General features: G+C 41.0%; 1 protein-coding gene across 2 annotated transcripts; it reads right to left on the bottom strand.

The window, feature by feature from the left end:
• Window positions 1-46,072: 46,072 nt before the first annotated feature.
• EGF (epidermal growth factor) lies at window positions 46,073-135,291 on the bottom strand. Of its 2 annotated transcripts, XM_038401050.2 has the most exons (25): window positions 134,640-135,285; window positions 119,315-119,446; window positions 115,218-115,417; window positions 113,975-114,156; window positions 110,257-110,487; window positions 107,010-107,212; window positions 101,198-101,323; window positions 100,070-100,192; window positions 89,344-89,466; window positions 87,027-87,152; window positions 84,550-84,686; window positions 81,823-81,971; window positions 80,116-80,220; window positions 77,394-77,617; window positions 73,310-73,477; window positions 72,211-72,360; window positions 70,539-70,697; window positions 69,518-69,634; window positions 66,138-66,263; window positions 65,180-65,302; window positions 63,602-63,755; window positions 60,905-61,069; window positions 57,330-57,432; window positions 52,942-53,044; window positions 46,077-48,962 (listed from the first exon to the last, which is right to left on the bottom strand). In XM_038401050.2, the coding sequence occupies exons 1-25, from the start codon at window positions 134,764-134,766 to the stop codon at window positions 48,736-48,738; spliced, it is 3,783 nt and encodes a 1,260-aa protein (XP_038256978.1). In that variant the 5' UTR covers window positions 134,767-135,285; the 3' UTR covers window positions 46,077-48,735. The 2 variants fall into 2 exon arrangements, with proteins under 2 accessions (XP_043369010.1, XP_038256978.1); XM_043513075.1 differs by lacking the exon at window positions 72,211-72,360 and having other exon boundaries at window positions 46,073-48,962; window positions 134,640-135,291.
• Window positions 135,292-143,848: the final 8,557 nt, after the last annotated feature.

The following is a 143,848-nucleotide window of genomic DNA, read 5'->3' as shown; positions in this document are numbered from 1 at the left end:
ACAAATGGGAACCCTTCATCTTTGATTGTGGCTATTAGTAATGGGTGGAGATAATACAAAAAAATTTGCAGGGGGGTTTCTTGCCAAATTGTCATTATCCCTTACAACTAGAGCTGTGTGAAATATTCAGTAAGGGCCTTGAAAATTGTAGGGTTTTGATCACTGTTCCCTCTAAGCTGTGCGCATGTGCATGCACACACAGATCCTAAACCCCATGCACACTGCAAAACACCAGGTACACAAAAATTTGCACAGAAGAAATTTTTTGCACATGCAGCCTGTCAAAAATTAGAGGGAACATTGGTTGTGATGGGGGTGTATTTGCCACACTGGCCCTTGAAAATAAGTTAGGCCAAGTGAGCCTAATTGGCAAATTAACAATGGGGGGGAGAGAGGCTACAAGCATGCCTCTAATTAGAGGCAGGTGCAGCAGGGCAGGAACAGGAGAAGCCTGTAGAAAGCCTAGAAGCTGCAAGGAGGGCTTCAGGAAAAGTAGACTGAAGTTGTTTCCTGAGAGGAGGGAGTTGAGAGATGGGCGTACCTAGACAGAGTGGGAGCCAGTGATGTAGGAAGAAGCCCAGGGAGACAGCAGCAATGGTTAAGACAGTACAGGTCTTTGCTGCATGTCATAGGATTCCTGGGCTGGAACCCAGTGTAGGTGATGGGCCTGGGTTCCTTTATCAGTCCCTGGTAGTGGCACAGGGCATTGGAGAGATCAGATGGTATAGAGGGACTGTGATTTACCCAGAAGGGGAAGAACTTTGTGTCCTGGCCGGAGGGCCAAGCTACAAACCAGAAGCTGCCTCTCTGAGAGGGGGAGAGACTGCAGACAGGGAAGGAGGAGGAAGCAGCTGACAGAGCTTATCCCCAGGATGGCCAGGAGGAGGCGACACAAGCAGTGAGGGAACCTTGTCACAAGGGTGTTGCTTGTTTTGCAGAAAAACCTGCAAAATTTCACTAAGAAAAAAATTTCAAGTAACTGAATCTGAATTTTGAGATTAAAATTTTAATCTGAAATATTTATTTTAACATGAAACATGACAATTTTACTTTTGTTTTGTAAAAACATTGTAAAATGTTTCAGGGGAGAGTAGGTGCCTTTCTATATAAGGAAGAGGCTATGCTAGGTATGTGATTTTTCTACTACTGATATTTGTATGCATTATCAGCCATTTCATGAACATTTCCTGTAAAGCAAAAAACTGATACTGTAAAATTGCACAGAATGAAGGAGAGTATTTTTTTCCTTGTGGAAAAAGATATATATGCACACATTTTCTAATAGCCCTATTTGAAAACTTTCACAGATGCAGCTGCCTATACCTATTGTACCAGCAAAGCCAGGACTGACTAAGTTAGCCTTCCTACTGCATTTAACTACAGTTACTCATAGCTTCTTGGGTTATTTCTGCTTAGGAAGCAGGAGAGTTTTATGGATCAACTCCCTCTGCGTCCTGGCTCTCATAAATTAAATACCAATAGTCATTAAGAATATAGGGCAAAATTTTCAAGATTGCCTTAGGGCAAGATGGTATTAAGATGTCTAAAGATGTAGATAGGCACCTAATGGGATTTTTCAAAAATGCCTAAGCAGGTTAATCACCTAAATCCCATTGATTTCTTGAGCTGGAAGGTGATAGCATATGCTGAGCTTTCTGAGGACTCTAATTATCTTTCAGGATCAAGCCCTCACTGGAGTTTCCCAGTGAGCTGTTGCATTATTAATAATAATAATAATAATAATAATAAAGGTCTCTAATGCTGCCAGGGTCAAAGATGCAAAATTCAATGAGGTGGAATGAATTGTCTCAAAGTAGTGCACAAATGGAAGGGTAGTAAGATACCATGGCAGAGATGCCGGCAAGGCCAGTGCTCTGCAAAGCCTTGAAGGCCAGTATGAGCAACCTGAACCTGAGGTGGAATGAGATTAAGCCAGTGGAGGAATTTGAGGGTGATCAAGACAAATGGAAGGAATATGATTTTGGCTGATGAATTCTGAATGTATGGGAGAAGTGACAGGGGTAGACAGAAAAGTCAGAGCCATGGAGACTGCAGTAACCTGGTGAATGAGAACACAGATTAATGTTGTTAGTATGGGGACTAGAGAAAAATGTGTGGAAGGAGCGGCTACAGATCTGGGGAGGATTCTGGATGTGAGGAGAAAAGGAAAGGCAGGATACTAGATAATCACAAGACTGAAGGGTCTTGTGGGTAGTGGCATTTTCACTTATGATAAGCGTAAATGGGTTTTGGAGGAAAGATGAGAAGTTTAGGCTTCACACCATACCTGAAAGATTCACCAATACTCTACTGTTTTGTAAATACTACTAATGTACAATTTTTACTGTCCCAGTAGCTGATGTGCAGAGGACTTCAGAGAAATACGAGCGCCATAACTCTTCCAATGTTCTAATCTTGCCAATGCTTAAAAAGATATAGCACAATTAGACCAACTGTTAGGATCTCGTGAGTCTCCCAAAAGCTGTTCTAGCCTTCAGCGCGATACTAATTAAGCAATCCACCTGCTCTTTCCTTTACCATGGTCCTGATCCATCCAAAGACACTCACTGATGTCTGTGATCATCAGATCAGGTCCCATATGACTGTCTGGAGCATGATGATGATTTGTGGTAATGATCTTGATTTTGAAATAATCATAGGAAGGATGCAGTTTGCAATGCTTATCTTTTCTATCAAACCACCTAGACCATACAGAATGCTATACAGTTACCACTAAATTTCACATAACGTATGAATGAATCTAAAAGTTTCCTGTGTTGACAGCACATATGACTTGTGACACATTTTTGGAAGGTGAAATAAGACCACTTTGGAAGAGATGAATTACGTTTACATATGAACTGAGACTTTCTAAAATTCCAGCATGGTTTTTTTCTGGAGGAAGAGGTCGGGGTGGGGGGGGGGAGGAGAATTATGGTTAAATTTTGGAACGTGACCAAGACAAAAAAGTTAAAGCAGATGTTGCATTGAACAGTGGTGTTAGCATGGTAAGATTTCAGTATCATAGACTTGATTGTATATAAGTTTTATAAATGGATGCATGTAAGAGATCAATAGCTCATTATTGAAGAATACCAGCAACTTTCTGGGAAACAAGTATTTCTAAACTGTTCACTTGGGCCAGTTTTTTTATATGGATTTTCAATAGCAAGTCATAATGCGTTCTGGCCTGCATATAGGACTGGGTATTTTTGTTAATATATAATGATACTGTGTGTTTTATGGCTGAATATGAGCAGGAGACATTGGTTTAATTCACTAATTTGGAAAATCTAGATTGTTACAGCTGAATTTTTTTTCCCAACTGAGACTATAGTACACTGTTGGGGGGGGCGGGGGAGGGGAACCACATTACTGAAACCCACTGAATAAAACATTTTGTTTAAAATAAAATCAATGCATGCTGAGCTTTACTTCACCTAAAGATGGAAGTGTGGGGAACTTGTCTATTAGACACAGCTGATTATTGGCTGAATATTCTCAAGTTCAGAAAAGATGCAGAATCCCTACAAGAGTACAGAGGCCATTTCAGACTGTGGTATAAATGAACTATTTTTTGCTATGACTGCTCATTAGGCATTGTTTCCGATTGATCGCCTAGCTCAAATGAGGATTGATTCTGCTCCATGTGTGGATAACTGAAACTTTTACAAAGGGAAGGGGAGCAGAGGGAACTCAGATTTCAAAAGGGCTGAATGAACAGACTCCATCCTGGTTCTCACATTACACCACCAACATGGTGTCTGAGCACCTCACAAAGTTATAACCTCTATGCACAAACACATACTACTTTCTCTTCCCTGCGGTATGCTGGGATCAGGCTTGAGTTTTCATAAGACCTATGCTTTCTGTCAATGTTTTGGCAAATCAACAAACATTCACATGAAGCAGGGAAAATGAATAACCAGGTTGCGAATACCATCAAAGTGAGGTTCAGATTTTTATCTGAACAGGAGTGCCCTAGCAGGGGTCTACATTTGGAATTCAGATTTATTTCGATAAACACCCAACATTTCAGATGTGCAGGCCAGATATGTTCTAAGCTCTCCAAACCTCATCAGCCTGCAACTATGATGTAGAACTCCCACAGAACAGGCTTTCAGATAAAAGTAATGTCAAGCTGTCTTGTTCTGGCCTCTTTATTTCTGTGAAGCACTTAAGAGACCATGATATAGGAATTCTACAGAAACTAGAGATTGGATTAGATTGATGGGATGGAAATACAGTTGGAATAATCCTCATGGTATTTCAGTATTTCTCACAGTAGTTTCAACTAGCCTCAGAACCAGAAATGCACAAAAATGAGACGGACAAAAAACTCCACAGGACGTTTCAAAACCTCAAAGAACTTTGGCTTGAATTCCGTTTGCATTTTTGGCTGAATTTCCAAGTGGGTGTGTAGGAGAAGAGAATTGAATATTCTATCTGAACCCATTTGCCAGTTTCTAACATTTATATAATGTCAGGTTTTATGCAGTTATAATTTTGACTGCCACTATCCATTCTTAAAATCAAACAGGTCATCTCATAGATGGAATAAAGAAGTTTATTTGATATCCCTAGGGCTGAATCTTGAGCTGATGTAATTCAGCACAGCTACCCTGACTTCCCTGGAGCTTCTCCAATTTACACAATCTGTGGAGCTGGCTTGTTGTGAACTTTTAGCTCAGAGAAAATAAACACTGAATGTTATAGTTCAAGTTGAGCGCATTTTACAAATCTCATTGAAACCTTCTATGACTGGGAGAGCAAAATGCCAAGGAGCGAAGAGTTAGTCTTATCTGCTACAATTCTGTATTAGTCCTCTAGAAGCATCACTAGCCCAGACCAGGATAACCAATGCCAAATAATTCCTGCCTCATCCATTTTACATGTTGTATGAACAGTAACAGATCACTGTACTTTTGTACTAAATGCTATAAGTGAATTCTAGTCAGACTGACTATCTTCACATGCGAGAGCTCTGGGCTTGTATCTAGTGGTCATGAATTTTCTTCACAATGAGAGAGAACCCTGAATCCCTTTTCTGCTCTGTGTACAAGCCCCCTCTGTTAGGCCAGCCTGAAGCATAAGTAATGCATGTAACTACTTGGGGCCTTTGGTGGGCTTGCAACTCGTAGAGTAACTCAGTCTCTTCCCCAAACAGAGGGATCAGTACGAGAGGCAAGCCTCTATCCGATCCCTCTCCCATCAGATTGGGACTGACACCACACAAAATGTAAAGGCAGCCTCGATCTTTTGGGCCTGATTTTCTAAAAGCAACCTGCACTGATGCGCCATGTCCCTTGGCACTCTCACAGATCTGTGTAGGTCTGTAGATTATTGCCCACACCCACAGGCGATACTCTACCACTGCACAGGCAGATGCTAGAACGTTCATAAGCAAAACCAAGATGGACTGAGGAGGGAGGGAGGCAGAGTAGAAGCAGAAATATGAAAAGGGAAGTGTGCCCAAGGAGTACAGGATTTGGGAGAAGCCCCTGAGTGATGGAAGGTTGGTGAGGAAGATAAAAGCCTCCAAGGAGGGGCAAGATTAACAGAAGATACTCGGGGCCTGGGGGAGGAATTGGAGAGAGGCAAGGCCCCCCCATGCCCCCCCCAGCTTGGGAGGCTTGAGGGAAGAGCACCTGAGAAAGTGGGGGAGGGAAGACCTCCTGTAGTGTGTGAGGATCAAGGGGGAAGAGTGAAAGAGAGACAAAATGGGAAAGGAGGGCACCAAGGTGTCAGGGGGCATAAAGACTAACCTCTGAGGAGGGGAGAGGTAGAATAGGCAAGGAGAGTGAAACAAGGGATTAGAGACTCCATGAAGGGGTGGGAGAAATGAGTCATATCCGGAAGGGAAGGGAAGAAGGCTCTGTGGGAATGGAGTGGACAGGAGAGCTGTTCAGACCATTCATTATGAAACATTTATTCAACAAGTTGGGGACACAGAAGCAGCCCAGAGAATTTCAGGACATTTAAAGTCTTTGCCTGATCAGAGTTTACATTTTGAGGGATTTTTTAGTTTGTTCTTTAAACATTTCTCTGTTTTCCTGATATGGAATAATCCAGAGATGTAATGGGAATCCTGTAATTTTGGCTGGCAAATTACCAGTATACAGTTTAGTTTTGGCTGTGAAATATCTAAAAATCTAAAATGCTGACAATTTCATCTTGAATTTCACAATGTCTGGAGGACCACCTTGGGTGGGTAGTAGTTGGAGTGGGTGTGTGTATTTTACCTCCTGACAGCTTTTCACAGCCCCCTCCCCCACTTTTATTTATAGGCCTGGAAAGAAAGAAAGCTTTCCAGTTTCTTAAGTGTTTTAAAACCCTGTAAATTTCCTAATCTGTATCCTGTCCTGTATTCTTCTACTGCAGTTAGACACTATATGTCAAAGAAGCAAGTGTATACTTAGCCTTCCCTTTATAATTCCCATAGGATTCAATCCTGCACCTCTGAAGTCAATGGGAGTGTTGCCAGTGACTTCAGTGGATATAGGATCAGACTGCTAATGAACACAAAACACAAGGCTCAATCACCCTAAGAACACAACAAATACACAAGAGAAGGAAGAACTTCACAGCAAAACCATAATAAGTGTCTAGCTACAGTATAAACAGTCTTACATCAGAGCAACTTGGGAGTGGTCAGCCATAACATTTCATTTCAATAAATCCCCATAGAGAAGTAGTGATGGGTGAACTTGAAAAGATTTGGAGGTACAATCTGGATGAGCCACTAAAGTTCAGGTGCTTATCAAAACTTATTTGAATATGTGAATTATTTGAGGCAACAACATTGATGGAAATTTGGAAAACCCAACAACTGTCTCCAACAGCACTGAGGTAGTATGGACATAATACAATGGACAACCAATGCATTCCAAAGTACATTTACCATGGAATGCTGCTACGTGGCTGGTGATCACATGGGGCCAAAAGCTTCTGTGGTGCAGTAAGATTGCTAGTGACAGATCTAAACTGATGATACAGCCAGAGTATCTTAAGCATTTTACCAGAGATTAATCCAGGTGGTGCTTGATCTGCAAGGAGACCAAATCTTTTTGGCATTTGCCATGATGATTACCTAGGGCTTGGTTCAGGCACCTTATTCATGTTGAGTCGTACCTTAGTATGTGAATAGCCTCAGTGTAATGAATGGGACTAGCTGAGGGGGACAGTACTATTCAGTATGGGAAAGAAAAGGAGTACTTGTGGCACCTTAGAGACTAACAAATTTATTTGAGCATAAGCTTTCGTGAGCTACAGCTCACTTCATCGGATGAATCCGATGAAGTGAGCTGTAGCTCACGAAAGCTTATGCTCAAATAAATTTTAGTCTCTAAGGTGCCACAAGTATTCCTTTTCTTTTTTGCAAATACAGAGTAACACGGCTGCTACTCTGAAACCTGTTAGTATGGGAAAGGGTGGAAGAAACAGGCCCATAAAACTTTGGGGGAAATTGTGAACTCCTTTTTTATAGACAAGACTGTGAAACCCTTACACAAACTGAGCAGCTACTTTCAGTATTAGTCCCATTGAAGCAATTGTTCATGATGGCTCTGTATGTACTAATTATTCTGGTGTCAGTCTGGCTCCACCTGAAGTCAAAAATAAAATTCCCATTGCTTTAAGTAGGTACAGGATCAGTCTCTTGATCATTTGTTCCCTGTGGATAAATTTTGTTTAATTGGCATAAAGCCTGGGTAATGAGGCTCTATGCAGAACTACAGTGGGGCTAAGGAGGTGAATTTTACACCATCCTATAGGAGCCAAAGCAGTTTCCCACCTGTAAAATGGAGATCACAATACTCAACTTTTTGCAGAGTTCCGAGATCTATAGATGTAAAGTTTTTTATTAGTGGACACAGCCCCATAAAAGCTCTGTTACAGCCTTTAGGCTGAAGAGAGTTACTGCACCTCCACATTATTTGTGTGGATGGTGTGTTGGTTACACTATATCCAAGTAAAAGCAGATCTGTTAGCCTATCTCCTTGCTGGTCTATTCAGCACTTGCACAGAGAAGCTTTCTGCTGTGCACAGGGAAGTTCGGTGGCCCCACTGCAGATTCACTCATGGTCCCCTACATACCTCCAAAAAGGAGCTTAAGTAGAGCAGAGATAGAAAGGAAGAATGGTCTACTGAGTCGGGTGGGACTTGCTAGACCTAAGTTCAATTCTCTGCCCAGCTACAGACTTCTTGTGTGACCTTTGGCAAGTCACTTAATCTTTTGGTGACTCATTTTCCCCATCTGTAGAATGGGAATAACACTTCCCTACCTCACAGGAGTGCTGTGAGGATAAATACAATAAAGACTGGAAGGCATTCGGATACCATGGCAGTTGTAAGTACCTAAAATAGATGGTCCTTAGCTGGTCTTCAGCAGCACAAATGAATTACACCCTACATGGATTTAGGAAGATGAAATGTACTTTTTTCTGGTGTTCCGGTCAATTTCTCTCCTTGTCTGCCTGCTCTGAGTCCTTCTGAAAAAACAAGCAGACCATTAAAACCTGCTTCAAAGTGTGCTTTTAAAGCTGACCCAACCTTGACCGGAAAAAAAATCACAATAAAAAATATTCAATGCCATGTCTTTTCCTGAGCTCTTTGTTAGAATTCCTTTCAATCAGAGATGAGCAAAATAGTTCAGGTAAAAGGGTAGCTGACCCAACCTTTCACCCAAACTTGACCTGAACCCCAAAACCATTTCTTGAAGTTTGAAGCTGTGCAGTTAACTTTATTCTTATCATTTTTCCTTTCTATGTGCTCTGAAAATTCTACAGTTGTATTCCCTCTGGGCACTTGTTCTGAACAAGTTTATGTAAAAGGGATCCCATTCTAAATTATCTCAATTCAGCTGTGTGGAAGTAGCTCCCTTTCAGTCCCCAGCTTTTAACCATGAATTCTGAAAGTCAGTTATAACTCTGTACAATTTGCAACCAATTTAAGTCATATTTCATCCATATCTAAAGCTGAACAAATAATTCTCAATAAATAGCATGTCCAAAAAAAATTAGCTTTTTTCTGCTTCCAGATAAGTTTCCTCAAATGTATTCATTATTCTACCATTTTAAAAAAGAATTATTCTATGGAGTGATAGTAACAGGTTTTGCTGTCAGGCCCTCATCCTGCTAACATTACATAAGTACTTAGATTTACTCACAGGCATAGTCCCAGTGACTTCAAAGAGCATGTGCATAAGTGTTTGTAGACTCAGGTCCTGAATAAAAATTTGATATTCTAAATTTAAACTTGTTTTAGCTATGATTAGATATGGTCACACATGGGATTTTTTCTATTCCTTGACTGGTGATCAACTACCAGCATGAAGAAGTGTGTGTTACAAATGTATAGTTTGGTTTTGTTGAATACTTATGAATGTGATTTTGAAGTTCAATTTTTCAACCATTTGTGTCGGTAAATGCTGTTCTCTCGAATGCTTGTGGAAAGTGAACACAAAAGGAGGGTGAGCCTAACTGCCAAAACTTCATTTAAATACTCCATTAATTCATGGAAAATATTTTTGCAAATCCAGAACATAGGGCCTAAATCAATGCCCATTGACTCGGGAAGGATCATACCCTATGAACAAATGACAGTGGATTTATGAGCCTTCTCCAGCAAGGATGGAAAGGTTTGTTCACTGGCTCTTGACACCTTGGTGAGCAGGTCACTGTAATGGGCTATCTACATGTACGTACATTACATGTACACAAGTAAATGGATTTTGATTTCCCCACACACACACACAAAATCAGTGGGAGTCACCATTCTCCCTGTTCATGAAATGGACCCTGGACAGCTACTGGAATTTAATATCAAATATGTGATGCATGGCCAGAAAGGGTTAAGTGTCCTGCACAATGGATGACTCAAATTCAACCCTTAAAGATAGGGGAGATGGGGAGATAATGTTTGTGGTTTTGTGTATTTACATATATATGGGGAGTGGTCAACAATGTAATCTACAGTCCCTGTCTATGCTGTATTCTGTTAATTCAGAGATCAAAAGAACTTCTTCATATTTAAATGAACTATAAACATAGGCTATCGCTGTATTCATCTCTGAAATGTATAGCAAATCATCTGTGAATGGTGAAAAAGCAGGCAATTGACTTATGTTAATAATTAATGACAATGCTTAGGAAATGAGGGCCTATTGTTCCCCAAGGGACTCCAACTTGTCAAAGATGTATAAAAGCTCCTTGGGTCCTGATCCTTTTTATTTCAGATCCATTTAAGCTTCATCTTGGGAAGTTTGAGTTGCCAGATTGAGATCCCAGTTATGCCGGTACTCCCAAATATGATATTGGCCATTAGACTATAACCTTTGGACTAAATTCTAAAAACTCTTTGCAACTACAAAGCTGCTTATCTCTGCTATGAATCTGAACCTACAGAATTGAACTCATGTCTGTATGTATACTGATTCTTTTAACCATACTTTTTTGCTTTTTAATAAATTTTAGTTTAGTTAATAAGAATTGGCTGTGTGCGTGTATTTGGGGGAGATCTGGAATATTCAATAATTCAAAGGTAATGTGTCCGATCCTTTGGGATTGAAATAATAATTTCAGAAATCTTCATATTTGATTTGGGTACCTGAATGGAGGCCTGAGGCTGGGTTACTTCAAGGGAACTGTGTTATCAGCTTTTGGGCAACCAGGGAGGTAATAAAGAAGCTGTTTTATGCTGTCTTGGAAAATCTAAGTGTTGAAAATATCCACCAGCTTTGGGGATTATCTGACCCATTCTTTGCAGTTCACCCTAATTGAGTGACCTCAGCAGGCCCCCCACTGGGATCCCAATCACAATATATATTGTTTCATTGAAGACAAATGTGCATGTTAATCAGCTTACAACATTTACCATAATCAAGAACACGGAAAACTATCACAATTGGTATCCTACAAAATTGACCATAACATTTATCCAAAATGACAACCCCCTGGATATATTTGGATTGATCATATTCAGTTCATTTTTTATTTATTGATCTTTAACAGCAGAACAGAAGAGACAAAAAACCCTAACATAATATAAAATCCCTTCTTCTGGCTCATTTAATTAATGAAATGCAATGCAATATTGGCTCTGAAGATGAATTCTGCAAAACAAACTTTGAATGCCACTCCGTTATCAACAAACTATACACCTTTGCCACATCAAAGTTACAATTCAAATTCTTTGATCTATGTGCAAGATATTCTTCCTCTTAGAGGCACTGAATGCTTGGAGCAGTTGCTACTATGTGGCTTTTTTGTTTTGTTTTTAAGATAACTTCATTAGAGCTGGTTGAAAAATTTCAAGTTTTGGATTAAAAGAAAATCATTTTTCCCAAAAAATCCCATATTTTGACCAGCTCAACCTTCATTCTAGAAGTTTACTCTTCTTTCTCCTTCATCCTCACACCATCCACCTAAACATTTCTAAGAAAAAGGAGTACTTGTGGCATCTTAGAGACTAACAAATTTATTTGAGCACAAGCTTTCGTGAGCTACAGCTCACTTCATCGGATGTATTCAGTTCCTGAAGTGGAACTGAATGCATCCAATGAAATGAGCTGTAGCTCACGAAAGCTTGTGCTCAAATAAATTTGTTAGTCTCTAAGATGTCACAAGTACTCCTTTTCTTTTTGCAGATACAGGCTAACACGGCTGCTACTCTGAAACCTAAACATTTTTGGATCCGTTTTCTTTCCCCTTTGGGTACATACAATTTAATTCCCACACTAGCCTTTCAACTTGCTTTAGGAGACCATTCTCTGCTTTATGAATGTACTGTTTCACCAGATATGTAGCTGTAATATGAGAAAATAATATGCTATCCTCACTCAGGTGCCTTTGTCACCTCTCAGATGGACTATAGCAATGCGATATACCCAGGCATGACCTGCAGTGCTTAGGAAACACCAGCTGGTACATAACACTGAAGCACATCTACTTGGTAACACAGGTTAGCACCAGTCCAGTCTTCTGTTCTCTACAGTAGTCTCATAGAATACTGAGTCAAGTCCAAGGTCTCTATACTGATCTTCAAGGTGCTCAATGGCCTGATCCCAGGATATCTAAAAGATTGACAAAAGCTTTGCCATGGTCAACATCTTTGCTCCTCTAGCACTATAGAACTTTCTAAGTAAGGGTAAAGCTCATCTGTGCAGGAGACAGAGCTTTCTTCAGGGCCATTCCAAGACCTTGGAATGAATTTCCCTAAGAACTTAAACCCCTCACAAACCTTAGCACTTTCTGTGTCAACTGCAAGGTTTGTTTCTTTGATCTTGTCTTTTCTAACATATAGCAACATGTGTATATATCTATTAAAAAAAACCCCAAACCAAAACACTCTATTGCACACTTCCCCCTTCCCCCCTCCTCCGCTCCATGAGAGAGGAAGAGAGAACAAATGTGTGACAAACATTACTTACATTGCTACTGGAAGGTGCTCAGACACCACAGAGAGCATGATACAAGAGCTTTTTTGAATAGAACAAAGTGCAATATCTCCAATTATGTAGGAATCGGAGTTAGCATTTGCTCCCAAAGTCAGCATTCTCCTTACTGGACAGTATGATTGCATTAATAGTCTGCCACTTATATGGTCCCATACTATTTTTCTCCAGGTTCTATATCTCATTCAGTTCATAAACTTGTTACAGAGCCTGTTAGTCAGATTAAATAAAACAATTGAATTAGCTCACCTTTTGAAAATTGGGGAAGGGGAATATGAGCTATTAAAAATTCTCATTTGTGAGAGCCACTGAGACTTACCAGACGCACACTACACTTTTTCCTTTAATTTCACCCTACCCTTTTAGATCTGACAAATAGATAATTCATGGCTTGTTTAATACATAGCCATAGTACAGTAGGTAACAATGGCTCTTACATTCCTGCCTTCTGATAGGATTAATACTTGTACATGGGTCTGACCCCACAAAGGAGGATAGATACCATGGGCCAAATTTACTAAGGGGATCTCAAACTGGCCTCCAATTGGGTACCTGCAATTTTTTTCATCCTATCATTTACGCATCCAAATGATAGAATTTACATATCCAAACCCATGTCTATGGACTCAATTTTGCACCATTTCAGTCAATAGGAGTTTTTAACCAACTGCAGTGAAAACACGACCAACAGTTTTTAAAACTTAATTGACATTAAACCCCAAAGAATGTTTTAGAAATCCTTTTAAAAAAATATTCACACATAGAAGAGGAGAAAATGATTTTCTTACCAGTTTTATTTCAAAAGTGGGAGGCCTAAATGTATTTGCCCCAAATACAATATTTGGTTTCCTGACAGTTTATCTTTCTTTATTTACCTTTTCCCTCTTGATACAGCTTAAACATGGTCACCACATTTAACTGAAATGTTCTATTTGATTTGCCCTTTTTGGTAGTTCATAGGGGTTTAGATGAAGTGATGGGTGAAATATGAGGAGGCTCAGTTCAGACTAGTGCCTAAAAAACTTCTCTATCTGATTTGAATAAACCTATAAAGCAGTGCTAGAAATCCTGGCTCCAACCAATCCATCGTCCACTGAAGTCAATCAGAGTTGGATTAGGGCCCTTTTTAAAAAGCTCCATTCCCAAGACTGGAGCGTTGGGTGAAAGCAGCCCAGACAATCATTCAGCTAATGAACAAAATTCTACCACAAACACCCTTAGCATCTCAGAGCTGTTCACATACGTGTTTGTTTGTAAGTTATCAAGTTCTTTTAAAACATGAGAAAGGGTTCAGTTTCAGCTTTGGGAGAATTTTTTGTTTTTATTTTACCTGAGCCAATTCACAACTCTCTAAATGGCAGGACCTGGCGACAGCTACAATGGCTGCCATTTAAACATTCAGCATTTACCAAGAGTGCTTCTGAGATCGGAAATAACTCTGCTATCTTAAGTAGGGGGAAACTGGGATGCATCAGGTAGCACCATGTGGCAACTCTTGGCAAATGCAGGGGTTTTTCATAGTATATTATTTTACAGCTTCACAAGAAAAATAACAGAGTTTTGGAACCTAAATCCTTCAGCTCTGAGAAATGAGTTGTCGCTCCCATGAACGTTTATTGCCTAGTCACATTGAAAGAGTACAAGGGAAAATTGATTTCTAGTATCAAAGCTCCACTCTGGCTAATTGAAATCTCACCTGATCTTCCACTATCTTAAATGGAGCAGGTTGCTGCTTCAAAGCAATCCCTCCCAGGTTGAAGAGGTTCCCCAAGTGTAAATAATGAAGCAGTAATCCCAGAACCGGGGATTTAAAGAAAAGAGGAAGCCTTGAGAAGAGCCAGTGGTGTGAAAATTATTTTTCTTTGGCTTGATCTCAGGAGAATTCTTTACATTCTCTACAAATTTCCTTTGAGACTTGCAATAGCACCAGTTCTCAGGAAATTCCTGAGCCCCTTTGTGAACACTGCTCACTGATATGGCCACTTGCCTCTCCCTGTGCATCTGCTAACAAAGGATTGAGTTTCCTCAAAACTGCTTGCAGAGGAAGGAATAAAGAAAGAAAGACACATTGGCTTGCAGAATAAACTCCGCTTCAGCAGGCTCCTATTTAGGGACTCGCATAGCACAATTTCCCTTTCTTTTGACATGCTGTTTCTGCTAGTTCTATCCCAGCCAGCAATAACCTATGCATAGGGCCCCATTAAATTCACAGCCATGAAAAATGTGTCATGGACCATGAAATCTGGTCTCCCCCCATGAAATCTATCCTTTTTTATGCTTTTATCCTATACTATACCGATTTCATGGGGAAGACTAGAGTTTCTCAAAATGGGAGTCCTGACCCAAAAGGGAGTTGTGGGGGGGGGTTGTAAGGTTATTTTAGGGGGAATTGCAGTATTGCTATCCTTCCTTCTGTGCTGCCTTCAGAGCTGGATAGCAGGAGAGTGGCGACTGTTGGCTGGGCACCCAGCTTTGAAGGTGGTGCCCAGCCAGGAGCAGCACAGAAGTAAGGGTGGCAATACCATACCATGCCCAGCTGTGAAGGTAGCACCGCCACCTGCCTCAGTGCAGTAAGGGTAGCAGTGCCACAACTCCCTCTACACTAACCTTGCAACCTCCCCCCCCCACACACACATAATTCCTTTATGGGTCAGGATCCCTACAATTATAACACTGTGACATTTCAGATTTAAATAGCAGAAATCATGAAATTTACTATTTTAAAAATCCTGTGACTGTGAAATTGACCAAAATGGACTGTGAATTTCGTAGGGCCCTACCTATACACTTTTCTTTGTACCCAAAATGTGCTAGAACTTCACAGAAGACACAGAAAGACAGACTCCCTGCTCTGAAAGAACTTGCTATCTAAGTCTGAGGTGCAATGCAAGTGAAGGACAAGAAGCAGTGTGGAGAGGATAAGGAAGGATGGACAAAGGTTAATGACATTGAGATCCCCTGATTGCTCAGGTTGGGTGTATGCACATCTTGGGGATTCTGTTGGGTTTTGATGTTTAAAGGAAGACAAGGATGATGATGATGTGGAATATTACTGACTCACTATGTGTCTTGTGGAAGAAAAGAGTCTCAGCTGGATTCAGTGGGAGCAGTGACTTCCCAAATTCTCTGCCTGTCTCAAGAGCAGGTTAGAGCAGCCAGATTCTAACTTATGTTCACTGGCTATGATCCCTAAGGGGCCATCTGCCAGCTGGGGATTACTAAAATGCATAGTGCTCTGGCCCCATCCTTTCCCAAACCCCAACATGCTCCCTAAAACCAGGGCTGCAGAGAGGGAGGTATAAGAGCCGGCTGTATGCCTGCTGGGGATTCATCCATGCTGGGAAGTTTGTGGTCAATCTATGACCCCTGGTTTCTCTTTCTGGCTCTGCAGCTGACTGTTACCATAGGAAAATGACAATCTGTCTGTGCCTCAGGTTACCCATTTGTAAAACAAAGAAAACACTTACATCAGGTGAGGTCTGTGGGGTTAGTCATTAATGCCTGCAAAGCACTTAGCACCTTCCATCTGAGGATGTTATCTCTATACTTATAAATTGCAGGCCAATTATAGCCCTTTGAGAATTTACTGTTCCTTTAACAAATTTACGTACTGAGCTGGAGAATTCTGGGAAGAGTTTAGATGTTTCCAGAAATGTCTAGAGTGGCTAGTTAGTGGAGGATATGAGCTGGCACCTGTGCTTTAGTAAAAGCAATTTCTCATATTAACCAGTCAAGTTACCTGATGGAATTTTCCAAGGCAACATTGGACAAGCAGGCCCAGGTTTTGATTTTGATAATTAATAATGAATAAATTAATAGCTCTGACCATCTGAGGATCTTTACAAATGTGCTAAAGGAAACAGCACTGGTAGGTGAGAACTATTAGCATTTTTACAATACTTTATATGTTCAAAGCACAGACATTAACCAATTAATCCTCACAACATCACTGTGAGATAGATAAGTAGTATTACTCCCAGTTTATGGAGATCCTGATCCTACAAGGAACTCCATGTGGGTGGACCCCAGAGCCCATATAAAGCCACTGTAGCACCTTGGACAGAACGGTGAACTAACATGCTCAGAGCAGCACAGTGGATGACATTTTAGCCCCACTCACATCAATGACTTCAACCAGGCCAGGATTTCACCAAGCGAATCAATGGCAGAGCAAGGATTAAGAATTCGGACTCTCCAGATTCCCAACCCTGTACTTGTTCCTTCAGACCCTACAGTCATTGTAAAGCTATACTAGTTTTCCTGACTCCTAAACAAAAAGTTCTGTTTCCTTATGCAAAATAAAACTCCAATAGTTTTTTAAAAAACTAAATAAAACTTTAGTGTGCCCTCTGGTGGTAGAAAGTGGTCAAAAGACTCCCATCTTCGCTCATACGTTCCCCTTTCAATGAAAACACTGATTAGCAATACAGCATATCATCCTTCCCAACTCACCCTATCCAGCATAACTGCCAATCAGCCCCCCACGTTGAGAATGGCACATGCATATTGCTGTAGTTAAGACTATGTTCCTTTACTTAAACTTCTGTTGTACCAACTTTGTGCTCTAGCTTCCAGCTCATTATAAATGCACTATGGATTAAACCTTGCTATAAAATGTCACAATGTGAAAGTGATGTTTTCTATGTCAAATTTATGTTTATCCCCTTTTTAAAAACTCTATTAGCCAATTTCAATGCCATAAATTCTACAAAAAATTGTTTGACAAAATGTAGAAAATCCTTCCCCTTGGAAATAAAAAAAAAATTCCTTTCAACACAAAATAAATACATAAAAATAAAAATGTCTTTTCAAATAAATTACCTCTGACCGCTTTGCTTTGTTTTGTGCTTTAAACAATACACTTTGCCACTTTACATAAAGAAAGGAACTTTTCAAAGATATTTCATGTTGGATTTTTTTTTCCATGCAACACATTTAATTTTTGCCCAATAAGTCTAACGGGAACCAGCTGGATCAATAATACACATTTATAAATGTCAATCACAAATTCATGTTGGACAGACAATTGTAATGAATTCTAAGAGAAGTTTAAAATAAACATTTCAAAAAATAACTAACTACTTAAATACTGGTGCCAGGATTTCACCCAATTAAAATGAATGGTAATGACTCCCAATGACTTCAATGGGGTCAGGATTTCAACCAATGTGTGTTTAACTGATAGATTAAAATAATGTGTGTTATGATAGAAATTAGCCAAAAATAGAATCATTTGGCTAAAGCTCTAAACTTAGACGGTTCATAAAATATGAGGCCACTCCGGGATTTCTGCTATTTTACCTATATCTGCTTTAGAGCTTGAGATGGTGGAAGATGGTGGAGGGAATTTTTTTAAAATTAAATTGAATAAAGTTTGACTGTACTGAGACCAAACAGGAGTAATTAGCAAAGTGCATTCAGATGCCCTCTTTCAGAAGCAATTCAAGATAAGCCAAATCCAAAACCTCATATTCAAACCCCTTCAAGGTTTCAGGAGTGGGGTTTCAGAAATGAAAGTCCCCCAGTGGTTTTTGTTCCTGACCAGATCCAAAACAGAAAGGATAAGATTTCTTGTGTTATTTGAGATCAAGCTGAAAAATCAAAAGAGCATCTGATTGGGGAGATTCACACTATTGAAGGCAATATCTCGCATGCACAGCTCACAAGATTTCACTGCCATTGAATCAGGAATTGAACTCAAGCCCTAGCCCTGGTTTGGCTGCAAATCCAGTTGCCTAACCATAGCCTAAATCTGATCTAGAAGGAAACTCCTATCCATCTTTGGTCCATTTTTGGAAGCAATGACATTTCCATATTTGCAACAGATGTATCAGATGCTCTAAGATGGAAAGAAGCTCCCATAGGAAGTGGAACTTTGGCCTTTCTTACCTCTTTTCTCATCTAAAGTTAATTGTTTATACCAACTGGTTCAGCCATCCCCTGCAGTCACTTTTTGGCAAACTGGAATCCGTCAGGTTTGAGTTCGGTGTGAAATGGAGAGAGGAGCTCTCATTTTATGTTTTTGGTGGGTAGGTATTACTGTGGTATTATATCACAAGGCTGCATATCTATAATATGCATTTGGTGGATTTTACTCCTTGTTCTGTATATATGTAAAAGCGGGATTAGAGTGAAGGCTAATTGCTTAAAAGTCACAATAAATAAACTTGTCTTTCCTTTCTCTCTTCTCACTATTCTTTCTTCTCCTAAAAACATCTCAGAGATACTGATTCTGCTTGGATCTAGTCAGATGCTTAACTTTATGCACTGTGAATACTTGCTTTGAAGTCAGTGGGACTATTCATAGTGTATAAAGTTAAGCATGTGCATAAATCTTTGCAAGACCAGGACCTAAGTAATTTTTTCTGTTGTTCTACCAGTTGGTTTGTCTATTGCACTACTCTTCATGTACTGTCAGGGCTTGAGGGCGCTACAACTCAGCATGGCCAGTACTTCAGAGCATTGGAGATTTGCAGTAAGGTGCTCAGATTCTGCAGTGATGAGGGCAGTATAAAGAACCTATATAAAATAGATTAGAATAGACTTGTGATATTTTCTACCATGTGCGCTTTGTTGTTTAACTAATGCAACATAAGCAGTATAAAGAAAAGCTACCAAAGATATTTTATCAAAACATGCACAGTTCTTAACAGGGTCCCACATGTAAATAGATGAAAGTGCCCAACAACCTGTCTCCTCAGGCCAAGCACTGTCTGCCTTGTCTCGCAGGTTTATTGAGAACATTGTTTATGCATCACCATTGCTTGTCTACACAGGCACTTTACAGCACTGCAACTTTCTTCCTCAGGGGGTGTGAAAAAACACACCCCAAGCGCTGCAAGTTTCAGTGCTGTAACGTGCCAGCTGCCAGTATAGACAGTGAGCTGGTTGCTATGCCCATCAGTTCAGGAGATTCATTACCAGATAACATTAGACAAGAGAAACAAACTACAAGGACATCAGGAAAGTTGCATTTTATGCTGCTCCTAAGCTGGACTGTGCAACCAGGCCTGAGATCAGCCTTGCTTAGTGTAATATACAAACCCTGTTAATTACAAATATATATGCAGTGCAAGACCTTACTAACCTGAGTTTCCCATTTGCACCACTCTTTTGCAGATGCCATTAATCTTTGTAATGCAGAGAGGAGGGGTGAAATTCAGATCTTGTGTAAGCAGGTCTAACTCCATGGAAGTCAACAGTTTCACCCACTTACACCAACCCTGAATTTGGCCTGGAGTTTGGAGCAATGTGAGAGAGCTTTTCCTGTTCCTGTCTGCACTCTGCATGAGCTCTGGATAAACCTTAGCCATCGGTGATTAACCTCTTGATCACCTTTCAAGGGCACCATGTTCATTATTCAGGAAAACATAAAATATTTTGATCCATTAAATCCTCATTATCCATAATTATTCTCCAGGGCGCAGGAGACGTTGAGTCAGCTAGCACAGATTTAATTATCAATTTTTACTGTAAGAAGGCTGTTTATTGATATCATTATGAGGCAGACACTAAAATGAAGCAGATGCTAATCTGAGGTTAAGCTCCAGGAGGCGCCTAGCAGTCTGACCAAAGAGACTAATGATGTTCATCGGATAGTAAAAGAGGAAAATCCCCACCCCCACCCCAATGTCTGTATAGAAAGCAGGAAATGGCCTCCTTTTGGATATCCCTTCTAGTACAATTTAAAATCTACTAGACAAAGGGGATCCCATTGCATTTTGAAAATTTTGCCTTAACAAGTAATCGGTTTTATTAGACAGCTTAACATTCAATTTTCTTAATTTTTTTAACAATTTTTTTCAACAAGTACTGGAGGAGAAAGACTTTATAATTTAAGGGCTTTAAGGGTTTGGTCCTATGCCACTGATATCAAATTGAGAGTTCACATTGACTCCAATGAGCTCATAGTCAGACCTTCAGTGAATCCATGACATTGCAAATCTCTGCTCTCATTTCAAATACAACAATATAAATAAAGGGACATTTAGGAACAAAACTGAAATTTCATCTGCCTTCTGGTTTCTGTAGTGAGCTGTCACTTTCTAGTGGTGTTAGCAACTAAATTACTCTATATGATCCCTCTGCAAGAGTATGCTGTCAAACTGTATCCACTGATATATAGTAGCATGACTGTTATCCAAGACACAGTGAACAAGGCCTCAGACTTACCTAATAAGTCAATGCAAATGATCATTTGACTTTATAATTTTCCACATCATATTTTAAATTTTATTCTGTATTTTTCTCTTAAGAAGTTGTGAACTTAATTGGCTAGAGGATGAGTAGGAAATCTGCATGTTATGGTACTATATAATTATCAAGATTATATTTTACAGTAGCATAGATCACAGATGGGGCCTCCTTATGCTAGGTGCAGGACAAACACCTGCGAAGATACAGTCCAGGCCCTGACAAGTTTACAATAGATATATTCTATTTTCCCATTCAACCCCTGCCAAAATACATAGTGATATTTATTACTGTATTATGTGATCTGAGACTTGAGAATGAGGTTTGAGATTCTCATCTTTCTGGAAGGTAATCCCTAGCCTTTAGATTATAATTTTAATTATAAAATATGACTACATATTTTATAAAAATATTACTAATATGTAATGCTGCTCTAAGAGTCTAATCCAAAGCCCACTGATGTGAATGGAAGGACTTCAGTGGGCTTTGGATCAGGCTCTTCTCTAATAAAGATTGGGATCATTTGGTTGATAATGTGTAGATAAACAAAAGAACAAACGTAATTCGCTGATTAATATTCACTCATCTTTTTCTTTTCTTAAATCTGGCCCAGTCCAATGTATTCTAAAGTCATTGTCATCTAATTGGACAGTAACCCAGATAATGTACAGAATTTTATTAATATTGTTTGTTGTTCCCATAATATAAACTAGCAGTCCCATTTGTGCTGGGCAGTGTACAAACACATTGTAAGAGAGTCACGGACTCGAAGAGCCTCTAAGCTAAATAAGCATTACAAACAAACTGTGGGAGGAGAAACAATGGTGAAGTAGTGATTTGTCCAAGTTCACAGAAAAGATCAATGACAGAGATGGGAATGGAACCCAAATCTTCAGGGTCACCAGCTAACATGCAACCCAGTGATCCATATTTCCTCTGTTGGCCTGAGAGTTGAAAACTACTTGACACAACACTAATTATTCATTCTTTCAGGCCCTATCCCTATAACTACCAGTGCAAACTTGACAGAAACAGAACCCTCATAAAGTGGCATCAGTACATGTTTGATTTAAAAGAATCCATTTTAATAAAAAAGAAAGCTTCAATACCATTCAGACTTGAAAGAGTTAATGAGTTTTCAGGGGAAATAATCTGCTCCTCCCACCCGGAATTTCAAATTGCAAGAGAACATTGTGCCAGTCACATTTAATCCCTGAGCCTAACTGAACTGAATTTGTGGTTTCATTTCAGGTGCTATTGATCTGTTTTTCATGTCAAAATTGCATATTTGCTACAATTTGTGTCTATTCCAAGATTTGCTGAAACAAAGGAAACATTTGAATGAAATTTGAGACTGAACTACTGTCTCAGTCTTCAGGAAGGTAATCCTCAGTCTTTAGATAAATACAGGCATTTGGCTTCCATAATTCTCTCAATCTGACTTCACAATCATCACATGGATCTAATTTAACATGGACAATTTTTCCCCAGATCAAAAGGTTACAGTGATGAATCTTACCTTGTAAGATATGGTCTTTGGTCCATATCATGTCCTTACTTGCATTTCCACATATTGATACTTGGCCTAGAAGTCAGGAGGCATGGTTTTAGTTCCAACTCATTCAAGTGTTTGTGCCTCAGTTATCTTACCTGTACAATGGGGATAATAATTGATTTTGTCCAATCTGGCAATTATTTTCAATTCAACAGATGAGAATCTATGTAAATACGAACTATGATTATTAACACTATAAAGCTCAAGTGAGAAAGCTATATTGATGCCTGGGTGTTTTTTCTTTTAAGTTATAGGAAATCTCTCTATTCTGCCAGCCAAAAAATCATGTAAATCTTGTCTTCAGGAAACTTCCATTTAAGTTCCATTTAAGATCAGGCCAAATGTCACCTTTCAGTAGGGTTGGGAGGCACAATGAAGAGAGGGGGACTTAGGCAAGGTCTACACTAGGAGTGCTTTGCCAATATAGGTATACTGGATATATTATACTGGCAAAGTGCTCCCGGTGTGGACGCATTTTATACCAGGAAAATGGCACTTCTGCCAACATAGCTTATTCTAGCCCCCCTGAGTGGAATGAACTATATCAGCAAAAGGGCAGTTTTGTCAGTACAATTACATCTACACTTGGGTCTCTTACTGGCACGGCTATGTTAGTCACAAATCACACCCATGACCAACATAGCTATGCTGGCAAAAATTTGTAATATAGACCTGGCCTTATTATACCCCATCAATACAGTTTATTTCTGTTGAAGAAAGGAAGTCATATTGGAAACCATAGGTGCCCAACTCTAAGCTGGCCATGGATAATGAGTAATGAGGCCATCCCTAGTTCATACAAAGACTGTCAGAGCTGGGGGTAACATGACCTAGTGGTTAGACCAGAGGAATTACAATTGAGGCATCATCTAGCATATATTTTTGACTGTGATTGACTTGGAATATGACCTTGAGTTAGACACTTAACTTTACTGTTACTCCTACTATGTGGGGCCAGATCAGTCCTCTGAGCAGGGGAGGAATTCTCCTTTCATAACATTCTCCAACTAGATTTTCCAAGTACATTATTTCACTTTCATTCCTTGAAAGCTTGTGAAACTGACAGTATTTTCCTTGACATTTCATTGAAGCGACACCTCAGAGAGCTCTGCTGGCTCCATGTAGTGTAAGTCTGAAAAGCCTCTTAAGTTCATTCGTGCTATGAGAGAGCTAGAGGTATTCATAATGCAATGATACAAATGATGACAGAATCTCACAAGAATGTTTACATATATATTTTTTGGGCCATGAGAAACTGATCCATAAGGTGGTCCCATTAGAGATTACATTTGGCCCTTAAATGTCATCCTGAAAAACTGGCCTATGTTTCTTCCACATCTCGTACATATTTATAGAGGGCAGTAGCATGAGATTTGCACCTCAACTGTGTCATGTGCAAGGTATTCCTATTGTTTTAATATACTGTGTTGGGGCACTGAAATATCAATATTGCAAAGTATTACTTTACATTTCCCATTAGTTTCATTTTAAAGGACAGATTTATTAAATAAAATATTGCTGTATTCACCCCTAAAACTCTGTTAGAACAGTATTAAGCATCTGGTTTCAGTCAGAAGTCAGGAAATTCACAGTTAGAGCTGAAACTCCATCCTATCCTAATGCCATAGTGTGTGAATGTTGCAACTTACACATAGGCTGATCCTGCAGTTTTTATTCAGGGAAAAGTCCATTGACTTTAATGGTAGTTTTGCCTCAGTATGTAGTTCAAAAGAGTGTAGGATTGAGGCTATGCTATATAGAGGAGATTTTCCATTATTCTGAGTCTTCCTAAAAGAGAACTATATAAAAGTGAGAACAACAGGGCAAAAAACACAGCACCAGTCATTACTTTATAGTTTCCTGAATTACGCTGATGTTGTGAAAGTATAAAAGTTTGAGAAGTAGATCCAAGCCATGAGGTTCCTATCCAGAATAGAATTCTCCTGAAGTTTCAGATCCAAAGTTCAGTTCAAGTGCATCTCATAGACTTTAAGGTCAGAAGAGATCATCATTATCATCTAGTCTGACCTCCTGCACACTGCAGGCCACAGAACCTCATCCACCCCCTCTACCCTCTGACTGAGTTATTGAAGTCCTCAAATCATGGTTTAGAGACTTAAAGTTACAGAGAAGCCACCATTTACACTAGTTTAAACCTCTAAGTGACCCATGCCTCATGCTGCAGAGGAAGCCCGGGGTATCTGCCAAGCTGGATCAGGGGAAAATTCCTTCTCAACCCAAAATATGGTGATGTGGTCAAGACCCACCAGCCAGACACCTGGCAAAGAATTCTCTTTAGGAATTTAGAGCCCTACCCATCTAGTGTTCCATCCCTGCCCATCGGAGATATTTTCTGCTAGAAGTCGTAGATTGGCTTCATGCCATTGCAGGCAGTATAGGAACCAACTCTCTGGGTGCTCCAGCCCTGCAGCACCCCCCACTCCCTCCCAGCACCTCCCGCCCATCACAATCAGCTGTTCTGTGGCTTGCAGGAAGTGCTGGGGGGAGAGGTGGCGGAGTGAGGGTGGGGCGTGCTCGAGGAAGGGGGCAGAATGGGGCAGGAAGAGGTGGAGTAGGGATGGATGGGGGCAGGGTCTGGGGTGGGAGCACCCCTGGCACATTAGAAAGTCGGTGCCCTTTGTAGGCAGTCTCATCGTACCATCCTCTCCATAAACTTATCAAGATCAGTCTTGAAGCCAGTTAGGTTTCCCCCCTGCCCCATTCCCTTTGGAAGGCTGTTCCAGAACTTCACTCTTCTGATGGTTAGAAACCTTCATCTAATTGCAAACCTAAACTTGTTGATGGCCAGTTTATATCCATTTGTTCTTGTGTCCACATTGGTGCATAACTTAAGTAATTCCTCTCCCTCCCTGGTCTTTATCCCTCTAATGTATTTATAGAGAACCATCATATCTCCCCTGAGCCGCCTTTTGGTTAGGCTAACCAAGCCAAGCTCTTTGAATCTCCTCTCATAAGATAGGTTTTTCATTCCTCGGATCATCCTAGTAGCCCTTCTCTGTAACTGTTCCAGTTTCTTAAACATAGGAGACCAAAATTGCACACAGTATTCCAGATAAGGTCTCACCCATGCTGTGTATAATGGTACTAACACTTCCCTGTCTCTTATAGATTCATAGATATTAAGGTCAGAAGGGACCATTATGATCATCTAGTCTGACCTCCTGCACAAGGCAGGCCACAGAATCTCACCCACCCACTCCCGCGAAAAACCTCTCACCTATGTCTGAGCTATTGGAAGTCCTCAAATCATGGTTTAAAGACTTCAAGGAGCAGAGAATCCTCCAGCAAGTGACCCATGCCCCGTGCCCCATGCTAAAGAGGAAGGCGAAAAACCTCCAGGGCCTCTCCAATCTGCCCAACCCCAAATATGGCGATCAGCTGAACCCTGAACATGTGGGCAAGATTCACCAGCCAGAGACCCAGGAGAGAATTCTCTATAGTAACTCAGATCCCACCCCATCTAGCATCCCATCACAGGCCATTGGGCCTATTTACATGAATAGTGGAAATACCTTGCCTGATGCAATGTCAGACTACATTAGCCTTTTTCATGGTTGTATAACATTGGCAGCACATAGTCATCCTGTGATCAGCCAATACACCCAGCTTTTTTCCTCCTCTGTCACTTCCAACTGATACATACCCAGTTTATACACTGCAAGTAGAATACTACTCAAACATTTGGGCCCAGATTTTTAAAGGTATTTAGGTGTTGCTGCAATCAGCATTGCAATGCTAACTGATTTAGGAACCTAAATCTCATTTTCAAAAGGGGTCAAGGCAATTAGGAGCCAAAATTCCTCTGACTATAGATGGGATTTTTGCTCCTAAGATCCAAAATCCCTTTTGAAAATGAGTTTTAAGCTTCTACATCAGTTAGGTTTGCAATGCTGAGTGCAGCAACAACTAAATATGTTTAAAAACCTGGGTCCTATGCACCAAATTCACTGTTGATGCAACTCAGTGAAATCAGTCCTGTATACTGAATGGAGCACAGGGACCGGTGGAAGGAAAAATTATTTGTCAGCATATAACTGAAGATCCTATCGTAATGCATATGCACAAAAGGGCTAAATTAAGGTTGGATGAGCTAACTTATTTCTGACATTTCCTAACTCCCGAATGCTTGAATTATGCAAGTAAAAACTCGTAACTTGGGGGAGGGGGTTATGTGATACCACATATTTGGCACTCATTTGTGCCACTCTAGCTTTTGGAGAATACATCTATCCCTAACATGATGCAGCACAGACGTCCCGTAACTAGAAAAAAAAAGTAATAATATTGACTCCTGCATGACCCCACTACCTCCAGCCTTGTTCTCTATGACTCCCTGTGACCCAATACCTGAGGTGTTGCTCTCATTGACCCCTTTGTGAGGCTGATTGCCTCTAAATTATTCCTTATTGACCCCCTGAATCACCTCCACTACCTCCAGCCTTGATCTTCATGACCCCATGTGAACCCACTGCCTGAAAAGTTGCTCTAAGTGACTCAGCCTGCATCCAAGTTTTTCATGACTGACCCTTGCCTAACCTGATTCTATCCTCCCTTGCAATCCATGAGTTCATTTGGATCATCTGCCTTGCTATGCCCCTCCTTGACTCCTCTGTGACCCAGACTGGTCCAGATCTATGCTCAAATGCATGACCCCCCCACACCCTTGAGCTCCATGACGTTGTGTAAACCACACACCCTTGATATGATGCCCTCAGGGTCAAAAGGGGTCAATGAGAGCAATCATGCAGGTAGTGGGTTCACATGGGATTATGGAGAGCAAGGCTGGAGCTAGGAGGTCATTCTGGCATCAATGACTATATCTTTGGAGGCAATCAGGGACACAGAGGGGGTGATTCGGGGGGGAATATCAAGGCTGTGGGGGTCACACTAGATCATGGGTTGCAGCTGAGGAGACAGAGAGTTGCTGAAGAGGGGTCAATCAGGCAAAACTTGGAGTTAATCAGCATCACAGAGTGGTGAAGGAGGGCAAGTCTGAAAGCAGTGGGGTTATTCAAGGTCAAGGAGGATAAATTTGGGGGCAATCAGGGTCACAGAGTGGTTAAGGAGGGCTGGAGACTTTGGGGGGGGGTCATGCGAGGTTAATGAGAATGAATTTGGAGGCAATCACAGAAGGGACAATTAGAGCAACTCTGCAGGCAGTGGGTTCACATGGGGTCATGAATAACAAACTCAGAGGCTGAGGGGGGTCATGCAGGGGTCAATGAGGAAAATTTGCAGGCAATCAGGGTCATAGAAGGGTCACAGAGCGCGTATATAAGACACTGGGGGGTCACATGAGGTCATGCACTGCAAGTGAGTATATAGTGGGGTTATGTATGGGTCAATCTGGAACAATTTAAAGGCAATCAGGGTCACAGAGTGATCAAGGAGTGCAAGTCTGAAGGCTGTGGGGTTATTCAAGGTCAATGAGGATAAATTTGGGGGCAATCAGGGTCAGAGACAGGTCAATGAGTACAACTTTGCCAGCAGTGGGTTCACATATGGTCACAAAGAACAAGATGGGAGGTTGAGGGGGTCATGCAAGGGTCAATGAGGAAACTTTGCAGGCAATCAGGGTCATAGAAGGGTGACTGAGAGCGTATATCAAGACACTGGGGGGTCACATGAGGTCATGCATTGCAAGTGAGTATGTAGTGGGGTTATGCCTGGGTCAATCTGGAACAATTTAAAAGCACTCAGTGTCACAGCGTGGTCAAGGAGTGCACGTCTGAAGGCTGTGGGGGATCATGCAAGGTTAATGAGAATTAATTTGGAGGCAATCAGGCTCAGCATGGGGGCAATGAGAGCAACTCTGCAGGCAATGGGTTCATGTGGGGGGGGTCATGAATAACAAGCTGGGGAGGCTGTGAGGTCATGCAGGGGTCAATAAGGAAAATCTGGAGGCATTCCAAGTCACAGAAGAGTCAATGAGAGGGTAAATCAACACACTGGGTTCACCTGAGGTCATGCTTTGCAAGTGGATATGTAGTGGGGGTCATGTATGGGTCAAGCTGGAACAATTTAAAGGCAATCAGGGTCATAGGGTGGTCAAGTACGGCTAGTCTGAAGGCTGTGGGGTCATATGAGGTTAATGAGAATGAATTTGGAGGCAATAAGGGTCAGAGACATGTCAATGAGTGCAACTCTGCCAGCAGTGGGTTTACATATGGTCATAAAGAACAAGGTGGGAAGCTGAGGGGAAGAGGAAAATTTAGAGGTAATCTGGGTCAATGAGAGAGTATATCAGGACACTGGGGGTCACATGACATCATACATAGCAAGTGAGGAGGTCATGGGATCATGCATGGGTCAATCTGAAACAATTTAAAGGCACTCAGGGTCACAGAGTGATCAAGGAGGGCAACTCTGAAGGCTGTGTGGTCATGCAAGATTAATGAGTGAATGTGCAGGCAATCATGGTCAGAAACCTGTCCATGAGAACAACTCTGCAGGTAGTCAGTTCACCGTCCCATCTCACTGCCATGCTCTCTTCTTCCAGATAGAGCCATGATTAATGGTGCCTGGTATCGTGCATCAACAGCCAATGCATCTGACAGACCCCTAAAGTAGTTTGTTTCTGCATCTCTTATGGAAATAGGACCTTGATTTTTTTTGGCACTTATATGACTTGCATAATGATCTCTCTGTATCTATCCCCTATAGTAGCACAGATTTATTGACAGATCACAAATACAATTTCACCATGAAACAACCCAGGAGTTCTTGTGAGCATTTTCTGATATTCCCAAGATGGACTCTGAGGCAAAAATCTTTTTATTAATGTAAACATTGGAGGAAGACAAGTAAGAACAATGTTAGAATTAACAAACATATTAGTTTGTAAAAACCTCTTCAGCCTCCCTATGCCTTTGCTTTACCAACCAGATCAGTGGTTCTGCATCATTTCTGCTGTGTGACCAGCAAAATACATAGAAAATCATCCTGCGACTCACTATATTCTGCAATCTTTGCTGATTGAAGCGCTTGTGAGATTTGGGTCACAGGAAGAAACAATGGTAAGTTTTGGAGTACTGTGGGCTAGATGAGAGGTGGCTGGGGCTCGGTAGTATAACGGGTGGCTGGTAGGGGTGCAGGGTGGAAGACTGGTGATGGGTTTGTAGCTAACACCTCCAGTTCACCCACCACAGTTCAGTTTCAGGATCGTGTCAGGTTTTACCTTAGCACGTGGAATCAAAACAGACTATGATATCGGGCTATAAAAACTAGAGCTAAAGAAATTATTTCCTCTCTCTCTACCCTAAATTGAAGGTGTTTCATAGTTCCCAAGTGTTTGAGATTATAGCTAGTGTAATGTTCATCTGCATACATGATTTAGATATCTAGAGGTATGAAAAGGTAGCAGTAAGGTAAGTAAGGTAATCAAGCTAATTTAAGGTCACATGACAAGATACAGCTCTACCTCTCTCACATATGACTTTCACAGGCCTTGAGGCTACTGGATACATTTTAAAACATTCTTGACCCACAATGATGCTTCTTTATTACTCTCCCGAGAAAAAAAATACAGGTTTAAAGTAGGCTGTCAATTAATCACAGTTAACTCACGTGATTAATCATGATTAAAATTAATTGAGATTAATCACACTGTTAAACAATAGAACATCAACTGAAATGTATTAAATATTTTGGATGTTTTTCTACATTTTCAAATATATCTATTTCAATTACAACACAGAATACAAAGTGTACAGTCCTCACTTTATATTATTTTTTATTACAAATAGTTGCACTGTAAAAATGATGAACAAAAGAAATAGTATTTTTCAATTCACCTCATACAAGTATTGTAGTGCAATCTTTTTATCATGAAAGTGTAACTTACAAATGTAGTTTTTATGTTACATAATTGCACTCAAAAACAAAACAATGTAAAACTTCAGACTATAAGTCCACTCAGTCCTATTTCTTGTTCAGCCAATCATTAAGAGAAATAAGTTTGTTTACATTTACGGAAGACAATGCTGCCTACTTCTTAATTACAATGTCACCTGAAAGTGAGAATAAGCATTCACACGGCCCTGTTGTAGCTGGTGTCGCAAGATATTTATGTGCCAGATGCACTAAAGATTCATATGCTTCTTCATGCTTCGGCCATCGTATCAGAGGACATGCTTCCATGCTGATGATGCTTGTTAAAAAAATAATACGTTAATTAAATTTGTGACTGAACTCCTTGTAGGAGAATTGTATGTCTCCTGCTCTGTTTTACCTGCATTCTGCCATATATTTCATGTTATAGCAGTCTTGGATGATGACCCAGCACATGTTGTTAGTTTTAAGGACACTTTCACTGCAAATTTGACAAAATGCAAAGAAGATACCAGTGTGAAATTTCTAAAGATAGCTACAGCACTCGACCCAAGGTTTAAGAATCTGAAGTGCCTTCCAAAATCTGAGAGGGATGAGGTGTGGAGCATGCTTTCAGAAGTCTTAAAAGAGCAAAACTCTGATGCAGAAACTACAAAACCCAAATCACCAAAAAAGAAAATCAACCTTCTGCTGGTGGCATCTGACTCTTGATGATGAAAATGAACATGTGTCTGTCTATACTGCTTTGGGTGGTTATCAAACAGAACCAGTCATCAGTATGGATGCATGGCCCCTGGAATGGTGGTTGAAGCATGAAGGGACATGTGAATCTGGCTTGTAAATATCTTGAGACCCTAGCAACAACAATGCCATGAAAACACCTGTTCTTCAGGTGACATTGTAAACAAGAAGCAGGCAGCATTATCTTCTGCAAATGTAAACAAACTTGTTTGTTTGAGCAATTGGCTGAACAATAAGTTAGACTAATTGGACTTGTAGGCTCTAAAGTTTTAAATAGTTTTATTTTTCAATGCAGGTTTTTTTGTACATAATTCTACATTTGTAAGTTCAACTTTCATGATAGATTGCACTACAGTACTTGTATTAGGTGAATTGAAAAAATACTATTTTGTTTTTTACAGTGCAAATATTTGTAATAAAAAATAAAGTGAGCACTGTTCACTTTGTATTCTGTGTTGTAATTGAAATCAATATACTTGAAAATGTAGAAAATGTCCAAAAATATTTAAATAAATGGTATTCTATTATTGTTTAACAGTGCGATTCATTTTTTTTTATTGCTTGACAACCCTAGTTTAAAGTACAGGAAGGAAGGTTTGTGAACTTCTTAGTGTATATGCAATGTGCCTCAGAAGGCATGTGACCAGGATTCATCACCGAATTTGTTCCTCTGATTTGACCATTAGCTTCCCCAATTCAGGCCAGGCACTGATTGGGAGCCTGATTTAAACACTGATCCATGCCCCCATTTGTGAACTCAAACACACTTAGAGACCTAGAGAGTAGATTGAGAGTTTTGAAAAACCAAACTCCAGTAGTCTCACCAACACTTTTAAAATGATATGCTTCATATGCTTAGTTCAGATAAGAAATCGCATGTTCTGATGCCTACCTGAATCTTAGACAAATTTCTTGGATCTGCAAAACTGGAGCTCTATTCTGCTTTTCACCATCAAAAATAACTGAGTTGAAAGTACTCTGGCCTTCAGAGGATCAGAACCTGGACTAGAAATCTCACTCAGAGCTATCAGGCTCTCCTAATTCTTTTGATCTTCCCTGCATCCAGGGAATTGGTAATGCTGCAACAGCTACAGTTGCAAATAGCTTATCCTTGCTTCTTTTTGTATCGCCAGATGGAACCAGGAAGTAAAATTATATATTTACAATTATATTTTTAAAAGAAAAATTATGTTTCTTAAAATCTCAGTTGGAAGCATCAGACAGGTTCTTTATTTGTTTAACAAAACTCAATGCACAGCCTTTACCCCATGCTCAGTCAAGGCTCGCCTCATGTCCTGCCCATCTGCAGACAAAACCTGGAGAGGACGGAAAATGAAACAATTTTAAAAACAGTTAAACCACTATGAAACTCTAAAGTTTCCATTTTGGTCTGATGTGCATTTTGGGCAAAGGTTTGGATCAACTGTGCGGCTTAACCCATTGCTAATTTTAAGTGATTGCATGATCGTGTCTATATATATTGATATCAATGGGAGCAGTGATGGAGTAAGGTAATATTCAGCATGAGTAAGGGTATCAGAATCTGACTCACATTCATTAATGAGCCTGAAATCAATGGGAACATGTGTAGCACACAGTGGTATTCAATGTGAGTAAGGGTATCACAATCTGGCCCTAAATTTCCACTGGGATGCTTGGAACAGAGCAGTAGAAAGTGGCCTCCCCCTCTGCTCAGCTTCTGGCCTACTCCTCCCCAATCTGCAGTGCCTGAATCCCTCAGAAAATCCGTGAACTATTGGCGTATGGAGGTGGAATGATGCCACCCAGAGGTAGCATTGTCTGCATTCCTAGATCAGCTGGGGCCCTAAAAGTCCCTCTGTTCATCATAAAAGAGTGTGCAGAAGAGCACAATGTCCAACTCTGTGTTGAGATTTGTGTTGTTTCTCTCATATATCCACTGGGCCCTCACAGGGGCCCTACTCAGTTATGTCAATCTGCAAACTACACAAATGTTAAAAAGGAGACAGAGTGAGTTTTGGAGCCAACAAGTGTTCACATATTAGTGGCAAAGCAGAAATTATTATGACTGATCCCACTGAAACAATGGGGAAGTAAGTGAAAGAGTCATGGTGCTTGTATATGTCGATACTGCATTATAATACATTGATGCATATATAACACAAGTGGTGTTCTCGTCCATCCCCCCCGTGGAAGAAAAAGGCCTGGGTAGAATCATGGAAGTCAATGAATGGCTATGCACGTGGTGTCGGAGAGAAGGCTTTGGATTCTTTGATCATGGGATGGTGTTCCAAGAAGGTGGAGTGCTAGGCAGAGATGGGCTCCACCTAACGAAGAGAGGGAAGAGCATCTTCGCAAGCAGGCTGGCTAACCTAGTGAGGAGGGCTTTAAAACTAGGTTCACTGGGGGAAGGAGACCAAATTCCTGAGGTAAGTGGGGATGTGGGATACCGGGAGGAAGCACGAGCAGGAGAGCGCGAGAGGGGAGGGCTCCTGCCTCATACTAAGAAAGCAGGACAAACAGCAAGTTATCTCAAGTGACTATACACAAATGCTAGAAGCCTGGGAAACAAGCAGAGAGAACTGGAAGTCCTGACATAGTCAAGGAATTATGATGTGATTGGAATAACAGAGACTTGGTGGGATAACTCACATGACTGGAGTTCTGTCATGAATGAATATAAACTGTTCAGGAAGGACAGGTAGGACAGAAAAGGTGGGGGAGTTGCATTGTATGTAAGAGAGCAGTATGACTGCTCAGAGCTCCGGTATGAAACTGCAGAAAAACCTGACAGTCTCTGGATTAAGTTTAGAAGAGTGAGCAACAAGGGTGATGTCGTGGTGGGAGTCTGCTATAGACCACCGGACCAGAAGGATGAGGCTTTCTTCCAGCAACTCATGGAAGTTACTAGATTGCAGGTCCTGGTTCTCATGGGAGACTTCAATCACCCTGATATCTATTGGGAGATCAATACAGCGGTGCACGGACAATCCAGGAAGGTTTTGGAAAGTGTAGGGGATAATTTCCTGGTGCAAGTTCTTGAGGAACCAACTAGGGACAGAGCTCTTCTTGATCTGCTGCTCACAAACCAGGAAGAATTAGTAGGGGAAGCAAAAGTGGATGGGAACCTGGGAGGCAGTGACCATGAGATGGTCAAGGATCCTGACACAAGGAAGAAAGAAGAGCAGCAGAATATGGACCCTGGACTTCAGAAAAGCAGACTTTGACAACCTCAGGGAACTGATGGGCAGGATCCCCTGGGAAAATAACATGAGTGCTGACTGTATTTTAAAGAATCCTTATTGAGGTTACAGGGACAAACCATCCCGATGCGTAGAAAGAATAGTAAATATGGCAGGCGACCAGCTTGGCTTAACAGTGAAATCCCTGCTGATCTTAAAGACAAAAAAGAAGCTTACAAAAAGTGGAAGATTGGAGAAATGGCCAGGGAAGAGGATAAAAATATTGCTCGGGCATGCAGGAGTGAAATCAGGAAGGCCAAATCACAGCTGGAGTTGCAACTAGCAAGAGATGTTAAGAGTAACAAGAAGGGTTTCTTCAGGTATGTTAGCAACAAGAAGAAAGTCAAGGAAAGTGTGGGCCCTTACTAAACGAGGGAGGCAATCTAGTGACAGAGGATGTTGAAAAAGCTAATGTACTCAATGCTTTTTTTGCCTCTATCTTCATGAACAAGGTCAGCTCCCAGACTACTGCACTGGGCAGCACAGCACAGGGAGGAGGTGACCAGCCCTCTGTGGAGAAAGAAGTGGTTCGGGTCTATTTAGAAAAGCTGGACGACCACACGTCCATGGGGCTGGATGTGCTGTATCCGAGAGTGCTAAAGGAGTTGGCGAATGTGATTGCAGAGCCATTGGCCATTATCTCTGAAAACTCATGGTGATCGGGGGAGGTCCCGGACAACTGGAAAAAGGCTAATGTAGTGCCCATCTTTAAAAAAGGGAATAAGGAGGATCCTGGGAACAACAGGCCAGTCAGCCTCACTTCAGTCCCTGGAAAAATCATAGAGCAGGTCCTCAAGGAATAAATTCTGAAGCACTTAGAGGAGAGGAAAGTGATCAGGAACAGTCAGCATGGATTCACGAAGGGAAAATCATGCCTGACTAATCTAATTGCCTTCTATGACAAGATAACTGGCTCTGTGGATGAGGGGAAAGCAGTGGACATGTTGTTCCTTGACTTTAGCAAAGCTTTTGACACGGTCTCCCACAGTATTCTTGCCAGCAAGTTAAAGTAGTATGGGCTGGATGAATGGACTATGAGGTGGATAGAAAGCTGGCTAGATTGTCGGGCTCAACGGATAGTGATCAATGGCTCCATGTCTAGTTTCCAGCCAGTATCAAGTGGAGTGCCCCAAGGGTCGGTCCTTGGGCCGGTTTTGTTCAATATCTTCATTAATGATCTGGAGGATGGTGTGGATTGCACCCTCAGCAAATTTGCAGATGACACTAAACTGGGAGGAGAGGTAGATACACTGGAGGGTTGGGATAGGATACAAAGGGACCTAGACAAATTAGAGGATTGGGCCAAAAGAAATCTGATGAGGTTCAATAAGGACAAGTGCAGAGTTCTGCACTTAGGACAGAAGAATCCCATGCACGGCTACAGACTAGGGACCGAATGGCTAGGCAGCAGTTCTGCAGAAAAGGACCTAGGGGTTACAGTGGATCAGAAGCTGGATATGAGTCAACAGTGTGCCATAGTTGCCAAGAAGGCCAATCGCATTTTGGGATGTATAGGTAGGGGCATTGCCAGCAGATTGAGGGACATGATCGTTCCCCTCTATTCGACATTGGTGAGGCCTCATCTGGAGTACTGTGTCCAGTTTTGGGCCCCACATTACAAGAAGGATGTGGAAAAATTGGAAAACGTCCAGTGGAGGGCAACAAAAATGATTAGGGGACTGGAACACATGACTTATGAGGAGAGGCTGAGAGAACTGGGATTGTTTAGTCTGCAGAAGAGAAGAATGAGGGGGGGATGTGATAGCAGCCTTCAACTACCAGAAGGGGGGGTCCAAAGAGGATGGATCTAGACTGTTCTCAGTGGTAGCAGATAACAGATCGAGGAATAATGGTCTCAAGTTGCAGGGGGGGAGGTTTAAGTTGGATATTAGGAAAAACTTTTTCACTAGGAGGGTGGTGAAACACTGGAATGCGTTACCTAGGGAGGTGGTGGAATCTCCTTCCTTAGAAGTTTTTAAGGTCCAGCTTGACAAAGCCCTGGCTGGAATGATTTATTTGGGGATTGGTCCTGCTTTGAGCAGGGGGTTGGACTAGATGATCTCCTGAGGTCCCTTCCAACCTTTATATTCTATGATTCTATGATGGCGGTATTAGAAATGATTTGTTTATTTTCAGAGAGACCCTTTTTTATGAACCATTGCTTGTCCCTTTTAACTGGAACACAAAAGTATTTATTTCTTCTGTCTCTTTCCACTTCTGATCCCTTTACAATACAAATAAATTTTCAGTTTCATTCCTGTTTTTACAATGAGGAGATTTGAAAATCTGCCCGCATCTCAGAGTCAGCTGTTCCCTTACTTCCTGAAAGTTTGTTTGCCTTTTGGTTTTTGGATGAGTATACTATTGCCAGTCATTATCTCATCATCATTTGCAGTAGAATGCATGCAAATGTAAATATTTGAATACATATTCCTTTCTGGTCAACTGATTTTGTAAATGCATCAGTTTATAAAGCCATCTTAATGTAAAGCCAAGTGGTCTACAATAGAACTGATGCAGGAATAGGTAGCAAAACACACGAAGAGAAAACCCGCATTAGAATGGAAGAAACTGAGACCTGAAATCTATCCCCTTTCTACAAATACACGTGGAAAGAATAAAGCCTAACCTTTCTATTCTGAGCTTTTTTTTTCTTTACATTCCAAGAACCGATCTGCCAACTTTTGGCTGTAACCTTTTCTGTTCTGTTGGTTGCCAAAAAGTTAATGCACTGTTCAACTCACATTCTTTCCTAAGACTTAAGAATGTATCATTTTTAAGGCCTAACCATTCAAAGAACCTAGCCACCTTTAGCTCCTTCAACTTTCCTACAAGCACATATAGCTCGCAGGGTAGCATACTGCACATTTGCATAACCCAGATTTATACTTTCCAAATTTGAGTTGAAATTTATAATTGAAAAGATTTCTGAACAGACCTCACACAGTAAACATTTGTGTTAGCGTACATCAGAAAAGCCCTCACTCGTGAATCTGAATAATGCTTGGAATCACTCTTCATTTTAGTGCACTCTGCAGCAAATGCACCTATATCTGGCTCATTGGATTCTCCTGCTGAAGAGCCCACAATAGGTGTGATTTGTAAAGCATTTTGAAAGCTTACATGTCTACTTATCACTTCTGTACAGAAAACTAGCACGACTTACCTATATTTTACGGTTTAAATAGAACTTGCATGGTGAATGGGCCCTCTACAAAGCGGCAAATTTAACGCAAAGAGACTAGACTACAACAGCTGGAAATGAAATATACTTTTGAATGAATCAGGGTGACTATGTACTTTACACAATAGTCACCCATTATGCATGCAACACTGCAGACACTGAGGGCCAAATTCAGGTCTAGTATAAGAGGGTTCAACCCCATTTTTTCCCCAACAGGTCTGAATCTGGCACTGAAGCAGAAAGTCATGAAAATCTAGAGCAATTTCAACTTCATTACAAATCCAGTTCTCTTTATTATTACTCATTCTTCTTGCTCCACTGAATTCAGAATGAACATAGTTTATGAGAATGATAGCATTTTGTCTTTCTATAACAACTTCCATCAGATGATCAAAAAGCAGCCACAAATTCCTCCTCACAACAACCGTGATATAGGTAAGCATCTATACTTGTACTTTATAGATGGGGAAATTGAAGCACAGAAAGCTTAAGTGACTTGCCCAAGGCCACATACAAGCAGCACAGCTAGGAACAAAACCCAGATTTCCTGACCTCAAGTCCTGTGCTTTAGTTTAAAACCATTTGTGAAAGAGTGCTGAGGCCTGACAGATGAGTCAGAACGCCTATCATTGTAGCCTCAATTAGTTTCCCCAGCAACATCTGATTGAGGAGATAGGGAGGAATTAGTTAATCAGACAGGGAGGTTGGGAGAGCTAAGGAATTAATTGGCCCATTAGCTAACTAGTTTAATAAAGGCAGAAATGAAGTGTTAATGTAGGGAGGACAAGGCTAGCTGCACCCAGGTTGAAGGTGATGCCAAGGAAGAGATTTCTCCTTTCCTCCTAGTACCCTGACGAACAAGGACTGAAGGTCATAGAAATTAGGATTGTTGTGCTGTACTGTGCAGGTATTGGTGGTGGGACTTGACTAAATTATACAGCTTGGACACAAAAAAGGAGTCTGAGCAATTCCTGGAGTGGCCAAGGACTGGAGGCACATGCACCCTGTCACATCATCCTTTTCCTTGAGGTGGCTGAGTCATAAAGCTCAGATCCAGAGCTGAACTTTCAAGCTTCTTGGAGGGGGCTGGGTGCATTAGCTCTAGGCTTTTTGGTTGGTTTATTTAGGTGGCCTACCACTAAATTTCACTTCAGATTCAGAAACTCATAGACATTAAGATCAGAAGGGATTCAGTTCCAAAACATCTCAGAACTTAGCACTGTTCAGATCTGGGGTCTTGGTTGTCTGGCAGTGATATATTGGTTTCCTACCATCATTTAGCATTACATTTTAATGTATGAAAAATGGAGAAATAAATGTGCATAATCATAACGTACATATGGCTATAAATTCTGTCTCAGTGTGAACATCCTGAAGGATTACATTTGCCATATGTTTATGTCCCCTAAGATATAGATGACATTTCTCTTCTCTTAGGCAAAGAAAAAATATTCTCTCAGATCAAAAGCCAAAATCACTGTATTGTGACCCTAAAGATAATCCCAATGTCATAGATTGGGTAGTTAATACTATAGTTAGGCCCTCAGCTGGGAGGTTCGTTACCTAAGAGAAAGCTGTTAATTAAAACAAACTGCTACTGACCAAATGGCAAATGAGGAAAAGATGCTACAAACTTAGGTAGTCCTGGTTTTGGCCTATTCCATTGACTGGATTAACCTTTTTCCTTTTATCTGTATTGGGATTCCAAACACCTAACCTGAATTTGACTGTATCCATTTCCCTGCAAAAATCATTAATAAGCAGCACCGGGGTCAATGGAAACAACTCTATTATTTTATTTTATAATATAATATTTATATTATTGAACTCTATTATTTCATACAAATACTGTAGGGGAACTTCAGACATCCCAGAACGATTAGTGGTTTATGTCTCCGGTGAGATGTTCCGCATCTGGCAGTATTTCGTTTATTGATTCCTTTAGAAAGGTTATATTTCAAGAGTCGTTTAAAATACATGCGTCTTCCTCATTTTACTTTCCCATTAATTACAGACAAAAGACCAAGGTAAAGATTACTTACATAAGAGATGGCAGTCTCAGGCCACATGCTACTTTTGCCCTCCCCCTCCCTTTAACAACTTGACACCCTTGCTTTAATCAGAAAGAGAGAACTGGACAATGGTTAGAGGGCTATTGAAATCTTAAAGTATTTTATTTGAATCATACTGCAGCATGGCAGTGTCTTAGGTTGCTTTTCTTAATGTAACACCCCTAACTTTCTCCATCTCCCTCAAAGCTCTCTACAGGCTCTAGAAGAAATAATTCACTCTATAATTGACCAGGGGGGTGGGAGGAAGAGGAACCAATATAATAATACAGGATTCTTTTCACCACAATACATAATGACTAACAATGGTTAATAGGCTAATAAAATGTCAGTTATGCAATCTCTCCATTTAGCATAGCATAGCCAACTGCATTGTTTTGCGCAATCAATATTTAAGAAAGATACTGCCTGTTAAAATGCACTTCTCTTCTGTACTGCTGAAAATAATGCATTAAAAATTTATTTTTAAACCAATAAATAAAGGCCTAGAGCTGCCAAAAGTGTGCTAGAGGTTATGAGTAAACCACAAAATTAATTTCAGGAGGTGTTGCAAGCACTTTGGAGAGCAGGTTTAGAATTCAAGACGATCTTGACAAATTGGAGAATTGGTCAGAATTCAACAAGATGAAATTCAATAAAGATGCAAGCAAAGTACTTCACATAGGAAGGAAAAATCAAATACACAACTACCAAATGGGGAATAACTGGTTAAGTGGTAGTACTGCTGAAAGGAATTGGGGGGGGGGGGTGTTTATAGTGAATCTCCAATTGAATATACACGTCAACAAAGTGATGTAGCTGCTAAAAAAATATATTCTGGGGTTATTAACAAGAGTGTTGTAAGCAAGATGCGGGTGGTAACTGTCCCACTCTACTCAGCACTGATGAGTCCTCAGCTTGAGTAGTGTATCCAGCTCTTTAGGAAAGATGTGGACAAATTGGATGGAGTCCAAAGGAGAGCAACATAAATTATAAAAGATTTAGAAAACCTGTCTTGTGAGTTAGGGCTAAAAACTGGGCATGTTTAGTCTTGAGAAAATAAGTTTTTGAGTTTCGACTTGATAACAATCTTCAAATATGTTAAAGGCTGTTATAAAGAAGACTGTAATCAATTCCAGCCTTACATTTCTATGATTCTAAATTAAATTTTAAAAATAAATTAGCTTCCTACATAGGCAAGAGCAGTCAATTCTTTGATCAACTAATTATTTGAATTGGGAAAGCCCCTGTCGTGGGCCATGACCCCAGTTGCTGTTTTACTGATACATATTCTGGCAGCGGCTTGTGAACCTTATTGAAAGTGGGAGAACTACCTTATATGGTTGCTTTCACTTTGTCCTACAGTCTTGCTTTAAACATTATTTCTAATGGGCTTTGACCAGAGCCTCTTGGATAAGGTGAACTTTGCCTCCTGGACTGAAAACTGGCTGAAGGACAGTATGCATATGGCAACAATAATCCAGTGGGGGTCCTAGCAGAGGAACCTAATGGGAGGTGGCAATGGATGAGAGAACCAATGGATGAGAGAAACTAGGCTCTCAGCAGGAGTGCAAGTGGGAAGGAAGAAGGTTGGCACTCATTGCTGCTCTTACCCCAAGTATGAGCCTGAAGAGCGGGGGGCTCTGTACTCAGGCATACTCAATAAGCCTGGTGGGGTCATATTTTAGTTTCTTACCTTGAGAGCAGGGGGCTGCTGGGTTGCAATGTCCTGCTCAAAGAGGCCTGCCAGGGAAGCTCCTTCTGGGCTTTGGTTTAGTACATACCTGGAGCCGGCAGAATGAAGAGTGAGAACTCCCCCTTCATAAGGAGGAGTAGGCTGGCAGAAGACAATTGTTTCCATTGAGCCTGTTGCACCTGGACGCTAAGGAGGAAGACAAGATGGTGGCTAAGACACCAATAATAAAGGATTTCTGCAGCAGCTGCCTCAAAAGACAATTCTGTGCCTAGAATTTGCAGAACTTTCTCCCAGCGTTGGTAGTAAAGTACTCAGGCTTTACTCTGGGGTCTGAATCTAGCCCTGCTTGGCCGTGAGTGGTGACTGAAAGTCCTTCCCATCCTCTGAATAATGAATGGCCTGTCTGAAATTAGATGGTCCCTGTCCAGTTCCTAGAGGACAGGTGTTCACATCACAACTAGTATTAAGTGACAGTCTCAGTAGAAAAGCCAAGGAGACAGTGAGCACAACCATTCTGCCATGCTTCCAGGTTGGGGCTATGTGCAGAAGCTTCCACTGATGTTACTATTTTACCTTTTCACGTGGATAAAGATGGCAAATTATCAGTCACTGAGGCAACAATACCAAGGATGTGCTGTAGGTTAACTGAGCAGTTTAAGCACCAGCTTGAAGTAACATGAGAGATAAAATGACACCCCCTTTAAAGGAAAACGCAATACTTTGGCCAGCTGAAGCTTTGAAGGCATATAGGAATTGCCACACAGATCAGACCAGGGTCATTTTATTCAGTATTCCATCTCTGACAGTGACCAGTACCTGACGCTTCAGGGGAAGCTGCAGGAAATCCTGTAGTGTATAATCAATGAATACCTTGCACATAGGGAAAGTTTCTTACTGATCTCCGTCAGCTACTGGTTGTCTTATGCCCTGAAGCATAAGGGCTCATATACATATACTTTTTTCTTTTTTAAAAAGTACTGAGAATTTTCTTGTTATCCATATAAAAGGATCTAAATCCTACTGACCTCTTGGCCTCAACAATGTCTTGTTGCAATGAGTTCCACAAGTTATTCATTCTGTAAAATAGTTTCTCAGTTCAAAGTGTGACATTTCAATTTCATTGACTCCCATTGTTTTTTCATTGCAAGTTACCTGCTTTATATCATATTACATACCAAAAAAACTCTATTAAAGGAATGTTCAGTGTGCAAAATCTAATATTCAAAAGCTAGGAAATGCCAGAATTAAGGTTGCTGGGGAAACCCTAGTGCAGCCTCCGTGTGGGTATGCTTTATCACAGAGTCTTTAATTACATGATCATATACTGTTTGTTCACTACCTGATTCAGTACACAGACTGGACAGTGCTCAATTAATGAGCAACTATTCAATATTTTGTTTTCTCCTCATTGTTCAATGCCTTAGGCCTTATTTACTGCACACTATTCAAAACCTGCTCTGGAGACAGAATTACTAATTTCCTCATGGGCTTTTCTATAGTGCTCATCACTATAGCATCTAAGTGCCTGACAAAGTACCTACATGGGGAACAAATATTTAATAATGAGCTCTCCAAGTTCGCAGAGAAAGGTATAACATGATCCAATGAATGCTGAATGTTTCAACTTCTAGCCAGACTGGAAATAGGGTGTAAATTTTTAACAGTAAGAGTAACTAACCACTGGAACAATTTACCAATGGTCATGGGGGAATTCTCCATCACTGACCATTTTAAAATCAAGATTGGATGCTTTTTTTAAAGATTTGCTCTAGGAATTATTTGGGGGAAGTTCTATGGTCTGTGTTATACAGGAGGTCAGACTAGGGGATCATAATGGTCCCTTCTAGCTTTGGAATCTATGAATTTATTTACAAACATTAATGAATTTACTTTCACAGCATCGCTGTGAGGTATAATGGACAGGTATGATGGCATTATTATTCTCAACTCAACTCCACATCCCAGTCCCCACCTAAGTTCCCTGTAAGCTGCATGGCTACCTGGCTGCGCAGCAGCCTATTAAATGCCATGCAGCCGCTTAGGGATCATGCCCAGACAGGACCTGCCATTGCTGGGGGAAGGGAGCCCCTCCCTTGACCCCAACTCACCTCCAGACCTGCTGCGGCTGGGCCTTATTGGAAATTCGGGGAGGTGGGTGGCCCAAACCCAGTCCCGGTCTAGACCTGCTGTGGCCAAGGCACTCTTCCCCCACCCCAAACCCCGCCCCAGACCTGCCACAGCCAGGGGAGGGCACCTATCCCACTGCCCCAGTCCCACAGCTGCTGCGGCAGGGAGAGGTGCCTCTCCCCCCACCCCCAGCCCAGGTGTTGCTGCGGGGGGAGTCCTCTCTCCCTGCTGTAGCCCTGGGGCAGCCTGCACCTCAAATCCCTCATCCCCGGCCCCACCTCAGTGCCCGCACCCCCATCCAGAGCCCTCACACCCCTGCCCCAGCCCTGAGCTCCCTCCCACACTCCAAACCCCTCGGCCCCACCCCATGAATTTTGTTATGTGCACCAGTATGAAGGTGATGTGTCACACATTCCCTCCATATTGCTGCACATAACAAAATTAATTCTGCACGTGTGGGGAAAATTAGAGGGAACACTGGTCCCCACCACCACCTACCCTTCTTGGCTACATCTCAGTCCCTCCCACCACAGCTGCAAACCACAGGCCCAGTCTCCTTATACTCCAGCTCCACATAATCGTCCCTCCACTCTTTTCCCCACCCTGCCTCCTTGACATCTCCCCAAGCCCAGAGCTGAGTATTTGAGTCAGGCTGATTATCACTCCTGCCCCCCACTGCCTGAGAGCACAGGAGATACACAGTCTCTTTTCCTCTCACTGCCTCTCAGTTGACAGGTTCCTGACTACCAGAGCTCAGAGCCTGAAGCGTGTTCAGCACAGATAGAACCTTCAGATAATTTAGCCGCCAAACCCCACTGAGTTTCACTACTGAGAATATGCAAGTTTGGCTCAACAGATGGGCAATTTTTCACAGTGCAGCAAAAGGTACATCCCTAAAACCAAGCTGACCCCACCAAATTTCAAGTCCGTGCCCCAAAGGATGAAAGTAATGCAGCTTCTCTAAGAAAGGGTTGTAGAATATTTTTAACATGGGCAAAACAATGTGTTTCCCCCCCGCCCCCATCTCATTCTGAAAAGCCACTAAATCACTTTTGCTGAGATTTTTAGAAAGAAAAAAAAATCATACTGAGGCAGACATCCAGTATGGAAATTTTAAGCCTGGACCGGTAAAGTTTGGTGAAGGTATAAGTAACTAGAAACAGTATCTTATAATAGAAAGTGTCAGGCAACCTTGCCTATAAGCGGTACTACCTGCATTGCCTATAATGAATATTCGCTCTCTTGTATCAATGGGAGTTTTGCCAATGACTTCAATAAAGACAGGATTATACTCCTAAATGGTTCTCTCCTCGTGCAGAAATCTCTGTATCTAATCTTAGTCTCACTTTTCGTTTTAAAAATTCTTCTTTCTAAAGCTTAGCATGATGCATATTAATTTCATCTCATAAAAATCTAAGTTTACCAGTATATTTTTAGGGATCAGTTCTACATCTGCTCCATTCTGAGAACTCTCATTATCTTCAATGGGATTTTAACACATGCAGTGGCTGATCAGATAAGAAAAGAGGTGAGCAGGGATATAGCTATGTGACGGTGCTGGAGGGAGCCTTCAATCTTCAGCACACCCTTGTGGGAAAACCAGATGACACAACAACTGCCTCAGTTTCCCCTCCTTCGTTGGTGGACCAATTGCCATTTAACCCATTTGCTGCAACCTCAGCCCTCCAGCCATGTCACCGGTAGCCTTTTCCCCGCTCAGGGTGATAAGGAGTTCAATAGATCAAGATGTCAATCACCCTAGGTGAAGGTAATACAATCCTTGGCCTCTTCAAGTAACATCTTCGCTTGTTCTAGGCCAGAGGTCGGCAACCTTTCAGAAGTGGTGTGCTGAGTCTTAATTTATTCACTCTAAGTTAAGGTTTCACGTGCCAGTAAAACATTTTAACGTTTTTAGAAGGTCTCTTTCTATAGGTCTTTAATATATAACTAAACTATTGTTGCATGTAAAGTAAATAAGGTTTTTAAAATGTTTAAGAAGCTTCATTTAAAATTAAATTAAGATGCAGAGCCCCCCGTCCGGTGGCCAGGACCTGGGCAGTGGGAATGCCACTGAAAATCAGCTCGCCTGCAGCCTTTGGCACACGTGCCATAGGTTGCCTACCCCTGTTCTAGGCCTTAATAAACCTCCTTGCTGGGTTTAAGCAGGGGCACCCAAACCCATTCCTTTAGATTCCAGGCCAGGAACCACATATAAAGACATTGGCATCAATCTTTCCCAACCCCTTGCTTTTCCACTGGACTACTTCCTACCATGCCCCTCTTGCAGGTTGTTCCTTGAGATCACACCCTCTGGTCCTCTCCTCTTGGAGACTGAGCTTCCTAGGTAGCTTCTCACCAGTGTGCAGAGGAAGGGTCCATGTTTAAGTAGCTTCTAAGCCTCTCTGGCAGTCACCTGGAACTCCTTTGCTCCTGCTGCCCTCTCTTTCAGGGTCAGCCCCAGGGTATAAGTTACCTACTGCAGCTCTCCACTCTCAGTTCTCCCCTATTGGTCTTCCAGTCTTCCTTTACAGGAACTGTCCAGTTCGGTTCTCCCCAGCTGGATCTAATCCTTAATTAGCTGTCTCCCCTCCAGGTGCCACAGATTGGGCTAATTGGGCTTTCCAGCTCTCCTTAACCATGTTACTGCCAATGTGGGATTTTATACACCCAGTTCACCAGCTCCCATTAACTTCAATGTAAATCCTAGGCTAACACCTTGGACCACTTTGAAAATGTAGCCTAAGACCATCAGTCGTGTTTCTACACATGTAATTAGAAAGATCATTTTAGAAACATTCTTGTGTGCACAGAAAGGAGTAAATATTCAGCAGAGTACATGAGGAATTAGTCATGCAGCTTCTCACTGCTTATGAGAGTTGTATAGCTAAAATCCCACATTGCTCATTGAACACTTACTTGATACTCTAGTAAGGCTGGGATCTAATCTTGAGGTAAGGAGGATTTACACTAATAAATTATTATCCTTTAAACAGTCAGATAAGAACCATATCTATGCATGCTGTACATACACATTAGTTTTTGCAGCTATGGGTTACCCATTTGGCATATTAGTAAATGTGACATGTATTAAATCTAAGCCATTATTGTGCGCTATGTTCTATCAAAACAATGGAAATGCTAGGAATTATTTATTTTATAAATCACAAAGGTTATAATCATACAAGTAAACCAAATATATTATATTTATATATCCGTCTTTTCCTTGTGGTTTTAGCACTAAAAAGCATTTTTTGTTTAGATCTATGTGAGTTGAGGAAACAAACGAGTTAATGTCATCGTCACCAGTACCCCCACTGTAAAAATGTATACTTTTGACTTTCAAAACTCTCCAGTGAAAGCTACCAAATTAGAAATGAGATACTTCATACAAAACTAAGGCAGAAAGACTGAAGCATGGATTTGAAACTGTACAATTTTTAAGGCATTTGAAACACTTTTGTTTTAGAGATGGTCCAAACTCAAAATCTGAACAGTTTAAGACAGAGGAAGGTTAGATCCAACCTTCAATCCCGATTCAAGGAAGCACCTAAGTACATGCTTGACTTCAAGCACATGCTTAAGTCTCATTGAGGTCAATGGAACCTAAGTATGTGACTAAGTGCTTCGCTAAATCAGGACCTTTTTGTCTGTCTGGCCTCTGTTCTTATACTGAGAAAACCGAAATCACTGTCATAAACAAATATCCCTGCAAAGTCTTGGGAAGTTTGGGTTCAGATACAAATCCACACTTGGAGACTATGATCCATCTCTACTCTGTTCAAAGTTTAGCTATTTACTTTACAGTCCAATCTACGTATTGAGAACTTATGTTTCAGCACAAGGGTTGTCCCCTCTTGTATATTATTTAGTGTTCTAACACTCTTCAGATCACTTCAGTCTAAAGAGAGGAGTTCATCTGTTCATGTGAGTAGGTGTAATTGCAATTAATGTTAATGGCAGTTACAAACACATTTGAATATTTCAGAGCAGAAATGAAACAAATCTAACGTTTATGAACAGTTTATAAAAGATGTGTTTCATAACTTTGCATTGAAAGCACTAGCTCAATTCTCCTATTGCTTACACCAGTGGAGTCAGTGGAGTTACCCAGGTATAAAACTGGTGTAAGTGAAAGGAGATTCTGGCCCTGAAACTGCTTAGAGAACTTGCTTCTCCAATCACTACCCAAAACTTAATAAGTGAATGGGAAATATATCCTGCCTTTTTAGCAGAATTCTAAAAAAAGGATTGCAAATATATGTGAATGTATTTCATAACATTTTCAGCTATCTAGATTAAGAAATTATAACACTATTAATAGTGATGGGCAACAGTGGATATTAGAGATGAGGATCCATAAATAGTGCAGGACAAACCTCAAAAACATTGGAGGTTTGATTCTGATGAGCAAATAGATGCCTGCATGAGAGGGGCGGAGATGCACATGGGAATATTCATACTATAAGTAATATAGCTGATTTGCAAATACTTTAAAAATAATCTCAGCAATTCAAATGAGCTGGATTCAAATAATTTGAAATCATAAGCAACTAAGTGACAACTCTCTAAAAAACAGAGCTTTACAACTGTTAAGTTTACAACCTTAGTTTTACTTAGGTATTAAATAATTAGAAGTAAATTGTAGCTGCTTGGATGTCTACGATAAAAATAAATCCTCTTATATGTTTACAATCAATCCCATGGATTTAATGTGGCAGCACAAACAAACCGGTTTTGTGTAAATCAATCCAAACTGGATTTTTTCCTATTTTTTTATAAAACGTGTGTATTTGATGTGGTAGATGGTTGGAACTCTTTCCATACACCAGACCCATCATAATGAGCCAGATTTCACTCTGTCACATCAGTATAAAGTGAGAATAACTCCAGTGCATTTATTCTGGTAGACCAGAGAAGAATCTGGCCCATTGTCTCAACCCAGAAACAAAACATTTCATGATCTGAAGGGACTTTGAAGATTTTAGATAGAAAGATTTATAAATGACATAACTTTCCCCAGAGGCTACATCTCCCTTGTTGGATATAATTGATGCTCATTTACACAAAAATTCTTATGGTTCAGCAAAATCTTAAAAGTATAGAATCTCAATTTTCTCTCACTTACATAAGTATCTATGAGGAATAACTCCACCGAAGTCAAAGGAGGTACCCTGGTATAAAACTAGCATAGGGAAGAGGATCTTCCAGCCTACAGCGTCCCTGAGTAGTATTTTAATGAAGAAACCATTTTATCTGATTCTACTGCATCATCTTAGTTTATAGAATTGCAGTTTCTCCATATGATCATCCTGGTTACCGTTACCTAGTTTTTCATGACTTCTGAATGTATATGAGGAAAGCAAACACCCAAAAATAACAATAAAATCATTCAGAAGATGTTTGTTTCTAATGGTCACCCCTGGGGTGAGTTCTCATCAGTGTCCTTTTAGCTGCAAAGTACTGTAATTAGTAGGACCTTTACAGGATATTAAAAATGTAATAGAATATTTAGCACTGGTACATTCATCACGGCAATGCTTCCAAGCAGAGATGATAAGGAAAGACTGGCAAGTTATTTTTTTAATGTACAGTTTAAAGAAAAAATATTGCTTCAGTTTGTAAGTTTCTGTTTCATACTACCCCAGCTTCAGCTCAGTTCTCGGACCCTTTAATCAGGCTGCATTAACAGGCTGGATGGTGCTGGGGAGTGAAGGTCACTTTCCAACATAGTAATGGGGCTGATGCTCCACTGAAGCTGGTGAGGGCTCCTCTCTGCTTCACCAAGCTGAGGCTTCCTACCATTGAGAAAATGTTGCTGGCAGCTATGCTCTCTCTCCTCTTCTGCTAGCATCTGTGCTGCTTTGTTGTTTGTTGCAGGCTGAGGCTGTGAATATGCTGGACGAAATGGATAAATATTACTCAGAGCCATCTGAGAACACGGATATAAAACTGGTGAAGAAGAAAGCAAGAAAATTCATAACAGAACAGAACAGCAGCCATACTGAGTCAGACCATTAGTCCATTGAGCCCAGTATCCTTTCTCCAACAGTGCCAGAGCTTCAGAGGGAGTGTACAGAACAGGGCAATTTTTGAGAGATCCAGCCCTGTCTTCCTCTCCCAGCTTCTGCCAGTTAGAGGTTTAGGGTTGCCCTAAACACGGGGTTACTTACATCCCTGACCATCCTGGCTAATAGCTATTGATGTATCTATCCTCCATGAACTTATCGAGCTCTTTTTTGAACCCAGTTATACTTTTGGACTCCACATCCCATGGCAATGAGTTCCACAGGTTAATTGTGCATTTTGTGAAATAGTATTTCCTCTTGTCTGTATTAAACCTGCTGCTTATTAATTTCATTGGGTGTCTCCTGGTTCGTTTGATTTTTGTATCATGGGAAACAATAAACAGCTATTTTTATTCACTTTTTTCTACACCATTCATGATTTTATAGACCTCTATCATATCCCCTTTAATGGTTTCTTTTCTAAGCTGTACAGCCCTAATCTTTTTAGTCTCTCCTTTTATGGAAGCCGTTCCTTACTCTTGATCATCTTCGTTGAACCTTTTCTAGTTCCATTATATCATTTTTGAGATAGGGCAACCAGAACTGGACACAGTATTCAAGATGTGGGCACACCATGGAATTATATAGTGGCATTCTGATTCTGTTTTATTATCTGTCCCTATTCCAATAGTTCCTAACATTCTGTTAGCGTTTTTGACTGCTGCTGCACACTGAGCTGAAGTTTTCAGAGAACTATCCACAATGATTCCAAGAGCTCTTTCTTGAGTGCTAGCAGTTTATTTAGAACCCATCATTAGTTGGGATTAGATTTTCCCAATGTGCATTACTTTGCACTTATCAATGCTGAATTTCATCTGCCATTTTGTTGCCCAGTCACTCAGTTTTGTCAGATCACTTTGTAACTCTTCACAGTCTGCTTGGGACTTAACTATCTTGAATAACTCATGGGAACCTTAAGAGGGAGTGGATATGAAACAAAAAAACTGGAAATGTATCATTACGAATAAAACCCTATGGTAAAAGAACATTAAAGGTTCCAGAGGAAAGCATTCAGAAGTGAGGAAAAAGCTTGAGATTTTGAGAAACAATTTTTCAAAGACTTATAACTTGGCCAGATTCTTGCTATAAAGCATGGAAATATGAGCACTTCAAGGAAATGGTGTTAGGATTCATTTTCACATGAGCAAAACAACACACAACCTTAAGGCAGACAGCTGCTATGGAGAATTTCAGCCCAAATAGTTGAAGTTGGACAAAGTTATAAGCAGCTGAGAACAGGGTCTTATAATGGAAAGCGTCAGGCATTCATGTCTTTCGGCAATACTACTAGCTGTGCCTATAATCATGAATGGTACTACTCTGTTCCCAGCTTGTAGGCTGACCAGATGTCCCGATTTTATAGAGACAGTCCCAGTATTTGGGACTTTGTCTTACATAGACACCTATTACCCCACACACACACTCCTTGTCCTGATTTTTCACATCTGCTATCTGGTCACCCTGCCATAGAGAGTCCTTCATCTAAGCTTATCAAAGCAACTTAAAAAGATGGATAAGCATTTAAGTATTATTCTCATTTATAGATGGAGAAACTGAGTTAGAGAAATCAAAGGGTAAATTCACCTTGTCCATGAGCAGCCTGAATAAATAAGCTTTATACAATTAATTGAAGAGGGATTAAGGGTGGAATTCACCACCCATCAGTGCATTATGTAGGGCGGCTCTGCAGTCCTCCTTCAGCCAATATTCCAACAAAGGATCTGAACGTGGGGCTGTCAGCTCTGCACGCATCTTCCTTAAGTGTTTGTGGCCACAATATGCATATAGCCTTGGGCCCCCTTCACCATGACACTGCTCCTCCTCCATCCCACCCACAGTTGACCTTGGGCCCCCTTCACCATGACACTGCTCCTCCTCCATCCCACCCACAGTTGACCCACCTCCACAATAGCCATGTGGAAGCCCATCTCCACTTCACTCTCAATATGACTGCTCAACGACTAACCTTCCACAGAGCAGAAGCTTGGCAGTTTAACTGGACTGGGGGTGTCTGCTATCCCTGTTAGCATAGAGGTGAACTTTACCCTAAATGAATTGATCAAGGGCTCTCATCAAATAGGAGGCCATGTTGGGAACAGAACCCTGGTGCCATAGCTCCCAGTCTCCTGTTCTACCACGAGAATCCCCACCTCTCACAACATTCGTGCTTTGGAAAATCGGAGGATTTAAAAATGCTAGTCTGGTCAGGCTCTTTGGAAAATCTCTCTAGGCGTCTATCTGCATTTTTAGGTGTCTAAATACCTTTGCAAATCTGGTCCTGTGTGTTTATAAATTGTTGCAGAGAGAATTTGGTTCCCTGATAATTGCTGTAGACATGAGTTAAATATGAGCACTGAGAGGACTGGTTCAGTACATGGAGCCTTTCCTCCATCAGTTGCCAGTTCAAATCCAGCCCTGGTCAGCTGTTAATGAATCCAGCTGACAGCTGAAAGGCAGCATGCTCTAAATGAAAAAGCACAAGCGTCAGGAACTCCTGGGTTCCATGCCAGGACTGCCACTGATTTAGTGTATCTTTTCCAAGGTCAGACTTCCCCCATCTGTACAACGCAGATAATGCCTGGTTGCTTGCATCACAGGGGTGTTGCGAGGAGGCTTCAAAAGTTAATGTTTGTACAGTGCTTTGAACATGGAAGTGCTAAATAAATACAAACACAGTGCTATTATTCTCAGAATCTGATGGCTGGTTATTCAGATGTCTGCACGAAAGTACTGGTCTCTGCCCAGCTCCTAATGGATAATGTGTGCGCACATCACAAAATCACCTGCGCTGGCACTAAACAGACCACATGGTGTGTGTCAGCAGGGGTCAAGGACTGAGTGGGCATTATGCAGTGAGGTAAGTGATGCTTACTCAGTGCCAAGTGGCCTTAAACTGGTCCCGGATTCCCATGGGGGACCCCTGTGTATGTTGTCTCCTAGACCAGCTACCCCCTGCTCCTGATGTAAGGGGCAGGAGGGAGCATGTCAAGGATGGGCTAAGGTCATAGGAGCATGGCAGAGCTGAGCTCCACCTATGACTGATACTCTATTGGTGTTAAAGACTTTGTGCCAGGGCTATGCCCTGAAATCAAGACACCTCTACTAGCTCCCTGGCACCTGCTGCCCTCCAATATGGTGGAGAATTAGGGCAAGGGAATGCAAATGGACATTAAGAGTTCAATATTCAGTGCAGCTTTCGACTCCTTAATCTAAACGTAAATGTCATTAACGCCAGCTGAATAACACAAAGTCACTGGGAGAGACTCAGTGACATAACAAACAAAGAAATACAGCTTTTGTGAAAAAAAAAAAAAACAAAGTTCTCAGTGTGTTTATGACTAAAATTATCATATCTGCTCAGGCTCACTACCCACTACAGGAGCAGTATTTTTGGTTCAAGGAGCACATCTAGGCTACTTACTTCCTCATTATTTTCCAGGCAGAACTGACTACCACATTTCAGGATGTGGCTCACTTATGCCTTATCTTTGAATTGCCACTATACACTGTTTACACTGTAACTAGCAATTTACCTCTATCTCAAGCAAGAAGATCCTTCTTAAACATCAACAAACGAAATCTCTGCAAGATGAAGACTGCACTTGTACATCAATACCCCAAGCTGTCTGTGAAGCTGTCGGATTGTAATGCTGCCTCCTCGCTAAGGGGCCAGGAATGACCTCTTTTGTGCATACTGCTGTACTGTAACTTTGACGGACTGCTGTATACAAGGACACACTCTGCTGCAAAAGCTGTTAGATTTTTTCCAAGTAAAGCTGCTGCCAAAGATTAAAGAAAACCTTACTCACCGGACTCTGAAGAGCAGGAGTGACCACGATCTGTCGTCTCACAGTCCATTAGATCGACAGCTCTGCCTTCTCTGTGACCGTTACGTGCCATCTCAACAATGAACTGGAAAACATACACAAATATAGTAGACAGTCTATTGTTTTTTGCAGAGTAACATACAGTGAGCCACATTCATAAACAATAGCCATTATGCTGCACAGGTGGAAAAAAGTGCCTAATGTCCTCCAGCACCGTTTCCTTCTCTCCAGCTAATTAAATTGCTGAACTGAAAGCACACCTGTTAAGTCTCCCTGTTTCCCTGGAAGTGTCTGCTCGTAGGTTCCTGAGCAGTTTTTCAATTAGCCTTTTGGGAACCTAGGAGAAGGTGTCTGAAATCAGCCCACAGGCTCTGCCCTGTCCCAGGGACTTGGGGCCTAACTCACATTGATTTCAAAGCAAGGCACCTCAGCACTTTTGTAAATCTCCAGATGTCTATCTGCAACTTTAGGCACCTATATACCTGTTAAAATCTGCCCCCTACTCTCCCCTTCTCTTTGGGGAGCGAGTCACCAGCTGCTCAGCAGCACAGAGAGCCAGGTCTGCAGGCAATGGCCACTAGGCAGGAGCTCAAAACAGGAGAGAGAGGAAATCCTCCAGAGCGGGCTAGGAAGAAAGCATGATTGTGACTCCTAGCTCTCTCCATGGGCATAAGGCAGAAGGAGACCTTGCCCCTTCTGGAGGTTTGGAGACAAGAGTAATTGTGCCCCAAGGGAGATGGGGAAATTCAACAGAGTAGTGTGGGGGAAGAACCAGAAAGAACAGAGTGAAAAGGCGTGGGAGACAGAAATAAAAGGGAATGGAGAAACTGGTGGTGAGGGATAGCTAAAAAGAGGGGAGGGAAATGGAAGAGGGATGTTCAGAGATGGGAGCCAGAGGGAAGGTATGGAGGGAGAAATTAGAGCAATATTTGATGTTGGCTGGGGGGGGGGGGGGGGTGATGGATTATATAAATAAGAAAATGCATATTTATCTAATATACACATTTGGGCATTGATTCACATGCAAAAAATCTCCAGACCTACAGCTGTAACAGGCATCCAGTGGACTCTGCATTATGTTGCAGATATTTGAAAGGCTGCTTCAAAGTAGAGCTAAACTTGCTGGATTACAGGTCTCAGAATAAACTAAACCCAGAATAGGCTCATCCAACAGTTTGCCAAGGATCCCACACCTCCCGAGTGAACCTGGCCTGGTTTATGAGATTGCCTACAAAAAAAACTCTGCAAAATACACAGCTTAATGTGGGATGGACAAAAACATAGTGATAACTGACAGTTTCAATTGAGTTTTATTTTGTGTTTATTTGAATCTGAAAGTCTATATGAAACTCAAGGTTGTGAACCCCCTTAGTGTGAAAATGAAGGAATTGTTGGCATAAACCCCACATGCAGCAAACTGCCATGTTTTGCACAACGCTAGTTGCAACCATTCTCCCTCAGCTGGAAGGATGGCGGCAGAGAGAGGACATTGGCATAGGGTGCGGGAGTAACTGAACCATTTTACCAGGCAGTTCCAATAACTGACGCCATGGCAATTGATTGCAGCTGGTGGGAAACGTTAGACCCCTTGCATGCATGTGGGCTCTACATCAACTCCACATATTTCACAGCTGGGGGTGTGCGGGTGGGCCCAAATAGGGACAAGGCATGGAAGCTGCCTTGCACCTGGCCCAGAGATCAGAGAGCAGATTCCATTCCCCCAAATCCTCTTTTAGCTACACAAACACTGCTTACTGGGACTATTTACCAGGAAAGGGCTGAATTTCATTAATAGTTTACAGCTCCAGGTTGCGTCAGTAGCATTATTTATTACATGTATTATCATAGCATATGATCCACCCACTATTTAAGTAAGTCATTATTAAATAATATTATTAACCATTTGCATTTTGGTAGCACCCAAAGACCCTAACCAGGATTGGTGTCCTATTGTGCTGGGAGCAATACAGGCACAGCTGAAGAGACAGTCTCTGCCCCAGAAAGTAACTGAATTTTCTTTTTAAATAAAACCCACAAAGCTTATCATTCTGAGTGAATAGTAGGAGTGGATTATTGTCCAATGCTTTTCTTGGCAATAATGCTGTTCCCATGCCAAATACGTGTGAAGATGCCATGGTACTTAATCCTCACGGCTACATCATCACTGAGCAAATTAAATGCATGATGCAAAAGTAATCTACTACTTCTAAGGGAAAGTAATAGTAGTGGGGCAGTGATTACTTGCTGAGCCAGTAACAAGTCATTTGAAATTAATTACTTTATTAAATATATTTTTGCAACCCCCAGTAGAAGAACGTAGATGGTGACATTCATCCCTAGAATGTATATTAGGCAGGTCGGATTTGTTTTTGTTGACTCAGTTCATTGTTTAGCTGTTTAATTACCCCCATACTCAATGCAAATGTCATCAGCAGTTGATATTAACTGCAGGACAGATGCTGGTGAGGGCCGTGCTGATCAGCCGGAGGCCTCCTAATACTCAGGCTTTTCTCGATCCAAGCCAACAGGCTTTTCTCGATTCCAACAAGTGTTTCTGATTTCCCAAACATCAGCTACTTCGCAAATTGTGTTTTTCTTCTCTGCCCATGAACAAATGCCAGCATGGCTCAGATTCATCGCATTTGCTATCTGATACCTGCAGGAACAAAGTGCCGACTGGCTCAGCAACTGAAATGCTAGTAATAAAAGGTCCACAGGAGCACGAGGCCTCACCAGCTAAAGAATTATTTCACACTGCAACCATGGTCAAGTCAATTCAACATGCCTTGCATATGTTTAACCGCACGTTTCAGTCCACCCACTTGCAAACACAGCCTTCAATCCAGTCCATTTGCAAAATGTCATTTTACTATTGCCTAAAAAAAAAAATCTTCAGAGCAGATACATGTTACATGCTATTTAAAATCTTCCAGCCCCTCACACATATTAATTTACAAACAAACCTGGCAAGGCCTGTAAATGGAATCTCTCTGGACTCAGAGACTTGGTGCAATAGTTTCAAGATAGGAACTTTTTATGCAAGATCAAATCTAGAATTAAACCTAATATCTCAATTATTTAAAAAAAAAAAAACAAACATTTAGGGCCTGAGCCTCTTTTACACTAAGGTCTGGTCTATACACAGTTTTTGTAATGGTATAACTATGTAGGTAAGGGATGTGATTTTTTTTTTAACTGAAATAGTTACACTGATACAACTTGTAATGTGGACACAGTTATACTGCAATACAGCTACCTTATATTGGTATAGCTTATTGCCTTTCTCATACAAGAATAAATTATTCCTCCATATAAGTGCTGAATCCACATTGCACAGAGGTGGGGGACAGGGGGGCAATGTACTGCTTTAATTATACTGGAAAGCTGTATAACTTGTGTGTGTAGATAAGGCTTTAGGCCACTTTACACTACCCTGGCAGTGAAAAGGGGTCTTAAAGCAAATGTCAGTGTATCCATATTTGCGAAGTGTATAATTTAGGATCACTTTAAGGTTTGGTTACTGTGTCAGAGCAGTATAAAATAGCCTTAGTGTAAATGAAAATCAAGCCCATAATGACAGGTTTCAGAGTAGCAGCCGTGTTAGTCTGTATCCACAAAAAGAAAATGAGTACTTGTGGCACCTTAGAGACAAACAAATTTATTTGAGCATAAGCTTTCGTGAGCTACAGCTCACTTCCAATAAAGTGAGCTGTAGCTCACGAAAGCTTATGCTCAAATAAATTTGTTAGTCTCTAAGGTGCCATAAGCCCATAATGTGGATTTTATGGGACCAAATTATCTCTATTACACTGGTGCAACCCCAGTGACTTCAACAGACTTGGACAAGTCTGACCAAGAGGAGAATTTGACCCTCTGCATCAAGAAAAAATGGTTAAAATTTTATATTCGCTCACGCCCAAGCTGCCATAATAGACTGGATGTTTGTCTTTTCAAGCCTGCTTGATACAAAGGTATTTAACTGCATCAAACCCAAATATAAAGTTCGACATCTCGCCTAGCATGCAGAATACTTGGCTTCCAAGAAAACTTTTACAGGGAGGGCATACTTTCCTGTGAAAATAACTCAGTGATATTCCATGTCATCACATTGCCATTTCCTTAATTTAGAACACAGTTCCAACTGTTGTGTTCAAAGCTAACAATAACACTGGCTAATGGTTGCAATACATTCAGGCAGCTGTGAACTTTGAGGGATAACAATGAGGTAAGATGAACTACAGTTCACAGCAAAGTATTTGATGACTCTAGCAGTTATTTAATATAGTTAAGATGAGAATTATTTGATGGAAAATCTCAAGTGGATCCCTAATACCCTTTGATCCTTCCTACTTCCATATTAATATAGTTACCCGAGGCTTATTGCTAGTAGGTGTCACGTTCTCACTGTCGGCACTGCTGCTAGCATTTCTTATCGCTTCTCCGTATGGATTCTTCTTATAGAAGTTCTGACTTCTGCAACAGAACAAAAGCCCCGACAAATTAATTGTCATCGGGAGGAATAGATGCCATTTTACTTTTACGTTTTATTTTATTGGCGAAGGGTAATATTTTGCTAATATTGACAAATGAGTGGATGTATTTTGTTTTCTTTCATACAGACCAATTAGTACCTTACTACTAATTACAGATGTGTGGTTAAAAAGTCCTGACTTGACAAAAATGGAATGGTTCAAAAAGTAGTAGGTATAGTAATAAAATGTTTGTGACAATGTGCCTTCAGTATCATGTAGTTTACAAAAACAACAATTGTGATAAGGATTTGGGAGGGAATAGTAAACAAATATAATATTGTTTATTATTGTAGTATTTGTTTATTTACAAATTTGGCTTTTTTCCACTTTATTAAAAGGCCAGATACTCAGGGCTACGTATGCACAAATGCTATGACAGTGTGTCCAGTCACTGTAATTGTGTGTGCAAGTCAGGGAAGTAAATATGCATGCATTCTTGCATGCTTATTTGAGCGTATACAATTCTGAAAATCCAGCCCTACTTTTTATTCGTTGTTTTTCATAAATGACATCAACAAAAGTTCAGAAAATCATATAGTAAATATTACTAATAATCTAGAGTACTCAAAATTCTAAGAACTAAAACATTTTCTGGAGTAAGTCTACCACAGATAGTTATATAAGAGGAAAACTGTTTAGTTCTGAAAAAAAGCCAATAATATTATTAAGAGGAGAAAAAAAGATACAAGTAATCAGATCTAAGTGGTCAATTTCACAATTCAAACACACTATTTTAGCAATTGAACAATGATCATTGTAGTATAAGACTGAAAATGACTATGACTCCCATTTTGGAAAAGCATCCCTATTGAGGAACAGAGTTTGAACACCTACTTCAGTTTAAGCGGGTGCTTAAGTAGTTTCCTGAATTGGGATCACAGACAGAATACATTTACTAGAAAACACAAACAGCTTTTCTCCTGATAAACATTAACTAGAGTATTCCTACCTACATGCCTCTAGCTTTCATCCAGATCATACCACTCGATCCATTGTCTACAGCCAAGCGCTACGATATAACCGCATTTGCTCCAACCCCTCAGACAGAGACAAACACCTACAAGATCTCTATCATGCATTCCTACAACTACAATACCCACCTGCTGAAGTGAAGAAACAGATTGACAGAGCCAGAAGAGTACCCAGAAGTCACCTACTACAGGACAGGCCCAACAAAGAAAACAACAGAACGCCACTAGCCATCACCTTCAGCCCCCAACTAAAACCTCTCCAACGCATCATCAAGGACCTACAACCTATCCTGAAGGACGAGCCATCACTCTCACAGATCTTGGGAGACAGGCCAGTCCTTGCTTACAGACAGCCCCCCAATCTGAAGCAAATACTCACCAGCAACCACACACCACACAACAGAACCACTAACCCAGGAACCTATCCTTGCAACAAAGCCCGTTGCCAACTCTGTCCACATATCTATTCAGGGGATACCATCATAGGGCCTAATCACATCAGCCACACTATCAGAGGCTCGTTCACCTGCGCATCTACCAATGTGATATATGCCATCATGTGCCAGCAATGCCCCTCTGCCATGTACATTGGCCAAACTGGACAGTCTCTACGTAAAAGAATGAATGGACACAAATCAGACGTCAAGAATTATAACATTCAAAAACCAGTTGGAGAACACTTCAATCTCTCTGGTCACTCGATCACAGACCTAAGAGTGGCTATACTTCAACAAAAAAGCTTCAAAAACAGACTCCAACGAGAGACTGCTGACTCCACTTAAATAGGGATTTTAGATCAGTAGTTTTATTTTGATCTAGTTGGGCTAGTAATAGCTGTAGTACAAAGCCAGTCAAGCATATAACTGAAAACTTGCTCTTGAGGTAAACAGTTATATTGATCAAAACCATTTGATAAAGAAGAAAAGTAAATTAGGGCAAAATGACAAAGATTTTGTTTTTAACAGAATGCAGCTAAGAAAAGAAAAGGAAAAAAAGGGAAAAAATATACTGTATCAGCGAATATCCCTGCACCTTCAAGCCATCTGTATTTTTTACTTTGTTAAAATGACAGCTTCAATTAAAGACACAGAGTTAAAAAACCCTAACTCTGTACATTTATTCTATATACATAATTCAGCTGACTTCGCTTTAAATTCAAAATCATTAAAACAGGCCAACCTGCAATTAGGTTTAAATCCAGGACTCTAAAATCAGTCAATAGAACATAAGAAATATGGCAGCACTTCCAGTTTTTTGGTCTAATATACTATGAATAATTAAATAAGAAAAAAATTACATTAACTTCAATGGCTATTTGTGTTTAATGGACTCTGATCTTACAAAAAACACACACGCATGCATACACCCACACACACTAGTAGGCAGTTTACTTCCTTCTTTTTGATCTACGCAGGAGGAGGGTGTCTTGATTTGGCTGCTGGATATTTTGCTCCAAGTACAAACTATAAGATTGTACTATAGCCTCTAAGAATAGTTGGGTGATGAGGTCCTTAAATACAGATACAGGTATTTGCATGAGAATTTCCTTTCCTAGAATTTGATCCTGCTTTCTCAGCTCCCAGTGACACCCAGGCAAGTTGGGGGCTGCAATATATTGTAAGACTGAGACCCTCTGTCATCTATAGGAACAGTTTGTTTATAAATAACATCTTGATTATAGGGCATTTTCCCACCAAACAGCAGCCCATCCCTGTGCAATCCCTAAGAGTCATTAGAGATTGATGGGAGAACTTAAATTTGTTAGTCTCTAAGGTGCCACAAGTACTCCTTTTCTTTTTGCGAATACAGACTAACACGGCTGCTACTCTGAAACCTTTCCCAACAGAGACACCGTAGAAGACACATCCCTGTTGCTGCTGCTTCTAATACCTGGCAAGCTGCTGCTTCCACATGCTCTGCTACATGTATCATTGCAGCGCCTTGGAGATAAAAGTGGAACATACCTGATCTTCCCAGGCCAAGAAAATTCTCAGGCACAGCCCCTCCCCGCCCACAAACCTAACAGGATTGCTATCACAGAAAAGGCAAAGCCCTGCCAATTGCTTTGCAGCTCTGGGGTACCGAAGAGAAACCCTAGGGAAAAAATATGCATTATAGGACATGCGTCTGAACTTCCTCATCAATACAAATTATGGATCGTCTTCAAACCTAATAGGGTCTATTCTTCTTCTCCCTCAACATATGTAACTCTCATTAATGTTAATGTGTGTACTGCAAACAAGGGAGAGGAGCTCAGATGCCTAAGGATTGTGAATAATTCATAGGATAAATTACCGAAAAGAAAAAAAAAGAGCAAAATACATGTGGGGCCAGATCCTCAGCTGCGGTAAACTGGCATAGCCCCTATACTTCACCATTAGTTATGCAAAAACTTCTTGGTACCTAGGAGTTGTTTTGTAAATTTGTGATTGAAAGTTTTACCTGTAGCAGTAAGCAGCAAGAGATCCCAGGAGGAGCAGCAAGATCAGCACAACTATACAAACTGCAATTGTGATGTTCCGCTTCTTTATTTGCTCCACATGCTGCTGTTCCCACCATTCCAAGTCGCTGAACTGACAGCGCTCCCCCACGTAACCAGTCGCACAGCTATCAAAAAGCAAATGAGCACACACTGTAACCAATGATGGAAAAGAAAAATGTCACTGTTTGAATCACCTTTGGTGTTGCTTCATCAAGTGCAACCCTTATGGAAGAGTCTTGTAAAGTTTAACCGGGATAAAATAAACCAATAGCGTTTTATAGAAATTTCTCTAACCACCATTTAATAGTGAGATGTTATTTATAGAAACATCTTATAGAATTTTATGATAGGGATCTAATTCCTTATTCAATTCTATGAGGTGGTTAAAAAATTATAAAAAAATATTTTTATTAAATTCTATAGGCATTTTCCATAAGGGTTCTTCTGAAATTTTCAAAGTAGCATCTTCCAACAGGTAAGTTTCAATTTTTTCCCTATAAAAGACTGTTTGAAAATGAGATCTTGCTGAATAATTTGGTTTTATTTTCAAACTTTTGTTGTTGTTGTTGTTGTTGTTAAAAGCAATGGGAGAAGAGGAAGAAGGGACATTGCAAAAGCTCTTATGGATAGAAATATCTTCAGGATCTTTTAAAATTTTAAATAAACAGTTGCTGCTTTTTTTAAAAAAAATCACCCTTCAGTGTTGTGACCCCAGACACACACAAAAAAGTTCATGAAATTGACTAGAAACTGAAAAATAAAAGGGAATCTCGCCAATCTAGTTTCATTGTCCAAACTGAGTGAAATACAAAAAGGGAACAATGCAACATAAACAGCAAAAAGTAAACTAGATTCTTAAAATTCTTTCAGGATTAATAATGTAGACCCAAATCCTACTCACCAAACTGGTCTTACTGAAGTCAACAGAACCACCCACGAGTAAAACAAGTAGGATGTGGCCTATAGTACCCTTTACTGATGATCGCAAATGCTATGAAAACATTAATTACTAAATTAAGACCATGCAGCTTGTTTCAGCCACAAGATATGACAAATACACTCTAGAACTAGAACAATGCTAATATGTTTATGATGTAAACCACAATAAATTCCATACAAGCCAAATGGATCACTCTCTAATATGAGCATTTGAATCAAATTAAAATAAATTATGTTTGATATGTGCAATTTATCATTAAAAACATAGTTCCCCTCTCACCCCAACTACATTCTTGTATTTAATGTGAATTCTACAGTCTAAATGGGGGAATACTGCCATCTAGTGTGCAAATATAAAAATAATCATTCAAAAGGGAGCCCTCTGCAATATAGTATATAGTTTTAAACACAAATAATCTGTCTGTGACAGCAGGTCCCACATGAAGACACATTAGTGCACATCAGGCTAGTGCAAGGTAGATGTATACCCCAGCTTTCCACAAACTAAGTGTTTGCATAGACACCCCTTAAAGAGAGCCCTGTCTTCTTGGGCTTTGGAAAGGAGTCAGATGAGGTCCAATATGCAAACCATTTCTGTTGTTTTATTACCATTTTCTCTTTTGTTTAAATGAACCCCTTGTTTTTAAGAGGACCATTGTATTTGATAATTTCACACAGACTACCCCAAAAGAGACAAAAATCCCTCAATCTCTAAGTGGAGATGCTAAAGGCTGGTACTAGTCTGAAAGGGCATGGATGGAGGTGTCCTCTCCCATCACAGAGCACCACAGATGGCTGCAGCAAACCAACCCGGGGAGGAGCCGAAAGGCCAAGGAGGACACATGAGTTGGCAGGGATGTGGATAACTAAGTATTATTATTGAAAAACACATACAAAAATATATAAATACGTATGTAGGAGTAGAAATGAAAAGCAACTGTTATACATCCGGTATTCCTTAAAGCTGTGGGCACCTTGGTTTGGCCAGTTACCCTACAAAGGCTATATCTACACTGCACCTCTAGTGATGGCGTGTAGAGTACAGTAGAGTAGAGTAGAGTAGAGTGCAGCTACGCACCGCAGAAAAAAGCAGGCTGCATTCACACTGTGGCGTGTTGCTACATGTGTCAGTGAAAGGCTGTGGCGGGGGGGAGGGCAGTAGGCAAAGGCTTGGCAGTGGGGAGCTGATGGAGCCTCTCTCTGTTGCTGTTGTCTCTCCTTGTGGCTGGGAAAGATTCCAGCAGTGGAGAGGCAACAGGACACTATACTGCTAAAAACAGCAGTGTAGCTGGTGGAGACACTGCTTGGATGAGTAGAGTTCACACCCACAGGGGTCAGATGTGTCCTGATTCTACTCAACTCATTGTCTTCACTGTCATGTATATCTATGCTATAGGGGACAGGTAGTGTATGTACTCCACATGCCACCAACAGGAGAGTGCAGTGTAGACGTACCTATATACTTTGAAGCAAATATGTGCAAAAGAATCAAGCACTCAAGGAAGAAATCAAATGCTACTGTTAACTGCAATGTTTAGGAACACAGTGAGCATCACTTATATCAACTGAATATAAAGGGCAGGCTCTGCTTATAGTTGAAGGAAATACAGAGAACATATATGGCAAAATACTTCATTGTTTGTCTTGAGGGAAATGCCTATCACAGTATCTCTAAGATGGCATACATTGGCACAGATGATACAAAGGTCTATACTTACGTGCACGCATAGTCTTGTAGAATTGAAACATAAATACAAACTCCACCATGAAGACAATAGGACTCGTATGAAGAAGGGCAGACCATAAAACCATCATCTTGTTCAGAGGAAATGTTGTCACCACTGGTGCTCGTGGTAGAAGGCTTAGAAGATTCTGAAATACAGTAGTTTCACATGCATGCACGTCTTAGTCGTTGGCTAAGCTGGCAAAATTGCTTGGTACAGAGCTTCAGCATTTCCAGGCAAGATAATAAGTAAGATTCTTTAACCGCAATAAACAGATTGTGATTCGCCCATCTGTACGTGGTTAAGGTAGAACTACAATATATACTTTCTTTGTTTCTCCAGTTTATGATGTTTTTCTATTACCACCACACAAACAACCAGAGCAAACTTACCTTTGGATTTTTAAAACATTATATATTTCCATAGCTGAATCAGGCATAAAGTCATATATCATTTAATGTCACCATTTCTCAGTTACAGCTAAAACTGCTGAAAAATCGGATTCTTACAAAAAGGGCATGAGAATCTGCTGGTCACCTTCCATTGTCATAATTTCCTTCATTTTTCTGCACAGATGGGTCTCAGAGAACTTTGTAGAATGCTTTCTGTCACTGGACAATATACCAGCAAGAGGAAAATTCACCTCTAGGTAGAGGACCAGCACAATGACTATGCTTCACTTAAAGCCACTTTTTCAAAAGAGATCAGCTCCCATTCAGGCATGACAATGAAGCTCAGCTCTTGTTGTGACACTTATGGCCAGATTTTCAAAAGAACTTAGCAGTCAACACACCCATCTCTGCTGAATATCTGGCCACTTATTCTGGTGACTGAGCTGAGCACTCTTGAAAATCTGTTCTTTATACTCTAGTTGAGTGCTTAAGTAGGACTTAAACAATAATAATACCTAGCTCTTATACAACACTTTCCTCCAATAGATATCAAAGCACTTTACAAAGAAGGTCAGTATTCTTATCCCCATTTTACGATGAGGAAACAAAGGCACAGGGAGGTGAAGTGACTTGCCTAAGGTCACACAACAGGTCACTGGCAGAGACTGGACTAGAACCCAATCCTCTCGAGACCCAGCCTAGTGCAGTATTCCCTGAGCCAGAAGACCTTGTGCTGGCTCTGTGCAGAGAGGCTGAACCCTTGGAGAACCTGAAAAATGACTTGACATGATGAGTCTTATGTCATCTCATAAGAGGGGCATGGTATTACCCCAACAAAGAACTATATCTGCTCTTAAAGAAGACAGTGGTTATTACTGTAAGCTATTACATTTAGAAATTAGAGCTGGCCCTGAATGTTGATACTTCCAACAAATGGAATCAAATACTCATGATGCCCAGCTTTGTAAAACCAAAATCTGGTCTCCTCAGCCCACCTCTTCATGGGGAGGTGCAATTTGCAAACAGCAGCATCCAGAACTAATTTAATTGGATTCACAGGCTGCCTGACATATCATTATTCAGCAATTTCTGAATTTCCCAGGATGATCCAGCTATTGGAGCACTCAACCTTCCTTACTTAGGGAGCAGGTTATTTGGCTTATTCACCAACTTTACTCACCAGTACAGTTGACCTCAGTTCCAGATAGACCATTAATGCAAGTGCAAGTGTAGTTTCCTTCAATATTGGTGCAGACAGTGTTTTCTGCACATGTGTGTGTCCCCAGCTTGCATTCATCGATATCTGTCACCCAAACAGTCTGCAGTTAGAAGAATGAATGCCTCCGAGTGTCATTCTATACAGGCAGCAATGGGCTCAGCACTACTGGCACTGGGACGAATGCTGCAGACCTTCGATGCACAGAATATTCTTGGCAGCAAGTGGAATGAAAGAGCAAGAAAATGTGCTCTCTGTGGGAGGAGGACAGGTAGGCTTATCCATCCCTGCACCTCAGAGGGTTGCAGTGTTGGGAGAAGGACAGTAGATCCTCCACTGGAAAGAGAAGGCAAAAGCTTCACCAATAAAATTAAAGGACAGTGGGATCAGTGGATCTGATTATTAACACATCTTTAAATGTACTCAGGGTGTAAATGTCAACACCTTGAAGCTCATGCCTATTATACTAACCTAGAATTATTTGAGGAGTATTATGACACACTGAATACCTGCTTTAGTTTATATGCGTGGTAATGATTTCCAATAAATCTCTACTGGTCCACCCATTTTTTTCCCAGCATAGCCACCAAAGTGTAAACACCAAGGGGAAGTATCCATTGACAACTAGAGGCTTTGCATATTGATTAGCTGCTGATGTTGCCACACATCAAACAGTAGGAAAAGAGCCAAAAAAGTAGAGATGATAAATGTCATCCATCTTGGGGAGCTTACTAATCTAATATTAGTATGCAAGCTCCAATGCCATTTTCAACCAAGTAGTGGGATAGATTATTATAGACACTTAACACAACTCTCACATCTTGACACATAGCCAATCCAAATCATTAGACACGTCTCTTACTTCCTCATTCATTCTGTCACTGCCTCTCACTCCCCCTGTCACCCTCACACTCTCCCTCACCGTAACAATGAAGCCCATCTCCACTGTATCCCTCCAGACACTTGCAGACATAGCCACCTTCGGTATTGATGCAGTCCGATAGGTATCGATTACAGTGGTCCATGTTAAGAGCACACTCATCAATATCTATGAGAAAAACAATGTTAGGAGACAAGGGATGCATTATTCATGGAGCAACATGCTGCATGTAACATGCTGAAATGATAGAAAAAAAATGACTATATGAGACCCACCCTCAAACAATGCTGTTACCTTTACTTTGGGCACGTCTACGCTAGAAAGATAAATCGACCTATGTTGGGTCGACTTACAACCACTGCACTAATTGCACTGAGACTCTTGGCTTCCCATTCCCCACAGGGGTCTGGCGGCTACACGGAGGCTCCCAGCTCCCTACCAGGGGCTCAGCTGAGGCAGGGAGCCAAGAGCCCGAGGGCAGCCAGACTCCAAGCAGCGTGGAGCCTCTGTGCCGCACCAGGGCTCCCTGCAGGGAGCAGGCTGGGCACAGCCTGGCTGGGAGTGGGGAGCTCAGACAGCAGCTGAGCTGAGAGCAGGAAGTCTGAGAGCAGACAGGCTCTGAGCGGAGAGCATGCAGCCTGGCCAGGAATGGGAAGCCCAGGGCAGCTGGAGCTCACCATCTGCCCCATGGCTTTCTTGTCAATTTCAGGGCTTCAGCATGGATGAAAGTAGATAAGAATGACAGCCAACAGCAGATGTAAGTAACACAGTTTCTACACGGACATTACATCACCCTGATCTACCCCGACATAAGTCTATGCCTCCAGTAGAGGTGGAATATTGATGTCGGTTTAATAGGGCACCTACATCAGCTGGAGCAAGGCTGTAGTGTGTAAACTGACATAATTAGGTCATAATTATTACACACATAATTAGTAAGGCCTTATGTAAGCCTTACTCTGTAGTACAGAGCAATCATTTTGCTTCTAAAGTACTGGGAAGAGTGAGCGGGGGTGTGAGGTGTCCTTACTTGCGGCCATGAATTGAGGCTGGGGTTTTCAAAAAAGCCTAAGTAAGTTAGCCACCTAACCCCCATTCAACTAGATGCCCAATTCCCTTAGGCTTCCTTGAAAATACCTGGCTTATTTATTGATTGATTTTTATTTCAAAGAAAAAGAACTTCAGCCCAAAGGGCACTCCGAAAGAAAGCTCTGGATGCCCATGTCATATGATCAGTATGATTTAAATCCCACCACCACACATTCCCCCAAGGCACCCTCAAATATGTGCAAGGCTATTTTGGACTGGCAGTGGGTGAGCATTCTAAAGTAAAGGTGGAGAATGCTCTGCCAGCAGCCCCTCTTTTATACCATGGGAGTATCAAGCTTGAGCATCCTTGCTGATCTCAGTTGTGGTGCAAAATTGCTTTAAAAACATACTTGAGTAAATTTCTATTTGTGCCAAAAAAGGGCTGTAGGTAGAACAGGCATGATAATGTGTTTATCTCTGAAATTGCAATGTTCAGCTTCAAAGTCTACTGTCCCATGCGGGTGCATCATATACACACTCTCTCTCTCTTTACACTTGGCCTCCCCTCTGATCTGCAGTGCCTGGCTTTCCACTTAATTTAAGTGACAAATAAATCCCCTGAATCATGAGTGTATAACCTAATCTCAAAACTGCCTCCTTTCTTGCTCTCCAGAAGCACGATATGAAGTGGAATGTAGACTTTGAAAAGAGGAACAAGGGTTAAGAGAAAAAGGTACAATAGTTCAATGAAACAAACATTTCATATCTATTCTCCCTCCCAATTATTATTATTAAAATAATGCTACAAGTGTCCTTGGTGTTTTACAGTCAAATGATTGCCTGTGTTTTATTTCTAAGGTCTACCTTGTCTTTATCTTTGTGGTAAGATAAAGTGCTTTTATTTATTGTTTATGCGAGTACACAAATGGGCTAACTGCACTGTGCTGTAGCTGGTCTCATCACAAGAGTACCCAAGAGCACATTCTAATACCAGAAAGAGACAGGCAGAGGAGCTCACATAACTATACAATATAAACATTGCATTAGACCCATTAAACCTTAAGAGAATCCACAATGCTAAATTATACATCAACTATAATATCTATGTGCCTTGAGCTTTTTGTAATTAGATGCATTTTATAAATAAATATATTATACTTGTATTTCTATTGCTTGTATTTATATTGCCCCCATAATTTGTATTTGTTATCTCTGCTCTCTACTGAATAGAATGTCTGACGTGTCATAAGAACACAGAATTGCAATATTAGGTGAGAACAATCTACAGTTGTTTTGTCAGGAAGAATGACCAGTTCCAGGTGCTTCAGAGGGAGGTACAAACAAAATCATACTGAACAATTGACATGCCTTGAGGAGAAGTGTCTCCCCAACCCCAGGCAGCCAGTTATTGGCTTATGCTGGGAAGCACGAGGATTTAGGTCTGATGATTTTTTTTTATCCTGCTGATGTTGCTGTGGATGTTCTCTATTTAAATACATAAAGTGTTTTTGATTACCACCAAGTCCTTGTCCTCAACAAAAGACTGTGGCAATGAGTTCCCTAGGATAGTTGGTGTTGTGTAACAAAGTATTTCCTCTTATCAATTTTGTTGTCTTCCAGTTCCATTGGATGTGTCCTTGTTCTAGCATTATGTGAAAAGGCAAGTAGGTCTCTGTAGCATTAATTATTTATAACCGTCTACCATATCCACTCCTATTGGCCTCATCTCTAATTACATAGTCTGAATCTGTCGCTCCTGCTAATCTTTTACATCTGTTAAAGTGTGCATATTTAGTGGTTGCAGCCTGCAGAAACTATAAACGCTAATGCTACTACAATGAGCATGAATGTTCAGTGGATCCTATTTGCTTTCACATTCCACACTGAGTTCAAGGGGAACTCTCTTCTCGTCTGATAAAGCTGCCACTTACACACTTGAGCTCTCTCTTTCACAGTGTTCTAGGAGAGTCACGGGACCAGGATCCCACATATTCATGAGAAGAGCTTCTTCAGCATTTTGCTGCATCCTCCATTGCTAAGGGCATTGTAGCACATAGTTTCTCTCCCTATTCCCACAACAGACTAAATTCATCCCTGGTATAATGTTTAGTGCTCTTAATTCATAAAGTCAGAAGAGTTACACCTGCGGCAAATTTGTCTTACTCATTGATATTAATAGGATTTACACTCATGATTTAAGGGAAAATAATGGATGTAATAATTAACCATTCCATTTCACGGTCTCTGTTCATTATCCTTTTCAATGGAAATGATGTGTCTAAACACAGCAGTCTTGTCGACCTTCCTGTGATGGCTCATGCTGTGGATATGTCAAACACAGACGGCTTTTTCAATTCTATAGTTTTCTAGAACATTTTAATACTTCCTCTTACCATAGCATGATTTACCCTCCCTGGTAAATCCTTTCAAACACTGACACATAGCACCATCTTCCAGGGGAACACACTGGGCGTTGACATTACATTCTAACACAGCACAGTCATCTCGATCTGTAGCACAAACAAAATCAAAGTCCACCATACTGACTAGTTCAGTTAATCAAAGGAGCAAATGGATTTTTTTTACACAAAAGAATGTACAGTCAAAGTTTTAAAACATGGCCCCATAAGGTTAACAATGACCAGCTAACAATTTTAAACACAACTGTCTTTGTCTACACTAGGTATAAACAGTGTTTAACCACTCATTTTCCCAGTGTAAGCAAAACCTTACAATGCATCAGAGTTGGGTGAATAACTGATCTGGCTGAATCCCAAAATTGTGTAAAATTTTGATGAATCAAAAAAATCCATTTGGGGTTGAGCTAACATGATTTTTTTGGACCCAAAATGAATTTTTCCAGGCAGGAGACCAGGCCTCTTTTATAACCATTAGCCCAGTGATTAGAGCACTCTCCTGGAACATGGGAGTCACAAGTTCAATTCCCCCGTGCCTGATGAGAAGAAATGATTTGACCTTCATAGTGGCAATCCATAAACTAACAGATTTTTAAAGTACAAACATTCATAGCAATTAACTTGAGATAAAAGTGTCTAGGAAAGAAAAGCTGTTAATCCCTTTTTGGTTTTTCTGATCCAGTTCTTTGTGATTTACAGTTTTCCTGTTAAGCAAAAGCCTTCTGTCCATATTTAATCCAATGCCCCTCTGGATCCCACCTTTGGTTGATTCTGACTAGACTTTCTAACTTTCATATCATCCATACCTAAACCTTGATTTTTTTTTCTCCCTGGTGGTGTTTATAGGCAGCATGACCCTTACAGATTGATCCCTCCTTCCTCTAACTCCACCACTCATCTCTGATCCAGTTGAATAAACCAATTTGTATCCAGCTCAGAATTTCACTTTCAGTACAACAGCCGTGACCTATGTAAACCACAAAATTGTAGATCTTACCAAACACCATGATTTCAGCCATCAACAAGTGTTGGATCTGTAGCTCCTCCCCATTGTTAGTATCCCCATATGTCCTACTATTCAGTGGACTTTGGTATACGGTTTCCAGTGTTGCTGTTTTATTCTGTGGTTCTGCCTTCTTGTGTACAGAGATATCCCCTGAAAATGTTAAAGACAAGTAGAACAGATAGTTGAAGTCCACTGAATCAATGTTCTGATTTTTAGTCATACATAAATCAGTAATTCACAAGTCACAGAATCTGTGGCTTTCTGTTTAAAACAAAAGTCAGATCGTTCTCATTCTGGCCTGTTCCCCCAGGCCTAAAATCCACTCAGTGGTTGGTTTTCTCAAATACAATGGGAAGGAATTAAATTAATTCCCCAATTGCACTTGTCAACATTGGAGGTCCATACTTCGATGTCTGTGTGTCAAGGTCCAATACTATAGAGGTCAGATTCATATGTTATTGCTCCAGTGGTCATCCACTGAGGTGTAAAAGAGTGTGATTTTTTAAACTTTTTAAAAATGCTAAAGATGGAACAGCAATTCACTTCAAAGGCACAGCAATTCACCTTCACAATATACTGGGATGTTCAGGTGAGCCTGACTGTATAAGCCAGTATGTTATAGGGTATGGGAGAAGAAGGTAGAGAGTTGATGCTTTTTTCAGTTTGGGGGTACCATATCAGAACACAGAATCATAAAAATCAAAGGTGCAAAGAACCTTTGATCCATCATGAGGGGGATAGTAAAGAATTGTAGCCTACAGTATATTGAGTAGCGCTTTGTCAGATGCTTAGCTACATTGCTCTCTTCTGTAATATAATCACTTGGATGAATGTGAATCATTGCCCCCCTACAGGATAGAACATGTCAGATTTGCTTAAGTTTTTAGTGGCTGAGTTAGTGAAGCTGCTTCTTTAAGTTCACTGAGGAAAAGCTTTAGACAATTGTTGTGAATTCTAGCCCCTTAGGTTGAAATATGTTGTTAAATACAGGTCCTTCCTACCCTTAATAGAAACATATTGTACATATCCAGGCTCTGACACAGGCACAGCTAACATGATTCAGTGCAACCACAAAGCAGCATTTTTTTCCAGCTCAACTGTGTGCCAACCATATTGGCTTGTCCACACGTAGCACAATGCATGACCAGTGTGTATGAATGCATTCCTGGAAAATATAAGCAGTTTTCCCAAATGCCTCAGCTGTTGACGCCAGGGGCAGAGCAGAGAGTTGGTGTTTTTCCACCTGGTGCAATGCACTTTGGTAAGTTGTCAAGATACTTTGGGAAATTCTGCCCTGCAGAACCCAGTTAGAACCTGACAGTCATGTAATAGTCCTGCTCACACATGAAGGCAAAACACGGCACATCTGTGTGATTAGGAATTGTGTGTAAATCGTTTTGCATGAAGACATGAACTATGTGTAGAGTCAAACTGGTTACATGCTGACTTCCATTCAAATCCCAGAGGGGAAGGAGAGAGAGAGAGAGAAGAAAGGCAGGGGAGTGACACAGTAAGAAAATGCCTATAAAAGGGAAATAAATGCTGTTTTCAAATGTCTACAAGGCTATCACAAATTGTGAAAAGTAAGAAAAATACATTACATTATTATTTGATAGTATCCTTTGAAGACAAGTTTTTTTTCATGACTAAAAGAATATGATACCTGCTGCTGTCTCAGAAATATTCAGGGCCTGACAGGTTTTTCCATTTTGGGTTTTCATAAAGCCTTTGTGACATGAGCAATGAGCAACTCCAAATCTGTCTTCACAGATCTGATCACAACCTCCGTTCTCATGAAGGCAGGGATCTGCCCCTAGGGGAGAGACATATGTGCACCTTAGCAGGATGCAGCCATACGTTCGGAGAATACTCAACTATTAATTATCTTATCTCGTTGGCAGTGCAGATATGAAGCAATTAAAAAATTTAAAACTGACAGAGAAGAGAATGCACTTTTTTTTGTTAAGATGGGACATGTACAATAAAGTATATGTGTTCCTTAATGACAGTAAAGCAGAACTGCATGCTTTCCATCATACACAGATATACCTACAGATATTATGAATGCTTTTTATTATTGAACACCTTGAGCCCTATCGTCCTCTATAAGGCTTACTTCTGTGCAGAGGATAGTAAACACTGGGTCAAACTGTGACTGTCTTATTTACACAAGTAGTCTTATCAAAATCAATAGGACAACTCACTTTAGTAAGGTAGATGCAATATGAAGTTTCCTGCAAGCTCTTCCAATGGGTTGGAGTTTGTCCCTTGCAGAAAAATCAAGTGGTTTGGCCCTCAAACCAAAGAAGCTTAGAGGTTCCACAGATGCCTTTTTGGTGTTACTCATCACTATTATTTGTATAAGGAGAAGGATGCTACACAAAGGCGATAGATGGATATCAAGAGTGTGGTCTCATGGCAATTGGTCAGGTTAGTGCTACAAAAAGAATTATATTCTTAGCTTGAAGCACATGGCTTTAGAGATGCAAGATCTATTAACATTAATGGGGGAGCTGCATGTCCAAAGTCTACACACCAAGCTGAGAACAAACCCACTAATGCCCATGAGTTTCAGATATAAGACACAACAGCAACAGTTTTCTCATGATTCTAATAAAAGCCAGTCTGACTGTGTATGTGGAGCCTTTTGAAAATTCTATTTCAGAGATGAACATTCCCTCCTCTAAATGTCTATTGTACCAATAGCAGCAAACATAAAAAGAAGCCCGTAAGGGAATGACTGCTTAACTTTTGCAGTATACCTGGTTTCGCCAAAGGATGAACTACAACCACTGATGAGGGTCTCAGCATGCTGCCTCGGAGACGTACCCTGTTTTGGCCGGTCTTCTTGTCCACCCTCGTTAATGAAGGCTTAGCCCAGTCAGAGAACCAAATGTGATCCTCAAATACTGCTATATCAAATGGATGGCCTAGAAAGCAATTATACTCTTCAATTCCAGTTCAGGTTCAAGTTACACAAGTCAGTACATAACCAAAATAAGTATCCACACATGTCTTTCTAGAAACACAGCAATACTATAGTACTATAATACCCATACTTGCACTTTTATGTATCTATCAGTATATGATGGAAAAAATCAGTGCCCATGAATGGTTGTTGATGAGCAGTCGCACCCTGCTCTTCCTACTCCAAAAGCATAGGCCCTTGCCTCTCCAGATTCTCTTTTAGCTGTTACCAACGCAAAGTTGTGATACAGCTGATTCCATTTTGATTCCATCCTATAAGGGACAGTGTGCTGTGTGCATGTGTATACATGCACAAGCCAGTATACTACACCATTCATCTACACGGCTCAGAATTAATCCTTACATTTTCAAAATAGTGCACAGAGCAGCAGTTTTTCCCTTGGTAACTACAGCCTTGCATGGATACAAAATTTATATTTGCAGATGCAGATATCGGCAGATATAAATCATTATCCGCAGAGCTGCAGGGCACTACCGGGAACCAGAGCAGCAAAAGCAGTAGCCTGTCAGGCCGCCACTCTCAGGAGCCAGTGCCCTGTACCCAGAGCTCCTCCAGCATATCTGTATCGCCCCTAGCCCTGCCCAATGCATTAGCACGACCAGAGACAGCTGCGGGTGAGCCTGGTGCCTGCCCCAGTGGGCGGGGCTGTGGCGGAGCTGGGGGCAGTACAGTCACGCCAGAGGAGCTGCCAGCACAAGGCACCGGCTCCTGGGAGTGACAGCACCACAGGCTACTGCTTTCATTATTGTGGTTCCCAGCAGAGCCCTGATACCAATGTATATCCCCGGAGATACATTTTGTATCCATGCAGGTCTCTACTGGTAATGGAACATATGCTTAAATTTTCAGATTGGAATAAGGGGATGATTTCAAAACACAAGCATGGCAGTTCAGAGTTAAGGATGCCAAGTACTGTTGTATAGATTTTTAAAAGAAATCTATGCTGTCTAATTCTGGCTATTTGAGTATCAGTGTCAGAGTTAGAGATTATTGTTAGGTTGCTATGGGCCTATACATTTAGACAAGTATTCCTCTCCTCAGTGCACCCACAGACAGATCACATGTACTGGACCTGCATATATTTTTAGCTGCTTTTGGAGGGAACACTAAACTCTTGTCAGAGTTTGGATATTTGCCCTATTTTATCAGCCTGTAGCATCAGGCATTCCTGTTGAGTGACAGGTATTTCCTGTAGTAACGCAATTTACAACTGGAAAAACACTGTCTATATGAGAAAAATATTACCAGTTATACCACCCACATTTGGACACTTATTCCAGGATAAATGTGTCTTTCTTTCAGTTTAGCTTAATCTCCTTCCCAAGTGTCATCAGCTAAACTAAAAAAAAAAAAACCACTTTTATACCAGAATTAGTGTGTCCACACAGGGGTTTTTAACCAGTATAACCATTCTGGTTTCATTTCACACTTCAATTTATATCAAAGAAATGTTCCTATGTGGACAAGACTGTTTACTTTTTCTTAAATGTTGTATGGGATTTAGGAATTCTTTTCTATCCCATGAGCATATATCCTGAAGTCTTCCGCATCAGGCTTACTCCCTTGGCCTGATTCTCTTCTTATTTCATTCCGTGAAGTTTGAGTAACTAGCCAACATCCTGGATAATGTCTTCATCCAAATAGTGAATTATTTTATTACTCATAACCTGCACCTGGACGACCACAATCCTCCCATCCCAATGGGGACATCAGTAGTTTAGCCTTCACAGTTTTCACTTATACTTAACTACAACTTAAAAATCAAAAATAAAAGTGGGAAATGATCCAATAAAATTAAAAATAAGAAATAAGGATCCATCCTACAAGAATCATGTAGAAGCAGGACTATGTTTCTACCATGACTACCATTACTATGCATCTCCAAACCCAATAGAGACTGTATAAACAGAGACCTTTACTGTTGGTCCCCTAGAACAGATGCTCGCATCTTTGTTTTTACTCAAAGTACAAAACGGTCATAATGATGGGAAAAAATCTAAGAAAACCTAATCTCCTGCCTCACATGCAGCTGTCACCAGATGCCCATACATTCTACTCATTATTCACATATGACCTGTAACAACAGCAACACTAGATGGCACCCATGCAATAAGAATGCATACTTACCCAAAGAATGTATAAGGTATTTAGATACCTTTGGGAAGGTTTGAAGTTATATTTGTCCAGGGTACAATGTTTTAATCTTAAAATGTTCATGAGTCCAGCTGAGCGTTTGTCAAAATATGTCATTTAAAAATAATATACAATTATATACATATCATACTTCACACAGACTTTCTCAGACCACACATTTTAAGAAAGAGAATTTAAAAAAAAACCAAAAACTCCAAATAAACCGGAGAGAAAGAAAATTAATTTTTAGACAACCCTCCCTTGGTCCCATTTTTAAGCCATAAAACACCAAGAGTGAAATGCTTGCCCTACTGAAGTCAAGGGCAAAATTCTTGTTGACTTCAACAGGACCAGGATGTCACTCTGTATCTCTTTCCCCCTTCCAATGCATAAGTCTGATGCTCACCATCCTAAACACACTGTCATGTCTGATGTCACCTCTCTGTCTCCCAATACACACACCATAGTCTCAGATCCATATCTTTTCCTCCACTCTCCTCTGATGTTCCTTTCTCTCGTCCTCTCTTTTGCTCCCCAAGAGATGCAGACTAACACAGCTGCTACTCTGAAACAGGTTGTAAGGTTTTTCTTTGCAGCTCAGCCTGCCTGACTCAGCTGCAAAGTGGAGTTTACCACAGTTTGTACTTTTCACTGTCAAACCTATCACAGAGGGGACAAAGAAGAATGACAGGCCAGAGTAGCACTGTGGGGCAGGAAGAGGGGAAAGGAATGCTAGAAGGGCACTCCATTCAACCGTATTAGTACCCAAGGGACTGGAGAGTCCTCCTATCTTTGCAGGCAGCCCTGCACATCAGTGATGGGAAATCTGGCATAGAAGAAGCAACACAAGCCACACCAGGGAAAAAGAGCAGCCTAGTACTATGAAATGGCTGCGTAATGTGGTCTCTGGCAGAACAACACTACCACAATACGGTGATAGTGTGGTCATTATACATGGAGGTCTATTTGAACCCAGACGGCAGTCCTCAATTGATCCATGACCTGCCTTTTGGGCCACACTGCTGTAGACTGACTACACAATTACAAAATATATGTTGTCAACAATGTGACAGTGTCCAAGGGCAATCACTGCTCTGTATACACACACAAACACACACTAAAATGTGGTTTGTTCTAAATGTGTTAGACTATCAGTTATCCTATGCTGAGGCTTCTGTTCTAGCTCTCAAGGTGATCTTCACATCTCAAATCACAGCAAGGCTGAGCAGTAATAGCCACCAGCATCTTGCAAAGATCATCCTTTCCATTGCTCGCAATGCGTGTATTATGTATTTAGAGATGTCTGCATATTGAAGACTGTATAGACATAGTCCTTGATACAAAGAGTTTAAAATCTAAAGGCCTGTTTTTTCCTCTCATTTACATAGGTGTAACTCCACTGATGTATGTATGCAGTGAAGCAATAACTCAAGGTACATATCATTCTCTTAATGGGATAGATCTTCTAGGGAAGGCAGCATGGAACTCTGTGCAATAGATTTGGGGTGGTCTCTTACAACTAGAGGGTGATTAATATGTCTTGTCTCTAGTACAGGTGTTGCTGAATATACTAAATTCTGCATTGACTTACCTACTACAATCCCATTAACCTCAATGGAGCTACACAGGACGTAAATCAGTGAAGAATCTGGCCCATAATTCAGATTCACATACACACAGAGACAGATATACATAACAAGTAATCATCAACCCCAAAACCTCACCTACATCATTCTGTGTAAGTATTCGGCGTTTAGAACCATCCAGACTTGCAGTTTCAATAACAGACTGTTTAGCATCACACCAGTACAACTTGTCAGCTAAGCAGTCAACAGTTATTCCACTGGGCCAAACCAGGTCAGTGCTAGCTATAATCAGACGATCAATGCCTTGTAGGGAAGCACTTTCGATCCGTGGGTTGACCCCCAAGTCGGTCCAGAATAATCTCCTTTAGTGAATAAAACACAAAGAAGTCAGTAAGCAAATATGTTTTCCCTTCACATTTATCTTGTTCTGGAGAATTCTTTCATGGCAGACTGACTGTAGCAAGTCAGGCACATGGCGGACAATACATAAGGCACCTATCCTCAAAACAAATACTTAGAATACTGATCTTTTAAAAATTGTTTTAAGATCCCAAATCATTATATTAAATATATGTGTAGTTATGAACAAAATTCCATTTTTGCAGTTTAAAATAAAATCTTTGAAGAAACATTTCCTTCATCTGCTTCTTACCGAGTTTAAGGTTCTGCGTTTCCCTTGCAACAGATGATAATACTATAACACTCTATAATAATGGAGGGATTGCTGCGTTAGGCATTGTGATAGCAACAGCTGTTACAGGGCACACATGAAATCCTGAATGCACATCTCTGTAAGCAAGTCAGCAAGGAAATTATTTTCTTCTGTTTTGTTTTATATATTAAAAGAAACCAATAATGAGCCCTGTCCCAAATTTTTCAAACTAAGTAAAGATTCTTGATGCTCAGTTTATGGGTGCCCAACCGAGATAGCATAAAGAAGCCTGATTTTCAGAGGTTGAGGGCTCAACATTTTCTGAAAATCAGGCCCCTTTAAAGTGACTCAAGTTGGGCTCTTAAAAATTAAGGCATGCAGAATCACTAACCATTTTGGGGCCTCAGAATTTCCTTGGTGTAATCCCAGTGACTTCAGTGGAGTGACATCAAAGGATGAATTTGGCCAAGTTATCTGCCTTTGTTAAATGTACTTATATAGGCCCCAAATCCTACTAGCCTTCCTACTAGCAGTTCCTCTGTCATCAAAGGACTGCTAATGGAGAGTATCATCTGTCCCACAATATTCTTAATACTCTTGTTTGACTTTGAATTTCACCTTTAATACTGACCTTTACCATCATGGAAACTACCATAGTCCTTTGTTGTTTCTTTAGCCTTTAACTTCTTAACAGGGACATTTTCACTAGGTTCTAATTCCACACCCCACCATATCCTTCCCTCCCCAATACATCTTTTGCTTCAACTTTAAACAGTGATTCATCAGTTACTGTTTCAAAAATAATCATCTTGTCAACAGTAGTCAAAACTCGCCTGGACTTCTGCCTACTTTTTCAGGAACTAGACCATAAAACTCCGACATTCTGTGACACACTATACATAGGTCAATCTTACTTTCAATTTGAGATTTTACTTTATTGCCATTGATAACTTATAACTAGCTTCCCAAACTCAGGTATTCCTAAGTGTTTTCCCTAGAGACCCTCTGTGTTCCATACCCTTGTTCCATTGCCACTTTCCAAAATCTTTTAATTCCTGGATGGGGTTAACAAGGTCCGCCTACTCTTTTCACTCAGCAGTAATTATAGTGCACTTCCCTGCAGGATAAACAGACCTGACATCAAAATGACTCCGAAAAAATCTGCATCACTAATTCAGGTTTTAGAAACCATCCTTTTACAGACAGGGTGAAATCCTGGCCCAAATAAAGTCCCTGGGAGTCCATTAACTTCAATAAGGCCAGGATTTCACCAATAACCCTAATCTATCGCTTGGTGGTGCTAATGTCCCTATCAACATATTATGTATGCAGCACCAGATATATAGTTAAGATACAAGTGCAGATATATGTTTATACTCGTGCACCTTCACATCCAGTAGATTATTGTGGATACGACTTCAAAGACTGCAATGTTACTTAAACGTGAATACGATAACTGCAATAATATTCCTTCCCTGGTGAAAAGGAAAAATTACTTTCAAAGCTCAGCATATAGTGTCCTGCAAAAGATACAATCCTTTTTAACTAATAACATTTACCAGTGAGGGTGACTTTAACTATAAATATAGCTTAGTTTTATTTATATACAATTTATCCCCGGTGCCAGGTGATAATTGTATAAAACGTATAATAACAACATAATTCCTGTAATTATTCCTCAACTAACAATGGCAGGAAAGTGAAAAAGAAGCCATAAGTATTTTTAAAACCTTCTTCTAGATTCCTATTGCTACAGCTGCCCACCCACACAAAAACAGAGAGATGGCATGTGTGGTCACAGTGTGTCCCAAAGGCAAATGTGTGTCCTTACAATAAAAGTCATAGTTACTTGAAGAAGAAAAAAGTCATCTACTGCTTTCTTCCCGTTCCAAGGTGAATTGGGTGCTGATTGATGAAGAATTGACAGAACTGGGTAGAGCCAAGTGATGGCAGGAGCTCTGCAAACTTCTATCACTCAACTCCATCAATCTTCACTCTCAACACACCCAATTACTGCTTCACTGGGCAGTCCACTTCCAACAGTGAGAAGTGGACAAGTATCCTAGGATGAGATCAACAATCTCAATTTAGGTGGGAAAAAGGCAGGACCTGAACACTGGTGTCCTAATTAGAGAAGGGGGAAAAAAGCTTTAATATTTACCTTCCTCACCACCTACTCTTAGATCAATAGTATCTATTACTTCTTACTTAGCTTGTGGGTGAACAGCAATTCCTCGGGGCTGGAAGATGTCCTCCTTGATGATCATTTCTCTGTGCATTCCGTTCAACTCACTTCTCCCAATGTAAGACTTCCTGCAATATATAGGACACAATTTGAGCCATTACTGTTATCTTCATTCCCTTTTTTAGCAAAATATACTCACTGAGTTTTAAACTGTCATTTTCTTTAGCTGACCATAAAGTGTAATGAATGGCATTTCAAATACAGAAGCTAATCTTGCCAGCACTGACTGGCCCATTGTTTTAATCATTCATGTCATAGCTCCATTATCTGGTCCAAGAGAATGATGGCAGGAAATTGATTTCTCGGCAGGAAATCAAACTACATTTTTCAGGTAGGTAGAGAATTGGATGTCGGTTTATTAAGAACATTAATTGGAATCAAGGGGAGAATAAGCTCCTGAATGAGGAAAAGTGTTAAAGGACAAAAGTAATGAATACTTTTCTTGTATACAGCACTTTTCATCCATAGATCTCAAAGCACTTTACAAAGACAGGTACATATCATTATCCTCACTCTACAGACAGTGAAATTGAGTCAGAGTGGTGTCCAAGCAAACACAGAAAAAGATGGCCTGACTCCCAGTCCTGTATTTTATCCAGAAAAGATTGCAGAAACTTTACTCTCATAAACGTTATCCAGGGGAACAAATGTCAGAATAGTATTAACATCTGACTGAAGGGAAACCTACATCCTTCCATTCCTAGCTGACTCAAAAAGAGCCAGCAGTGTCAGAATGGAAGGAGAAATGTAGGCATGGGAGAAAAAAAAGCAGTGGCTCAGAATGTGTGAAAGGTACAAATCCATCCATGAACTTCTGGATATCTTCTGAAGGAAGGGTATAGGAACTTTACTAATTTTTTATACAGGAAGTTGATCCACATATTTTCCAGACAGTTCACAAACAAAAATAGCCTGGGTATATACATCACAGAGTGAGGAAGGTGCAATTCAGAGTACAGCACATACAGTAGTAAGATGATCTGCATATTCAGAATCACTTTTTATTGTCTAGTAAAATGTTGGTCATGCTATGTAGCCATCCTTCATATTTCATATAACCACTAGGGTGTTGCTCTAATCCAACACTGCCTTTTTGCCAAAGATGGGCTTTTTTTTCCCCTCCGTGAATAGTGTGATGTGCTGGCTCAGATGTGTGATCATATTATCCACTAGTGACTAAGCCACAAAGAGGACATAATCCTTTCTATGACAGTGAGTTAACAAAGAGTCTCCTTTAACTCAAGGAGGTCTGTGATTAAGGAGACAATGGTTCTGTGCTATGTCCAAGATGTGTCATGTGTATAGTATACAATGTTCATGAGCTTATATGCAGCACATATTCTACATTCATTGCAATTGAGCCTGATCACCTGGTCCTCACAAAGACAAATCTCCTGCTGAAATCAGTGGGAATTTTGTCTGTACTAGAAGTACAATATCAGAATCACAGAGAATTGTTCTTTCTTTACACCCTTTCACATTTTTTACACACCTTGACATTGATTTTCAGATGCTAAGCTTTTAGTCGGTAATGACTTTCAATCACTTGATAAAACACTACTATGTTTAAAGTAACATCTCAATTATTCCCACATTACAGTTCAGTTATTCCATATATCTTATGACAATGTTATATGTGCTCTGGCATCAGTGCAGAGAGAAGAGCATACCCTCTGTCTGTCCAATACAATTTACGGTTAATCCAGTCCACAGCAAGACCTTCAGGTATATCTATAGTTTCACAAATAATTTTTTCACGATTTGAGCCATCCAGATCAGCTCGTTCTATCCATTTCAAGGCTGTGTGTGCAAAATAAATCTGTTAAGAGGAAACAAGAATTATTTTCAGCTATTTCACAGATCATTTCTGTCTAGTTTTCCTGATCTTACTGTTTCATCTCTGACTATGAATTTTCTTTTTGGAAAAATCCCTATTCACTTATTTATAAACCAGTATCCTGTGATTATTGATCAAACAAACAGGCACTTATCTTCAACCAGAATGACTTCTGCAGGCTGAGCATGCTTAGCAATAAATCCTAGCTGCCCTACATACCACCTCCTCAGTAACCTAAGGTTCTCTTTTACACAGCAACCTCCTAAAGTGGAACACAGCCCATGAAACAACAGAAGGAGGAGGCAGAAAGAAATGTGTTCATATTTAGCAGCCAGATCATTTAAGTACATGAAAGCATGTGTGTGGAGGGGGATGGATATAATTTCCTCCTGTTCCACCTCTTTTCACATTTGTCTTTGTTCTTTTCTTAAACAACAGGCCCTGTCCTGCAGGTGTTCCAGGACTCAACTCTAATGGGGCTGCAGACAGGCACAACAGTCTGGCCTACACAGAGAACCTTGCAAGGTCTTAGACAAAATTTGAAATTCTCCACTGTCTAGAGTTATGGTTACCACCATTCGTAGGAGGTGGTATCAGCAGAGAATTGTATCTTGAACTGCAAAACAGCATACAAAATAACACTAAAACTTCACTGCAAATGCTAACAACAACATTAATGCCTTTGTGCTGACTGTAGATTTTTCTTGAGCCTTTAAAAACTCAACTCAGGCAAACTCTCACTAACTTCAATGGGTATTTTGCTTGAAAGAAGTAGTCTCTATCTCCTGGAAGCTACTGCAGCCAAACCGGGAGATTTTAGGCTACTAAAAGTCTGGCAGCGCCTGACCCCGTGCCACACGGAGCGGGCCTTAGCCCCACTGCGTGGCTGACCAAGAACCGACCGAGCCACCCTCACCCCGTCTCGCACCCCAACTCCCTGCCCCAGCCCTGAGCCCCCTCCAGCACCCAAATTCCCTACCAGAATCCACACCCTCTCCTGTACCCCAACCCGCTGGTCCAAGCTCAGCCTGAAGCCACCTCCCACCGAACCCCTCAGCCCCAGCCCAGAGCCTGCAACCCCTCTCGCACCACAACCCATGCATCAAGCCGGTGAAAGTAAGTGAGGGTGGGGGGAATGGAGTGAGCGGGGCAGGGCCTCGGAGAAGGGGCAGCGCAGAGGTGTTTGGGTTTGTGTGATTAGACATTTGGCAACCCTACCCCAAACCAGCAGCCTGTGTGCAATCTCCCAGTTAGCCCTCCATGCCGCTGCCAGCATGCAACCCTCCAGTGAGACCCCCTGCTCAGTTGCCACCTTGCAACCCTCCTAGGGAAACCCCCTGCCACCTGTGCCCAGCTGCCTACATGCACCTCCACTTCCCCCTCACTGCCTCCTCTCACCTCTGCCATGGAGTTACTCTTCACTGGGGCAGTGTTATAGCTCTGGCCCTGACCGATGCAGCACAGAGGTGCCCAGCTCCCTCTTCTGCACGGCCTCCATGCTGCTCCTAGGAAGTAATGCTGGGGCATGTGCCCACCAAGCCAAGCAGTCACAGGAGCCAGGTGCTACAGAGTCTGCTGCCTTGTTGTTACTGCCCACGTGCTTTGACAACAGCAATGTCTATACCCTGTCTAGCTGTTTCTGACAGCAAGGAAGACCCACTGGGGAACTGGGGCGAGAAGCCGCCCTCTCATTTATCTGAGCTCCCAATTATCCAAATAAAATCTGCGTCCCCCATGGTATTCAGATAAACTTGAGCATACTGCATCATCTTAGAGAACAGTGGAGATAAGTCTCATTATAAGGAGAAAACTGTCTGTTATACAAGGCTTAACAAAGCAGCATTCGACTACCCCTCTTCCAAATTCACCAAGCTTAGAGCACTGGGATGAGGCAGAACTCACTGGCTCTAATCTGGCAAGCTGCTCCATGTGGGCTGGCTCCTGGGTCCAGAAGGAACACCAGGCAGAATCAGGAACACATTCTGTAAGGCTAACAAGCTCGCCACATTTGCAGAAGGTTGGTTTAATGCTACTAGGAGAATTGGGTGCAATGCTTGTTAAAAGAGCCTCTACATATTGTATGGGTTTTGATATGTATCAGTAGTAAAGATGCCTTGATTTTCTAGGATCCTTCAATAAAAGCACCTGATATATTTCCAGGAAATGATTCTGAAGTTTAAAGTGAGAAATCAATTGATTACACAAATGTTTTTGTTTTATACAGCATCTTTTTCACAAACAGAAGTTGGTCCAATATAAGAGACCCACGGTATCTCTTTGTAGTCATGCTTAAAACTATATGGGAAATCCAGCCATTTTGGCATATGGACCACATTAAACTAAGAGACAGAACTGAAGGGTCAAATTTAACCGGTGGGCTTGTGTTTATCATCCTACTCGTGACAGAACACCATACCAACTGTGTTACTGGACATTCAACGGAATAATAGCAGCACAGCATGTAATCTGGATCATTGGCAGCAAAAAGGTTAAGGTACAAGGAAGCACAATCCATTTGTCCTCACAACACTTCAAAATCTTCTCATTTTTAATGCCTTACCTTACTTTCAACTGGGTCATAGTCCAGTGCTAAAACTATTCCCATCTGCCAGTCGAGTAAACTTGTGTAATCTGTTCCATCAAAACTGATGCGGCGGATGTCCTGGCCATTTGCAAATAACAAAAATGGCCTGGGGCCTGTTAATGAAATTTTGCATGCATGTTAATTCTTCTAGGCCCAAAGTAATCTGTAGATAAAATGCTTTATGTGTGAAAAAGCAATTAGAGTGCACATTTCTCCTCTCTGTCTCTCCTTGCTCTTTTGTTTCCCTCATCTTAATCAAAGTTCAACATCAACAAGATCTCATTGATGAAGAAGGAAAAAGTTAATTGTCTATCACTGAAAGCAATTGCCTCTTTTCCTTTTATTGCTAAATTTTAAACTGGCACTTAACTCTTCTGCACAGCTGACTGCATAGATATGCTGGACATGCACAGGGCAAATCATGAAGTCCTTACTTAGTTCTTTCCTCAGGCAAAGTCCCTTAAAAGTCAATAGAAGTTTTGTCTCAGGAAAAACTGAAAGTCTGGGCCCAGGTATACACAAGCTGAATCATGATGTCTTTTATTTAACATAGAAACAGAAAGGGAAGTGTTAAAATACAGAACATAGACTGGTTTCAAAGTAGCAGCCGTGTTAGTCTGTATTCACAAAAAAGAAAAAGGGAGTACTTGTGGCACCTTAGAGACTAACAAATTTATTTGAGCATAAGCTTTCGTGAGCTACAGCTCACTTCATTGGATTCATTTGGTGGAAATGCATCCGATAAAGTGAGCTGTAGATCACGAAAGCTTATGCTCAAATAAATTTGTTAGTCTCTAAGGTGCCACAAGATCTCCTTTTCTTTTTTGAGAACATAGACTGAAAGCCACACTCCCTCCTTCCCCCACAGCCCATATTGTGGGAACCGCTATCAGCACTTCAACACAGCAACCAAAAGTAGGCATACTCATGCTAGCTTTAACCTAGCTAGCACATGGATTTCAGAGCAGACTGTACAAGTCTGCCCAGAACTCTGGGTACATATTTGCTTTGCTAGCACACACTGGTGTCTGTGCCACTGCATCTTCATTGCTCTTTTTAGCCATGCTAACTAAATTAAAGCTAGCATGGGTACACCTACCCGTTTAGTTTATTGAGCTAGCCTTTCACCCTTGGGTCCTTGACTTAAATCTCACTTACTTCACCAATGAAGTTAGTCTGACAGTTTCAATTAATCCCCCCCCCCACATAAATTAATTATTGCTGCTGCCGTCATTTGCTTTCCAATATTGCCCAGAGGCTACAAGAGAGATTAGGGCACCATTGTGTGAGGCACTATACAACCAAGTTGTAAGAGAGACTTTCTGCTCCAAAGAATTTATAATCTAAATGGAAATAGTGAATGACAAAGGATGAAAGGAAGGGTGGGGAAACTGAGGCACAGAGCTTTAGGTCCTGATCCTGCAAGCATGTACATGCTTTCCACTACACAGGAGAGTAAAAGTAAACATATGTAAGTATTTGCAGGATCAGAGCCCTGTCATCGGCCCAAGGGCACACAGAGTCTGTGGCAGAGGCAGAAATTGAACCCACATCTCTTCAGTGCCAGTCCAGCAACTCAGCCACAAGAAAATCTTTCCTCGTATAAAGTGTACATCACAACACCACCATACAATCCAGTTCACTTGACAGTGAGGGAGCATAAGGAGCTTTGTGCTGTAATAGCAAAGACTGCAGATTGGTATTGACATGCACGGAGTAAAACTGCACAGTGCAGATGTGCACATTGTCATATGCTTGGTGTTTGACAATGCAACTTATTCATTTTTAAATTTATAAAATGTATAAAATAAAAAATTTTATTTGTATTTATTTATAAAATGCATCAAGTACAACCTCTCTGGGCATATGTATAACATAACATCTAACACTGACAAAAATCTAAAAGTAAAAATTCACTCCAAAAACCAATCTACTATCTGCCCACCACCACTATCCTCACCCCAAATAGATGGGCCTTGCACTGGGACGTACATGTAACAAACTTGGGCTTTTTTGGATCAGTGGTGAAAATCACTTATGCAATAGAGGGCCCTCAGCTGGCCATGCCTTGCCCAGCCCTCACATATAAAATCCTAGACCCCAATCCTGCATCATGTAGCACATCAGCAGACTGCTGCACACACGGCTCCCTATTTACTTCTGAGACACAACAATCCCCTCCCCCATGCTACACAATGCAGGATGGGGCCCCTCAAACTACTGAAGTTGACTAAAAGAAACAATCTGTTGCAAGGGAGACTGAATTATGTAGTTATGTACGTTGTAACATATTTCACCATGTTTTATTTTCCCAAACTACCAATATTCCACAAATTCATTCCAATGAATTAAAAAATGTTAAAGAGTGATCCAAAATACCCAATCTCCTTTAAAAGTTGTTATAACTTTCTTGTTATATGGCCAGGAATATCCAGGAATACTTCAATACTGACCTATAGCAGTGCAGTGTCTTTTATCCCCCTGCAGTTTATATCCAGGAAAACAACCACACTCCCAGGAAGATGGACTTAAATAGGTACAAATCTGGCTACATCCACCATTATCCAGAGATGTACAACCTTAAACAGAGCATTTTTAAGAATTAAACTGTAGTTATAATATAAAACACCATAAAATCACAAGTATCAGCAACAGAACAACCCATACAACTGTGATTTCAACTAGGAGATAGATTTTATTGTTGCCAGAGATTTTCAGCATTATTGTTAAAGGCCAAAGGTTAACATGAACCTGGGTGAACATGATCAGCTCCTTCTGTTACATCTTCTCTTGAAGATTTACAACAGGGGCAGTAAGACATATGAACAGAGTTTGCACGTGTTGATTATTTAAGTCATCTTATTTTACTCAAGAGAACTCTAGTCAAATCTACAGAAAGTAACGACTTCCATCAGACACTGAATATCTGTGCTTCATACCGTGGTACAGCAAATTAAAGCCATTCTCTCACCAGAAGGTGAAATGGGTTAGGGTAATTAAGCAATGAAACCCATTGATCTTCTAACTTGACAGACAAGAACATCATGTTTCATTTTCTAAGCTTATGCCACCTTGTTGGGAAAATGAAGAGTGCAAATGATTTACTAGATTTAAAAAAAATAAATCACTGCACAGCACTACCCACACCAAAAGAGACCATTCCTCCACACGAGCTAGCGTGATAAAAATACCTGGGTGGATGTTGCAGCACATGCCAGCCACCTGAGGACAGACTGAGGGGGTTAGTTGGTCTTGTACTTGAGCAGCTAGACCAAGCCACTACCTGTGCCACAAATGTCCAAAGCAGGGGTGGGCAAACTTTTTGGCCCAAGGGCTACATTGGGGTTGCAAAACTGTGTGGAGGGTCAGGTAGGGAAGGCTGTGCCTCCCCAAACAGCCTGGCCCCATCCCCATCCATCCCCTCCCACTTCCCGCCCCCGACTGCCTCCCTCAGAATCCCTGACCCATCTAACCCCCCTGCTCCTTATCCCTTGGTAGTCCCCTCCCTGGACCCCCAGTCCCTATCCAACCCCCTCTGCCCCCTGACTGCCCCGACCCCTATCCACACTCCTGCCCCTTGACAGGCTCCCTGGGACTCCCACGCCTATCCAACCCCCCCCGTTCCCCATCCCCTGACTGCCCCCCCAGAACCACGACCCATCCAACTGCCCACTGACAGGCCCCCCGGGATTCCCACACCTATCCAACCGCCCCCAGCTCCCTGTCCCCAACTGCCCCCTGGGACCCCCAGCCCCAGCCCTCTTACCATGCCACTCAGAGCAGTATGTCTGGCAGCCACACCACCTGGCCGGAGCCAGAGATGCTGCCGCACCACCCAGAGCGCTGCCCATGTGGCAGCATAACTGCGGGGGAGGGGGAACAGCAGTGGGGGGCAGAGGGCTAGCCTCCCCGGCTGGGAGCTCAGGGCCAGGCAGGAGGGACCCATGTGCCAGATGTGGCCCGCAGGCTGTAGTTTGCCAACTTCTGGTCAAAGGCACACACCCAGCTGCAGTGTAGACATACCCATTGGCTACATAAATTGACTCAACTGAGCCACACTGACTAAAACTATCCCCACCCCCTTGACCCTTCTTAGATCATGACTCCTATAACACTCCAAAATATGGAGGAGCTGTAAAGAGACCCCAATTGCCCTGGGGGAATTCCTGTGACACCAAAACTTCACAGGGCCAGCAAAGGAGTCCTACACAGTCCCGTCCATTGCAGCCCTTGGTGTAGGAGACATGTTTGGAATGGGAGCCGGTGGAGGGCAAGTAACAAAAACGCTTTATACTACCAGCTATTCAGACCTCACAGCAGCCCATAGGCAGCTGAGCTAAGGCTGACATAAGTTAGACAGCCCAGAATCCGGGAAACTGCAAAGTCACCTCTGCTAATCCCCACCACCACCCTGTTCAACTTTTGAGCTGTACTCTCTGTGCTGTACCTGCTGAGAGACTCTGCCAAGGGGAAATTATTAATGTGTGTGTTCCGGAACAAACATCTGTGGAGCGTCCAGATTAGCATTGACAAAAAGGGCCAGCAGAACACGGCCTGAGGAGGTTCAAATGCCGCTGGCAAGAAATGTTTATTGGTACAGATGAGTTGTGTACATCCAATCAAAGAGCATGATTCTCAGCTGCCTTGCACAGTCATCCACAGCTGCACAAAGCTAGTGTGAAACACCATCACCCAGCTTTAGTGCTCAGCACCCGCAATAAACACAGACTTTAGCACCCATTAAAGCAAGAAAAATGTTAATAATCCTACCTGAGCATGTTTTGCCATCTACTCTGAGCACTGATCCCTCAGGACAGAAGCAAACAGGCCCTCTAGATGTTTCAAGACAACCATGGCTGCATTCAGTGTGATTATTTTCACAGGAAATAAGCTCTGTAGTAATTTGAAAAGGAAAAGGATTAAGAACACATACTAACTTGACAAAGGTTAATCAGTATTTTTAAACAGGCACAACAAAGATTCATGTGTGGACACAGCCAGGATAATACTTCTATTTGCTTTTCAAAATCTCTATTAAGTATAATGAAGGAGAAAGTTGAAATAGTTGCTGTACTCTGACGCTGTTAATATGTACCCTGTAATTTTAAACTTTCCGAAATTTTACTGTGGTGTCAGCAAAGTAGCAGCAATTAAAGACACACTCACCTGTTGCATGTGAAACTGACCCAACAATTGAACAGGGGCAGGGGCTCTGAAACTGTGAGGAAGGCTCATCTGAAGAGAAGGATGGTCTTATGGGTAAGGCACTGAACTGGAAATTAGGAGATGCGGGTACAATTCCCAGATCTGCCCTGTATTCCCTGTGTGATCATGAGTAGTTAATCCACAAAGTGCCTCAGTTTTCCATCTGTAAAGTGCTTTATACGATGGGGACAACACTCTTTGTTTTGCCGTTAGACCATAATTCAGAAAGGCACTTAAGCACTGAAGTCAATGGGAATTACTCATGTTCTTCAAGTTAGGCATGTGCTTAAGTACCTTTATGAATCAGGAACTTAGATCATAAGGTTTTCCAGACAGAGACCATCTCTTACTTCTGTACACACAGTGCCTATCTCAACGGAGCCCTAATCTCAGCTAGGGCCTCTAAAGGTATGTCTACACAGCAGTTAAACACCCATGGCTGGCTTGGGTTAGCTGGCTCAGGCTGCGGGGCTGTAAAATTGCTATGTAGACATTTGGGCAAGGAGGGAGAATCCCAGAACCAAGGCTCCAGCCTGAGCCCAGACATCTACACAGCTTGAGTCCTGCAAACCTAAATCAGCTGACCCAGGCCAGCCACGGCAGTGCCACAGGTCTTTTATTCCAGTGTAGAAGTTCCCTAAGGGTAGGTCTACACTGCAATATAAGCTCAGGGTTAGCAAGTTAATGAACCCTGGGTTACAGAAACCAGGGCTTGAGCAACTACACTGATTGTCAACCCTACATTAAGAATTTTCTAACTTGGGTTCAAACCTGGGACTCTGGAATCCACACTGCAGCATGCAGAACTGAGTCAAACCAACCATATCCCAGACTCCCTAGTGCCCTCCTGAAATGTGGCTGCTCTCGCCCTTTGACGATGGTGTACTGTGAGAAAACGCGACTGTCCACCCTGTACATTACAGGAAGTTTGAACAGCCAACCCACACATTCTGCTGAGCCACCATTTTGGTCTGTACGCTCCAGCTAGTAGAGCCAGCAACACGGAGGAGGTGCCATTTGAAGAACGTCTCTTACTTGCACTTTAGGCAGAGCTTCTGTGAGTTTCAGGTGGACATTTTGGCAGCACTTTCTGACCCATCAAAGACATCTGACAGAGCTAATGATGGAAGAGGACACAGACATGGCAGACTCGAACTGGCTGATGCTGCTCATGACACTTGGCATAGCTGCTGAAGCCCCCTATGTAGACTGGCTTTCATTAGGCAGGACCACATCATCATGCAGACCTGAGATGACCAGCAGTGCATCCAGAACTTTTGGATGAAGAAAGCTACATTTCTAGAGCTCTGTGAGCAGCTTGCCCTGATCCTTCAGTGTAAAGACACATGAGGGCAGCCAATGCCCGTCCAAAAGCAGGTTGCTATAACTGGAAGCTGGCTACCCCAGAATGCTATATATCCGTTGCCAATCAGTTTGGTATTGGAAAGTCAACGGTGGGTAAAGTTGTGGCAAAGGTTTATGAGGCAATCAGGCATCTGGTTTATCCCAAGATGGCAGGCATAAAAGATATTCCTGAAGTAATTGATGGCTTTGAGAGAATGGGGTTTTCAAACTGCACTGGGGCCATTAATGCAACTCATATGCCCATAGTTTGCACTCCTCAAGGAGTACACAAACCACAAAGGGTACTACTACATTGTTATGCAGGCCCTTGTGGACACAGAGGTGAATTTATGAATGTCAACAGGGGGCTGCACTGGGAAAGTTCATAATGCCAGGGTTTTCTGCCCATTGGGAGTCTGCATTCATGGACAGGCTAGTACACTATTCCCACCAAATGACATTGTCATAAACAGAATTATTGTCCCCACTGTTATTCTAGGGGACCCTGCATGCCCCCTTTTGTCTTGGCTTATGAAACTGTACCTGACTCCAGAGGCCCTGGCAAAAGATGCATTGATTACACTCTGAGCAGTTGCAGAATGCGTTTGGTAGTGTGAAATCCTGTTGGAGATCTCTACATACTCTTGGATTCCAGTGTCATCAATGCTGTGAGCATTACTATGGCTTGCTGTGCTCTTCGCAATCTTTGTGAAGTCAGAGGTGAACCTTTATTATTTTAAATACAAGTGTATGAAGTGATGCAGTGACAGCAATAAACTTTCTTGACAAAATAAAGAGATTTATTTATAAATATGCATTCAAAAAGTACAACATTCACCCATTGCCAGGCAGGCCAGCTGCCATTACTTCACCACTACCAACAGAACCTTAGCAAAACCAAGAAGTGCATGGACAAGTGCAAACAGTGAAACCATATACAAGACAGAAACTCCCTACCACTACATGTGCCTTGGGCCCCCATTCTCCTTTCCTTTCTTTTCCTATTTGCCATGCACCTGGCACCGGGGAGAGGTGGAGGCACCCCCTGCCTTGCTCAGCCACTCATGGAGCCCAAATGCCTGGGCCACCCAGCCATGGAGTTTTTCAAGCTTTTTCTGGACTGCATCTCTTGGTTCCACACAGGGGACTCACACTGTGGTGTGGGTCATACAGCAGAAACCAGTACTCTTGTTGCTTTTAGTGGTATTAACCGCTCAAACCGTTCTTTCTGCTGAGCTCTCTCCTTCTCCCTTAGCCACCGTTCCTGTTCCAGGAACTGCACCGAAACCCTGTCCTCAAGCTGTGCAGCCAGACAGAGCCTTTCTTCTCACCATGCCTTTCCTCTAGCCACAAGTTCCTTTGTCTGTTACTGGACCTGCTTGTTGGCCCTGTCCAGAATTCCAATCAGAAGTTCACCATGGAAACACTTCCTCTTGGAATGGCTCATGAAGATACACTGGCTCAGACTTCTGTTGCGTTGTGGGTGAGCTGCAGAGGTACTGCAGCCAGTAGATGTTGAGGGAGCTGGAACAGGACAAGACACGGGGTTATTGTCTCAAATAGCTCAATGCAGGAGCACAGAAAAAATCCTTCTGGAATTTCAAAGACATAAAACGTTACTTTCCAAACTAAACTTCAGTATTTTGTGAGAGGGATACTTCAGATCACAGAAGGCCTCTGGACACAGCCTGGTTAATCACAGTGAAATAAGTGCATAGACCATGGTAAGTTAAAAATGCAAAATTGTTTTCGCTTTCTTAAACCTTGCAGAACTATTTGGGTTGGGTGCGGATGGGTGCCGCTCAGTGGCCATGCTGCAAAAGTTTCTTCTTCTATCATTTCAGGCCTTCCAAATTTTGGAGGACATAACAGTTCTTGTGGCTGATTGGCAAAGGGAGATGTTATCCCGAACTGCTGGTGGGAAACCTGCAGTGTGTGCAACTGAAATATTCACACGTATAGTGACTGAACAACATATCTATGAGTGGAGTGGACTGGTCAGTTACTGAGGTGGCCCTGGAAAATATTCTCTTCTCCAAAATGCTACTACATATCTGAAGTTCCTGATTCAGGAAAAGTTTGCAACTCTCAGCACCTGGGATTGGGTCAGAATTCATGAGGGAAATCACCCAGAACTGCACAGCCATCTTCCTTACCCCTCTGCCTCCTGCCACATTTCTGTACAAAATTTCAAAGTCCAGTCAAATTTGGCACCTATGGATTTTGTCACCTATGTTGCATGGACTGCCTTTGGCTGAAAATGGACTAGAATCACTGTTTCCAAGTGGCTTGTTACGTCATTCAGTGATTATAGAATGGCATACTTACAGACATGGCAATGAACGATTATTATTTTTAAGGAACAGGAATGCCCTAGCAAAAATCTGTGCCATCTCAAATAAATATTCACTTTCAAGGTGTTTTTACTGTTTTGCATTTTCTGGTCACCATTTTGAACACCACGTGGCGGAGGAAGAGGGAGCCAAGCCGCTAGTGGCAGACAATTGGCCATTAGCAGATACATGTGCTAGCTGGGGCTTCTAATAACTTTTGCATTGGTTCATCGAATGGAAATCCCTCACAATACAGTATCAACAAACATTAAAACGTAGCTGGAAACTTACCACACTCAGGGCAGTTTCTGTTCCTTGTGTGTCTGCTGCAAGCTCCACAGCAGGCTGCTTCCCAGGGGTGGTATCAAACAGCTCCTCAGAGTATGGCCCCTAGATGTGCTGCTGCTGCTCCTGCTCCAAAGCCTCCTCTGGGACCGGTTTCAGCAACAGAGTCACTTCACTGTCCTCACTCAGCACCTGCTGCTGACTCCCATCCCCACGGTCCCCATGCTGGATTCTGGGGCCAGAAGAGCATTGTCCTGGCTGACCATCATGCACCACAGTTGGGTCTGTGCTTGGCACACTGCCCAGCACCTGATCAAACTCTTCATAAAATGGACATGATGTCAGCGAGTCACCTAAGATGTGGTTCTTGTTCCTGGTTTTCCTGTCAGCTCCATCCTAAACCACTTCATCTGCTCCCTTTGCTGGTCACCACTCCATTAAATTTGCAACACTGCCAGCTTCTTTGCTCTTTGCTGGTATGCGTGGTCATTCCTGGTACTTTTACTCAAGTCCACAATTTTGCTGGCCTCACACCAAAGATTTACCAACATCCGGCTACATTCCTGTGATCACAAAGTAGTCATGCAACAGACCTCTTCTGCTCAGTCTCTATTGCAAATACAGAAGGCTGTCAGATGGTATACTTGCAGCTGAGTGTTCAGACGACAATAGAAGGGTTAAACGCTGACTCACCGAGCTGCTGCACTACGCCAAGGGGGGCTGCACTTCCATTTCCCTGGAGTCATCTGGAGATTCTTGGGATAAAAGGACAAAGACAGCTGGGCCATGGATCGTGGACACTGATGCAAGGCTAGTCACCCACTGTCCTGAGTCTCTGTCATTGCCACAATGTCCTCGCTGCTATTTTTAGCTCAGCAGCTCAAGCGAAGCTAGCACAAGTCTGTCTACCCCTGCTGGGAGGCGCTCTCTCTGCTGCAGTGTAGGTATATCCTAAGCGCTACAGTAATGCAAACAATAAATAATAATAGTAACTAAAGGGAGAAGTGCATGGTGGGAAAAACCTAGAGCTACCCGTGCATGCCCTTCCCCCATTTAGCCATCATAAGAAACTGATCACATGGGATACAATCACCTGTTCCCAACATTTAATCACTGATCCAAAGAAGAGTGGGGGGAAATTAAAAAAAATTAAGTTTCTTGTCAATATGCCATGAAGGAATATTTCTTTCTTGCAGTATATTGTTGATTAATTCAACCATGTGCATATGAACAAAAATCACCAGATTAGCAGCTAATCCCACTAATATCCAGTTAATATGATGGGGTCCTGGTTACTTAAGGTGCTGTCTGTCTCTTTAAATACTACTACAACCACTGTGATAATTCCTCCAGACATAGCCTGTATTTAACCATTAGGGATTGGCAATGCAGTGTTCTGACTCTGGAACACATTCTCTCAGTCCACCAGAGTCTTCACTATTGATCTTCCAGGCCACACAAGGAAGGTGAGATACCATGTTTCTTGGCAAGGAATTGTAAATTGTCATCAGTCTCAGTAACTGTTATACTGCCTATTGTGGGCAGAAGACTTGTTATGAGTCTTTCAATTCTTTTGGTAAATTCAGGAAGAGGTTCATAATATGCATATATTTATAAATAAATACAAAGAACTGTTCCTTTTTTCTTGAATATCATTATGGTAAATTACTTCCTGTGGGAGAAAATAGGCTTTCCAGAAAACACAGAACTGACAGGACTTTCTATCACAACTGTTGACAACACCAGCTACTGTACATCTTTAGGTTTCCTTCATTAATTCTCTTTTCCTTTCAAGTAATTAGACAAGAGAACAGCTCTAGATGTCCTCCTTCCAGCCAACATTTTTTTTCTTTACACAGTCTTAGTACCATATGGCAACATCTGTTGGGAGGGACTAAAACTGGAACAAATGCAGGTTTCCCACAGATGCTTCTGTGTCTGCTGGCTTGAATGGTACATAGCTGCTGTAAACATTCCTTATCCAAGGCAACTGTGCTCTGCAATGCATTTTTCTGACCTCTTAAGTACCTTGAAAGAGGTCTAGAATCTGACCTTACATTAATACCCTAATAGGAATTTATAGCTTTAGAATGAAGAGACTTATATAATAAGCAGGGAATCATTAAAGTTTCAGGCTACTGTGTGGGCTTCCACTATTCCATCTCGCTGCTTAGTCGAGAGAATGTGCTGGTGTTGTGATTATGTGCGCACTCTATGGGGTGGGAGTCATTTTGTATTATAGAAGTTCTAGCAATAATCTAGGAGTTAAATTAATCCATGCTTGGTCCGTTGCCTGTCTCAGAAGCAGATTATCTTCTTCTTACCTTATATTACTGTTCAGCACTTAAATACTAAGCTGACAGGCGCCTTGGATTGACAGAGTGATGAGCAGTGTTGAAAACGTTTCCAGTCCAAAGTAGTTGCATGTAAAATAGTACCACAAATAAATCACCCCAAGAGAGGGATAGATTGCAGATGCATCAAGAGAAGCAGACTGTACCATCCTACAGTACCATAGTGCAGCCTCCCCATCCCACTGGGCACCAAAATGGGCTTATGCCTTTTGGAGCATGCTACTCCTGGGAGAGAGCAGTGCCTCATCTCCTATGCCTAAATCCCACAACTAAGCCCAGGACAGTTTGGGGATGAATGCCAGACTATCAGCTAATAGTAACATGCTGTGAGGGTGAGATTTCATGAGATACAGCACACACCCAATTTGCTAACTCCCGAAAAATAACAGTGGCATGTACAGTGGTGAAATGAAACCCCTTTAAAATACACCTGGGAAACAGAGGTAGCACTGAATTTTCACAGGACAACTCCGCCCCACAGACCCATTATTTTAAACAAATGTTCTTCTTTCTCCCATGGGTAAGCGTAGCATGTAAAAGAAGAGGCATTTTCCAACCACAAAACAAAACACAGCACCGGTAGCATTGAGGGAACATAATACTCATAGTAACCACACAGACTTTCCAAGCCCATGTTTCCAAACAGCTTTCCAAGACACATCTAAGGAACATTGTATCTGTGTAAATCTGAGTGGAGGGTTACATAATTTTAGGGTTTCAACAAAGGAACATATTAGCCTGCACCACAGGCATGACTGCCCCATGTCTCCTCTGGTCAAACACAGTGATGCAGGCACTCTTTGCCTCAGTCTACTCCTCTGATGTAGGTTCCCTCAGCCTTCCGCTCACAGGGCAGAACTGGTGAGGTGGCTGGGCCCTCCAGCCAAGTCACAAAACAAATGTAACCCCTTCTGAGGTAACAAAAGTCCAGACAAACAAAAGATTCTGCCACCCCGCCTGGACAACCTTTAAATCTTCCCTGCTCTGCCAGAGAGCAGATTCCCAGGCTGCTTTCCCTAGAATCACCCTCATAGCTCTCTGGAATTCCCCACTTCTAGCGAGCCCCTTCCATGAAAGCCTAACCTGTTTCCTGGAGTTCCTCCCTGCAGCTGACTTCTGTCAGCCATAGAAGACCCAGGTGTTCATCAGGCTATCTGCTGATCCTATTTTTCCCTCCTTCTCAGGCTGGGAGGCAACTAGTTATGGCACAGGTAGGGGTGATTGAATAGGGCTGGCTCAAGGCCTCCAGACCTTTAAAGGGGCAGGCTGTTAAAATCTGTTGTGAGCAAACTTATGCAAAATTACTTTACAAGAGATGCAAAGCATGGTGCACATGTCACACCCTACATACCCCACCCCCATCAGCTGGGGTTGGGAGTTTAATGGGACCAGTAGGAGGAATGCTCCCCTGAGTCCTGACTGGCTCAGTCCTGGGAGAGGAACACTCACCCCTCTCTGTTGGCATTTCTCCTGCTGGGCCACGAGCAGCCAGCAAAGACAGAGGAGATGTGGGTGTACTGGAGAACTCCCCCTTGCTGGTTATTGTGTAAAACTGTGTCCTCTCATCGTGATCCCTCTCATCACCTAGTAGGGATTAAAACACTGTTTACCCCACAATTATGTTGTGATGCCTCCATGATGCCTGATGCTTTATCCTACCTCTGTGCACTGTGTGGGGCGGGGAGGGTTCACCTTTGTTTCCTGACCAAATTAGCTAGGTACACAAAATTACTTTCAAATTCCTACATACAGTAGGGATTTAGGTGTTCATATTCCCAAGTCTTACACTCAGCAGCTAGATCTGCCTCACAGAAATGGGTGTAGAGGCACTTCAATGATTCCAATGGAAATTAGGAACCCAATGGGCCTCAGATACTATGGTGATTATGTGTGTGGTATAAGAACCTACGTAGAGCAGAACAGAATAGAATCATGGCGAGGAATAAAAATTAAAAGAAATATGTGTATGACCAAATACCATCTTGGCTGGGCAACTCTAAATGAATGAAACTATGACTAAAAAATTAGACCAATCAATCACGAATAAAACACTGTTGAAATTACTTGATTGATACAGATCAGTTACTAAAATGCTTCTTTCAGAGTAGCAGCCGTGTTAGTCTGTATTTGCAAAAAGAAAATGAGTACTTGTGGCACCTTAGAGACTAACAAATTTATTAGAGCATAAGCTTTCGTGAGCTACAGCTCACTTCATCGGATGCATTTGGTGGAAAAAAATATATAAAATGCTTCTAAAGACCTGGAGTAGCAAAAAGGGAAATTTTAAAACAATATCCCATTAGACCAACTGATTGGTAATATATGAGCTTGTCAAATTCATAACCCTGCAGAGAAACAAATCTAGAAAAGTGTGTCATAAGGAGATCATTTCACATCACAGCCTGAAGATGTGAAGGGTCTAACACAAGGAAAATATTACACAGAAAAAACAAAAAACAAAAAAGCAGGATTCCTAACCTTTTGTGAGCTGTAGCTCACGAAAGTTTATGCTCTAATAAATTTGTTAGTCTCTAAGGTGCCACAAGTACTCCTTTTCTTTTTTCAAGAAAAAGAAATTATCCTACTTTCCATTTTGATATATCAGAGCATATTGGATACTTACTCCAAGAGTACGCATTATATGTATTTCATATAACATAAATACTAGGATATGTAAGATGTGAATCTATAGAAATGACTGGCTCAGCTTCACAATGATATACGTCAGGAAATGACAATCTTTCTATCTCTGGGGAATGAAATGGAGGTATGATTTCAATTTTCATGCTTTGGGGATATATTATTTCCATTATTAATCAACCATAGGAATCTATATTATGTTAAACATTATGATTCATTGTACTATCTGCAAGCTGTTTTAAGCCGGATAAGCACACAACATATGTTTATATGGCTAAGAGTGTTTGGCATCTTTCCTACTCACATATGCTATGTTCTAAATATATGTTACTTGTTGTCTTATATTAGGGTTATACCACCTACAGAATACCTCAGTAAATGGAAAATAATACCTCACTAAATAAAACAAAAATCACTCAAAAAGTGATGTCTTGGATATAATCACTTCTGTACATGGCCATGAGAAGAGAGAGGATGTTGTAATTTAACCTAACTGCTAGAAATGTTTGTCATTTTCCCAAAAATCATCTCAAAGTTGCTATCATTTGAAAAACTCTTCAGGAAAAGTTCTCCAAATAAGTCAGGAGTCCTAAGTCCACAAGACTCCTACCTACTCACACAAGTGAAATCTCTGTGTGTATTTTGGTGACTTTTATATTATTTTATATGATTACCTTAATTATCATTATCTCAAAATGGATACTCTCTCAGGTTATTCTTATCTCTTTAAGATCAAGCAAGATAAAAAAAAATCATTACCTCCTACATTCTGTACCTTATATATTGCATTGTGATATTTATCACCACAATGTTGCAAAAACCCATTGTCAACATTGCAAAACTATATACACAGTGAGGGATGGGAGAACCCCAAAAGTTGAGGTTCATAGCTTGGAACAAGTTCAGGTAAACATCCTAAGATTTGGATGCTTAGTTAACTCCTGTAGGCTCCATGAGGCTCACACTTGATTATCCATATGTAATTTATAGTTGGTGCTTAATTTGTAATGAAAGAGGTGCCAGGGCTCAAGCAATTAGGTGCTGTGGCTAAAGCAATTTTTTTTACATTCATAAGTGGAACAGCAAGCTCAGTGGTGCCAGGGCTATGAACTGCCAAGCGTAGCGGTGCCATGGGGCTCAGCCCTGGCACAAATTAAGCACCGCTTATACTTCCTCAAACATGACCTCTAAATTTGGTTCACTGGGTCTAAGCTGATGTGACTTACACATTAAAGGGCTGGAAGAGAGAAATGTAGCAACACTGGAAACACTAGGTTTGTATAAGTGAGGATTCCAGGATCAGTCCTTAAATGTTTGTGTATTGCAGCTACTTACCATGACATGTTTTTCTATCAGGCAGCAGAATAAAACCTCGTGGGCATGTACAGTAATATGAGCCAGGGATATTTACACATCCCAGAGTACAGCCATGGTTCCAAAAAGCACATTCATTGACATCTGACAAGAGAAACAATTGTATGACAGAGTAGGGTCATTATATATTCAATACATGCAAGGTCATGGATTAATAAAGCAAAGTAACACAAGGGTCAAGAAGAAATTCTTATTTAGTTGTTCTACTGAAGTTAGGATATTTCATTTTGTCAAATATGCTGGTCTTAAACTATGAAAAACAAGCTTGTAGAGTTCAGTCAAACAAGCTAGTTACTGTACTGATTTATAATTATGAAGGGTACAAATTTTAAGGGCCTAAGGGCCAATTTTTTTTAAAGGTCTTTAGGTGCTTCAGTGACTCAGGGCAAAATTTTCAAAGCACCTTAATGATTTAGGATCCTAAGTTCCACTTTCTAAAGTGATTCAATTTTATTTCAATAGGAGTTAGGCACCTAACCTGCTTAGACACTTTTGAAAATCCTACTAGGCACCTATTTGCATCTTTAAGGGCCTAAATACCTTTATAAATTTGACTCCTGAGTGATTAGTGTGCTTTTATAAATTGTACCCTAAAACAAGTTTTACAAATTAAAGAAAAAAGTTCAAAGAAAAATACTGGACTGTTTATTTTGGATTAAAACAAGTGAGGTAAAATTTTAAAAAGTAACAGGTTTAGAATCTTGAGTAACTTTTGAAAATGTGACTGAGGTGCCTACATCACTTAGGCATGTTTTGACCATTTTACCCTTGGAGTTTGATTCATTTGAATTCTTATAAGCATACAAAATGATGCATGCTTATCTAAACATCATCTGACTAATCCAAACTGAGACTGCAACATTTCACAATAATAGACTTTCTTGTGGTATTTTGGTACTCCTGCTTCTAGGCTCAATCAGAACCAGGACACAAGAAAATGAAATGTGATAAGGAAAAAAAAAGAATAGTAAACTGGAATTTACAGAACCTTCAAAAGAAACATAATTCAAGAGTTGAGAAAAGGTAAAAGTGTGGGAGAAAACTTATCCAGCTGCCCCATCCATCCCATGTTTTGAATCCATATATTACCTTCACAGTATTGCCTACTTCTACTTAAAACAAATCCATTTGAACACTTGCACCGATGGGTCTTGGAGTCATCCCTGCAGATGCTTCTCTTGCAGTTTTCTTTGTTCAAATGGCAGGATCTGTGTTCTGGAAGAGTAAATGTTTTCTAGGATGGAGATTGATTTTTAAAATATAAAATTCACCTTTACATACAGAACCTGATTTCATAGTCCCTTCTCATGTGGAAGTCCCATTGATTTGAAAGACTGTTTCATACATGGAACTCCTGTACAATCAGACCCATGATATTCACTGAGAAAGAAGGACACAAGCATCTTTGATCTCCTCCTACAAATCCTGCCTCAAAACCCATTCACCATGCTTTCCACCAATGATTTCCACCTTGGTGTTGTCTACTCATTAATTAATTATATTATTAATTATTATTATTTGCATTGTGGTAGAACCTAGGAGCCCCAGTTCTGGATCAAGACCACATGTGCTAGGCACTGTACAAACACAGAACAAAATGATGATCCAGGCCCCAAAGAGTTTACAATCTAAAGCTTGCCTTGTCTCAGTCTGTCTTTTAAAACAGCAGAACTCTTGTTATATAAACTGACATTTGTATTTGTTTTAACTTTTATTGCTCCTTTCCCTACAGCCTTCCTTTGTTACTTTCATGTTCTATGTTTGTACAATTTAGACTATAAAAATTCTTTGGGGAAGGGACTGTGAAGACATCCAAGATTACAGTGCTATGTGTATGTTTAGTATTCAATAATCATTATAATAAATAATGTGAATCTTCTTTAATGAACAGAGAATAAAGCCTACTAAATAGGATCACCTTAGAAACAGTAATAATACTCCAAGATGCCCTTTAAAGACCCCTGAAATTCTTCCAGACAGTCCAGGGAGCCATACTAGTAATGGAACCCATGTGCAGTTTATCTGGATATTGCTTTGTGATATTTAAAGTAGCTGAAGAAGTTGATTATTGTGTACTGAGATTGATGTTAATATCTAATAGTGTAGGGTTAAAAGTTAAATATACACTTAATTGAAATAAATCCATCAACTAACCAACCAGCACAAAACAACTCCCAACTATATTTATCCTCATGCTAAACTCCTCTCCTCCAAACAACCCCCAAAGTCCCCACTAAAGCATGCACTGACAGTCAACAAACAGAGGTTATTTTGTACTTTTACTCCGAAGGTCCAGCTAGAGTGCCTCCACCCATCACAAATGTGGTAGAAAGGCCTGGGAGGAGGGAAGCGGGATCTCCAGTATGTAGGCTCCAAGTCTAGCTAGTGTGTACTGTATTCATCTGAAAAAAGAAAAGGAGTACTTGTGGCACCTTAGAGACTAACAAATTTATTAGAGCATAAGCTTTCGTGAGCTACAGCTCACTTCATCGGATGCATTTGGTGGAAAAAACAGAGGAGAGATTTATATACACACACACAGAGAACATGAAACACGTGTTTCATGTTCTCTGTGTGTGTGTGTATATAAATCTCTCCTCTGTTTTTTCCACCAAATGCATCCGATGAAGTGAGCTGTAGCTCACGAAAGCTTATGCTCTAATAAATTTGTTAGTCTCTAAGGTGCCACAAGTACTCCTTTTCTTTTTGCGAATACAGACTAACACGGCTGCTACTCTGAAACCTGTATTCATCTGCCAATTCTAAGGAAATTCCTTCTCTTTAAAGTTTTGCTTCTTCTAGTGGAGGCTATTTTAATCCTGCCAGTTAAGAGCAAAGATGCTCTGGGCTCTAACTTGTGCTTCTCTTCAGCCATCTCCACAAACTAGGAAAATAACCTCATCGTCATTTTTGACTGGTAAAATCAAGTCAGCAAGCTACTATCTAAAAATGAAGCTCCTTGTTCTCCAACAGGAGAGTGGAGGCAGGTTAAAAGCCATGACTGTGTAGGATCATTTCTGGCCACCTGCCAACACAGGTACTTCCCGGAGGCATCAGGAGAAGGGGCAGAACTGGTTTGGCGGAAGACCCATGGTCGACTGTCAAAGGATCACAAGATGATTTTTGTTGGTTTGCAAAGTCAGAGGAGTGAGACTCATCTAAGCCAAATGCAAAATGATCCCTCAACCAGAAAAGGATTGTCTGCTTCTGTGATCCACTTTGCTGTCTCCACCTATCTGCACACATACAGAAAAGTGGTCTCTTTACAAAGGGCTTATTCACCTTGCCAACAGTGTGTATGATATTGCATTCTGTTTCATATGCCAATTATCATTTTATTGCTCTCTGTTGTTTATATATGGCTAATAATTAATCATCTACTTTGTTCTGCTGCCTGGACTTTATGAAACATTTGCAGTGAATTGTCCTTCCTTGTCATGTTCATTGTCACTTTGGAGGATGGGGATTCGTTTATCTTATCTACTGTGTGCTACTTATGATGAGACCATAAAAGCAGCAAAGAGTCCTATGGCACCTTATAGGCTAACAGATCTATTGGACCACTTCGTCAGATCAGGCAAAGAATAGCTGGAGTGTTGTTGCTGCTGCTGAACATTAGCATGCAACCATCCCCACCCACACACATGCAGCAAACAACCCTCATGTGACCACACAGGTGAGAAAGTACAAGAGAGCTTGTTCATGTGCTCTATTTCCAATTCACCTTCTAAATTCAACCACATGGAAAATAACCTAACAATTGTATTTCATATGTTTTATTCTGCCCAGCCGTAATATGGAAAGTGCTGGCCAACTGGTAGAAAGGCACATCAAGAATTACTATTTAATCAAATATGAAAAAGGTTCTTGGTTTAGGTTTAGTTGGAAGTGTCAAAATTTGAGCTGCTTGTCTCAAAGAGATTAGCAACACTATACACTGCTTCCAGTGGACTTTTGTAAAAAATATCATGGAAATATTTCTATTGGTCTCATGAATGAATGAATCATATAGGCCATTTTCTTAACCATGTCTGCTTTAAGGATCAATGGGAGTTACAGATACTCAGAACCACTGAAAATCAAAAGATTTTTATTTAGGTGTCTATATATGGATTTAAGAACCTAAATTTAGATACCCATATTTGAAATGTTTGGCTATAAAAGCTAAAATTGGAGCTAAGTTTTGCCTGACACTAGTATCCCTTTAAACAGAACAGTATTTACAGGGGGGAAAAGATAATTAAAGGAGAAATCAGTCTTTGAGATGTTAGGACAATGCTGACAGTCTATAAACCATAAGTAGAGGTGGCAAGTATTCCAGAGGGGTTATACATTTATCAGCAGCTGACTCTGAAGCTATTTACCTCAGATTCTTTATCATGTGGGAAGAAGGCTTCCACCCTTCACACTTTGCCCCACAGAACAAAGTTGTTGCATCAGCAGGTTGTGGTATTTACATCATGACATTGTGTGAGTACATTGCCTCAAACCTAAAGCCAAATTAATGTCCTGTTAGTTGTGAAACAAACAGTCATGACAAGCTCAAGACTGTCCTGCAAAAGAAAAAGGGTATAGTGGAGGACCTCTCCCAAGCAAGGCATTAATCTAGTGAAAAAAGCCTGCAGCATATAACCCAAATTTGATCTTTGGCAAGAATTGTAGCAGTTAAACATTTCCTGTCAGGTTCTTTTCTACCTGAGGAGAACTTACTTGCCATCTGTGTTATTCTTTTAAAAAAGGTTTGATCATTCACATTTAATGCTGTGTTGCAACAAACATTGACTTAGCCTCTACAGGGCATTCAGTTAGAGCGTACATGCTCTCATCTCCAGGTTGCCCTGTTGTAAGATCCCCTATAAATCTCATTTGTGCTCCAGGCTAATTAACCTTCTCAGTCCTGGTTCTTGGGCTAGATAAGCTAAGCGATGCACATGTAAAGTCCAAAAGGTTCATCTGGATTGGGCAAGGTAAGCTTCTTTTTCTCTCCATGTATTATAAGAAGCCATTTGGGAGAGGGAAAAAACGCATTACAAGCACCACTTACTTTTATGCTTCTGCCAAATTATCTTTCCAGTAAAGCTACAGACAGCATGGTGCATTTAAAAACACTGACAATTTATCCACTAAGAGAAGCGGGGGAAAAACTGTTTTTCAGTTGAAAAGTGGATACTGAAAAGCAGTATATACTCTTTGGGGGGGAAGAGGGAGGGAGAATACATTTAAGCTCCGATGAGAAGAGTAAAAGCAAAGTGCCCAGAATCAATAAGATTTACATTATGTACTTTGCCTCAAGGGAATGCTTATAACCCAGCTGACATCTCCTGGCATTCATTGTGTCAGCAATTATGAACTAGCCAGTTTCTTCTTCCCCCACCCCTTCCACATGCAGACACACCCTATTGGTTAATACCAGCTCAGAATTTAGAAGAAATTATGCAGTACCTTCCAAACCTGGGTCAACTAGTTGCATCACACTAAGCAATATGCAGATGCTTCACCCTCTGAACCACACCTACCCTGGTCCGGTGGCTGTGTGTGTGTGTTTTTTCAAAGGGAATGATTCAGTTCACCAGGTTCAAAGTGACACATTGTACAGAGCAGTGGAAAAAATCTCTGAATATAGGGACAGGCTCCTCATGGCTGTGCGTTTTGTTGTGATGCAAGCACCTGCCATTCGATTTTAATTGCTAGCATCCCTGCTGCAGCAGAATAAATGCTTGAAGTGAAAATTAAATATTTCCACAGGAGATACTTCTTGAAGATCTTGATTTCTACCACTCCATGGTCCTCTCCAAGGGGAGAGTGGGACCAAATATGGCATCGGATGGAGTGAAGGGAGAGGAGGGTCAATAGAAGGACAAGAGATATGGGGTAGTTTCCAAATTATGTTTCAAGAGGGTTTTTTTACATTATATTTTTTGTTAAGAAATACTCTGTGTTCCTCACCACCCGAGTTGCTCAGAATCTCATGCTTCTTCACCTTCCATGGGAGCTCTGGAATTACGATAGTACACTCTCAGGTGCCTGATTCTCCACTGTCCTGCACTTTGTACACTTGTACAAAAGAAGTGCAAAATGCCACTGCATCTAAATAAAAACCATTCACACCCAGTTGGATAAGAATAAATGACTACACAAGGTGCAAGACAGTGGAGAGTCAGGCCCCATTTTTTTCCTCCTCTCCGGGCATTTATAGTGCATCCACCACTGTGGTATTTAGGAGCCATGTTGCAATGGTGGGGATCCCTTCACCTACATTCATCTTCAGATGCCACAGTAAAATACCCATGGTGTAGTCACACTTTGAAGTGACTTACTGTAAATCACACAGACTCATGCTTCTTATTTAAAAGTTTCTATTGAAATTCCATATGAGTCCTAGGGTAAACAGTGTGACCCTTAATCCAGCTACTTCAGAGTGGGACTGAGACATACATACATCCTATTGGTTGGAAATGTCATACATTTCTCAGAACAACTTAGGACTGATAACAAGGTTTTCAATTATGCCTTAGAATGAAAGGTCCACAAGGGGACAGGAATTGAGGAAGTTAGCCTAAAAGGGCATTGCCAAGGTATATGTTTGATATACTTAGGGATATGCACACACACACACACACACACACACACACAAAGAAATTAATTCATGTGGATGTTCCTCCTTAGTAAATTAATAGAATTAGGATTGTTCTCTGTGTACTTCCTAACTGAAGCTCCTGTTAAAGCCATGCATACTAAATGAAACCCTGGCCCCAGTGCAGCCCATGGGAATTTTGTCTTCGACTTCAAAGGGGCCAGAACTCTTGCTGAAGAAAATTCCATCCATACATCCATGAAAAATTAAATGGAGTGTGTTACAATATTCTTACGTACATAAGAATGTCATTAAGTGATGACTTACCAAAATCTGGAGTATCTGTTCTTGCACCAGGCTGTTTAAATGGATGCACCACTTTTACTTCAGCAGGTGGCAAAAATGATGGTTTCAGGCTGATTGTGACTATAACTTTTCCTGTAAATTTATTGGCTCTCCGGATTGTGCCAGTTTTCGGCTCTGAATAGTAGAAGTACTCAGTAAACAGAGATATGCCAAATAAACAGTGTCTGGAGTGGAGAAGAAACAACAAACAACATTTGGTTTCATCCCTATTTAATCATTTGCTTAATGTCTCCTGAAATGTTCACAACATAGCACACAACATACTGCAGATATAGTGGGGCCAGCCAAACAATTACCAACAGCTCCTGCAGCTTGAGTGACTAGTTGACCAGGACTACCCTGTTTCACAGAGAAAGTCCTGGTATTCTGGCTAACTCTATTGAGCCCATGGTTTAAAACGGACAACACATTATGCCATGTGCCTTTGTGGACGGAACCATGCCTGTTAAGCATCCCCATTTCTTTGGGAGACTACTGATTTCTAGTACCCTCGGTTGGGATCCTGAGCCTCTCAGGAGCAAGAGAGAGGTTAGAAATGCTGCATAGAGGGCTAGTGAGAGCAATATGCTGGTTTCCATTTCCCAGAACATACACATGGGGAAGAAGGAGGAGACTCTGCCCCTTCCAAAGCTCAAGGGAAAATAATTTTTCCCCTGAGAACACAGGGAAACTCAAAGAGGAAGTGGGGAGCTAGAGAGACTGGGATGATGAGATGTGGGTAAATTCAACGGGAGCAACTGATAGAGATTTGACAGTGTGCAGAGAAACTTAGATTTTATGAAAAAAGAAAAGGAGTACTTGTGGCACCTTAGAGACTAACAAATTTATTAGAGCATAAGCTTTCGTGAGCTACAGCTCACTTCATCGGATGCATTAGCTCACGAAAGCTTATGCTCTAATAAATTTGTTAGTCTCTAAGGTGCCACAAGTACTCCTTTTCTTTTTGCGAATACAGACTAACATGGCTGCTACTCTGAAACCTTAGATTTTATGGAAATTGTATGCAAATGAGATGATGCATACTGAAACATACAATTAGGTGGCACTTTTTTTGCATAAAACCTCCCAATTTCCAGACCTACAGTCTTAACAGTTATGTTTTATGGACCAGACATAGGGCAGTTGATACAAAACACAATTTTTCTAAGGCAGTTTGTCTGCGGAGTATATCCTATATACCAGGATGTGATAAAACCTTGTCTACAATAGAGAATTGTACCATTGCAACTTCCATTGGTGTGATTCTATTGATGTAAGTTGCAATGATGCAGGGTATCCATAGTAGGCATCCTTTGTTCAAGTGCATGACTGCAGTCTGTCCACAAAGTAATCCTGTACCATTGCAAAAAGAAAAGGAGTACTTGTGGCACCTTAGAGACTAACAAATTTATTAGAGCATAAGCTTTCGTGAGCTACAGCTCACTTCATCGGATGCATTTGGTGGAAAAAACAGAGGAGAGATTTATATACACACACAGAGAACATGAAACAATGGGTTTATCATACACACTGTAAGGAGAGTGATCACTTAAGATAAGCCATCACCAGCAGCAGGGGGGGGGAAGGAGGAAAACCTTTCATGGTGACAAGCAAGGTAGGCTAATTCTAGCAGTTAACAAGAATATCAGAGGAACAGTGGGGGGTGGGGTGGGGGGGAGAAATACCATGGGGAAATAGTTTTACTTTGTGTAATGACTCATCCATTCCCAGTCTCTATTCAAGCCATTGTACCATTGCAGAAGCACTAGGGGCCACATATTTAAAGTGCAGATAGGCACCTAGTAGGATTTGCAAAAGTGCCTGAGTGCCTAATTCTCAAGTCCCATTGATTTCAAAATTGATTGAAAATCAATGGGAGTTAGGTGCCTAGGTTCTTTTGAAAATTCCTACTGTGTGCATATCTGCATCTTTAGGTACTCAAATACATATCTAGCCCCTAGATAACAATCCCATAGTTCTTAGAAGATCCCCAGGACTGGTGCCTTAATACAGGAGATATAGACATTCTAAAGTCCACAGTCCTGGTCTTTCTTCCGCAACTTTTAAAGTGGATGCAAAAGGAGCTCAGTCTTGTACAGCTCCTAAAGTGTCCATCATTCGAGGGCATTAACCCTTCTCAGGAAGTGAACAGGATAGCAGAGGGGGCAGGTATTGTAGTATTTGACTGGAACACAGGACGGGGAGGTGATGGGAGGACTGATATACCAGGGCCCATGGGGGACAGTTGGTACTGAAAGAGGGGATTTTCCCCTAGCATCTTGAGGTCTATAGGTGAAGGGAACCATTCCTGAGCACCTCCTACAGTGTGTAGAGACAGATCTTTGCTTATACAGACCTCAGGAAGAACTCATTGGAAGGGTAAAAGGAACATTCTGGTACAGTGCTGGCAATTACAGGAGAGCAACTGGCAATTACAGAAGTGCAACTTTCTGTCCACGTTGCGGTCAGTTCATTACTGCAGAGTGACCTGACACAGAATGCAACAAAAATGAGCCTTGCTCCAAGCAAAAGCAATGTGTACAATTGCAAGCACTCTTGTGTGTTCAATGCCACAAGTGCTCGTAATGACAAAATTCTCTAGTATAGACAAGGCTTATGATGACTGTTGGTGACGGAGACACTCATTGTCACTAGTTCTGTTTCTCTGGAAATGACCAGAGCAATACAATCAGCAGAGAATTGGACAGTGTGTAAATCGAGTGCTGCCAGGGTCAGGAAAGCTTCCAGATCTAGCAGCTGAAGAGGACAGCAAGATTGTATATGACTATCAGACAGAGGAGGAAGACAAGACATGATTGGTACTCTGAGCACAGGCTGGAAGACCACACTCCTGAATTCTCCTCTGAGCCCACCTGCTGTGACCTGTGGCAAATCAATTAACTTCTTTGCCTCAGTTTCTCCATATATAGGAAGGAGCTAATAATATTAATACATACCTTCTTAACAGGAGAGTCCTGAGGATTAATAAGTTGTCCTTTGCTAAAAGCTTTGAAGATGAAAAGTGCCAAGGAGGAGTATTCAGACAGCAATGAAAATGGGTTGTTTATTCTATTTTCCTATCATTTTCTGAAAATGTTGTGACATTTTGTCTGTACTTTACAATCTTTATTGTTTCCAGACTCAAAGAAGAAGGGGAAGAGGATGTCTTTATCTGATATAGCCCTAAAAAATATTTAGTTTCCTTCTATCCAACTCAGAAAAAACTTACCGGGCAGAATGTTTGGGAAAATGTATAGAGCCACCATTATAGTCACATGATCCAATGTGTGAAACATCTTCCTCACTATCATACTGGATCCAAAAGAGTCTCATGTCAATAAAATCCAATGAGATGGTCTTTATTTTTGCTGTGGTCCTCAAAACACTTCTCATGTCAGTTCCATCAAGGATTGCTCTGTGAACGCTAGAAAGAGCGCCATCTGAAGACCAAAATAAAAACCTAAAGACAAAAATAAGTCATATTTTGAAAGAACTATTTGCAAGATAGTGCAGCAGCTGATGCATATTATCTGTTTAACCTCCCTTTTTTCAGTATTCCTTTTTATCACAGTATTTCCAGAACTAAAACGTCTAATTCAGAAGTTGAGTAAGATACCAAGATATCTGTTGCATGAAGGAAAAGTCAGATATGCAGAAACTGGCTACCAGAAACAGAATGTTTACAAAATACCCTTCTTCATTACTTATACAGTATCACTTGAATGTCCATAAAAGATACATATCTAAGCAGATTTGAGTCTTGCTCTTGACATACTGATGCCATTATCCTTTACATCTCTTAAAGACCTTTGAGACTTGCAAGCTTCAAGGCTCTCTGTCATTTAGGCAAATAATTTTAATACATTTGTTGCTTATTTTTAAAAATACCTTTCCTACTTGTAGATACTTGCAGATGTATCAGAAGTGTCAAGTCTAGTCTCCCCTGATTTTGCTGGAGGAGCAGTTGTGGGTCTGAGAGTTTACATGTTGGGAGCTCTCTCACTTTAATTGAATGGGTGAGCATAATTTCTCCAAAATGTTCATTAGCTACTGGAGTTAAATAGATGTTAACAATTACAAATAAAAAAGGAGTTTTATAAAGTCTGACTAAAAATGGCCCCTGCACTCAGTTCTTAGCTTTCTGCCTCTTGCTCCCCATAATATCATAATTTCACAAATTCTTCAGTCACTACAGAGACTTCCAGAACAGACAAGATCTGAGTGTTTAATGTATAGGTTAGCAGGAAAATAAAACCTTAGCCAAATATTTTCCCCTTTATTGTTTTTCTTTATACATAAAAAGTAAATAGGGCAAACACCTTATTTTACTCCTTTTCAGGACTCCTTTAAAATAGGAAATAAGTTTGGTTACTGCGTTGTATCTTTTACCAAGTGGTGACTGTCCAGTGGCAAACACTGTAGTGCTAAGATTCAGTTTATCAATTTTTTTTCACATTTAAAAATGTTTTCAAGGGGACTGGATGGCTGAGGGAATTAGGTAACAAGACACAAGAAACTCCCCAAGGAAGATCCTGTTTGGTAGTGACCAAACATTGTTTCCAAAAGTGAGTCATGATCTAGCAACACCCTTGTTGTCTCTCCCCAGCAGAGAGGACGGTATTGTCAGGGAACCTCTCACCCCTGCAGGGATGCCTCCAAGTCAGGGAAAAGGCATATAACTGGGGAAAGCCTGCACTGCTGCTACGTATGTTGTACCCCTTCTTTGGATAAATACAGCTCTTCCATTCCAAGCAATTTTAACCCAGAATCTGTTTTACAGGCACTTAGCTGAAAAATACCATTTCTACTATTTTATTGATTTGTTTTAATCTAAATGTTAGTGCATAGTCAAAATGTGGCCATTATCCTGCAAACACTTATGCATGCCAATGAGATTATTCACTTGTGCAAAATGACTTGTTCTCCTTGAGGTTTGAAGGACCAGGGCCAATATTTGCCAACACCTGGCTTGGCCACACTTCCTCCAACAATAGATGGATAGTTGTTTTATTTTACAGGGTTTATTTGTTTTTTTAAATTCTGTTTGCTTCTTTCTTTGTTTTCTTTTGTTTCTTTGTTTTGTTTCTTTGTTTGTTTGTTGCACTCAGAAATTCCAAGAAGTATTAGTGCATTGCATTGGCTTGATAGCACTGAAATTGTTAGACATAAATATCCCATTCAGACCAAAAGTGTCAGATCATACTGAATTTGAAAGAACTACAATGCTTCTTAAATGTACAAAATAATATACCACAAAGCCTGTGTACAATCATTATTCTTATTTATATCATGGGTGTACCCGAAAGCCCCAGTCAAGAAAGGGCCTCACTGTGGTAGGTGCTATACAAATGCCTTAGGAAGACTCAGTACCTTGCCCCTGAAAGGTTAAAATCTAATTGTTGTGGCATGTGCTAAGTCAATCGGATACAGATTATTAACTACAGATGAAAAAATGTTTTAGTAAGGACAATATGAAGTTGCTACTATTACAATTTTCAAACACGGCAATAATCATTGTTCACTCTTTTATAGTGCTGGTTATCTCAGGATACCAACATGTTTTAAAAGGTTGGTTAAATTCTATAATCTCCATTTTACAGGTGGGGAAACGGAGAAACATAGAGCAATTAAAGGCCCAGTCCAATTCACATGAACTTCCATTAACTTCAGCACAAGTTGGATCGGGTCCAAGTGACAAGTACAAGGTCACATAGCAAAGTAGTGGGTGGAATTGAAACCAGATTGCCTAACTCACAATCCATTGCAGTACCCCTAGACAACAGCCAAGCATATTTTGAGAAAAATGTGATTATTAATTTAGCTATCATGCTGAATCTCATTACTTGAGAATTGTACACATTTTCAGGAAGCTATATTTCCTCTTAGTTTCTGACACTGCATATGTTTGTCCCTGTGGAAATTAATTTACCAACTGCTTGACTTCACTATATTAATATTAAAATAGCACCATCAGGACTTTCAGACGAGCAGAATGTGCTAAAATATAAAAATGATACATAAGAAAGTAGACTTCTAGGAGGACCTAAACAGTTTATTAATAGCTAACTAGCCTGACACGGCAACATGTGAGTAATGCTTTAAAATAAATCCCTAGTTGATCACATATAGGTGTATATATACGCCTTAGTCTGTCCGCAGAGTTCATAACAGTTTAGCAAATATATTCCCATTATTCCATTCATAAAATGTTTCTATGTGGCTTTTGGCTGAAAGGGTACAAGGAATTGTGAGAACTTCCAAATCGGTTAATGTGACACTCAGTACAGAAAACAAAGAGTCTGGTATTCAGCTTTTCAAATCATACTCAAATGACAACCCTGTGAGGAATATAGATATTGTTGATTAGCATGAAAACAAGGTTAATGTGTAAGTGCAAAAGAGGAGGACACGTGAGCCTTTACAACCAGTATTCAAGCTGACCAAAATCGGAGACAAACATAATAGAAAGAAGGGAACAAAGAAAACCACTATGGCATTAGCTCTTCTCTAAAAGTCACCTACTTTTAAATAAGTACTATATGCCTAATTCAAATTATGTTATAGATTGGGGCTTCTCAGTGTTTTCAGGCATCATTCCTGCTTTACCAAATGAAGATCAAGCTCATTCCCCTTAAGTCCTCCACCTCCATCAACTGAGGCCTCATTGGCTCCTTCCCTGACAGTCAAAAACCTCTTCATTCCTCTTCCCCCTGGCTAAGTCCACCTTGATGAACTAGGGGGATCAATCTCTGTGTTGGACTCTGGTATGCTGCTGCCACCTGCCACCCTATTTATCTTTATTGTGTTCTTGGGGAAGTTGTAACAATCACTTGACATTTGATCAACATACTGTACACAAGCTATTCTGTTAGCTTAAAAGAAGCCATCAGAGCATTTGGTTTATTTTGAGACTGATTCAAGGAACTTATAAACCCAAGCAGAGTTACCTTTTCCCAGGGTCAACAGCAATACTTGTGGGATGACCTATGTCCTTTAAAAGGACTCGGGAATTGTTTCCATTCATGTCAGTTGCTTCAATAGTTGCTTTCTGGTGGTTGGCCCAAAGAATATCTTGATTTATCCAGTTAATGGCAAACCCCGAAACACCATTTTCAACATAGCGTAGTATCTGTAAACAGAAATTAAAAACATAAAAAAACAACAACCCAAATTACCATCCTAAAGTTGTCACCAAACAAAATAGTGACCTGCAAACACACTGAGGCTTCCATTTAAATCCTTTGGCTGGCCTCTTTTTAATAGCACCACAGAGATTGGATTTCCTTGCTTGCTCTTTAATCACCTTGATTTGTGCTGCATTTCTCCCCTCCTGTCACCTACATCTTTAAGCGCAAAACATTGAGTTAAGTCATGTTAAGCAAGGATGAGCTGTTCTCAAATGAAAATAGATCACATCAGGTAGAGGTATCCCAATGTTGCCCAGATTTTCCTTTTACCTAAATTTATCTTGTATTTCCTAAGCTATAAAATATCCATTCACACACTGGAAAAAGCCCTAATCCTTCAAGTTCATACATGCAGGATAAGTCAGTGAGGCTGCATGTAGACACAGGAGTTCACCTGTGAGGAGTTCATTGTAGTCCACTGCAGAACTGGCAGCATCTCGGGTTCTGGAAGTGCTGAAGTTCCTTTGTCTTTGCCACACAACCTTAGCCAGATATAGAGCACAGCTGTTTCTGAGCAAGAGAGGTAATGCTGAAAGGAGTGTTCATGTAATCTTAGGTCTCAATTAGTAGTTTCAAAAAAAATGTCAGGGGAGTTACGTACATTCTCTTCATACTAGCTGTGCAAACTTGGGTTTCTGAAAAGATCTATTTGAGAAAATCCCACAATTCCAGTGATATATTTAAAGCTGGTAGAAATTAGTACTATCTGCGAGAACAACAAACCTAGATTTGTCTGAATTTTCTCCCCTTAGCCTTTATTCTATCACCATCCCCTCACCTTATTAAAGAGATTGTGTGTATTGTGAATGCCAGTGGGGTAGCCCACTGAACCCAGACCCCGCGCCCCCCGTTGCTGCCAAGGCTAGCGTGCCAGGGATGCACACTTTCAATTGCAAATCTGTAAGCAGAAACTGCACCACTGCATCTGAAGAGTAGCCCCCTCATATCAGATTTGTCATTATGCATGGTTTCTTGGAGAATCGCATGGCAATTACCACCTTACCTCTTGTTTTGTGCCATTCAGGTACATTCGTTGCAGAAGCCCTTTTTCAGAGTCCACCCAATACATTTTCTCTTCTTTGTAATGAAAATCTATGAGCACTGATACGCCAGCATTGGCAACTAGCGGTTCGTGATTGGTCCCCTCTCTGTCAATTCTAAAGATGGCATTTCCATGGCTAAAAATTAAGAATGGTGCAGGATCTGGGGTGGAGGAAAGAAATGTGGTCATACATAGGTATTTTTCTTTCATAAATTCTTTTCAGCACTATACCAGTCACAGAGTTGGGAAGAATTTATAATACTCATACCTCACAATGTTCTGCATTCTAAGGTCACCGCCCATTTTAGTCCCAGAGTTATCTATGTTTCACACAAATTCAATGCCCCCTCACTTTTTATTGTTGAAAGTCAATTAAATCAAAAATTACAGACTCATGAACAGAGAACACAGAAAGAGTTGTTTACACTAAAAGATGGAATCCCACAGCATTTTAAGTTTTCTGGATGAATACTAATTTTGGTGACCCTCATTTTGGGTCTCAGTGAAACTGTGTGAGGCCACCTTTGAGCCTTAGCAGGGGAGAGACATGATGCTACTAAATGGAAAGTCATAATAAAGCAATTACTGAGTAAAGTCAAGATGTTCAAGAATTGAAATGCCTACGTGTCTACTATAGCGTACCTGTCAGAGATGAGGGCCCAGAAATCTGAAAACTTCATACAAATGATTCAACACTCTTATCTGGATATTTGATAAATGTGGAGCTCTTTAATAACACAGACATAAACCTAATAGGACTGCAGCATAGAACAAACTTTAGGAACACAGGAATTCCTATGTTCCTGCTGGCTGCAGGCTCTCCCTGGCCTGTTGTTCAGGGATTTCTAGTTTCCCCTTGAGGCTCTGCCCCCAGTTGCCTTGGGCTGGGCATGGGATGGACAATCCACATTAGGATGGAGTTAGGGTTGAGAGCACATCACTAACTTAGTGCTGCAAGTATCCTAAACTCAGGGAATCCAGAACTGAGGTTAAAGGTAAGGAATGGAAATGCACAGTTAGGGCACCCAAACAACCTTAACTCTGCCCTGCAGTGACATCATGCAATAGCCATATGAGTTTGATTCGTACATTAGAGTGTCTGTGGCCCCAGATTACATTAAACCAATTTATGGTCTTGTTAGATTTATTTTACCATCATGGTTCCCCCCATAGGGCAGAGTTAAGGTTGTTTGGGTGCCCTAACTGTGCATTTTCATACCTCAACATGTTTGAGGATTTCTTTTTCAGGGATGAGGGTTTTTAGCAGAGATGCTTTCTACCCTGATAGAAAAGTATCACAATGCATTCCCAAAAGCACAGCCCTAGAGGCACTAGCCAGAAGGGATGAAAGAGGTATGACAATCCCCTGACCATGCCCTGACTGGGCCAGTTTGGCATGTGCAGTGTTGCAAGCAGTACACGTTTCTTTTCACTCAGGTAGTACAAGCAACTGCTTATTGACTGGTATGCTGGTGAGAGAAGGGGCTTCACTATACCAACCATAATTCAGCCTTTCATTTTTTAAAAAATGTCTTGCATATCAGGTGGTTGCCTAATAATTAATTTGCCACCAAAACCACAGCGATAAAAATTTCAATGGCAGTTTATGTGCGTATGTTTAAAAGGTGTCTGAAATGGGTCAGAGCACATGAAGAGGGGAAAGATGCATGAGAAACCTATTAATAAAGTCATCCTGAAATGTGTAATATGGGTATCACTCCCATATATATTACAGCTATAATAGCCATCCAGTCACCTCTTGAGTTTAGTTTCCAATACTGCAGGGGAAATTTTAAATCCCTCAAACCCACACCCTCCCATCAATTTTCCCTGACATACTTTTAATATTCACAAAGATGAATAAGTACATCCGTTTTAATAATAAGTTTCATAAACTTTTAAAAAATTCTTATTAACACTAGGCATAAGCTTTGGTTCTAAACTCAGTTGTCATCATTCCTATAAACTTGAACTGGATGTCCTCAAGATGCAAAACATTTGCAAGGTGAAGGTGGACAAATAAAACTCTGTACTTGATCCATCTCCCATCGAGATAATGGGACTCCTTACCCCTCAAGTTTCTGAGTTTGATTCTGCTTTCAAATAGCAGGTTAGGCAGCAGTTTTTGACCGGAACCCAAGATTTGGTTTACTGTTGTACAAGAGGAAGTTCACCAGCACAGTGATTTGTATCACAAGCTTTTTTGTACTTGGAGTTTTCAAGGTATTACCCAATTATAACAGCTGCTTCTAGGATGTTAGTGACTCTCTTTTTCTGCTGTTTGCACTGAGCAAATCCATGTGAGACTATTTCAACTATGTAGACTTGGTTTACGTAAACGGTAAATGAATGTTGAACTGCAGCAAGGTTGATTTGTCTCAGGAACCTGACAGCTGTACTGCTTGCACTTTTGCCAATTACTCCACTGAACAAGAGTTTATACATATTTTGTTTTTGTCCTTTCCAGTCAGTGAATTTCTCACAACAGTAGTTTAATTAAGGGCTCTAACTGAAGGGGAATTGAATGCATTGATGAATTTTGTTTTGTTTGGGTTTCCTGTTATTATTACTATTATTATTTAATATTTATACTGCACTATCATCCAGAGACACCAATCAAGTTTGGAGCATCACTGTATCAGGTGCTGTACAAACAGACAGAAAGAGACAGTCTTTGCCTCAAAGTCCTTACAGTCTATAAAACATGGAGGAATTTTCTTTGGTGGGCTTCCGACTGAAGAATTTATATCCAGAGATGGAAATATGAGCTGCAAGGTTTTGCCCCATGTTGACAATCCCTTCAGTGAAAAGCCACCTCTCCTTTGACTGCCCACACATCATATCTGATACAGATTGTTATATCTGACATAAAATATACAGGACTAGGTCTTGATACTTGTATTATTCTTACAAAGAAGCACAGGAAATGACCAAACAACAGTTCCAGAAGACCTCTTGGGAGAGTGTTTTAAACATTGAAACTATCCCTTATAAAAATGATGTCATTCTCTGGTATTGTCTTCAATTTAATGTGGGACTGTTCTCCGAAAAGCATCTGTGCACAAATGGTATTGTGAAGCTACATTATTTTCCTCTCCCTGGTGTCCAGATCAAACGTACATAGTTTACAAGTAAATATAAGATAAAAATACTTCTTTTAAACTTAAATACTTCTTTTGAACTGCTTGTAGCCTTGTGAACTCAGCCTGGCATCCAAAAGCCAAGCTTGTTTCTTTCTGGCTCACACGTCATCAGCAGGTGTGCTGAGGATTCTAAAGCTAGAAAAGAGCTAACGATTCTGTTGTTGATTTGTGAGCCAGACCCGATCCAGTTCAGTCTTCCTTAGCTATAGTAACACTGGGGAGCTACCAGGAGTAAAATGTATTCAAACTTGATTTGGTCATAAGTGCTCAGATACTACAGTATTGGACATGAGAGAAGTTATTATTAACCATGTTTATTAAGGCAGTGCCTAGAGCCCAACCACGACATTGTATTAGGATTGTAGAAACAAAGGTGTAGACAGTTCCTGCCTTGAAGAGCTTACATTCTAAATAGACAAGACAGACAGAGTGTGAGGGAAAGAGGTAGAACATACAGACAGAATGAACAATATGATAGTAGCAAATGTCATATTAGTGCCATGATGTTTGGGAGAGAGGGATAATAGGAGGGTTAGTCAGGAGAGAGATGGGTGAATGGATGCATGCTATGACTCTGCATAGAGACAGGGAGCTGGTCTGTTAATTAAGGAGGACTCATTTTACATGCTCATTTTTCTTACCACAACCACACTTTATTTTTTGTCTGTGAACTGTCAGGCTAACACCAGAGCATGGGCCCATTCCAGTAAGCTCACTTTCCACTTTAATTTTATGTTAGCTGTGGCAGTTGTTTAATCAGCACATGACATTTTCCCACGCGTGGTCCAGTAGCCGAGTTATGTCATGTCAGTGCTAGGAGCAGACTAGCCTGGAATATTTTTGCAGTGTGATCTGATGCTAAACTGCGAGATAAATTATAAAGCTCTTTTCAGCCATTTAAAAATATGATCTTACCATCAGCATAACAGGACCACTTGTCATTATCCAGAGTGTAGCCAGGCAAACAGGAGCAGAAATAGGACCCTGGAACATTGACACAGGTTTGGCCACAGGTACCTAGACCACTTTCAAGGCATTCATCAATATCTGAAATACAAGTACATAAAGGAGAATTCAGCAAGCAAAACAGAACAAAATACTAAAAGAAAGCATGTATATGACTCAACTAGTCAATATTACAATGTGTTAACTACAGATTTTTAATCTCCCATTATTAAAAGAGTAGGATGACTATATGGTATCATTAGCAATGGGTCTGTGGCTTTGCCAGTCAAGTTTATGGCAAGTATAAGTGAGGGTGGGAGAATGTGGGTGTTGTGCTGAGAGAGTTGTGTTGATTTGTGTGTGGATTGTGTTGTGCTGGAAGTGCATGAAATTTTTGCAGTTTGTGAATGAAGGACGTGTGCTACAGAGAGGGCATGTGTGTATTTGGGGTTATTGTGTGTGCCGGTTGTGTTGTTGTGTGTGGGTTGTGTTGCGCTGAAGTTGTTGAATTGCAAACTAGTCATAGAGTGAGGGTGGTGATTGGTTGTGTTACCTTTGATATCACAATGGTCTAGAGGACTGTTGGCATGGCATAGACACATGCTGCTCTCTACACTGCACAGGTGTAATTCGTAAAGTCAAAATAGCTGAGAACTTCAAAATTGGACAGTAACAGGCCATGAAACCTGGTGATATTTTGAACAAAAAGAACTCTAAACCATACTTGCAGCTATTTTCATTGCTGCACACTGACTCAACTGACATTTTAGGCTTCAGAGTGACCACACAGAGTGACATTCCATTAATCATATTATATAGCTTCTTTGTTGCTACAAGGGGTTTGTTCAGTGATTTATTTGTAGGGGACAAGCCAGGGAAATCCCCCTTCTATCTATCTATCTTCTATCCATTGTAACTAACAACTCTCCATTCTAAACTAATGTTCAGTAGCTTGACAGACAAAAGGAATGTATTTGCCCCCTGCTCTTGTTTGTTTCTGAGGTTGACATTATAATTTGCTAAATGAATTTTGACACACTACCTCAGTCTGCAGCTGCCTGACTTCTCCCTGCCAGTCCTCTCCCCACAACCTCCCCTTCTGCAGTAGGGTTTGTAAAACATGCCTGAATGCCAAGGCATTCCCATTTCAAACTGGATCTAGTGCATTTGAGATTCAGCTGAGTCTTGCATAGAAAAATCAGACCCTTTGAATTCTGAGAGCAACTAGCCCAAACCAAACACCATTTCAGTACAACCCGTGAATCAGTTAGAAATGTTGACTTCTGGCAGATTAGTCTAGAGCCTTCAGGAATCAACAAAATGCTTGATGTATTTATGCTGTATTATCGGGGCTTGATGAAACAGCTTCAAGAGTGAAGGACTTTTGGAAAATAAGATCATTCCTGAAGAGCAGGTTTTATTTGGGGTTTATATGGGAAAAGGAATTAAACACTTAGGGACCACTCCTGCAAGGAGCATATCCACAGAAATACAGAGAGCCCTCAGTTCCAACTGAAATCAAATGAAGCTGATGGCAACACCTCAGTAGGTGTTCAGCACTTAATACAATCAGGGTCTTATGTATTTATTAGCCTACATCAGAGGAAGCTAACTGGCACAGACAAATAAGGTGCTCTTAATTAATTACTTTTACCCTGCATAAAATCCATTTTTCTGTCCATTATGAAGGGAGAAAAAAAGCATATCAAAGTCTTCTTTTGGGGGATTTATCAGCACAGTAAGTACATGAAGGTACACAAACAAACAGAATATGCAGCAAGACAGCATTTGGAAAAGGGTTGCAATTGATTGCAAGTACAAAAAGGACATTGATTCCTGAACACATCTTTTCCTAAAAAGTCAGGAATACAGTTCAGAGAATGATAGTCACTGCATAGGTTGCTGAGGATTTTCCTTCTATATTCCTGACCAAGACTTTTCAACAATCAAACAAGAGAAAGCCTGGAGAACCGACCCCAAATTTTAATTTTAGCCAGTGCAAATTGAAAGAGGGCTTTGGGAATTCACTGAATGCTGTGTGAATACTCCTATAGTTCAAATATGAGTTTGAAGTTTCAAGAAAACTCCTAGTAATGCATCTCACTATAACTATAGAGAGACTTGATTTAAGGTGATTTCAATAATCAGGGACACAGCTATTGCACTTATTCTCCAGATAACTCAAGAAACTGACCTTGATCCTTGCAACATAACAAAGGTTCAAGTTTTTCACAAAACTCAGCTGTTCTTCAACAATTTCTGCAATTAATTAGGTGGAGCAAACCCAGCATTAAATGATCAATATTAGGTGTTATGTTTCATAGAATCATAGAATCATAGAATATCAGGGTTGGAAGGGACCCCAGAGGGTCATCTAGTCCAACCCCCTGCTCAAAGCAGGACCAAGTCCCAGTTAAATCATCCTAGCCAGGGCTTTGTCAAGCCTGACCTTAAAAACCTCTAAGGAAGGAGATTCTACCACCTCCCTAGGTAACGCATTCCAGTGTTTCACCACCCTCTTAGTGAAAAAGTTTTTCCTAATATCCAATCTAAACCTCCCCCATTGCAACTTGAGACCATTACTCCTCGTTCTGTCATCTGCTACCATTGAGAACAGTCTAGAGCCATCCTTTTTGAAACCCCCTTTCAGGTAGTTGAAAGCAGCTATCAAATCCCCCCTCATTCTTCTCTTCTGCAGACTAAACAATCCCAGCTCCCTCAGCCTCTCCTCATAAGTCATGTGCTCTAGACCCCTAATCATTTTTGTTGCCCTTCGCTGTACTCTTTCCAATTTATCCACATCCTTCTTGTAGTGTGGGGCCCAAAACTGGACACAGTACTCCAGATGAGGCCTCACCAGTGTCGAATAGAGGGGAACGATCACGTCCCTCGATCTGCTCGCTATGCCCCTACTTATACATCCCAAAATGCCATTGGCCTTCTTGGCAACAAGGGCACACTGCTGACTCATATCCAGCTTCTCGTCCACTGTCACCCCTAGGTCCTTTTCCGCAGAACTGCTGCCGAGCCATTCGGTCCCTAGTCTGTAGCGGTGCATTGGATTCTTCCATCCTAAGTGCAGGACCCTGCACTTATCCTTATTGAACCTCATTAGATTTCTTTTGGCCCAATCTTCCAATTTGTCTAGGTCCTTCTGTATCCTATCCCTCCCCTCCAGCGTATCTACCACTCCTCCCAGTTTAGTATCATCCGCAAATTTGCTGAGAGTGCAATCCACACCATCCTCCAGATCATTTATGAAGATATTGAACAAAACGGGCCCCAGGACCGACCCCTGGGGCACTCCACTTGACACCGGCTGCCAACTAGACATGGAGCCATTGATCACTACCCGTTGAGCCCGACAATCTAGCCAGCTTTCTACCCACCTTATAGTGCATTCATCCAGCCCATACTTCCTTAACTTGCTGACAAGAATGCTGTGGGAGACCGTGTCAAAAGCTTTGCTAAAGTCAAGAAACAATACATCCACTGCTTTCCCTTCATCCACAGAACCAGTAATCTCATCATAAAAGGCGATTAGATTAGTCAGGCATGACCTTCCCTTGGTGAATCCATGCTGACTGTTCCTGATCACTTTCCTCTCCTCTAAGTGCTTCAGGATTGATTCTTTGAGGACCTGCTCCATGATTTTTCCAGGGACTGAGGTGAGGCTGACCGGCCTGTAGTTCCCAGGATCCTCCTTCTTCCCTTTTTTAAAGATGGGCACTACATTAGCCTTTTTCCAGTCATCCGGGACTTCCCCCGTTCGCCACGAGTTTTCAAAGATAATGGCCAAGGGCTCTGCAATCACAGCCGCCAATTCCCTCAGCACTCTCGGATGCAATTCGTCCGGCCCCATGGACTTGTGCACGTCCAGCTTTTCTAAATAGTCCCTAACCACCTCTATCTCTACAGAGGGCTGGCCATCTCTTCCCCATTTTGTGATGCCCAGCACAGCAGTCTGGGAGCTGACCTTGTTAGTGAAAACAGAGGCAAAAAAAGCATTGAGTACATTAGCTTTTTCCACATCCTCTGTCACTAGCTTGCCTCCCTCATTCAGTAAGGGGCCCACACTTTCCTTGGCTTTCTTTTTTTTTTTGGTTTCCTTTTTCTATCCTTTTTTTAATTGCAAATAAACTGCCTGGCTTACATGGACGTGATCCAATACAGGTGATCTCACTTCCACTTTTATTGGCTTCTACATTCCCCTTCCTCAGTAATTCCATTTCAGCCACTAGAGAGTGTAACCTCTGCCCCAATGTCTTAAAGCAGAAAGTCACCAACAGCAGATACCATAGAGGCAGCAAATTCCAATGCTTCAGATATGTACGAATCAGAACCATCAGTATAAGGTAACTATGCTAGGAGGTGCTCCAATCCTTTTCTTAGCTGCTGGGCTGTGAAGGAAAAGCTGCTCCTCGATGGGTAAAATAAATCAGGTTTACATTTTGAAACATGGCTTCCCTTGGAGACATGCACTACTGTGTGTGCATTAATCATTTTTGTTCACAGGTTTCTCACACAATCACTTTTGTGCACAAACAACAGACTTTACAAATACAAACCCCCGTGTGTGTGCAAACTAAGCACTGACTTCATGAAACTGGATTTTGAATGTATAAGTTCTATAACTTGTGCAAATAAGGGATAATGCACCAAAAAGGGTGATTACAAGTGATTGTGTGCAGAGGTGAATGCTGAATTGAGATTTTTGAAAACATAGCCCAGATTTAAACTCATTTCCCCTTGCTCCAAAATCTCTTCCCTCAATCTCTGCTTCACACCTTCTATCATGCCATCCTACTTCCATGCTTTGAACTTCCTCCCACTTCTCTGGTGACAAGCAACTTCCCTTTCTCCTTAAAACAAACTCCTGGCATAAAACTCCAATATCTGCACCTATTGTTTATTAAACGGTTATTCGGTGTATTGTATTTCTCTGAGTTAGACAGCATGATCCTTACAGCAGTATGTACATGACAAATAATAATAACTGAACATAAAGCCCACCCCAAAAGTTCTATAGTTACCCATTATAGAGAAAAACAAGAAATGCCTTCTATCCACGTAGAAGCTTTTTACTCAAATATGCAGTGAATCACACACCAGTATGTTGTTATATACAGATTGTTCAGCGCTGACATGCGGATTGCCAACATGTTTAGCTGGCTACACAGAGGAACTATGTAACATAAAACAAAAGAGACCCTTAAAACCATACTTCCTCTTGCTCTTTACCAATGCAAAATCTAGTGACAGAATCAGTGACATCATTTTTTTTTAATTTTGAATTCATAAAAACTGCCCATTAGTCACTGGACAAATTTACATATATTTTACGCATAATATTATGCTGGACGACATTAGCCCTAAAGATAATCCAGCCATCACCATAAGCACTTAAGAAAAAGCCTGAGAAAAGAGATGAGCAATGTACTCTGCTTTATAGGTGAATTGACTCTCATTTGTTGTCACACCAATGGGAGAACTGAATTCCAGAGCCAGGAACTCTCTACTAAGTAAGCCATGGCATTCAGATCTAGGAACTGGGAGCCAAAGTGCCCCATCTTATTTCATTCTCAATATGCTGCACACTGAAGGAAAATAAACAGCAAATTTTGATCCAGATTCTGAGCAGTGTTTGAAACGTGCTTAGCACAGCTCTAGAAGGCATGGAGCACAGGTGGTTTTTTACACCACTTTTGTGATCCCCCTAGATTCTGAGGCCTGTTAACTTCCCAGCGTCATTACAGTATCTTAAAGACTGCTCTAATTTACACCCAGGTGCCCAAATATGCTGTTCTGGCAACTGGAGATAGCTGGAGCAAAGATTCACCCTGGCCATGCCACTCATCCCTCAGACAGGACCCCTCCGCTAGGGGCTGGGTGGAAATAGCACAGAACTGCTCCTTAGGCTCTATGCCATCTTTATACAATGGAGGTACTTCTGTTTGGTTCCTTAAGTTCCCAACTGCAAAATGGGAATAACAACTTTCCTAGAACCTGGCTTTGTTGTGAGGATAAGTTCATTACTGTTTGCAAGGTGCTCATATGCTACAGTAGTGGGGACTTCATAAGTCTCTAGCTAGACAGCTACTTCCTCAGAAAGCTTAGTAATAATTATTATATATGAATCCCCTCTCCTCAATTTTTTTAAAAGTTATCTTTTGAAACATCCTGTTTTATGATCGATTTTGATAGTAGTCTTTTGAGACAGATTCTTACCACGCTGTCCTTTTGAATATCATTTATTTCAATATGCATCCTTTGCAAAGAAAGCCTTCCTTTTCTTCTTCCTAAACCTCTACATGAAGGCTATTAGCCTACCACACTGAACTCTGCAAAATGCTACACTGAATGTCCCCTAAACTTCACAGTGTTAGGCCAGGTCAAGCAGATTCATGGTCCCTTCAAGGCGTACATGCATTGAAATGAGGTAGACTAAAGAGCAACCTCAACAAAAGTTTTCTTCCAACATGTTGCTAAGCAGATTCTTAGGATAGTTATAGCTATTAAGAAGCTGCATCTAGGTTGCTTGGTACTAAACCCTGCAACCCTTTGTCAGTCAAAAAACACTCATCAATGTCAGTGAGAGCTTAAAATGAATAAAGGCTGCAGGATTTGGGCCTTTAATTTGAGTGCCAGCAGTATTGCCATTTCAGAGGATCACATTCTAGAATCATAGAAAGGTAGGGCTCGAAGGGATCTCGATAGATCATCAAGTCCAGCCCCGCTGAGTCAGGACCAAATAGACCATCCCTGACAGGTGTTTGTCCAACCTGTTCTTAAAAACCTCCAGTGATGGGGATTCCACAACTTCCCCTGAAATCTATTCCAGAGTTTAACTACCCTTATGGTTAGAAAGTTTTTCCTAATATCTGACCTAAATTTTCTTTGCCGCAGATTAAATCCATTACTACTTGTCCTATCTTCAGCGGACATGGGAAACAATTATTGTCCTTTTTACATATCTGAAGACTGTTAACAGGTCCTCAGTCTTTTCTCAGGACTAAACAGACCCAGGTTTTTTAACCTTTCCTCATAATAGATTTAGGAAATCTGGTCTATCATTTCTGTTGCTCTCCTCTGGATTTTTCCCAATTTATCCACATCTTTCCTAAAGCATGCGCCCCGAATCAGCCACAGTATTCCAGCTGAAGCCGCATCAGTACTGAGAAAAGTGGGACAATTACCTCCCTTGTCTTCCATATGACACATCCCAGAATGATATTTGCTTTTTTCACAACTGCATCATGTTGTTGACTCATATTCAATTTGATCACCACCACAATCACCAGATCCCTTTCAGCAGTGCTATCACAAAGCCAGTTATTCCCAATCTTGTAGTGGTGGATTTCAAAAGTGGATTTAGACACCTTTCCTTTCCTGAGGGAAGTAAATCACCCTGCAGGTGGTCAGCAGCCAGTCATAGCTTTTCTGAGGCTGTGCCACCAATTGCCATAAAAAATGTGTGCTTGTTTGTTAGCAAAGAGAGAGTAATCCATGTATTCTAAAAGAGAATGAGGGTATGAGGAGGGCACACCCTGTAATCTCACATTGCCTGCAGCCCTGAGATTGGCTAAGGAGTTGAGGCAGAGAGAATAAAAGGAGAGAAAGCATTTCAAAGAGGAATGTTTACAAGCTAAGCTACAGTGAATTTCAATATTATTTTCCATCAAATATACAGAGCAAACACAAACCTTTAGTCATCAAAGATAATGTTGTTTGACATTAAATAAAATGCCACACTACCACAATGTAAAAACAAGCTTTGTATGAGTCTGAGAATACCAGCAAAAAGCTGATTTTAAATTGTTGGTGAGTAATCAAATATCTATTCCAAAACCCTCTGAATCATGCAGTAATTTGTCTTATCAGAGTAACCACTTAACTGGTTACTCTTATCAGAGTAACCACTTTCAATCTATGGGGTCAAGAGCCAAACTACATCATATAGCAAATTAAGTGCCAGTGAAAAGCACCTGTGAGCAATAGGTAAGACAACAACCAAAAAAACTGGTAACTATTGTCCCCTCCCAGAAACCAGTGTTTCTGTCAGACATGACCAGCTGACATGAAAAACATAATTGATGACTCATCCCAGCACTATGAATGGAACTTATCCTCTTGTTCTTCAAGGAATCGACTTTTTTGGTGTTTCTCTCACAGGAGCACTAGAGGGGGGTGGAGGGTGTAGTTGTGTGTCATTCTCATTAGTATTAATGACAGCGACTCTTGTAACTCCCATCTGCAGGGACTGGATCATTTGAGGCACTGCTAATGGGCTACAGGACCATTTCGCTCTAGCAAAGAAAGGATCATAAGAACCAACAGCTGGAAGGTGAAGCCAGACAAATTAAAATTAGAAATTAGGCACAATTTCTTAACAGAGAACGTGATTAAAAACTGGAAAAAACTATCATGTGAAGTGGTAGATTCTTCATTGGCTGATGTCTTCATATCCAGACTGAATGCCTTTCTGGAAGATGTACTTTAGTCAAACACAAGGTGTTAGGCACAAAACGGGGGTAACTGGGTGGAATGTTATGGCCTGTGTGATATAGGAGGCCAGACTAGATGATCTACTGGTACCTCCTGGCCTTAAACTTGATGAATCTAAGAAATAGTTCCTCCAGGCAAGGGCACACTGGCTGGTCAGGGTGAGGGAACTTACACTGCCTCTGTTGTATTTGTTTTGTGGACTGACAGCTGTAAATACGGAAATTCCCTGTCTATCTGGCACCTTTCATCGCCACCAAAGTTCACATGAAAAAGAAAATCCCACAAACACCCTAATGAGTGAACAAGCACCTTAACTGAAAGCATGCTATAGTGAAAGAATAACTATCGAATATAAAATCAGAGGCACATTAATAACTCCTTTCTGCTATCAGAGAAAGTTTATTACAATGGCAAAGATGAGTGCCAGCAGTACACAGAGGTACTACTGAATGTATTGGATCTCTGTGTATGTTCTCAGCATATTGCAGTAACAATAGATGATAGCCCAATACTGAATATGGTTGCTCCTCTCTGTGCAAAGTTTAAGAACTAAAAAGGTTATTACTTAAACTCTTGGAGAAACTGATCCTAAAACTGCTCATCAGGTGCAACATAAGTATTCTCCTTCACCTGCACTATTAGTGCCAAAGGGAAGTGCAGCTGCCAGCCTGCTGGAACTGCTTTATGTATCCCAGCAACAACTAATGAGAACTTTTCCCTGTGAAAGAAATCAGCTTAGTGAACACAAAGGCTGTCTGCAGTGCTCTGACAGGCAGCTCTAAATAGAAGAATGAGGTGCTGCTCTGTATTCAAAGACTTCTTTATGCAGAGAATGCCTTGAGAATCAGTGAAAACAATGAATCATGTCATCATGATGCTGGCAGTTCTCAATGCCCTTACACATAAATATTCCAGTTTATTGAGAGTCCTGAGAAATGCTCTGCTCAGAGAAGGTGAAGCATTAGCATGCTTGGCAGGGATGCAGAGAAGAAGTATGTGTGTGTGTGTGTGTGTGTGTGTGTGTAGGCTGTGAGTCAGAGTCTGCCTTCATTTACTTACAAATGCGACCTCACTGAAGTTTGGCTCCTGTGGAGATCCACCGGAGATTAATTCAGCCCATTATATCTAGTCACCATCACAATTTTATCAACAAGCACAAACATACAATTCATTTGAAGGATAAAGAAAATCCCCATGGTGACCTCTTATGCTAAAATTGTACGGTTTAAAGGCCTACGGATAGCAAGAACTGAAAAAAGAAATTGCACTACTATGAAGTAGCAGCAGAAACTGGTATACCAATGTGAGACTGTAACACAGACCTCTTGAGTCTTAGGCTGGTGGAATCTAAGGAGCAGGTGTCAAAATCAATTCTGATGAGTTAATTAAGCAAAACAAACAAGTGTGCTGCTTGTCCATCTGTAAAAGACTATGGGCCAGATTCTCAGTTCTACTTGGGTTACTGTGTGCCATTCAGACATGCGGAGAAATCTCCAGTGGAAGGGGGACTCCCCACTAGCAAAAGCTGCACAAGTTGCCCTCCACTCAGCGTGGTGGGAGAAGGCATTGGCACAGCAGAGGAGGTCATTTGATTAGGGGAAAGAAACAGGCAATTTGCCTATCCTCCCCAGCTCCATTAGGAACCTCATTGGTATCAGTCACTGCAGCCCTAGATTCTCTAACTCGTGCTGGAGTCTGCCAATTCAGAATCAGGGAGCCATAATGAGCTCCCTAATGTTCACCCCCCCTACACATGAGCTCAGATGCAGTGGAGGATCAAGGCTAATATTTGTACTGGGCGTTGGTAAAAAGACCCCAAGAGTCAGCTTCTTAACCTTCCTCTGACATATGGACCCTTGACCAGCTTCTCTTGACACATATACCATATGTCCAAGGCTATTCTAAATATATGCAATAACACAGTTATCTGTGATAAGCTTGATAGTTCTGCTAATTTTACATCTAGACTGCATCTACTACAACACCCACAGCAATAAAGTACTTGTGGCCAATCTAAGAGACATGAGCAATACCCTGGTGATTCTTGCCCCAAGGAGCTTATATCTTTTTCATTTGCTCAGTAAAGCACCTAGTATACTTACAGGAATCCTGATTTTGCTATAATAATAATTGCAAAAATGAATATCACCTGTCCATTGCTCTCAGAAGGAAGGATGGCCCAGTGTTTAGGGTGCTAGCCTGGAACCGGGGGGACCCAGGTTTAATTGCATTTATACTACATGCATATATTATATTGCTCTGCCATAGACTATTTGTGTGACCATAGGCAGGTCACTCAGTCTCTGTGTGCCTCAGGCCCCCATCTGTAAAATTGGGATAGAATAGCACTGCCCTACCTCACAGGAGTGTTGTGAGGATAAATATATTAAAGATTGAGAGGTTCTGATATACTATGATAACAGGAGCCATGCAAGTATGATACAGAGATTATCAATCCTTGGACTTTTTCAGTGGAGTTGGGCCAAGGAGATGGTGTTTGGATCTGAAAGCAGAGTGAATTTAGGCTTTGGTTTGGGTATGAAACTGAATCAGGTTTTGGGCTGAGTGTCAATGGTGAAAAATCTCTCAAGCTGCTTTTAAGGGCTATCAACTGAAAATGGTAGAAATCTCACAGAGAGAACCTGTACTCATTTTTCAATCTCGGACCCAAATCTCAAGAGCGTGGTCGTGTCTGGGCCAGAACTGGCAAACAGGCTATTTTCAATTTGGGGACGGATCAGGAAAATAAAATGTAAGGGCAATTTAGTATCCAGGGTGTCAGATACAAAGCCCTTACAGGTGTTCTGAGTCAAACATCTAATTTTGATGCTTCTCTACTAGAGCTGTGCAAGTAATCAATTTTTTGGTTCACTGGCTGAACTGAAAAATTTAAAACAATCATTTCAGGGCAACATGAAATGAAATTTCTTCAAATTTTTTGACCAGCCAAAAAAATTGTTTTGGGTCAAACAAAAAACATTTCATTCAATCCGAAATGCAGATTTTTTTTGAGGGTTTATTTTTTAAAATAAAATTGAACTACCATTCTAAAACAAAATGTTATTCTGAATCAAAATGCTTCATTTCAAAAACATTGAAACTAATTGTATCAATTTTTTTAAAAAATGTTTTTTTTTGTTTTTTCTACCAAAACAATTTGGCAAATTCAGCAAGAATTCAGTAAATGTGTCAATCAACCAGAATCTGCATTTTTCTGCAAAAAAAAGTTTTGTCTGAAAAATTTCACCCAGCTCTAATCATTGCTTCCCACATTTCTGTTACTGAATGCATTGTTAATTTTATTATTATTATTAGCTTGCCTTAGGTATCTTTCCAAGGTAAATCTATTTTTGCCCCCCCCCCCCTTTTTTTTTTTTTGAAAGAGCTCAGCACTTTCTGAAAATCAGGCCTTTTTAAAAGTGTCTCAAGCTAGACATCCAAAATCTGAGGCACCCAAAATCACTGGCCACTTTTGAAAATCTTGACATAAGACTGGACACAACATTAATGCCTGCTACTCTTCACCAAACAAAATATTGATGAGGAAAGCTAAGATAGCTTCATTCTATCAGCCTGACTGACCTGTCTCTGGTAAAACACCACCCAAAGCTCCTTTAGACAAGAAATGTTATCCTTGAAGTCAATGTGAGTTGAGATCACTTGGCACCTTCCAGGAAAAGGCCCCATGAGAGATGTGATATTAGTTTCCAATATTTCCTGGTTACTTCTTGTTCATATCTCATTTTCAAAGATACTCCAAATTTTAATCCATAAAGATGGTATTTATTCATATAAAGCCTGATGCAATGCCCAATGAAGTCATGGGAGTCTTTCAGCTGACTTCAGTGAGCTTTGGATAAAGATCCCTGTGGAAAATATCCTCTGTTGAATATTTTCAAGATTCCCATCAAATGTCCTGTCATGCATTATGAAGGTGAAATGTTTAACTAGCATGGCTGGCAGAAAGTTACTAAACATAAGCAAACAACTGAAGTATCGTAGGTACTGCAGCTCTTTCAAAAATATGAGTGATGCAGGTAAACGATCGTCTACTATGCTGGGAATTAAAGCTCCTCTAAAAACCTGACATTGGATATACATTCTGACTGTGGTACAAAGTAGCACAACGCCTGTATGGCTGAAACTGCTTTTCCTGTATAGGTGAAAGCTTACATGTATTCACTAAGATCTATGAGAGAGAGAGAGATGAATTACCAACTGGTAACTAAGGCCCCAGTCCTGCAATCTGACTAGGTGCTTCCCTACCCACAAGAGTTCAGAGCCTAAAACCATTAATTTTTTGTAAATGATGATATAACTTTATAATGTACAGTATAAAGTATATAATATCCTCCTCCTCGCGTACAGTTTAGAAGATTTGGTCTCCCTGTTTTTTTTTATTGCTTGTTTCCAATTATCTATGAAGTTCTGGGCTCTGTTGCCCCTCCCTCACTTGAGGGGTCAGGGCCATTCATTGATTTGGTGGGTTTGTCCACCAACCCAGGATTCAAATAAACTGCCTTACAAAACTATTTTAAAACACTTAGGGCCAGATTATGATAACTTTACCTTAAGTAGCACCTTGATCTTTGAACATCCCTTGAAATCAAAAAACAATTCAAGGAGTAAAGTAGTACAGTGTGAAAAAGGATATCACAAGCTAGCCCCAAATCAGTAGTAATAATATTTAAAAACAAATCTAGAAAAGCCTGTGTTCTTTCCGATAAAGAGAGAACTGTTGCAAAAAGCACTAATCATAAAGTTGTTGTTGCCTTCTCATTTTGGTGAAGGCCTTTATGACTGACGTGATGCTGATACATTAACAGGAAAACAGACAATGTCAGAAGCACTGATTAATAACCTGTATATTTGTTATGACCTACAGATGACAAAGATGTTTGTCGAGCCCTATCCAGCATTGTCATTGTTCACAGTTTGCCAGTATGAGTCATGAGACCCACTCTCCACATTTGTCCCCTCAGTTGCTTCAGCATCTGCCTTCAGCTTCCTCGCATGTGTTTGCACTGCATCTTTTATTTGCTAATCGGATTCATGTAATTATTGCAAGGACTCAAACATTAACAGTTCTACGGTCACACAACCAAAATCTTGTGTCAGAAGAAAATAAAGAGAGGGATTTAAAATATCTAAAGCTATTCCACGTAAGTGTTGTTCTTCACTGCTATGAGCTGTGCCAAATTCTGTCCTCAGTAACACTGACACAACCCCAAAAGGCTATAACTGAGGGCAGATTCCAACCCATTTCATTTCAATTTCCATATACTCTGAACAGTAACATGTTACTTGACATCATCAACACCTGTGATCACATTATCTACTCATTGGCTTAGCTACTGCACAAAATACATACTTCTAACAGGTTACCCAGAGACACTTTATAGCTACAGATTGTATGACTATTTCCTCCGTGTCTTGCTGAGCTGTCGCCAGCTGCTCTAGTGGTTGAGGTGTTTAAAAAAGAAATCTCTCCAAGTACAGTATGAAAAATAGAATGGAGTGTCTCTCATTCTCTATAGAAAAGAAGAGGAGACAGCAAAGCATTTCTCACTTTCTGGAGATTAATAAATATAAAGTAAAGGTGCAATTGAGTCAACTGCAAGAAAATGAAGAAAGAATGCATCTTTATAGACTTTTAAACTTCAGTGGCCAAAGTCCGCTCTAAATTATACCTAGGAAACATCCTTCAGTTCAATGGGGTTGTTCTCATGTAAGTGAGGACACAACAGGGCCCGTACAACGTGTTTAGGCATCATACTGAACTCCCAAAGGAGTGATGAAATGCGCCTCAGTTTCTGAAAGGCCTTCAGGTAAGGGTATCATTTGTATACCTTGTACTTGTATACCTTGCTCCTTTTCTCTTAACAGTAAGACATTTAGGATGCATGCTTTCGTTTTCTGTTTACAAGTTGCCATTTCTTGCCAGAACATACCAAAACATATCTGTTATTAAATCACTGGAATCCTGTCAAGAACTGAGTCAGAGCTTCTGATGCACTTTAAAACCAAGGAAAGGGGTTAGCTTCTAATATTTGGGTTCCCTCCTTGAAAAATTCCAGAATTTTTCCTCCCTCCCTTGCCATATAGCCCAATGCAGCACTGGCTCTGCCTTTCCACAATTTTAAAAGTTCTGTCCTCAACTTCAGGCTGTCAGGAGAAAGGGCTCGCAGTTCATAAATCTTAATTTCACTAAGATTGAAACTAATATTACTAGGACATCCATTTTTACTAGTGTCTTTTAGTATAACATGATACCAAATAGGTCCTTGACTCATGTAGCATGAGATGTAAGCTAGATATCTTTAAAAAAAGTTTTCTGTATATGCATGTATGTGTGTGTGTATATATATACACACATACACATACACACACACACACAGAATAACACATATATAGATACTCATATATATAAATATATATATTCATGTATATACATATACACACACACACACACACACTACAGAGACACAAATAAAAACAGAACAGGGTAACCACGGACAGTTCAAATCTCTTTACTAATATTAATCTTTCTCTTACAGATTACTTTCAGATAGCTAAATTGACATTGGCTAGTTCTGGTATAAAAATAAAGGAATAGCAGTCCTGTTAGTTGTGGGAAACAAAAATATATAAAAGCTGATTTATCGAGCCAAACATAGTAACACATACACATTACATAAAAACCAAAAGCACATGAAACTCAGGTAAGAGGATAAAAAAAATGCAGCTCCCCTTAACATTTGAATGTCTAAAGTAAAAGTCACTTACTTACCTATACAAGTGGAGTTTTCATTCCCCAGTCGGTATCCCTTGGGACAGTTCCAGTGCTGTAAAGCTGAGAGGCTAACAAAACCAATTTTGAAAAATACTGGCAAAAAAGCAGTAAGTACGAGAAACATAATCTTACGTTTTCTGAACTGTCAATAGAGAGCAACTTGCTTGTACTCAGTCATATCCACGACAAGATGAACATGTGTATTCCCAGAGTGTTTCTACAGCAGCCAGCTTTATGCAATGGGACATCTTTTCACAATCCCCCACAGTTTTATCCCTGTCTTACTTTTCTTGTCACTTCAGTCCATACTACAACCTTTGAGGAAATTCCAGCAAGATTTCTTCCACACACACAATGTTTTCTCTCTCTCTCCTTTTTTTTTTTTAAAGTCAAGTATGAAATGCCTGACACCCTTGCCACAAATTTAACACAGCTTAAAAGCTAATCTCAGGAGGATCACTACAAATTTCCTTGCAACAAGCAAAGCTGTGGAATAAATCTTAAAAACAGAAAAGCTGTAAAACTGCCCACCACAGACCTTAAATGAGTTTGTGGGTAGATATCTATAGGTATTATCTCTCCTAAAACATAGTTTCTCTTCATATACAAACTTGGAATGACTCCCCATTCCTTTTTAAAGCTCTGCTTGCCCCACCTCTTCTCTTTTTAGTGCCACTTGAGTGAAGCCTGTGTTTGCAAATAGTAATGTTGTCAGTTCTATACTATAGGGAAGCCAGCCAAAGTGCAGATATCCCACCGTGCATAATAAATACTCAGTATCTAAAAAAAGCAGTCCCTCGTGCCTAGCAGGTACCTGCTTAACACTGGCTGTACTTTAGCTTCTCAGAGACTGTATCCAGACTTACACTATGTTATGTACAGTCATGATTATGAATAACTAGTCACTCATATTAATAACATCATGTGTTTCATTACCACAAACAAACTTTATCCTAAATACATATTTGTGCATAAACAGAAAAAAATATAATCTTCCAGTTTCCCTTATGTATATTTTTGCCTGGAAAGGTAGACTATATTAGGGTCAAATTCAAAACTGGCAACCACTTACTTCGGTCTGAATTTGGCCAATCATTCTTTCACAATCACAGGCAGATAGCTATGGTTAGGAACTGAGACAATATTTGGTCTTATTCTGTTCTGTTTTGCACCTGCTGTAGTCACTGATATCTGTGCACAGAAGCTATACAAGGCTACCATTCTGACAGAGTGACCTTTTACACCCACTTTTCACAGGAGTAAATGACTACAAGATGGTAGGTAGTGATGAATCAGGCTCACTTTCTTCCTGCCGCTTCAAAAATCCCCGACATATAAGCGTTATGGCCCCAAGTCAGCAAAGTATTTAAACATGTCCCTAAGTGATTTGCTGAATATGGATGGATTTAAATGTGCTAAAATTTAAATAGCTGCTTAAGTGCTTTGCTGAATTGGAGCCTGTTACATTAACTATTGTGCGGTGTTTGGTTTTCATATTATTCTTACGGCATTATTTTGGAATAAATACTCTGATAATACAGCAGCTGGGAACACTGGCAGCACCAGAACCCAGCACAGCTGTATGCTAGTCCATCCCTGGGAATTTTTTTCTATATTTGCTTGAATTGACGAAACGTATGGACTTGTACTGATTGAAAATAATAACCATGAAACATTGATTTTAAGCTGTGTAACTCTCTGCCAAGAACAACTATGTGAAACTGTTTCTTGATGTTGATATCCATGCATAGTAATATTCTGCTTGCTTAATCCACTGCCTTCCTTGCAAGAACAGGGGAAAGCCACTAATTAAATCTGTACTGATAAATGCAAACCTTGTTTTCCTGTAAGACATTCAGGACTGGATTCACAACTGTGTGCACTATAAACCAAAAGTAATGTCAATTATAAAGGGCCAAAAACTGCAGCCCTGACTCCTGCTGAATAGCACTCACCATAGCAAAAAGCCCTATGGAATCCAATGGGACTACTGGTGTGAATGAGAGGTATTCACTGAAGGTTGGGATTTGCAGAATCTGCTGTAAATTATGATGTTCACCCAATAGTACATTTGCACTAACAAAATTACTTTGGGTCATGGCTTTACTTCGCCTCTTCCCCCATATTTTCTTCTAAGTTCAAGTTGGAGGTGGGGGTGAAATAGTGCCTGAGCAGTACCAAAGGAATGCATCACTTCTCTGTGAGCAATCACCAGGCAGTGTTTGCCAAACTGTGAGGTGGGCCTCCCCTGAAGGGCTTTGACCTCTTCCAGGTCAGGCTCAAACAAGCCCACAATAAAGGAGGAAAAAAATAAATAATCTCTCCCTTTTCCTTAGGACCAGGGCCAATTTTATTCCTGGGACACTCTCTCAATCTTCCCTTTCCAACTCATGGCTCTATTCAACCTCTCTTCCACCTTTTATCCTGATTCTTTACTCTGTCTTCCCTCTACCAAACACATGCTCAGAAGGGAGGCCCACTGATTTTTGTTTTCCCGTCCATCTCAGATCCCAGATCGTGGGTGGGAGCAAGGAGAAAGTTTGAACAGCCAACACTACAATGACCTTTACCTTAAGCAGAGCCCCTTTGGGTGCAGTCAGACAACAGCAGACCCCCATCACCCATTAATTTCAGGACTGTCCTATAAACACAGGGGGTCCCCAGAAACCGGAGAGATGCTCTCTCAGCGGTGGCATCGCCAAAAGCTAGAGCTGCCTCAGACTTGACAAAACCAGAAGCGAATACCTAATGTAAGTTATTGAAATCTGGATAAAAGAGATCATGCCTTGTTTGCTTAATCCAAAATAGGAATCTCCAAGAAAGAGAGGACATCGAACACCCTGGTTTACCCCACAAGAGTCAGGTGAACTCTTGCGCCATGGGCTGTTTGCTACAGCACCCTATTTTTAAAATGGCTGTCGTAATACAGGAAGTGCACTGGACTGGGTCTCAGGAGACGCTGGATTCTATTCTTGTCTCTGCCACTGGCTGGCAGGGTGACTTTCGGCAATTCAGCCTGGCCCAGATTTCTAAAGGTATTTAGACAGTGCTGCACTCAACCTTTAGATTTAGATACATAGGAGCCTAAATCCCATCAGCTAGCCATGGGATTTTGGCACCTAAATCCATTTTGAAAATGAGATTTAGGCTCTAAATCAGTTAGGCATTGCAAGGTTGAGTGCAGCACTGTCTAAATACCTTTAGAAATCTGGGCCTTAGCCTCACCATGCCTCAGTTTCCCTATCTGTAAAATAGAGATAGGGATACTGACCTCCTTTGTGATATACAGATGAAAAAAGAAAAGGAGTACTTGTGGCACCTTAGAGACTACCAAATTTATTTGAGCATAAGCTTTCATGAGCCACAGTTCACTTCATCGGGTGCATCCGATGAAATAAGCTGTAGCTCACGAAAGCTTATGCTCAAATAAATTTGTTAGTCTCTAAGATGCCACAAGTACTCCTTTTCTTTTTGCAAATACAGACTAACACAGCTGCTACTCTGAAACAGATGAAAAGCACTATATAAGAGAGAGGTGGTAATATTATTATTTAGTGCTTAGGAGAGAAAAGTTGCACCAAGGGAGCAGAGATGTTGTAATCAGGACCATTACTTCCAAATGAGCTTGGCTTGTTTAGCCTAATTAAAAGAAGGTTGAGGGGAGATATGATTGCTCTCTATAAATATATCAGAGGGATAAATACAGGAGAGGGAGAGGAATTATTTCAGCTCAGCACCAATGTGGACACAAGAACAAATGGGTATAAACTGGCCACCAGGAAGTTTAGACTTGAAATTAGACGAAGGTTTCTAACCTTCAGAGGAGTGAAGTTTTGGAATAGCCTTCCAAGGGAAGCAGTGGGGGCAAAAGATCTATCTGGTTTTAAGATTCTACTCGATAAGTTTATGGAGGAGATGGTATGATGGGATAATGGGATTTTGGTAAGTAATTGATCTTTAAATATTCAGGGTAAATAGGACTAATCCCCTGAGATGGGATATTAGATGGATGGGATCTGAGTTACTACAGAAAATTCTTTCCTGGGTATCTGGCTGATGAATCTTGCCCATATGCTCAGGGTTTAGCTGATCGCCATATTTGGGGTCGGGAAGGAATTTTCCTCCAGGGCAGATTGGAGAGGCCCTGGAGGTTTTTCGCCTTCCTCTGTAGCATGGGGCATGGGTGACTTGAGGGAGGCTTCTCTGCTCCTTGAAGTCTTTAAACCATGATTTAAGGACTTCAATAGCTCAGACATAGGTGAGTTTTTTTGTAGGAGTGGGTGGGTGAGATTCTGTGGCCTGCGCTGTGCAGAAGGTTGGACTAGATGATCAGAATGGTCCCTTCTGACCTTAGTATCTATGAATCTATGAAATGGGCAAGGATGCTAAACATGTAGTGGCTGTTTATAGTGTGACTGTCACTGGGGAAGTGAGGAATAGTCCTGGACAGAAAAGCCCAAAAGCCAGCTTTTGGTTCCTCCCCAGTGGCCCTGAGTTGTAGAAGCTCCAAGTACAGAATGCCTATTGAAGTTGAATTCTCTCAGTCAGGGTTTTGCCAGGGAATCAACTCCACAACAAGAAAAGGAGTACTTGTGGCACCTTAGAGACTAACAAACTTATTAGAGCATAAGCTTTCGTGAGCTACAGCTCACTTCATCGGATGCAGTGAGCTGTAGCTCACGAAAGCTTATGCTCTAATAAATTTGTTAGTCTCTAAGGTGCCACAAGTACTCCTTTTCTTTTTGCGAATACAGACTAACACGGCTGCTACTCTGAAACTCCACAACAGTAGCCAAGTGATTCAAGTGCATCTAACTATGAGGTTTTCTGCTAACCTCCAGGAAAAAAGGATGATGTATTTGTTAACATGCCATTTCCTACCCACCGAGAGCTTATGTGGATCTCTGGAATTACCATCCCTGTGGAAAATACTTCCAATGACTATGACTGTGCTGAAGACACTACTGAGTAGTGCTCACTTCCTTCTCACTCTTATTGGTCATATGATCAACAAGCTGAAAGTGTGTGTCAGATAGCTTTAACATGGGACAGATGCAAGGAATATAAACCTTCGTGCTATTCCATATGCCACAGGCAAAGCAGGAAGGGCACAGAGCAAGAGGCATATTCTAGTGTTCTCTGGGCATACAACCGAACGCCAGGGCTTTCTGAATTCTAAGCCTGGCTGTGACACGGATCTTTCTGTGGCCTTAGGCAGAATTCTCTGCCCAAATTTCCTCATCTGTAAATGGGGGATAATTCTTACTGTCATAATACTGAGATGTCATGAGGATTAATTAATTGATATTTATAAAGGACTTTAATAATGAAAAGTGTTAGGAATACTAAGTAGTATTTTGCTTCCTGTCCTCACTATTTATTTCGCAATAATTCATGTGCCAAATACCTCACTTGATTTGGTTTTCACAACTTGAATTCTATATTTTTTTCTGTAATAAATACAATTTTTTCCTATTACTAATAGGATCTTCTGTTAAGATTTTTTTAAGGCAAAAAAGCTATGAAAAAGTTCTTACACTAACAGCAATTACAGCATTAGCTGTAACTTGCATCATCAACTTTAGGCACTTTCACTTTTTAAATTTTGACTTGTAGGCTTTCACATGATGCCTGACAACAATCCTCATCCATAGTTACTTCTCCAGATAGAAGATATTCAAAGGAATTCACAAGTAATTCGAAGAGGTGTAATTTTCTGAAAGTTATAATTTTTTTAAATGTAATATAATAGCTAGACAGTTTAATAGAACACCATATTAATATTCTAGGGAAAAAATTTAGTGATCTGACTATTTATGACAGGTAGAGCCCACTGTGTTACCTTATCGGGTGATGCCTTAGACCTCTCTGTTAGATGACTACACTATGTCTGCTAAGCATCAGGTTTCGGAATACTGACACTCCCTGGAACCAAATGGCTCAAATTGAAGCAGACCTTCATTATTTTGAGTTGCTATAGATACATTAAAGTTCAGTACCATTTACCATGTGACGATATTTAGGAGGAGACCTAAAACCTGAGTATAAGACTGCTTGTGTGGCTGACAGTACTCTTCCTCGTCTCACTGTCCTTGGTCAAAAATATATTCCGTTTCCCCACCCCCCGTAGTAAAATGATTCCTAATCTGTGTATCTGAACACAGACATGCTGCGAGATCCTTTGGGTGAAATCTGGCACTGATTTTCAGAGCAGCTGAGCGCTCAACACTTCCATTGAAGTCAATGGGAGCTGTAGCGATTAAAATTTTGGACTATCAGGACACCTTTGTACTCCGTAGGCAAATTATCAGATGCATTGCTACTCTGTGTGTGCACCTTTTTTCCCCATGAGCTCTGGCTGGGGAGATGGATAATTAACATAACTACAGGTTTCAGAGTAGCAGCCGTGTTAGTCTGTATCCGCAAAAAGAAAAGGAGTATTTGTGGCACCTTAGAGACTAATAAATTTATTTGAGCATAAGCTTTTGTGAGCTACAGCTAACTTCATCGGATGCATTCAGTGGAAAATACAGTAGGGAGATTTATATACACAGAGAACATGAAACAATGGGTATTACCATACACACTGTAATGAGAGTGATCAGGTAAGGTGAGCTATTACCAGCAGGAGAGCGGGGGGAAAAACACCTTTTGTGGTGATAATCAAGGTGGGCCATTTCCAGCAGTTGACAAGAACATCTGAGGAACATGGGGGGCGGGGGGGGAATAAACATGGGGAAATAGTTTTACTTTGTGTAATGACCCATCCACTCCCAGTCTTTATTGAAGCCTAAGTTAATTGTATCCAGTTTGCAAATTAATTCCAATTCAGCAGTCTCTCGTTGGAGTCTGTGTTCAAAGTTTTTTTGTTGAAGAATTGCCACTTTTAGGTCTGTAATCGAGTGACCAAAGAGATTGAAGTGTTCTCCGACTGGTTTTTGAATGTTATAACTACATAATTATTTAAAGCCAATTTCAGTCTGTGGATTGCAAACCTCTGCTGATGACTCACTTTCTTTGTCTTCTCTGTAAGCCTGTTCCTCTATAGACATTTATTTACTATTCTAAGGTTTTCTTTACAAACACTTCCTGAGAAATTTGGACTGGTATCACTTGATTAGTTTCATGAATTAGTTCCCTTTACTCTGACAAGTTTGTGTGCCCCATATCTCCAGCTAGCTTGATTCTCAGCTAACTTACACCAGCTTGACACAGGTAAATGTGTGTGTTTGTGTGTAACTGGTGTGAGAGGAGAATCAAAACACATATGAGGACACACATAGATACACATGTATATACACACATGTACAAAAGGATCCTGTAGGATTCCTAATTTACGTCTAGTTAAATCAGATATTGTCCATAATACTATGGCAGATTACAAATGAACACATGTAGACACAAACATCATCGTAGGCCAGTTTTTCAGAGTAAAAAATAAACAGCGCCTCTTTCCATTGTTGTGGCTGCGACTGACTGAGATGTGGAACTCCTTGGGGGGAGATGGCAAGACATTCTTAGTGAAGGGTGCCAAACTCTGGCACTTTCTTCCTCTTACAGTTAAGCAGAGCCTTTGCTGATGACTTTCTGAGCACAGTGAAATTTCCATTAATTTAATTTGGCAGAAGGGAGTGGTTTGAGGGGTGGTTTTGGGGGTGGCAAAGAGCAAAATTAATAAAATGTGTTGCCAATTGCAGGCAATATTTATTTATCTATTTTTAATTGTGTATTGAGTAAACAGTGAGGTGATCTTGGGATGCAGAAAATGTAATGAATAAGTTGCAGAACCTCCTGAAGAATCCACTTAAGGCAGAGTCTTGCACTGAAAGTGAGCAAAGCTAGTTGCAATGCAATTTATTCATCTGAAGGTACTGCATAGATCTAAGGTGAAAAATATATGGTTATTTGGATCCTTCCCTATTGATCATCAGAGTCTTGTGTGTGGATCTGCTATACCATATTAGGAAGTAATTACAGTTGGTAGGGGAAGGGGCATCTCATCGGCAAGGAGCCCAGCCATACACAAAACAGTCTGACCTGACACAACTTCAGAAGCAACCTCACAGCTGCCAAGAGACAATGCCAAAGAGCCTATCATGGACCTCAAATGCCACTGTGAGAACGATATCCCGGAACTTGGCATCCAAGACACACCCTGTTTGAGGCCACAGCTGTCAATTCTCTTCTTGGGGAAAGACAAGAAAAAGAGAGCAGGGTGGGAAGACAGGCTGCAGTATTCGATGCGGGCACAACTTATACTTGATTTTTAAAGGGCACTGATGGTTTATCAAATAAACTCACTGCTTATTTTAAATCTGCAGACAGGTGTCCTACTATTGGAAGAAGTGAGTTTTTTTGCATATGGAGGCTCAAATTCAGGCTTGAGTGGATGCAACATCTTGGAGTCAGAATGTGAAGGTTTTCAGAAGAGAACAAACAAGCAGTAACGCTACTCTGTTTGTTGCTACTGCGAGACAGGATCTATGTGATGCAGTAATCATGAGTGTGTTTTTAGTAGGCAGCAGACAGAAACATGACTATTCCCAGAGGTGGCACAAATGAAGGGCACAGGGATCAGCCGCTTTCCCTTTTTTGCCTCCCCTCACAGCCATTAGGTCTAGGTGAGGCACCTTGTCAAGCATATTGTGCAACTGACAAAAGGAAACGTAAGAGACACAAAGGCCTAGAGAGCAAGCCCACTGCACACTCACCCTGCAGCAGCAGTTCCTGCTCTATAGGGCCTGGCCCAGATCCCCACTCTGGGCATTGCAGCATGCCACACAGGGTCATGCAGCATTGGGACCCCAGGCACTAGGATGCAATGCCACTCACTCAGATTTGACCCAGCTGCCCCTCTGTCCTGGGCTCAAACCTGAATGGTGCTGTGAACCCACGTACCAGGTCTCAGTGCCCAGAGTGGGGAGCCAGGCCATGCTCCGTGGTACAGGAGCTGATGCTGCCAGGTGAGTGTGGGGGGGTTCACTCTTCAGACCACTACTCACCCAATTGCAACACCTGGCTCAGTCACTGAGTATTACCAGAGTGCTTTTCATGCAACTAAATATCCTAGGGGCCAAATCCTGCTTGGTTTCCCACACGTAGGTCCATTGACTTCGTTGCAGACTACTCCAGGGAGCAAGGTACAGAGAATTCAGCATTAAAGGGCTCTGGGAAATCACTTCATTGTAATCCAGTAGTGGAGTGAT

This window comes from Dermochelys coriacea, chromosome 4 (assembly GCF_009764565.3).
Source record: "Dermochelys coriacea isolate rDerCor1 chromosome 4, rDerCor1.pri.v4, whole genome shotgun sequence".
NCBI lineage: Eukaryota > Metazoa > Chordata > Testudines > Dermochelyidae > Dermochelys > Dermochelys coriacea.
The sequence above is the reverse complement of the archived record's forward strand: the minus strand, read 5'-3'. Positions and strand labels throughout refer to the sequence as shown.

What these genes read in the sequence shown, in the direction of transcription:
- EGF (XM_038401050.2), bottom strand. Translation starts at nt 134,766, where the DNA reads ATGTTTCTCGTACTTACTGCTTTTTTGCCAGTATTTTTCAAAATTGGT. An exon ending in GTGGTCCTGTTATGCTGATG is followed by an intron (nt 115,418 to 119,314) that starts GTAAGATCATAT and finishes CCTCCACCCCAG; the next exon opens with ATCCTGCACCATTCTTAATT. An exon ending in ATGACCCAGTTGAAAGTAAG is followed by an intron (nt 81,972 to 84,549) that starts GTAAGGCATTAA and finishes TCCTCTTAACAG; the next exon opens with ATTTATTTTGCACACACAGC.